Consider the following 118,259-nt stretch of genomic DNA (forward strand, 5'->3'; position numbering starts at 1 on the left):
TCATCCAGTCTAACCCCCATGCCAGAGCAGGATCACCTAGAGTAAGTCACACAAGAACACATCCAGGTGAGTCTGGAATACTTCCAGAGAAGGAGACTCCACAACCTCTCTGAGCAGCCTGTTCCAGGGCTCTGGCAACCACACAGTGAAAAAGTTTTTCCCTGTGTTCACAAGGAACCTCCTCTGCTTCAGCTTGCACCCATTGTGCCTTGTCCTATCATTGGACATCCCTGAGCAGAGCCTGGCTCTGTCCTCATGACACTGCCCTGCACATCTTTATAAACATGACAGAGTTCACCTCCCAGGCTCCTTTTCTCCAGGCTAAGTCCCATCTCCCTCAGCCTTTCCTCAACTTGGAGATGTTCCACTGCCCTCACCATCTTTGTAGCTCTGCTCTGGACAATTTTAAACGGTTTCCTGAGGTCTGTCTTGCATGGGGGCTGGGGGGGCGAGCATAACACAATATTCCAGATGTGGCCTCACCAGGGCCAGATCTTTTTCCCCAGAGCTGCTCTTCAACATGTCAGTCCCAACCTACGCTGGTCCATAGGGTTGTTCTTTCCCAGGAGCAAGACTCTATATTTGTCCTTGCTGGATTTCATTCAGTTTCTCCCTAATAACTCTCCAGCCTGTCTAGGTCCCACTGAATGGCAGCACAGCATTCAGATGTGTCAGCTACTCCTCCCAACTTTGTGTCATCAGCAAACTTGCTGACAGTGCACTCTATTCCCTCATGCAGATTGTTGATGAATTTATCAAATAGTACTGGTCCCAGTACTTACCCCTGAGAGACACCACTAGATACAGGCCTCAAACTAGACTGTGTCCCATTGACCACAACTCTCTAATTTCTTTCCTTTAAGCAGTTCCCAATCCATCCTACCACCCAATCACCCAGACCATGCTGGCTCAGTTTAGCTGTGAGGATGCTGTGGTAGACAGTGTCTGATGCTTTACTGAGATCGAGATAAACCACATCCACTGCACTACCATCATCTACCCACCTAGTTATGTCCTCATAAAAGACTATCAGGTTAATCCATTCTCAGAATGAAATATGGCTTTATAATTGATATGCCATTTTCTCCCTTTTTTTTTTCTTTCTCCAAGTTAAACTCTTTACCTTGTACTTCCCATCACATTTAATACCTTCCTTCATCTAGATATTTTTGAATAGTTTGGCTTCCTTCAGATATTTAATTCCTTTTGTTATAGATTACTTGTGCCTCCCTAAGGACACTGGATATCAAGTACCTATCTTTAGTTGTAGATGGATCCTATATCATTTAACCATGAAGACCAGAAGGCTGCTCTAGAATAATGTTTACTAGTTGATATGACAAAGGTAGTGGTATATTTCTTGCTTCCTGCTTTAATTTAACAGTAGACAGTGGAGGACAAAGGGCAAATTGGCAGCTTCAGTTAAGAGATGAGTCAGTGAGTGCTCTGGGAGGAATAAATTTCTCAGCTAAAACAAGCTGTACTGCAAATTTTCCCAGTTCTGTAAATTAGATGACCAAGTGACCAAGAATAGCTTTTCAATTTCTTCCCATCTGAAGAAGAGCAATTGCCTGATAACTTTCCATGAGGACAAGACTGATACTCAGAGCAATCCTCTCTCTCATTCAGGTGGTCAAGCTCAGGTAAGCTGTGTCAAGCTTTTCTTCCCTTAAAATACCTTCTGATCATTGTATCAGTTTTATTAGGGACTTTTAATGACTATATTAAGCAAAGTTTTGTCTTGTGGAAATCTCACAAGAACACATGGATTAGTGCTACTCACATTGTAGGCTAGACACTGTTGCAGAGGGGGATTTCTATACCTACGCCTATTTGGCAGAGGTGAGAAATATATTTTATATAATTTATATTTTATATAATTTATTAAAATTAATATTTATTAACTCTTGCCACCCCCAACCACTGTATATTAATATTTAGTCAGGTGCAAGATTATGAAAACAATTCAGGATAGAATATATACAGGGATTTGGTTATTTAACTAGCAAAACATTCAAACTATAAACAGAGAGAGGGGCTTCCCTTTTGGCTTAATACCACTTGGGAACTTATGCCATTAGCCCAGCAGAGGGGCCTGAAACTCTTTCTGCTCTAAGGCAGAGGTAACTTATATTACAGAGGTTTTAAAGCTTTGCTTATAAGTGTTGCTATTAATTATTAATCACTCTCCAGGGGCTGTGTCACAGCCTGTGCCCAATGTCCAGACTTCAGGGGCTTTGTCTGCGGACTCTGTGAGGCTGTAATCTTCCCGGCTTGAGGGGAAATAGGTGAATCTTCCCAGTCTCTGGGGTCCTAGGGTTTTCTAACCTTTGTTCTCCTGGCAATGGGCAATCTCTGCCTTGATGATGCTGTCTTCTTCTGGATGTCGTGTCCAGGGATTATCAACTTGGCAGGATTACAGTAACAGGAGAAGAATATCCGTGCTGGCTCTGGCACGATTCTTTCATGGATTCAGGCCGTGTGTGTGTTCAGACAATCCAAAAGTCTGCTTTCTAGTTCTCTCAGCTGCAATGGCTTTTACCAGGCAATAAGCAGCGAGCATGCGAAGTGTACTAGGCTGCTGGGAGTCTGAGCTCCGTAGGTAAAGCAAGACAGCTTGCAGATGTGCACAGCTGGATTAGGAGGCTATCAGCTCCTTATACATGTATGTGCAGGCTTAAATGAGCTCTGCATCTAAGGTACGCAGGCAGGTAAGCTGCGATTGAATCAAAGCATGAGGTCTGAGCCTCTGAGAGCATCAGAGGTATGCAATGGCATCCGAGCATGTAGGTATGAGCGGCTGAGCACTTCAGGTGAAGGTCAGAGCTGTGTCTGATCCTTGCATGTGGGCTAGAGAGCTGAGCTGCGCTGCAGGCAAGGTCAGAGAGCTGAGCACGTGGTTCTCCTATGCATCCCTCTTTATGGACTATGGGTCGAGATCAATGGACCCTTTGGCCACTAAAGTGACTACATCACTGATCACAGTCCTCTGAGCTCTGTTGTTTAGGCAGTTCTTAATCCATCTCACCATCCTCTCAACTAACCTGCATTTTCTGAGCTTACCTAAGAGTATGTTATGGGAGACAGTGCCGAATCACAGAATCAGAGGATGTCAGGGGTTGGAAGGGACCTCCAGAGATCATGAAGTCCAAATCCCCTGCCAGAGCAGGACCATAGAATCTAGTGCAGGTCACACAGGAACGCATCCAGATGGGTCTTGAAAGTCTCCAGAGCCTTTGTTAAAGTCAAGATAGACAACATCCACTACTCTTCCTTCATCTCCCCATTCAGTCACGCCATCGTAGAAGGCTATCAGACTAGTCAAATGTGATTTCCCCTTGGTGAATCCTCCAATAATGCCCTTTTCTTACATGTGCATAGAGGTCACCTTCAGAATGAGTTGCTCCATCACTTTTCCAGGGATGGAGGTGAGGCTGACCAGTCTGTAGATTCCTGGTTCCTCCTTCTTGCCCTTTTGAAGACTGGAGTGATTTTGGCTTTCTTCCAGTTGCCAGGCACCTCTCCCATTCTCTCCCATTCTTTCACAAATGATGGAGAGTGGCACAGCAACAACATTAGCCAGCTCCCTCAGCACTCAGAGGTGCATCTCATCAGGGCCTATGGACTTATGGGTGTTCAGTTTGCCCAAATCATCTCTAGCCCGGTCCTCACTGACCAAGGAAGACTCTTTCATTGTTCAGATTTTCTCTCTTCCCTCCAGTGACTGAGATTCCTGAGGGCTGGATTTAGCAGTAAAGACTAAAGCAGAGAAGGCCTTCAGTAACTCTGTCTTTGGTGCATCGTGTTAGCAGGCCTCCTGCCTCATTCAGCAGCAGGCCCATGTTTTCCCTGGTCTTTCTTTTAGCACTGATGACTTGAAGAAGCCCTTCTTGTTCTCTTTTGCTTCCTTTGCCAGATTTAATTTTAAGAGGTCCTTGTCCTTCCTTCTTGCATTTTTACTTACTGTATCAATGTTCCTATAACCCGCCCAAGTCACCTTTTTTTTTTTCACATATGATAAACTTACTTCTTCCATATGAGTTTTTTGAGCAGTTCCTTCTCATCTGTGCAGCTCTCCTGCCTCCTCTGCTTGATTTTTTACTTGAATGAATGCACTGACTTTGAGCTTGGAGAAAGCGGTGTGTGAATATTAATCAGCCCTCTTGGGCATCCCTATCTCCTAGAGTTCAGGGGATTTCTCCAAGCCAAGGCCTGTTTTTTAACAGTCATACACAAGGATAGGAAGGGAAGGGGGGAAAGAAGTAGGAGCTCTTGGTGACATTTCTTGTTTAATGTTTGTGTTAATTCTTTTTTCAGCAGCTCAATCATCTGTGCTTTCTCTGGGATATGGCTCCAGCTGCTGTGAAACCCAGTGGTGAAGGCAGAGCTGATTAACTGCAGGCTTCCCTGCTGCTGGGTTCAGCCAGGAAAGCATGTATGTGCTTTCTCCAGCAAAATTTGTTTATTGAAAATCATAGATAGATTTCCTCCTGTTTTCCCTTCCTCCCTGCCCTAAGAAAGGTTCACATAGCCAGGATGCAGCAGGGAGAGCAACAGGAGGAGTTGGCTTCTGCCTATGCCCTGCTATACATGCCGCAAGATGTAGGCTAAGTCAGGAAGAGTGTGTGGTGAATAGTCCTAAAGGACATAAAATGGGTTTAAGCATGTCCTGCCTTATTTACCTGCCTGTCTGCATTGCAGCCAGAGGTGGGAAAACAGGACAAAGAAACCCAGGCAGCTTAGTTTCTTTGCCTGAGAGGGGTTTCATGGGGACCGTGCTCCTGTTGCATGGTAGGCCTATGCGCCCCCATTCTATGGAAGACAACAGCCTGTGGGTTCTGCCATTTTTGTGTCTACTTGGATGATTGTGTGGCCAATGAGACCATTAGCCTCGGCCATTACCCTATAAATGGGGGTGAACAGGGGGATAAGGTGCTGGCGTGCTCGTTCATTCCTCGCAGATTGGCCACTCGCCCACCCTCAGCCGCCTCAGTCACCTCAGCCAGCAGCTGATTCCACTTTGCAGCCCACGTGGAATTTGCCACAGGACTTCTGTTGAATATTTTCCTGCCTATGCTTTTGGGCCACAGACATTAGGACCAGTGAGTATTCTCCATTCTTTGTTTAAGTTGCTAAAGGATTTTAATCCACCTCACAAGTGATGAATGAAGCTGCCAGACTCTCTATTAAAGACATTTTCTGAAACCTTTCAACATTCCATTGTACAGAGACATTCTGTAACATAGTTCTGCTAACCACATCCAAAAACTTGTGTGGAAAGTTGTAAATAAATTTGGGGGAATTATTTTGTGTATATTAATAAATATTTCATAACTTTTAAATCTGCCTCATTGCATTTTACCCCAAACTCAAATTTCAACTAGTCCCATTTACAACAGAGTAATATAGCACACACCTACAGTCTGTGAGAGGTATGATTGAAACCATCAGGAGAGGAGTCACAAAGGAGACATTTGAAAATCGAGACTGCCTAGAGAGTGATAAAGCACTTGGTCTTGAATGACTGAGCAGTAGCCCAATACAGAGGCCACAAGTAGCCAGTTCTAGAACATGAAGTTCAGTTGCTAAGTGTGGATGACTGACCAGATTGCTCAGGACTGAAGAAGATAATACCTTGCAGACTGCTGCTTGATGACTGTGCCATAGCCTCACTTTATCTTCACAGGAGGAAAATAACCCCTGTGTGATGCAGTAGTTTTCCTTTGGCTTCTACAGCGGGTGATACAGCAGGCTTCCTTGCCCGATACAGGCTGCATGCATGTAGGCAACAGTGACCTGTGCTGGACAAACTGGAGATCAGGGGTTGCTCTATTACTGGGCTATTCAAGAGGACCCATTTTATTGCTACAGATAGATCAGAGATTGTTTTGAAATCTGACTGATACATTGACACTGCTGCCCAGAAGAGGTCTTTGAAATACTCAGCCTATTCATTTTTGAGGATGGGCTTGCCTGCCCAGGAGAGATAAGGAACAGCCTCAGATCAGAAACAGGTTACCGTCACTTTGTGACACTCATTGTTTTCAGTTGCCTCATCTTAATCAGACCAAACATTGGGTCAAGAATGCCGCTAGACATGTGAGTGGACTCTTTTTTGACCAAAGACAATTCAAATGCAGAGCCAGGTGACAAAAACCAGCCCAAGTGCAGATAGCAGTGGAGTAGAGCTGGTTGCAATGTTTGGTCCTCAAGGTATTAAAGTCACCATTTTTTTAATTAAAAAAAAAAAGTATTTTGAAAATAGTTGTTCTCTTTAAAGCTTCTTTAGTTTTTCAGCTTAAAGCAATTTTGTTGCCTGCTTGATTTCCTCCTTATTTTTAAATTTTCTTCATAAGAGCTCTGGAATGAGCAACCCAGAGCTATTGTGGAGTCTCCTTCTCTGGACACATTCCAAAACTACCTGGATGCATTCCTGTGTGACCTACTTTAGGTGATCCTGCTCCAGCAGGAAGGTTGGACTGGATGATCTTTCAAAGTCCCTTCCAACTCCCAGTATCCTGTGGTTTAGTATGATAGCAGAGAATAATGGTACCAGTTGGTCTTCAGGCTGGAAATGCTGCAGTAGCCTGTACATAGAGCCACTCTTCTTGAAACAACCACTAAAATGAAGGAACTGGTATAGCATCAGATAATAGTATTCAAGCTACCATCACTCAGCTGGTGTACAGAAGCTTGTTGATCCAGAATAATCTGATTGTACATGTGAACCATTTCATTCAAAGCCAAAATGAGTTTCAGGCTCTAATTCAAGTGCTCTGCAATTATATATGCAAGTAGCCGAAGGTCTGATGCAACAGTAATGCTCATGGCAGTCATTATGTCCCTAGAGATAACAGTTTGTGAGGCCTATTCCAGGCAAAGAGAAAGGTGATGTCCTTGTATCCAAAAAAATTTATTTGATTTCAAGACAATAGAGACCCCTGAGAATAACCTGTAAGAAAAAACTCATGGCTGGAAAACGGGAGTTGGGATCTAATTATTTGTATTCACATTCTTGATGTGACTTTGTGATTCTCTTGGATATCTTAGCTTCTCTGACACACTTGTATGTTTTCCAAAAGGGAACAAAATTTCAAATCATAGTTAAATATTAGTGTTTGCAAAGCACTTTTAGCTAGAGACAAAATCTTGGCTGACTCTATGGAAGCACAATATGGCTGTGATAAAGCCTAGCTGACAACTCAAGGTTCTCCTTCCATGACAGTCTCTGGTGGATGACAGAATGCCACCTGGGAAGTTTCTGGAGAATTTCTGGAATATCTTGAATGCCAACTGTATTCAAGCAGTTGATGCAGAGGCCTCTGTAATACCTGAGACACAGAACAAGCCAACAACAGCTCCAGCAAGTAAAGCTGTGGCACAGCAAAATTTCAATCTCAGCCTGAGACTGAATGCACTCAGACAGGGCTGCAGTCAATAGGCAGTAATTTTGAAGTGATGTAGTCACAGAGAGCTCTGTATCTCAGGGACAGCACAGCCCAAGTTCATCTCTACTAGATCTCTGGTAGAGGTCCTTTGTTTTTTGTATTGAAGGATGGTAAATGTTTTGTTCACAAGACCTTTTAATGCTGCTGTGGCCACAGGAAATTGAGAAGTTTAAACAGAGGCCAACAGGAAAAGCAGTCTGACATGCTGTATTGCTTATTCAAAGCCAATGAAGATTGGGAACAACAGTTCTTATACAAAGGCCTGTTTATATCAACCAATGCATAATTTTAAATTTCCTGCATGACTCACTTTTTTGGTATCTTTTTGTCCTGTCTTTTTGTCACTCTCCACTGGACTGAAAAACATAAGTACAGTCACATTATTTTTTTTTCCTTTCTAAGGAAATCCTAATGAATCTAGATGCCTGCAGAGCACCACTGTGGTTCACCACTACAACACCAGCCACCAAATGCTGAACAGCCACACTAAGAAATGGGCTTTGTAAATTATCTGAGGCTGTGAAAAAAGAGTGACTTGCAAGCCTTGTAGAATAATTTAACTGAATACACTTGTCCTGTGCCACTTTTGGGAACATTTCATGGTTTTGCACCTAGTTCTAGCAGGAACAGAGAGAGTTCTATCCCTCTGAAAAGCAGGCGCTGCACTGCATCAGTTTCTGGACCCACATGACATGTGGCTTCTCCCTGAGTACTGACAGCAAACCTAGCAACACCCAGGGACTTCTATGGTATCATGTCTAGTAGGTAAAGGAACTCAAGGAATCCCAGTCACTAGAGGGAAGAGAGAAAATCTGAACAATGAAAGAGTCTTCCTTGGTCAGTGAGGACCGGGCTAGAGATGATTTGGGCAAACTGAACACCCATAAGTCCATAGGCCCTGATGAGATGCACCTTTGAGTGCTGAGGGAGCTGGCTAATGTTGTTGCTGTGCCACTCTCCATCATTTGTGAAAGAATGGGAGAGAATGGGAGAGGTGCCTGGCAACTGGAAGAAAGCCAAAATCACTCCAGTCTTCAAAAGGGCAAGAAGGAGGAACCAGGAATCTACAGACTGGTCAGCCTCACCTCCATCCCTGGAAAAGTGATGGAGCAACTCATTCTGAAGGTGACCTCTATGCACATGTAAGAAAAGGGCATTATTGGAGGATTCACCAAGGGGAAATCACATTTAACTAGTCTGATAGCCTTCTACGACGGTGTGACTGAATGGGGAGATGAAGGAAGAGTAGTGGATGTTGTCTATCTTGACTTCAACAAAGGCTCTGGAAAATTCACGTTTAGGCTAATGGCTTATTTAAAACAAACAAACAAACAAACAAACAAAACCAAACCCACCAGGCTTCTTGCTGGACAATACAATGAAAATGCATGTTTTCCTTTTAGCTTTTGTGAAGTTGTGTGAAAGGAGGCCATTATTTAGCCAGAGTTATTTAAGCAATATTGGAAATGTCTTTTTGTTAATTTGTTTGGCTGAGTGTACACATGGCATTTGTTTTACATCATGTGTGGATCTTGCGTCTTTAAAAAGTCTGCAGGTTTCAAATTCCTCCACTTTTGATAGATGTAATGTATGTACTGTTAGGTTTTAAAGAAAAAGTTACAGGTGGCTGCTTTTTCCCAAGTCAGTCCACAAAAGTCTCTTTATTAAGAGAGGTCCTTGATGAAAAGGGAAAGCAGAGCTACTGTATGTGAGGTTGCAAAGATCTCTGATGGAAACATTTAGTGTTTACATTTTGCCAAACTGTTTATACTGTGGACACATACTACACTAAAAGCTCTCTTTTCCCTGCATAATAGAAATCCTTGTGACTGAATTCTATATACTTAGTATGGTTTACATTTTTTATCCAGGCTTACCACATTTTATTCCATCCTGCTTCCTACACGACTCAGTGTGCTTGTTGACAGAACAGTATAACAGCAACACCTTCTGGAAGAAAGGAGACACTGGAGAATTCTTTCTGCCTCTTGCAGCATGTTGCACTCACCAGCCAGAGTACCTTACTAATAAGACAGAAGTTCAGAATAATAATCAGGGTATATGACTGACTCTGTGCATTTATTTTGTCATTTGGCAGTAACTGAAAAGTGTGGGGTTTCACTAATTCTTTCAGAGTCTTTTTGTTTGACATACTTTTAATAGTTAACATTCCATATTTTAATTACTCTAGATTCATGGGTTTAAGTCTCTGCTCTATTACACCCTTCGTCTGACGACATGAAAAAGCAGAGGAGTGCCCTGCTGCTCCATGGCAGCAGCCATTTCTTCTTCACTTAGAACAGCATGAGCCACCAGCATGAAGACCAACATTTCCAAACCCTGCTGCCTGCATCAGAGCTCCTGGAGCCACAGGCTGGCAATCAAAGTGCAATGGCTTACATTTAACATCACAACTTAGATAGGCACAACAACCTTCCTAGTCTCTTTATAAACAAATCTTGGCCACTGAAATGCCTTTAAGAGTGTTTGACATTGGGGCTTTTAAGTTTTTGTCAAAAAGGACATGTGACCCTTTCTGCATGTTGCTGCAAGACAGCTTTGCAAGTACAGGTAAGAAACAGAGGACTGGTGGCAGGGGGATCTGTTTAGCAGTTTTAAAATTCAATCTATGGCAATATTATCTTTTACAAAGTACTGCACAGAGGTGCTATTGTTGTAGCAGTAGCAGTAATGATAGTTAAATAATAATAATAATACCATCTCTAATTAGATCTTTGAACAGAGATGCACTTAATCATTCTCACACCACAGCTGTTAAAGTCAGAGCAACTAGAGGATCATGGAGAGAGAACTGAAGGCATTAGTGAATGACTACAGACAGGCAGGAGTCAAGGAGAGGAGGAGAGGAGCTCCCACATGTAAACCATTAGACTGCATACTTCAGGTGTTAAATTTGCTGTGTTTTGCTTTAATGGTGTCAAAATGCTGAACAACCATATTCTAAAACAGCAGGCCTTATTCAGGAGGATTATTATGTCCTGCAACATTCAGTTGGCTTGGAAGGTGCAGGACTGTCTGGCTAAACTTTATAAACCTGGAAGCCTTTCCCTGTACAAGGCAAGTCACAATCTGGTTCTTTCTGACAGGAAACATGATCTAGGGTCAGGTGTAAAAAATGTTGATAATTTTTCAAAGTTAATGACAGATTTCCATTTTTGCTTTCCATTTTCAAATAGTAACACTTTGCTCACTTAACTATGCAAAACAGCTCTGAGGAAAAGCCTTATGAGTAATGCAGAAAGAGATTTTTCCATGACGGAAAGAAAAGCCCTGTGAGTTATGTTTAGGTGTGGTTGTAAGGGAAAAGCTCTTTAAGAAAACAAGTTTGTGAATAGTCATCATGACACATTCCATTTTGGCAAAGCATTTGAGGGCTACCGCTACAGCTGCTTAGCAGCATGAAATGTATACTTCTCACAAATAACCATGGCAAATAGTCTCCTCTCCCCATTCCACACCTCTCTGAGCAACATCATGTTTGTACTGAAAAAGCAGGAATCTTGGGCATAATCCTGCTTGAAGGCAGACTGCTCAGCAGTAAGAAATCCATGAGGGGGCTGCAGGCAGCTGCTCAGTATGGCCAGATGAGGATAGCTAACTGAACAGTATAGAGAAGGACAAATGGCACTGGCTCAGGTTCTCAACAGGACAAACTCTCTTCCTCTGAATATAATCATGCACGAGAGAGAATTGCTATTGCAATAAGCTAAGCAGTCTTGTCCTTTTCCTCACCTACATATGCCACCTTTGGGATGCTAGTCTACCACAGTGACAAAAAAGCCAGTGCAACAAAAACTGCAAGCACTGAGCCTCACACTGTGGAGGTACTTTGCTGCTGCCAGAAAACAAGCACAGAATTTAGTTGGGAAGCCTGTTTCCCCTGCTGTCTGCTTCATCTGAGAAATGACTGTGCCTCTTTCCCACACCTGTATGAACCAAGAGCCATGAGGTGATGAGCCTGCAGGACTGTTGTTGAAGCCCTCCAGTCCTGCCATCAGAGCCTCACTCCGAATGACGCAACTCAAATGTATCCCCTGCACTGGGGTTAATCTCAGAACAAAGAGAGTTTGTGACAAACCACCGACTAGAATGAGAGTCTCTGGTGGGAATGTAACAACTTCTGCCTGGTGTCCTCGGAGGCTGGTAATGATAGGCACTACCTGACTCAGCCAGCACGAGGATCGAGATAGCTGTTCTCAAGATTTTGCAAATCTTTCTCCAGTTCCTGGCTTCTTCCCTTTGACTGTCTTGGCAGCCTGTTCTGGCAGCCAATCTATCTCACCTAAGACTTCTCCAGCTGGTGAAGCATCTTGGCGCTCCTTCCTCTCTATACCCACACACTTTCATCAACTTCAGAAGTAACCCTTTTAAGTGTTATCTCGCAGGCCTAATTACTTCAGACATATTTTCTGCCTGCCTCGGTTGGACAAGTGGAAATTGAGCGCCATCTATTGGTAGCTAATAAAACACTGGTAAGAACGCAAGGAAGGCCCTTTCCCGACGGGAGCCTTTGCTCTAGGATTTCTGCAATCCAGCAGAAGCATCCCCATGGCTACCAGAAACTCTTCTGCTCCGAACTGATGATTAAAGCCCTGATGTATCCTAGAAAATACATACATTATTCTGCGGGGTGACCCTAACCAATTTCTTCCACCTGGAAATGCTGTGAGAACCAACTTTCTTGTAAGATTCGCAGAATTTCTCAACTAAAGTTTGTTCTGAAATACTGTGGGATTAATATCTCTCATTCCCTGTCACCCTACAGACATTTCTGTAAAAATCCCCTAAATCACAGAAAAGCTCTAAAGCTGGTCTTTTTATCCATAATCCTGAGTTCTCAGCAGCACTGGCTGTATCCTCATTCCAACTGCAAGCAAATGAAGTGAAAGCAGCAAGGAATCTCAAAGGCAAGAGGCATCCTTCTGAATTCAGCTGTAGCAGAGAGGAACACCTGCAGAACCTGAGAAGGTGATTAAGTGGTCAGCTTTGCTGGCTGGTGGGGACCGGACTGTTTCTGAAGAGACATTAACATGCCTGAAGGTTATATTTCTGTCAAAGAGCTTGGGACTTTTACCTGCATGGGATTCAATAACTTCCAAAGCATATCTCAAATAAGAGAAGAATGCCTCCAAAAAACTCTATCAAGAGAGGAATGCTAGAGAGTAGGGTGTGTTAATTTCCATGACAGGAGCAAAAGCTGGGTCTGCTTTGCAGCTGCACATAACAGTCAGACATATCTGAAATGGTGTATGACAGTTGCATGATGCGGTAATGCTGTTAATCTCCACTTCTGACTGTAAGCAACTACTGATATTGCAAGCTTTGTCACCTGTGCTAGTTTGAAGCTAGCTAGAATGTTTTGGTGAGAAGAACTAGATCATAGGCTGTGAAAGGAAAACAATGGTGATGTCCACTTCCCGCAGAGTCTCGCAAAGGGAAGAAGAAATGAAAACATTAGATTACACTCTTGCCATTTTGTCTCACTCTCTGCCCTGGGCTGCTGACTGAGCTGCATCTCCCTAACCCACCTTTGCTTCATAACCTCTTGGCTGAACCTCTATTCTTCCTTGGGACTGGGGTAAAGTTGAGAGGGGCAGGGGGATGGTGCAGGGGTGGTTGAGAGCCCCTCCTGAGGACTCAGGTTTCTGGGAGGGGAGTTGTGCTTCTGTATTACCTTTTACCTTGTATATTTCTGTATATAATTGTATATACTGTGAATATCTGCTTGTATGTTGTGCTAGCTGTAAATAAATAGCTTCATTTATATTCCCAGAGCTGGTTGAGTCTAATCTGGGTATTTCTAAAGTGTGAGGGGGTGGGGTACATCCAAACCATCACATCACCAAAAAGGCAACAATTGTTTGTGGTGATGAAAATTAAAATTATGAGGATAGTTAGGTAGATGTCTGAAATAGCTTATTAAACAAATCTGCAAAGACCATAAGCAGGTGAACTAGCTGCCATGTCTCCAACATATATGGCTGCAAAGGTTACAGATAAAAGCGGAGGTAAAAGATGACAAAAGAGATGAGCAACACTACTGCAAAATGCCTGCAGACATGAAGTTGATACATCTTAGAAATGTTAGAACAAATACCTGACATAGTGAAAACAGCTGCTTGTGTTTTATTGCAAGCTCCATAATAACTAGTACCTGTAACCAGAAAAATCCTATTTTAAACCACTATTTTTTAGCACTATGTGATCTAGATCTTCTCACCAAAACATTCTAGCTAGCTTCAAACTAGCAAAATCCACTCCTGTCTACTTCACTCAGAGTATTGCTGAGAACTATCTGGTTTAATCTAAAACAATATTTACACTAATGAATATTACAAGTTCAGTTCACACTTCATTCCGGCTATCTCAGATATAAGTGATTCAAAAGCTCAGAACAGTTTGTATCCTCACAGATGAGACGGGAACAGGGACTCCCAGGTGACATTGGGTTCGTGCTCACGTACTGTAGGGTCTCTTGTTGTTGGATGCCGATGGTACCATCGATAGCACATACTGCTTGCCAGAAGGAGATTGAGGTAAAGTGATGTAGTCAATCTGCCAGGCTTCACCATACTTGTACTTTGACCACCTCTCACCACACCATAAGGGCTTGATTCGCTTAGCCTGCTTAATAGCAGCACAAATGTCACAGACATGGATGACTTGGGTGACAGCGTCCATGGGCAAGTCAATTGACCTATCACGTGCCCATCAGTATGTTGCATCTCTGCCTTGATGTCCAGATGAGCCATGGGCCCACCGAGCTAAGAACAGCTCACCTCGGTGTTTCCAGTCAAGGTCAAGATCAGAGTTTGCATCAACTTGAGAAATCTTAGCAGCTTGGTCTACCTGCTGGTTGTGTTGATGTTCCTCAGTAGCTCTGCTCTTAGGCATGTGTGCGTCTACGTGCCGCACCTTCACTGGAATTCTCTCCAGCCATGCATCAATGTCCTGCCATAGATCAGCACACCAAATAGGCTTTCCTTTCCTCTGCCAACCATTCTTCTTCCAGTCCTTCAGCCAACCCCATAGAGTATTGGCTACCATCCATGAGTCGTGCAGAGGTAAAGGATAGGCCAATTTTCACGTTCAGCCACATCAAGAGCAAGTTGAACAGCTTTTACCTCAGCAAACTGACTGGATTCTCCTTCACCATCTCTTGCTTCAGTAACTCTCCTGCTAGGACTCCAGACTGCTGACTTCCATATTCGCTTGTTCCCAACAAGACAACAGGAACCATCTGTGAACAAAGCATAGTTCTTTTCCTGATCAGAGAGATCACCATAGGGAGGAGCTTCTTCAGCACGAGTTATTTTCTCCTCTGGAGGTTTGGAACAGTCTATGCCTTCTGGCCAGTTGGTGATCACCTCCACCAGACCAGGTCAATCAAGATTACCCAGTCGTGCTCATTAGGTTATCAAAGCCATCCATTTAGACCAGGTTGCATCTGTGGCATGATGCAGTGATGAACCTTTGCCTTTGAACATCCAGTTTAGAACTGGCAATCTAGGAGCTAACAGCAACTGTGACTCAGTTCCAATCACTTCAGAAGCTGCTTTCACTCCTTCATAGGCTGCTAGTATCTCTTTCTCTGTTGCAGTGTAATTTGCCTCTGAACCTCTGTAGCCATGACCCCAGAAACCAAGTGTATGACCACATGTTTCATTTGGAGCTCTCTGCCAAAGACTCCAAGTTGGACCATTGTCACTGGCAGCTGTGTACAGAATGTTCTTATTCTCCGGACCAGATCTCACAGGTCCCAAGCCCACTGCATGGACTACTTCTCATTTGATCTGATCAAAGGCTGCTTGTTATTCAAGTCCCCACACGAAATTGTTTCTCTTATGAGTCACATCATGCAGAGGTTTGACAATCTGACTGAAACCAGGAATGTGTAGTCTCCAAAATCCCACTGCACCCAAGAAAGATAGAGTGTCCTTCTTACTGGTGGGAACTGTCATGGTGGAGACTTTGTTGATCACATCATGAGGAATGTAACGGCGACCATCCTGCCCCCGCACTCCCAGAAACTGAATTTCTCTGGCAGGTCCTTTGACCTTGTCTCTCTTAATGGTAAAACCTGCTTGCAGCAGAATGTCAATGATTTTGTTACCTTTCTCGAAGACTTCCTCAGCAGTTTGGCCCCACACAATGATGTCGTCGATATACTGGATGTGCTCTGGAGCTTTACCTTTCTCCAGTGCATTGTAGATGACTGAGTGACAGATTGTTGAGCTGTGTTTCCACTCCTGAGGCAAACAGTTGAACTGGTACTGGATTCCTCTCCAGGTGAATGCAAACTGAGGCCTGCACTCCTTTGCTATGGGAATGGGGAGGAAAGCATTAGCAATGTCTATGGTATCATACCATTTAGCCTCCTTCGATTCCAGCTTGTACTGGAGTTCCAGCATGTCTGGCACATCTGCACTCATGGGTGGAGTCACCTCATCGAGGGCACAAAAATCCACTCTCAGCCTCCAGTCTCTGTTGGACTTCCGCACAGGCCAGATGGGACTGTTGAAAGGTGAATGAGCTTTCTCGATGACAGCCTGACTCTCCAGTTGATGAATCAGCTGATGAATGGGCAACAAAGAGTCACGGTAGTTCTGTACTGCCTGTGGTGCACAGTTTGAGTAGCAATTGGCACTTCCAGAGCCTCTATCTCATGATGTCCCACAACTGCAGATTCATCTGAAAGTTCAGGTCTAATGGACAATTTCAATTTATCATCCTCAATCTCTACAGATGCTATTCCAAAAGCCCATTTGTGACCCTTAGGATCTTTGAAACAACCTTGTCTCAAAAAGTCAATTCCCAGAATGCAAAGCGCATCAGGACCAGTTACAATAGTATGTGTCTTCCACTCTTTACCAGTTAAGCTTATCTCAGCCTGCAACTTAGTTAACTCTTGAGATCCACCAGTGATTCCAGAAATAGTTATGAACTCTGTCCCTTTGCAATTAGATGGCAACAAAGTACACTGAGCACCTGTGTCAACTAAAGCCCTGTATTTCTGAACTTTTGAACTGCCAGGCCACCTAATGAATACATTCCAATAGATAGGTTCTCTCCACTATCCCTTTCCTCCTCCTGGCTGGAGGCAGGGCACCCCTAATGCTGAACCTGGCATGTGGGGTGTACACAGTGATTGGTGTTGTTGTGAGAGAAATTGCAATTGTTGGAACAATTGCAGTTGCACTGGGGAGCTGAAGAAGTGACAGCTACTTTTCTGGCATTGCTGCCTCTGTTTCTGCCACTCTGCAGTTCCCTGATTCTCTTTGAAAGAGCTGAAGTAGGTTTACCATCCCACTTGTTCATGTTCTCACTGTATGTGTCACACAGAAGTATCCACAGTGACGCACGTGATTGCTGATGTCTGGGTGGAATTTGTCTCCTCCTGGGCTGGAATTGCCTTGCAGGAGGTGGGCGCCTGTTCCTGACTGCAGAAACATTCACCCATTCAGATGATGCAGGAATGGTATCTCTTACCAGATTGGAAATTGAGGTTTTAAGATCCTCCTTCAGTTCTTTCATGCTGTCTTTGATGCCATCCTTAATGCTATCTTTAATGCCATCTTTTATCCCTGTACCTAGAGTTTTTATGGCACAGATTATAGCAGAATGTGACAAGCTGTCCTCTATCTGCCTGAGCTTGAGTAAATTCACCAACAGTGAAAGACCTTCCATTATCACTCCTTGATAGAAACTTGTTAGCCAAGATGTTAGCACAGGATGAAGGAGCAAGCTTAATAAGCTTCTTCATGAGACCTGTCCCAAGAGGAGTTTCATTAGGCTCATGTGTGCCATGATCTCCATAGAGCACTTCCTTCACAGCAAACTCCTTCAGAAGCTTAATTCCCTGCTCAATGGTGTTCCACTTCTTGGCAGCCCATGGCAAATCATCTCGGGAAGGATATCTCATAGCCACAGCCAACAGAAGGCGTGTCCACAAGCTAACCTTACCAAGAGGACTTGCTAGGTATTTGTCCACTCCACTCACCTTGGTGATTGTTCCCAGCTGCTTGACAGACTTGTCTCCTACCTGCAGGGCATTAGCACCAATGCTACAGCATCTCACTTGCCAGCTTAGGATTGGTTCACCTGATTCCCTTGCGTATTCCTTTCTAACTTCCCTGAACTCTCTGAGGGGATTGTTGGAATCCTGGATGTCATCCTTCTCCTCTTCCTCTTGTTGATCTGGATGTCCCTGGCCTAGAAACAGAACCTTCCTCATAGCACTCTTAAACTCATTGGAACCATCCTCTTTCTTGGCAGCCAACCTCACAGCGCTCCTCTCATCAGAGTACTGGGATCTGAGCATGTTTGCCAGGTCCCCAAGACTATATGTCTCCTCTTCCTCCTCTTGCTCACCAGAGGTCCCCTCTCTTACATCCTCTTTTGAATCACACTTTGTCAAAGTTGTCATCTTAGCTTTTGCTTTAGCAGGTGTCAAAAAGGCGTTCTGTGCAGCGACAGACTTTGATGTGTCTACTGGAGGGTTTGAATCATTGCGGGTCTGGCCTGAGGCCTTGAGTTCAGATCTGCCCTAGAGCTAACAGGGTTCTGGTCTGCTGGCTGGGGATTTGAACTGGCTGAGTTAGTGTTACTAGTGTTATTAGTAAAGGGAACATTCTGGCTTTGATTATTTCCCTGTACTCCTGGGACACCTGGCAATCCTGCTTTGTTATCATTCCCGCTAGGAGTATTGGCAGCTTTCCCAGATTCTGGAGAGGGAGGTGTAGTGCCTGTCCCTGAATCTTGCTGGGAAGAAGGTGATGTTCCTTGCTGTCCCCCTGAGTTATCTTTGTTTTGGACACTGTCCCTTTCATTTTGGACACAGAGACCTTCCTAGTTCTTACAGGCATTGCACTCAAATTTTTCACACAGAATGTTAAAAGTATTATAAAATCAAAAATTATAAGAGCTAGGATCACACATGTCGCGGTCCGGAGGCTGGCGAGAGGCGACATCGGGGCACTGAAGACTCGACTCAACAGCTTGCTATGCATCAGTACAATTTTATTAGGGTAGTGCAGTGTCTTATATAGTGCTCAGAGGAGGTGTACCCAGCCAGCCTGGGGCTGGCACAAGTGGACAGTACAGATTGGCCCCAAGCCACGTGCAGGGTGCAGATAGGTTCCCCTTATCAAAACAGCCCATGGTTCCACCCCAGGGGGCTGGCAGGGTCCATCCCTCTGCAGGTGTGCGTGGGTTGCTCACAGTCCACAGCCTAGCTTCCTTGAGCCTGCAAGCTCAAGGACATCTCCCATCACAAGGTCTCATGTTTACAACTCATGCCTCGCTGCGGGAGGAATTCTCCCCCACACACACACAAAAAATGCCACAGTTTGACATTTACAAAATCCTGAACAAGGGTATGGCATCTCAGTTTTGGGCTGAATCACTCTCATCAATGCTGTAGATTAGGCAGTATTTTGATTGCTTGTAAAATTCTTGATAAATACCCCTGTAAAGTTACTAGTAAAATTTTCAGCGACATTAAAATCAGCATACCCAAGAATGAGATCACCCCAGGCCCAGAAAATGCTTGTAAGTTTAGCTTTGACCTTCTTAAAAACTACATTAAGCCTGGACAGATGTGCAGAGCCCAAGGGGATGGCGTTCAATAGCTCCAAGTGCAGGGTGCTGCACTTTGGCCACAACAACCCCATGCAGAGATACAGGCTGGGGTCGGAGTGGCTGGAGAGCAGCCAAACAGAAAGGGATCTGAAGGTACTGATTGATACCTGCCTGAACATGAGCCAACCATTTGCCCAGGTGGCCAAGAGAGCCAATGGCATACTGGCCTGCATCAGGAATGGTGTGGCCAGCAGAAGCAGGAAGGTCATTCTGCCCCTGTACTCTGCACTGGTTAGACCACACCTTGAGTACTGTGTTCAGTTCTGGGCCCCCAGTTTAGGAGGGACATTGAGATGCTTGAGCGTGTCCAGAGAAGGACGACGAGGCTGGGGAGAGGCCTTGAGCACAGCCCTACGAGGAGAGGCTGAGGGAGCTGGGACTGTTTAGCCTGGAGAAGAGGAGGCTCAGGGGTGACCTTATTGCTGTCTACAACTACCTGAAGGGTGGTTGTGGCCAGGAGGAGGTTGCTCTCTTTTCTCAGGTGGCCAGCACCAGAACGAGAGGACACAGCCTCAGGCTGTGCCAGGGGAAATTTAGGCTCGAGGTGAGGAGAAAGTTCTTCACTGAGAGAGTCATTGGACACTGGAATGGGCTGCCTGGGGAGGTGGTGGAGTTGCTGTCCTTGGAGCTGTTCAAAGCAGGATTGGACATGGCACTTGGTGCCATGGTCTAGCCTTGAGGTCTGTGGTAAAGATTTGGACTTGATGATCTAGGAGGTCTCTTCCAACCTTGGTGATACTGTGATACTGTGATAACCAGTCTGGGCTTTGATCCAATTGTACACAAAAAACAGAAAACAGGTCACACAATAGCCCCCACAAGTAAAACAGCTGCTTCATTAGCTTCATTCTGATTCTCAGAGTTAATTAACAATCACTCCAAATGAATTTGTTCCATGTTGGGCGCCAAATAAAAATATGTGATGGTTTGGATGTTCCCCACCCCCTCACACTTTAGAAATACCCAGACTAGACTCAACCAGCTCTGGGAATATGAATGAAGCTATTTATTTACAGCTAGCACAACATACAAGCAGATATTCACAGTATATACAATTATATACAGAAATATACAAGGTAAAAGGTAATACAGAAACACAACTCCCCTCCCAGAAACCTGAGTCCCCAGGAGGGGATCTCAACCACCCCTGCACCTACCCACTGCCCCTCTCAACTTTACCCCAGTCCCAAGAGGGAGCTCAGCCAAGAGGTTATGAAGCAAAGGTGGGTTAGGCCAAATGGAAGGTGAGGTTAGGGAGATGCAGCTCAGTCAGCAGCCCAGGGCAGAGAGTGAGACAAAATGGCAAGAGTGTAATCTAATAATGTTTTCATTTCTTCTTCCCTTTGCGAGACTCTGCGGGAAGTGGACATCACCATTGTTTTCCTTTCACAGCCTATGATCTAGTTCTTCTCACCAAAACATTCTAGCTAGCTTCAAACTTTTTATAAGGCCTGACTCATAATTTTGGGTTAGGCTGTAGTAGTGATCCTAAAAAGTCATGAACTGTGCAGTCAACATGATTTCAACTGTGCAGTTAACATGCAGTTAATGATTTCTTGCTTTTTGAAAATGAGTAAGAACTCATTTTCCTCATAAAGAAACAGAAAGATGAACAAGAAATCAAAAATTATATTTAAAGAACTCAGATTCAGGTGTGTTCTCCTTGAGAATTCCATTTCCTCCATTTAATATACAGCAGCCCAAGTGATTTATCACTGCTGCCCGGAAGTCAGGAGATAACTTTCATTCCCCACTATGTGTTAAGAGAACAGAGCCTGCTTCACATGTCCCTGCTCCTGAACCAATCCTTATAGCTTTGACTCCCTATTTTATCCCGTCTCCTTTATTCCCCAGAGCAGTTGCAGAAATTAGGTTGTCCTGCCAGCTTTGCCAGGAGGAGAGCAAGGGAGAGTAAAACTTCATTATGGACCAGACCTGGCCCATCAATAGGCCAACTCTAATTTAGAGCAACATAAAGAGCAAGGCAAGGCAGACAGTAGGGGAAAATCTGCCCATATCTATTAGCGCTTGCTACTTCTACACAGCGCATCAGTCCTGGTGCTTAGACAGAATCACCCTAGCGGTCTGAAGAGACATTGAAGAGCAGGACTGCGTACCTGACGGTACATCTACGCACTCATTCAGCTCTGGAACACAGTAAATACAGCCAGGACACAAAGCTGCTTGGTCAAGCCATCTCCTCTCTGAGAGACAAGCTGTGGCAGGTACAAACCGCGTTGTCCCCCCCCCCCCCTCCCCCCCCCGCCAAATACACAACAGGTCGGGGCTTGTTACAAGCTGTTAAAGATCACCGCGGTGCCCCCAGACATTAGCTGATGGCTCCGGGCCCAGAAGGTCCCTTTGGTGCGGCTCTCCGACTAAGTAAAGAAACTGACTAGCAGTAAACAATTCGGGCAGGGTACAAACGGAATCCTGCTAGGGAGAGGGGCTCTCACCACGCAACAAGCAGCCTGGTAGTCGGATCTTCTGCAATCCTGTCTTTGAAGAGTGTATGTATATGTTTTTGAGTATCCTTGGGGAGATTTTCCTTTGCTCAGTGAGTGCGCATTTTTGTTCTTCTCCCTCTAGACAGTTTAACTGATTGTGCAGCCGTATGCTCTCGACTGACATTCGAACCTTCAATTAGATTGTGTAGCAAAGAGAGCAGAGTAATTGCAGTAAATCCACAGGTGTCAAGTGGCTGTTGCTGTCTGTTCTGTGGGTGCCACTGTGACTCAAGCGCAGAGGGCTCCAGAGCTACCTTGTGTCTGCTGAGAGCATCCTCCTACCAGGAGAATGTAATCCAAGAGACTAGCATAGAGAACAAAAGGTGACTGGCAGGCTGAAATTCAAACAGCAAAGAACTGAAAAATACTTTACTATGACTCAAATGCTACTTGTAGTGATACGAGCTGTATTAACAGACAAGTAGAGTATGTGATATAAGAAACTTGTGAGGTAGCACTGATGGGATGATGACTGCAGTCTTTTCTTAGGTAGGCTGTCCCAAATGATGCTCCCCTTATTTCAGCATAAGAGGGATTTTATATCAGTTCTTGTTTGATCTGGAAGAAATATAATACTAAAGCTTTTAAGCAGGCAAATAATTAATTAATACTGGGTTCTTGTGGGAGAATTCTCCCACAGCGGGACATGAGCTGTAAACGTGAGAACTTGTGATGGGAGAATGTCCTTGAGCTAGGCTGTGGACAAGTGAGCAACCCATGCACACCTGCAGGGGGCTGGACCTGCTGGCCCCTGGGGTGGACACAGCTACACGGGGCTGAGCCTGTCAGCCCCCTGGAGTGGGAACCACAGGTTGTTTTGGCACAAGGCAACCTATCTGCACCTTGCACATGGCTCTGGGCCAATCTGTACTGACCACTTGTGCCAGCCCCAGGCTGATTGCATACACCTCCTCTGGGCACTATATAAGAGGCTTCACTACCCTAATAAAGCTGTACTGATGCATAGAAGCTGCTGAGTCGAGTCGTCAGTATCCCGATCTCGCCTCTCACCAGCCTCCGGACTCTGACAGGCTCTTGTGGCTTTTGTAGTTTTGAGTTGGTTTTGGGGTTTTGTTTGTTTGTTTGTTTTTTCCATGGCAGGACTGATAGAGAAGGTTTCATAGTAAAATACACTCACCGCATCTCTTCCCTGTTGGGTTGGTTTGTTGGTTTTATTTCCTCCCAGAGGAGGGGAGTGGAGTGTGCTGGATGGCAGAGGAAAGGCAGGATGCTTTTTGGTCTGGAGGGCTGACCTATCTTTGCTATATCAAACTGGCAAGGTAACTAGAATAAGAACAAATTTCTATATCTATCAACCAATTTCTCATATCAGGTAAATATATGTTATGGTTTAAAGAATTAATTAAATGGCTGCAAATGGTTACAAATTATCTTCTGGAGAAGGCAGTACTCAAATCTGCTCCTCTAAGTAATGTGGTAGAAGTAGTTACAGGTGAAGGAAGGATGTTCAAGTTTAAAACAAAATACAGTATTGTGCTAAAGCCTGTTCTAACTCACAAAAGCTCCCAGGGCTGTCAAGAAAGCACCAAAGACCTGAGTTGCCTGGGATCAATAAGTTTAAAGGCAATCTGTTCTTCTTGAGCTATGAGAGTCCTGTGAGACTACAACTCCATTCCAAACTTCTGCTATCAGCAATGCCAACTAGAAGCATAGTGAATTGTGATTTCCCCAGCATAGCTGTGCCAACCAGAGCCCCAGCTGACTGCTCTAGTGAAAACATGCTTTTCCTGGTATAACTTTTCAAGTATGGGACTGTGGCCAGGTATAGTCTTGCTGTATAAACAAAACCAATGCAGTTTCACTGGCAGAGCTGCAGTTGTATTGCCTGCACTGACAAAATGCACCTAAGCATAGAAAGAAGAGCACGGTATACCACACTTAGGTTGTAAGCAGGGTTGGAAGTTGATTAGATATAGGGGGTCTAAAAAGCCATTGTTACCTCACATAGGCTTTATTGTTTGGTTTTTTTTTTTGCAGTGTTGTGTTCACTCACAGTACTGTGAACTGGAGATATGCAAGGCTTTTTATTTTTTTCCTTGTTTTTTTTTGGGCACAACCAACAACACTTCTTACATTCCCCACAGGGGAATGTGCACTTCTCCCTATTCAGGGCATTCCCCACAGGGGAATGTGCACTTCTCCCCATTCAGGGAATGGGAGAAGTGCACATATCCCTCAGTGGATACCTTTCTTGAGGTAGGAAGAAAGATCCAATCAAACATCTCAAGTCACATGAATAATTTGCTTGAAGAGTCAAAATCATGACAAACAGCCTAGAGTCACAACCTGATTGCTGGAGACAAGACAGGTTTTAGGCACAAGCCAAATGAAGAGAGAAGTTGGAGGCTCTGTCTTTTATCAGGCAATGAATGTTCCTGCAGTTCAGGCATTCAAAAAATTGCATTAATGTGAAGAAGCCAAAGCAGGGACAAGATACAGACATGAACATAATAGATACAGACTGCAGGGGCTCCAGGACAGATGTCAGCTCTTACTTCTGCATTGGAGGTCATGAAAGAATCTTTTTGTTACATTTATTTTCCTTTTAAACCAGCACTAGAGAATGTGTTTAAGTGGCAAAAAAAGTTCACTTCTGGGCAGGAAGGAAGAAGCCAAACATGAGGCTTACTTTCTGTCTCTCAGTCACCTTACCTCATCTTGTTATAAACGTGGTGGTAAAAAAAAAGGAGCCATAAGGCTTCCTTTGTGGAGGGGACTATCCTACAGATACAGTGAGCAAAGACATCCTGAACACATCCTGCCTTGGCCTGGTCAGGCAAGAGTCCACAACACTTAATTCTTCACTAACACACACCATTTCTTGCAGCTATGGCAGTTTTGGAGCAGAAGGACTTTGGTTAAGTCACTGAGCTGCAACTTAAGTCAATCTTTCATTTTCTAAGCAATAATCAATGTGTTGTTTTTTTTCACAGGTGTCTGTGGAGTTTCCTGGTTTGGGTCAATGTCACAAACATAAATACAGTAACAATTTCAAGTCTCACTTGTGTGCGTTCTTTCACTCTGTACTGGTTAGTACCATAAAAGAACTTTGTATTTGCAAAACAGCTGGTCCTCAATTAAGGAAATTACATACATGAAACAAATATGGCCACTAAACATGTGCACCCGGAAACTTGAATACCAAAATCATACTTCTTGAAAGTTGTCTCCCTCCTCTGAAGTCCATGTTGTGTTTGGTCCTCATGCACAAAGGAGACAGGCTTAAAATTCAGATGGCCAGGCACCCTACTAGAAAAAACAGAGCAGTGTGCCTAGATGACTAGTTTAGATATAATTAATTTGCCTTTGAACACTTACAATCCCAGGAAATATCACCTGAGATTCAGAATAGAACAGTTAGGCAACACAAAGTCTTCCAAGGTCAGGTGTTTGTTTAAACCAGAATCAATACCATAGACTGACAAGCCCTGGAATTACAGGAGGTTTGGCCATGCGTTTATTTTCTTGCACTTAAATGTCACTATCAGCTGTAGACACTGTTCCAGCTTGCCAAGTTTCACTGGAACTGGAAGCAACACTGAGCTTAGCAGAAATGGGATTATAAGGTTTAATTGAATGAATAAGCACACTATTACAAATTAATGTGAAGTAGGCAGCCATAGTGGAATCTGTCTTCAGGCCCATATGGCCTTCCATTGCTCACTGATCATACTACCTGTCATGCATTTATCCTCACAGGAGTCCCTCAGTTTGCTGAGAGCTATTACCCCCATTTTACAGCTAGAAAATGGAAGCTACCAGAGCTATACCTGCCTTGCTCAAAGGCACAGAAAGGAGTTGATCAAGGGCAACTGCTAATCTTTTCTTTCTTTCCAGATTTTCCTTAGGGAAAAAATTATGAGCAATCACTTCTTATCTGATAAATTTGTACTTTGCACTGTGGAGGAAATTAAGAGACCAATCTCTTAAAAATAAATAATTAAAAGCCAACATGGTTTTAACAATTGATTAACAGTTTGATTTTCAGTTTTCCTGTGAACGATCTCAGACTTATTATCTTGTGACTCAGCAAAACAGTAATTGTTAAAATATACTTTGTTGCTTACTGATGATCTGTGGGTCATAATTTTCTTTTTTCTCCTGAAAAATTACCTTTCATTTTTTAAAATGAAAAGCACACATTTTTTCCAGCTACCAGCTCTACACAAACACAGCACTAGTGGTGGTACTGCAAGTATTTATGAACAGAACTATTGTCAGATACTGAGATATTTCAGAAGGGAGGAAAAGAATCTCTTTAACTTTTGCTAAAAGGCACAGGTCTGTCTGTCTTTGAAGCCTGCTCAGCCTCTTGTAAGATCAGTCCTAAAATAATTACAACTTAGGATAAATTATTTTTGAAAGTTATCTTACTGGTGCTCAACACAGAGTTACAGCAAAGATAGATTCCCTTAGGATTAAAGTGGAGAGGTGAAAGTACAGGAAGAAACTCTAACATGTTAGGCTTGTTCTCTTTATCAGTAATTGACTTGTTCTCCTTATCAGTAATTAACAACTTCTCTTACTTATCTGTCCACAGCTTCTTTAAAGCATCCTGTCTCCACACCAGCTTTTTCTGAAGTCACCAAGAACCAAATCAGATGGAAAGTTTACTGTAATGTGTAATTTACCACAACACAGATCAGTATTACCTTTAATCACAGCGTTCCATGGTGAAGAAAAGCTCACCATGAGCTGGCAATGGTCACTTGCAGCACAGAAGGCAACAGGATGAGGGAGGATGATTTGGCCCCTCTGCTCTGCTGAGACCCTACTTGGAGTACCGTGTCCAGCTCTGCTGCCTCCAGCATAAGAGGAACATAAATCTGTTGGAGCAGCTCCAGAGAGTGGCCATGAAGATGATCACAGGGCTGAAAAACCTCCTGTGTGGGGACAGGCTGCAAGAGTTGAGGTTGCTCCACTTGGACAAAAGGTGGCTCAGGGCAGTAGCCTTTCAGCACCTGAAATGGCCTACAAGAAAGTCAGGAGGGGACTTTTTACAAGGCCTTGTAGTGACAGGATGAGAGGGAATGGTCTGAAGCTTGAGGCAGGCAGATTTAGACTGCAGACTAGGCAGAAATTCTTTAGTGAGGGTGGTGAGACACTAGAATAGGTTGCCCAGGGAGGTCATGGAAGTCCCCTCTCTGGAGGTGTTTGCGGTCAGGTTGGATGAGGCCTTGCATGACCTAGCCCAGTGGAAAGTGTCCCCACCTGTGGCAGGGGGATTTGATCTAGATGATCTTTAAGATCCTTTCCAATCTAAACCATTCTACAAATCTATGAAAAGGGAGAACTACATCAAGAATTTCAGTAAATACAACTACTACACATGGCAAACATCAAGATTTTAATGTGTTGTGGAGGGCCTGTAGGCCCAAAAGCAGGCTTACTTATGCCTGCTCTGCCTGGACATGTCTCTCTGCCTGCACCAGGGGGAAACGAGAACAAAGGGACACCTGATTGTGTAAGTCCCCACACGCCTAGCTCGGGCCTGCCTGCTGCTGGCCCCACGTGACTCCCATACCTGGAGTCCAGGCCTGTGGGTTTTACCTAGTGTGGTAGGGTTCAGCTGACTGCCAACCTGATTGGTCGTTCGAGTGGCCAATGAGACCATCAACTCTCGGCCCCACATACAGGCTCATGTGCAGCCTGCCCCACATTACTTGCAGCTCTGCCACGTGCTTGCCTGCCTGTGTACTTCCTTGCAGCTGTATGCCTGCCTTTGTATGATTGCCTGGGGTGCACACTGCTGTGGGTTGCCAGGAGCAGACCCACTCCACTTATCTGCATTTGATCGGCCTGCAGAGCAAGCGTTGGACCCGTGCTCAGACTGCATGGAATCCTGCCTCTGCACCTGGAGATCATCCTGCCTGCGTACCCCTGGAGAGAGCAGCCAGCAGGATCCAGCAGCAGTAAGGCCAGAGCCTGCCATTTCCCCTGATGCCGGAGGATTCCAGCCTTGAAGTCCACATCAGAGATCCTGAAGAATTGGACACTTGCAACAGGCTGACGCAGCCCCGGAGGGTGATTAATAATTGATAAGAATTGTGAGTAGATGCCTCTCTAATTTGTATTACCTCTGCATAAAGCAGAGAGTTTTCAGCTCAGCTTTGCTGGGCAAACAGTACAAGACCTCAGGTGGCATTGAGCCACAGGGAAACTCTCTCTGTTAATAGTTTGAATGTTTGCTAGTTATTAATAAGTTTCTGTAGATATATATCCTAGAATGTCTTCATAACAGTGTAAAGAATCTTTTAATATTAAAGTTCAGTGGTTGGGGGTGGAGAGAGTTGAAATATTGGAAGTTAATAAATACATATTTTTATAAATATCCTCTCACATTAATTAATTTCTCCCCTCTGCCAAATCGGCATAGGTACTGGGAATCCCCATCCACAACATAATGATACTCACTTCCAGTGATTTCGATCTTCAAAGGGCTTTCCATTAGCCAACACGGTAATGGCTTGTAATTCAAAGTGCCCTGTGGTCTGTGTCTAAACCTGTGTTCTGGCTTTTTTCCCCTCCCTTGAGTTCATCGTCCCCAACCTCCTAGAATAGGGGTTGCAATTCAACCACTGCAACATAGTCCTGGCATGCTGAAAGCTGGTTTGAGATATATAGGTAGCAAGTAAGTAGTTTTGGTGCTGTAGTTTATCCAGCAATTTCCTTTCAAGTGAAACAACGGGCTCAGCCTCCAGGCTTGGCAGGGTAAATGCGTGTCTGACATTGTTAAGGCCTCATTTTTCCCTCTGAGTGTTATCATCTTTAGAGGAAGCCAGAATACCAGCTTTATATTTTGTCTATAAAGTTAGCTTACTGCTCACTGATAAGCTTTGTTGTTCTTACATACCACACTTCATTTGATAATTAGTTTTTTTCTTTTAAATCAGCCTTCAAGAATGTACTTCATCGCAGTTCACATCTAGGAGATAATTATGTTTAGTTACACGCATTCAACAGTGATGATTTCATAACATGCCACAAAGAGGTGCCCATTAAATTCCTTTATTGGAGACAGAAACATTGCATTATTACAGATTTGATGAGGAAAACTGCACATAGTGTAGACTGTTTCTACTGCCAGCACAACACAGTTATTACAGGATTTACAGACATACAAATATAAAGTGTTTCTTCATGCCAGATGGTCTGTACGTAACAATGCCATTAGGAGTGCTTAATTGTGCTTCTACAAAACCTTCAGTGAAGAATGAGGTAGAGTTTCCTTCAGTTTATCCAGTATTTTTTCCACACTTGACTGCTTTTATATGCTCACATCCTTGTAAAATACCCAGTTAATTCTAACTTTTGAGGAAAGAGAGCTGTTTACTTCTCCTTAAGTTGCTCATTTCCCACTCCTTATATGCTACAGTTCCAGTAACTACTACTGCACCCTTCAAAATGCCTTGAAGGTCAGGCAGATTGGGACATCTGTCTTTCCAAATTTACTACTTCAAAGAAAACAGCAAATAGCTTCAGATAAAATCCCTGCTTGTCTCCATCATGCAAAGAATCTTTTGCATTCCATCACTCTCTACTATAGTGGCCAAGTTAGAGTCCAAGCCATCTCCCTGGGAGTAATTTTACTCTGTCAATGTCCTCAACTATGAAAGAGAATTAAGGATATATTTGCCTCCTACTTGCAATTCTAGTCAGCTACTGGGCCATTAGAAAATGGCTTGTAGAAAACAGCTTCTCACTGTTAGATGATCTGCAACATTACATGTTTGTTTTGATCTAAGAGTTTCCTGTTTCATGGCATATACGAGTGTGTTGCAGGTTTCAGTAAAGATACTAGGGCAAAAGTTAGGAAACTGTAGGCACAAATGCAGGAATTTAAGCAACTGCCTATGAGCATTCTTCAATAGCAATAACAACCTACCATCTTGCCAGACATTTGGGGTAGCTGCGTAGTCTCTGTTTGGGAGTGAATGAAAATAGTGATGACATTCTTCTGACCCTCTCTTGACTGACTTGATGGACACTTTTACTCTCACTTCTTAGCATGCCTGTTCTGGAAACAGACTTCTCACTTTTGCATTTGTTGCAAGTACTTAATACTTACTAAAAACTCAAGACTATATTAGTGAGCACGATAGAGATAAAACCTCTTGTTTCACCTGAAGGGGGTCACAATTCTAGCAATGACTAAAGCAGAATGAAGAATGAATTTGGCATATAGGAAGGAAGTAATTACTTGAAGAATAAGAATGTTTCTTTCTTCTCGTAACCTACTGAAACACAATTGTTTAAGACAATAGTTTAGTGACACTGTAACAGAATTCTAACGTGAAAACCAAAACTTTCACCAAAAGGTGAAAATTTAAAAAGATTCTATATTCCGGTCTTGATCGCTTTAATCATAAAATGAGACAAAATTGGTTCTTGCAAGACAGTGCTGCCCAAGATAACTTTTGAGCTTCTCCATCTCACACTTAGATGACTTATCTAAGCTTCGCAGAATTGAGCCCTACAAAAAGTTAGTATTATTAAGAGAACCAGCTCTTAGGAAAAAAAGAACAACACTTATTTTATCTACTATTCTCTGCATATACCTCTTTGGTAAACCCCCAAAACTATCAGTGTTGAAAAACCATTTGGAACACTGTAGTTAATTACTTTCATAAGGTTGTCTTTTCATTTTCTACCTTAACTTTACCCAGCAGATATATTAAAGACTTCAACATTTTATAGCAAGGTTTTAAAGCCTCCTTATGATCTTCCTATAAGCATGAAATTCAAGATTCTTCTTTTTAAAGCATGGCATTAAGAATTCAGGATGTGGTAAAAATCAGACACAATACAGTTTTACAATAAGCAAATGGTATTAATTTGTGTTCAGAGAGAGGGATGAGGATCTAGACACACTATTATTACAATTGAATTTAAACACCATCATTTTTATTAAGTTTGAATGTAGTTAAGGAGATTTATTTCTGAGTTACTAATTCCACCTGCTAAGTCCTAATACATTTAATTGTTCTAGCTCAAGGTAATTGCTACATTTTGGGTTTGGAGCTGGCAACAGATGGCATTCAGATTTTACATAGTCAGGGGAAATACCTTGGAATTCCCACTAATAACCATCATGCTTAAAGCATGGCATGAACAGAAGGATTGCTGCAACAGTTATTTTTCACTAGTGTGATACTGGGACTTTCTTTTGCTATTTTGACTGAAAATATAAATACTTATTAAGAAGTTATTTAGTTTAAATGATTTAGGACTTAGGAATTAGTTTTCCAAATCTTGACAAAGTACAATAAAATACAACCCTCAGCTACTTAATATTGAAGTTCAGAAAATCTGTAGTGATAAAGAGCTACACAACAGAGTACCTCCAGAACAGCTGTAGTCTAATGACTACCTTGAGGAGTGCGATGCTTCCTCCAAGCATTCCTTTCAGCCAACACTGTTTGAGAGATAGAGGTGAATTATCTTTTTGAGATCTTCTTCTATGCTACTTTACATTTTTAATGACATACTTGTTTATGGGTTTATACAGCAAACTTTAAATACATTTCTAATTCAAATGACATGTTTTCTCTTGCACAATGAAGGTACTTATACTCTAAAGCAATCCTTGCAATACTGGTCTTTACATGAACATCTTTCTCTACTGCTTAAAAGATATTCTGGAAAGCTTATTTGACCTGTAGTGAAATATCTTTTTATGCAAAACTTTGGATTACAGTTAGAAGTGGTGTAAATGGTAGCACTCTGCACTTAGAAGTGAGATAACTTGTCCAGAGTCAGAAAGTTTTTTCAGGCATTACGTAAGCAGGTGGTAAAGTGCAATTCTGGCACCTGAACACCTACAAATCTTTTTTTTTAAAACTGTAAGTACTGCTAAAAGCAAAAAGAATGCAACATTTGCTTAGTTACTTTGAGATTTGAGAGTAAGTAGCATCATGATAGGAGTCTGTGGAAAAGGGGCTACAAGTCTGTGTGAAAAGGAGAGAAAGCAGGGAACAGTCTACCTCAGGGCACACTAAACCATGGTTTACACCTGCTGCTAGAACAGTAGAACTTAGCATCTGTGCAGAGAGTCGATGTACCATAGGCTGGCAGGCTGTGCTACCATCTCTATATTCTATTTCATAGCAAGGCACTATCAACAGACAGTTCAAACAAAACAATCTGTTGAGATTACACATACAATTTTGGAGAGGCCATTGATTTCAAGAGGGTTCCTGCTCTAATTAGGCAGCTGTGAAATCAGTCCCAGTTGTTTTTCTCTCTATGTCCTTAGAAAATCACATACTTAACAGATACTTTAAATAACTTTAACTCCAAATGCCTCTTTCAAATATCACAATTTCCCACATTACCTAATTTAGCAGAGTTATATTCTTGATCCTCTCTTGTATATGTATTTCATACTTACTTTTCCTCAGACATGAAGAATGGTAAATCCTAAACAAGAGTTTATCTAGAAAGAGGAGTAGAGGACAACTGCTTTTTGGCTTGAGATAGTTGAACAGGTGTAAACAATGTCTGGGCAGAGAGATCTCTCACTGTCTTGCTTTTGTCTTATCAGATTTCCCTTTTGTATCCCAGAAAAATTAAGTTTGCTTTGCACTGACACAGCTTCCACAGCTTATCTACCCTAAGCAGGAACCTTTATTAGCATTCTTACCAGAGTCTGTCACAGTAAATTCTCACTAAATCTGCCCTCATTGCAATTAAGAATCTAGTTAAGTAATGCCAGTTGCTGAAGCTATAACTCTTGGCATCAGAACAGCTTGATGAAATGCTAGTTTCGTGAACAGTTGTCTCATTTGAAACACTTCCCTCCTATGCATGAATTCTGTTCACCAAATTGAAAATTAAGGATATGCTCAATAGTGAAAATAATCATCACAACAATGAAGGGGAGAAGAAAGAACATACAAAAATTAGAGTATATTATTATAATTTTAAAGTAACACTGTTGGTAAAACATAAGCATGTGAAAGGCTGAATCTCATTTGATCAACCCAATTAAACATGAAGTAATTGCAGTCAGTTATGCAAATATGACAAAACAATATTATTTTGATTTTTTATGAAGTCTCAAATTCTCCTAATAGCAGACTATCTTATGTCTTTAAATCATCAATTAGCAGAAACATAACTAAGTGATGAAGAATGGATAATTGCCTACTTATGATGAACCATACTCTATGTAAATATGTTTCAATTAAATGAACAGGGCACATGGAGGAAATACGTGCAGACATTCTTTTACAATCTATTATTAGCTCAAGGAGCACCACAGTTCCTTCCTAAATTTTACAGGAAGAATGCAATACCAAATACTATTATTTACAAATACTATTTCTTTCCTTTGGTTAACAGGATGAAAAAAAAGAAGTGGCAGAATGCAGGGTAGGACAGCATGGAATAGAAGAATTTTGTGTATTATGCTGACTTGTCATCTGCCTTATTTCAAAGTTTCAAAGTTTAAAATCTAGAACCTGTTCACCTGGATCCCATCTGGAAACAAGCACAACTTTGAGTTGATGCAGCCAGGGTAAAGCAATTAACCAATATGTTGAAGACAACAGCTAACACACACTATGTCTTTCCATTCCTCCCTGTTAGAAAAGACTAAACATTTCTGTGGGTCATTCCAGTTTCAACTCCCATCATTTTGGAGGTGCAATGAAAGTAAAGTTGTGTCTCTGGCCTCTGCAGTGGACAGTGCAAACTACAATAAATGAAACCACCTGGTTTCTTCACATGAAATTACTTCCACCCGTTTTAAAAAAAGTTTTACACAGCTTTTAGGTTTACACCACAGTACCATGGTGTCATGATCCATGCATCTGGCATTACTTAGTTCCACTTTTCCTTTTGCTGCTAAATCTAAGATGAACATAAAGGGACAGATTAGATAGTTCAGTGATGGGAAGCCACATGTGGTTGCTCATGATACAATCTTTAGAGAGCTCCTCATCACACTCTAGTTAAAGGCACTCTTTAGTTATGATACTTGTCTCATTGGATTATACCCTCTAACCCACACTGCATTTTGATGTAACTCCCCATGTGAATTTTTCCAGCCATCTAATTAAATAAAAAGATTAACAGCATCTTGCGATACATAGTGAGATACTGAAAAAGACTAGCGTGCAATACAGATCCAAATGGTCACAGAAGGGACACACGCTACTATTGCTACTGTAAGTGAAATGACATTTTGTGCTTGCAGTTGTATCCTAAAGAGAAAACTATCTGACAAAATTTAACACTGTCAGAGAGAACCTTCAACTGTTCTTCATTAAAAGGTCAGACTGGACTGCAGTGAAAGGTAGTAAAAGTCATAATTTGAGGAAGCAAAAGAAACTGATGGCTAAGTAGGGGCTGTCTTTAAAATCTAACCGAAAAATGAACAGGAAAGCCATAAGGCTACTTTTTAACAGTTAAGGCATGGGTGGTCTACCAGAAACTGTATTTTGCCTTTTTAAACTATGTTAATAAATGCCACTAACTACACAGGACTTATAAAGCATGTGAGAGATACTGTTTGGTCTACAAAGAGCTAAATATTTTCCTTAATACTGGAGCATCTCTACTGCTAACTATGGTAATAAATGTTTCACTTTTACGCCTTTACTGACTCTGCCAGTGTCAACAAAGCTCCACCAGTTTCATAATGAAGCAGCACTTTGGAACATTGATACAGAAGATGGTGATCCTTTTTGGCAAGAGAGATCTTAAAGCTGTTTGACAAAGCTGTGTGCAAAAAGAGAAAGCTAATAAATACTACAGTATGACGTTAGTGGACATTAGCAGAAGTTTTTTCCCTATGGGCTACATGCTCTCTGCTGCTTTCAGTGAGAGAGCAGTAGTACATGAAGAAATAGATGTTTAACTGGAGTGAAATCAGGGTTTGAATGAAATCTCTTTCCTTCTTGTACTAGGTATTTTCTGTCAACAACATAGTTTATTCCTTAATAGGAAGGCCCTATTACATGTGTCATTGGAGGCTGGACACATTTCACCGTGAGTGGGAAAAGGGACAAGAATAACTTTTGCTAATCTAAATTTTGTGATGGGATGAGGAAAAAAAAATCCTCAGCCCATGGGTTTAACTGCTGTGAAGAGTGGTTCAATTTTTACAGCCACAATTGTCCAATCTTTTCTTGGCATTCACCTGGAAGGCCAATGCTGTTTCTGCAGTGCCCTGCCCAGACTAGACAAAGAGTAATTCTTGTCTCAGCATGCCCTGACCTAGCAATGTAAATCATGAATAGAAGGATGTATTCAACTGTTCAAGAGACATACACTGCCCAAGAAGCCACTGCATATCCCCATGGAGGGAAAGGCAGTAAGCCAACAGGGAGCATACTGCAGGCCAGACTGACTCAGAGAATTTTAGGCTAAAGCACAGAACTGTTACTTGACAGGGTATACATGAGGGATCTAGAGGGCTATGCAAACTCAGGAGTCCCCTGTACAAGCAGAAGATGAAAGAAAAGAGCACGTGGCTAAAACAAATTGTTTCCTAAACAGAGAATATCAATAAAACCCTGTGGCCAACTAACTGGCAACAGCTTTGTGTTTTATGACAACATGCTGGTGATGGCAGTTAAACCAAACCAAATTGAAGAGCAGTTGAAGAGCATTTTACAAGTTTTCAGACTGTACGTAAGACACAAGGAGGCACTAAGAAGACCATCAAGAAAGTTCTATTGCTAATATTTAGCACCTCTATCAAGAATATAGGCTTCTACTAATAGGATTACAGTAGAAATCAAAACGATTGTGTTCAGATTCACCGGATTGTGGAAAAAATCATCTTGGAGAGAAAACTGACACAGAAAGATATGCTACCCACAGGCAGCTACAGAAGTCGTCGTTGTTCATGTGTGTTCTGTCTGGAGGGGCTGAACTCCTCCTCCACCTTCATGACACCAGCACGGCCCAATCACTGTCTTCTCTTCCATACTGAAATGAAGCAAAAATGGAGTTTAAGAATGAAAGGAATGACGTACAATTACAATAACTCCTTAACTCTGTTTTTGTCATATCTACCAACCTGACAGTAGCTTACATTATTTCTTATGCCTCTACTCCTCTCTGATTTGAGCAAAGCCTGAAAGCATCTTGAAGCTTTATCCATCTTCTCATAAGTAAGCTAGAAAGCAGTGATACCAATATTCACTAGAGAAGATAGAGAGTAGTCCTGCTTCATTAGAGCTTTCCATCAATTTAATACAGTTATTCCCTTAGGTCAGTTCACTAATTTATTCATAAGTACACCTCTGCTCTTTCTCCAATAGACAAACACATTTAGTTTTATTTCTTTATATGTTTAAGTTGGATTTTTATTACAGGACTCCAATTGAATGTGAAATAAAACACATCACAAATACCATAGAGTACAATTAGAGACAACTGTAACCCAAATAAAACAAATAATCTTTCCATTGATGAAGCAACAGGATCTTCAGGGAGAAAGGAAGTCAACCTACCACATGGAGCTGTATCCTTTCCAGGGAATGCACAGATACAAAGCAGCACTTTCGGTTGTTAAACTGGCTGCATATTCTAAAGTTTTGTTACTAGTCCTGTAAACATTGCTCCAGTGAGCCCCAAAAATGCACACAAGGCTAACGTATGCAGGTAAAGCAAAGGTGGGCAGACCAGTGGGACATGCAAGTAGGGTGTCCTTTCCATTATACTACCATGTTAAGGGAGATTGAAAACACTCTTCAACCAGGAGTAAATACTAGTTTTAGACAGTAGGCTAAAATAATTGCTTGAACAATTCTACAGAGAGGATAAAAGGAAGTTATTCCAGCCGAGGTTCTACATCAGCAGGAAGGAGGTAAAGGTATATTAAAGCAGCGGAAAGACAATGGTTCCAATTCAAGAGGTGCCAGAAAAGCACAATATTATATCCACAAAGGGATAATTCTCAATGTGTTTGTTTTACTCTTTACTCCAGAAAGTAAAGCCTCTAAATGAACTCCACATCTATCACATTTACTTTTTCTTTTCATCACTAATTCTGATGCTCCTGTTTTGCAATCTGCGGTGTGGCTGAAGAAACACTGGTGTGCTGCTGCATGGGACCCTGGACAAATTACTTGTTTAAAAGACTTTTAGCTTATATTCTCAGTGTGTTTGCCTTGGGACCTCTAGCCAAGGAGAAGCAAGTATATTGTTAGTTTAACCACAAAGCACTGAATTGCCATCACGAGGCAATTTTGCTAAGGATGGAAACAAAAGGGAGCAGGGGAGGAGGGGGGTAATGTACATCTTTGACTTTCATATCACTGCTTCTCAGATAAAAGGTGGCACCCCCACCTCTCCCAAATCAGAAACGAGGCGAGGGCCAGAAGATTATTTGTAAATTTTGCTGGCAATAGGTAGCAGCAGTGGCTAATGCTCTGATCTTCATTTTGGAAACTGCAAGGCCTGGTCGGAGTTGCCATTTGACAAGGGCAGCTAAATGCTAGGTCTCGCATTATGGGTCACAACAACAGAAGATGCTGCAAGCCTGGGAAGAGTGGCTTGAAAGCTGTCTAGTGGAAAAGGAACTGGAGATGTTGGTTGACAGGTGTCTGAATGAGCTATCAGTGTGTCCAGGCCAAGAAGCTTCCTAGTTATATGAGATATACCAAGGTCAGCAGGACTAGGGAAGTGATTGTCTCCCTGTACTCAGCAATGGTGAGGCTACAGCTCAAACACTGTGGTCCAGACTTCTCTCTCTCACTACAAGACAGACATTGAGGTGCTGGAGTGAAGGATGTAGAGAGTAAGTGTCATGTAGTATAAACAATACCTTACCTTCTTTCTATCCCTTCCAAGTTGCATCCTAAGCTTCACTCTAAAGGCTATAGTAAAAGCTTGCTTACTTTCAAAGCATAAAATGCAAAACTATAAAAACATCTGTATTCAAAATTGATAATCATTATGAATGATTAATATTCATTTCTACATGAATATTATTTTAAAAGTAATATTCAAAATTCAGGAAAATTCCTTGAGATTCTTTGGATTTTCAGTCGACAGGAAGCAATTGCACAGAATCAGTTTAAACAATCAGAACTTGGAAAATAGTAACGAGAAAACAGGGAAAATTCTAACTATGCTTATGGAGTCTCGGCATTCATTCCAGCAGATGTACTCATGACTGTTTTGGTCCCTGAGTAAGTCTCCTGTATCAAAGACATTTTGAAACTTGTGATAATGGTCCCAGGGTAAAATACAAAATATTCCAGGCAGAGGGAAAGGAGTTGCTGCTAAGCCGCTAACATTAGCTGCAACGTGACTGCTTTTAACGAGCCACAAACAACGAGAGGCAGGAAGGCTCCATGCTGAATGCAGAAGGGCACAGTTCTCTAAATCATCCCCCTTTAAATACTTCATTTTGAAAATCAAACTGGCCAATAGGCACTAGCACCATTGTTCTGGCCAATGAGTTCAAAGCTTCGTGCCTCCTTTGACCATGCAGGCACGTTGAGGGCAGCACAAGACACCTAGCCCTCAAGGCTTTGCTGGGGCCAAACCCTTATTGTTTGCTCATCTAACTCAACTTCCAGACCCCATAACAGGAGGAGGAGGGCAAGGGTTAAACTGACCTGGCAGGATTTATGCCCTACCGGGACAACATCTGAGTGGTCTTCCCAGAAAAAAGAATCTCATCTCTGAGCCTTCTAACTCAACTGGTTACAGAAGAAGGTGCACTATGAATATATAACTCATAAGCATACTATGACTGTATACAGTATAAATCAATTAATGAAAAAGAATTTTCTTTAGTAATCATGACTTCCACTCAGTGATTGGAAGGGAAGTGCGTACTGCAGTGATACTACTGCCTCTCTCAATTGGCATGAGAAATGGAGTTAGTTCCCCTGTGCTAGTTTGAAGCAAGCTAGAATGTTTTGTTAAGAAAAAACTAGATGATAGGCTATGAAAGGAAAACAATGGTGATGTCTCCTTCCCTCAGAGTCTCGCTGAGGAAGAAGGTAAACATTAGATAACACTCTCGCCATTTTTGACTTCACTTTCGGGCTGGCCTTTGACTGAGCTGCATCTCCCTAACCTCACCTTTGCTTCTTAACCTCTTGACTGAACCTCTATTCTTTTTTAGGACTGGGGTAAGGTTGAGAGGGGCAGGGGGAAGGTGCAGGGGTGGTTGAGAGCTCCTCCTGGGGACTCAGGTTTCTGGGAGGGGAGTTGTGTTTCTGTATTACCTTTTCATTTGTATATTTCTGTATGTAACTGTATATATTGTAAATATCTGCTTGTATATTGTGCTAGCTGTAAATAAATAGCTCATTTATATTCCCAGAGCCATCTGAGTCTAGTGGGGTACCTCTAAAAAAAGTGGGGGGGGCGGGTAACACCCAAACCACCACATTCCCCCCATGAGTTTTTAATTTGTCACTCTAGCACTAGTTGTCACTGAACAGCTGTTCAAATCCAAATAAATCCTGGTGAACACAAAAGACTTACAGAAGAACAACAAATAGCATGAAAATAGACTTGGAAACACAATAAGGAAGAAAATCTGAAAAAGTTTCTAAAGCACATATTGTACACAAGGGAATTGATAGCATGGTATTGGATAACGAGCTCTGCACCTCTTGGTCTCAGGTTCAGATGTGGGTACTGAGGATTTTTACTTTTTATACAAATGTACATTGTCCAATATGAGATGGATGCATTGCCCTAGCTTAGGCAACTGCACAGCATGGAGACACAAGTTGCATCTAGCTGCAATTTCCATTGCATTTAGATCTTGAATATTTGGAATAACAGCCTCAGACTGTCCCAATGGTATGACAAAGGGTCTGGAGCCCTAGGAAGAGTGCCTGAGGGAGCTGGGGTTCTTTAGCTTGGAGAAGAGGAGGCTCAGGGAGACCTTACTGCTCTCTACAACTACCTGAAAGGAAGTTGTAGCCCCGTGGGGACTGGTCTCTTCTCCCAGGCACCCAGTGACAGAACATGAGGACATAGCCTCACACTATGCTGAAGCAGATTTAGGCTGGAAGTTAGGAAGAAGTTCTTCACAGAAAGAGTGATTGGCATTGGGATGGGCTTCCCAGGAAGGTGGTGGAGTTGCTGTCCCTGGAGGTGTTTAAAAGGAGACTGGATGAGGCACTTAGTGCCACGGTTTACTTAATCAGAAGGTGTTAGGTGATAGGTTGGACTTGATGATCTCAAAGGTCTTTTCCAACCTGATTAATTCTGTGATTCTGTGACAAGGGTCCAGTGACACTGCAAAGAGATCTTTCTTTCCTCCTGCTGGCGCACTATTGTCATGGTAGGCCTGAATAGCCAGAATAGGCTTATACATGTACTGGCTTGCCCATGCATGTTTTCTGCTCTCCCTCCTTCTGTTCTGGGGTGAAGCAACCATGGGAAAGAGGACAAAGAACCTGGAGCCACTGAGTGTAAGGACTCTGGCCTGCCCAGACTTGTTTACATCCTGTGTAAACAAGACACATGCTTAGCTTATGCTTGCCTTGTGCAAGGCCTATGGCTTCACCTAATATGGTCTAAAGGCCATCAGATTGGCTGTTCTATGTCCAAAGACCCATCAGTCTTGGGCCGTATTGATAAAAAGAGTTGAGCAGGTAGCGCAACGTGCTCAGCTGTCGTATTCCTGTCTGCTTTTGCCTGTTGCTATTGCTCTCTGTTCCTGGCAGTATACTACTTTACTGCATCTTGCCATGCTATGCTAAGCTATAAGTTAGTTCTCATACAAAGTAACAAACTCAGATGCTCTGAGTTTGTTTGCCTGGAAACTACTCTGCCTCAAGTTTACCAGGAACAGGCTCTAAATGCCTCCACGTGATCGGCCTGCATAGCCAGCACGACATCATGCTAAGACTGCACATTGCAAGACATCCTGCCTACACCTGGAAGTCTCCTGCCAAGACAAGAAATCCTGGAGATGCACAGATCATTCACAGGAGCCAAGAGATAGGTCAGAGATTGTCTGCCTCCCTTCCCAGCACACTGTGAAGCCTGGGAAGAATCAGAAGCCTTAGCAGCTGACAAGTAACAGAATTCCCTGAAAGTGTTTGGGTACTATCTGAAGCTGTAGCTAGCCCTGTGAGTCAGCAGATAATATTTTAAGAGTAAATATTTAAAGCCTCTTCTAATTCACCATTGCCTTCTGCCATAAGCAGAAAAGTGCTTCTTGAGTCCATCTAGTGGGCAAGTGGTATATACTGACCTTGGGAACCTTCTCTTCCAGTTCAATTAATGTTTATATATTTTTTGCAAGTTATTTCTGGATCTAGTTATTCCTTCTGAATATTAAATTTAATTAACAATATTAATTTTGGAAAAATAGCATCTTGCATCAATTAATTACCCCTCCATAATAAACATACAGAAGACCTTCATGAAAGATTCTGCAAATTCCCCATAAGTTTTAAGAATATTACAGATTCCATGGAAATATCACAACAAAAAAAGTAAACAAAACAAAAAAGTAAAGTGATGGACACAAAAGGTTACTTTACATAAGTGGATCAGGCACTTGGGATGAGAAAGATTGAAGAAAATGGTGGTAACCAGTGAGATCCTAGAGAAAGACTGCTATGTATTCTCATATAGTAAAGTGAGAAAAATGCTACATGTAACTGAGCTGGGAACATGGAATACTAAACCTCTTCTTTCCATCAATAAGTAATAAAATCTCAAAACAAAGGTGCCTGTGCTTCTTCCTAACAATTAGTCCTAGTATTGGAGAGAAAGACACAAATTTCAAGCCATTACGACAACACAGTTGTCTCTCTATAAGTGTCTCTTGTTGCCTTCATGAAAGTTGGCTTAGCCACTAATACAATAGTACCATAATATCAGGAATTATTTCCTCCCAGAGTTGCAGCCAGAGACGTCCGATAGCATGAGATGCTGATCTCATGTTACTCTCCTAGTGTCATTTTCCTGTCATTGGACATCACCGAGCAGAACCTGGCTCAGTCCTCCTGATGCTCACCATCTATATATTTATAAACATGAATGAGGTCACTCCTCAGGATCCTTTTCTCCAAGCTGAAGAGCCCCAGCTCCTTCAGCCTTTCCTCAGAAGGGATATGTTCCACTCTCTTCAGCATCTTTGTGCCTCTGTGCTGAACTCTTTGTAGCAGTTCCCTGAAATCCTTCTTGAACTGAGGGGCCCAAAACTGGACACAGTACTCCAGATGTGGCCTCACCTTTTACCACTTTATCTGGTTAATAAAGAGGAAGGACCTTACCTGGATATCACTGAGCTTATTCAGGAAACGGGTGGTTATCTGAGGTCCATTCTCCATAGTTGGAATGTGCAAATGCTGATGTCAAATAAAGGAAGGGGGAAGGGAGGGAGCAGGGGGAAAGAGAGAGAGAATAACATGTAATAATAGCTTTACATACATGTCAATACCTTAAAGTCACCAAGGATTTTAATAATTATTTACCAAGCTTCCTAGCCCTTCTTACAAGAAGGCAAGGACACATGCCATGTTTTTTTACAGGGAGACATGCTGAGACAGTGAAATTAGATTAACTGAACTGTTACACTCTTTTGAAACAAAAGCTCATCTAAACCTTCCAAAAGATCTGTTCAATCTGAAAGTTCTGTTCTACAGGCAAAAGTAGAAACAGTATAAACAGTGTTTAATATGGTGTAGAAACAACAGGTGCACTTAGTGTTCATCATCACTCAGCACCTCACTATCTCTCATACTACCTTAGCATCTGATTACAGCCACACATTCCATCTTACCTATTCAAGCACTATCACTTCATAGACAGTTACTGCATTTGCTATATTTAGTGGAACAAAGCACATCCATACATGCGACTGCAATAACTCAGCCTTCTGAAACAGCTTTGTGCTGGCTAAATAGCATCAAGTTGTCTTAACAGTCTGAATGCTTCTGGAATTCCACATGAGCAGGAAAAATCTCCCACATGGTTTATAGTAGGTAGAAGCAGCTGCACACCCTCCTGAAACAACTCTTCCATCTGTAGTAAGTTCATTACAATGATGGGAAAAGATGAGAAAAACTTAAGAAGGAAAAAATGCAGTGGCTCAGTAACTGTGTTCCTTGAGAAAGATTTCCTTTCCTCAAATTTCCCAGGTGACCTAACTTTGGAAAAAAAATTCAATAGAAGAATTGTTGGAGGATGTATTTTTCTGTATTTTCAAACAAGCTCGGAGCTATTTCCACCACCACCCCCTTTTTTTAACTCCAGAAAGTTAGATTTTATGCACTGAATAGAGGGAAAGTTCTGACAACATACTGATGCTGTTCATCTTTCCAGACTTCTGGCAGCAATCCCTTTCTATTTCACAATTTTTTTGCTTCAGCTGCCATTACTGACAATAAACTTCTGAAGAAAGAAGTTAGGGGAAAAAAAAACAACCAACCAAAAAAAAACCCCAAAACAACCCAACAACCTATTTTCTTACCTTGCCCTTATATAAAATTTTCGAGATAGGACATACAATACAAGCTGTTCCAGCACCAAACATTTCCTTCACTCTGTTCTGTTCCAAGGCAGTTGTCAGGTCACTCATGGTTATGTATCGCTCAGATACTTTAAATTCTCCCTGTACAAAAAAAGAAAAGAATCAACGGTAAAATTTGCAAGACGTTTCAAAATGGTTTGGTTGTTCTGTTTCTAGTGATAGTCAAGATTTGGCTGTGATCTTGTGATCTTTTCTTCACACAAGACAAGACTCAAACCAAAATAATGACCTTCAAGAAAGGCTATGATTTGCCAGATACAATCCTGATGATGAAGTGCCACTGCAACTACCTGAAAGAAGGTTGTAGCCAGGTGGGGTTGGTCTCCTCTGCAAGGCAACCAGTGACAGCATGAGGGGACACAGTCTCAAGCTGCACCAGGGCAGGTGGATGTTAGGAAGAAGTTCTGTAGCTGAAGAACTTCTGTAGAAGTTCTTCAAATAAAGAGTGATTGGCATTCAAATGGGCTGCCCAGGGAGGTGGGAGTGTCACTGTCCCTGGAAGTGTTGAGAAAAACTGGATGTGGCACTTGGTGCCATGGTTTAGTTGATTAGATGGTGCTGGGTGATAAGTTTGCCTTGATGATATTGAAGGTCTTTTCCAACCTGCTTGTGATTCTGTGATTCTACAGGGTATTTCTACAGGAGGTGGCTGCGGTCCCATCCCTGGAGATATTCAAAGTGAGGCTCAACAGGGCTCTGGGCAACCTGCTCTAGTTGAGCATACCCCTGCTGACTGCAGGGTGGGGCTGGACTAGATGACCTTCAGAAGTCCCTTCCAACCCAAGCCATTCTATGATTGATACTGCATGAGAGAAGATTACAGGGGAATTTGTCACTGGTCATACAACAACAGGATCTGAGTACTGATGGTTTCTAGTATGATAGAGTTTGTACAAAAGTTACTCAAGCCAAGAGAGCTTTGCACCTCACTCTCACACCAATTCCTAAGCAAAATACACTCTGTTAATTTCACCTGCAATGCCAACTCTGTGGCATGTTCTTTAATCCCTGGTGGAATTCCACACTGTAGCCTGTACACAGGTGCCAAAACCAAAAGTTCACTGTACTGCAGAAGAAATTCACTTTGGACAGTCTGAACAGGGGAATTGTTTTCCCTTCTACAAGTGCTAAAAAATGCAGAGCAACTTATTGAGGGGATGTATTTAAAGAACAGAAGTAAACATCAAACTTTGACATTTTAATTTAATGGATTTATGTGGGCTTTGCTGTCCCAGCAGACTAAACTAAAGTTTAGCCTTGTTTTTTATGCAAGATTTTTAACATGAAATAGAGGTGCTTATGACAGCAGAAAGCAGTATTAGCTCTGCACAGGGCAGTAATGGGAGAGCAAGGCAGGGAAAGGAAGTCTGGCAGAACAATCCTTGCGAGAATAGAAGACACCTAAGAAAATCAAAGAATCACAGAATTATTTTTGGTTGGAAGAGATCTGTAAGATCACTGAGTCCAAACGTTAACCCAACACTGCCAGGTCACCACTAAACCATGTCCCTCATCACCATATCCCTATGGCTTTGAAGCCCCTCCAAGGATGGGGACTCCACCACTGCCCTCGGCAGCCTGGACTAGGCCTTGACAAACCTCAAGGAGAAGAAACTGTTCCTCATGACCAACCTAAACCTCCCATGGGGCAACTTGAGGCCATTTCCTCTTGCACTGTCACCCCAGTTCCCTCAGCTGTCCCTTACCAGACCTTTTCTCCAGACCCTTCACCAGCTTCATTGCCCATCTGGGACCCACTCCAGCTCCTCAAAGTCCTTGGATTGAGCACCTCCAAAACTATTCACCAGAGTGAATAGTCTGATGCATTTCAAAACATGAGATAGTCCCAAGCGTACCAGTGCAGCTGCACTGCAGAGCTGGAATCTGTAAGCTATCTGTAAGATAACTTCAAGACTGTGGCTAGACTTTAGGCTGCATGCTAGTTAACAGAAATAAGAGTGGAACCATGAGAACTAAGTGAAGAAATAGTGTGTTGATGACTGAAATATAGCTCTGGTCATGCACAGTAATTGTTTGTTTCCTTGCTTTAAGTAGCTGGTACCAGCAAATGTAATGAGAATTTTCATAATAAATACTACACAGAGCTAATTTTATAAGCTTGATAATGCTGTGTGATGGGTGTGGGTATTCTGATCATGCTGCTGAAAATCTATGAATTAGCATGCCCTTAGTTCCCATTTTGGATAAGGAATTTGACCAGATGAATTGAACTTCAAGCTACTGAGCACTAGGAATGCTTATTTTAATTGACAGTATAACATGACAGTGGAAACCGTAACAGCCAAGGTCAAAACACTCACCCAGTTGCGTGCCAGATCCAAAATGCTTTGTCTTGTCACTCCTGGAAGGATGATGCCATCTAGAGGTGGGGTTGCCAGCTCATATTCTGTCAAACATGAAAAAAATAGAAATAGTATTTGAAAATAACCCAAAGAAACAAATATAACATTTCTCACTATTATACAGGAAAATGGAGTTGAAGAAGGTCAGGAACTTTCCTTACCTAGCAAGATACAACATCTATCAGATTTCTGTAAAAAACATGAGTTACATCATATCAGTTTACTGGAATCGGAGTGTTTGGAACCTTTTCAGTACTCTTCAGTGAGTAGGGGAAAAACATGTTTAATACAGTAACAAATGCATGGCTAAAGTCTGGTAATAGTTTATATTCCTTAGTGCCTTATGGATTCACTGTATCACTATTGGGAACCACTGAATGGCTCAGTGTTCAAATTCCTAATGGGGAGGCACAAGAATCATGCCTAATAATCTCAGAACAGATCATTATTTTCCCTCAACTGCTTTACTTAATTTGGGAATGTGGAATTAAGGATATCCACTTTGTAGAATAGAAGAGAATCAACCGGGTTGGAAGAGACCTCCAAGATCATCCAGTCCAACCTAGCACCCAGCCCTAGCCAATCAACCAGACCATGGCACTAAGTGCCTCATCCAGACTTTTCTTGAACATCTCCAGGGACAGCAACTCCACCACCTCCCTGGGCAGCCCATTCCAATGCCAATCACTTCCTCTGCCAACAACTTCCTCCTGACATCCAGCCTAGACTTCCCCTAGCACAACTTGAGACTGTGTCCCCTTGTTCTGTTGCTGGTTGTTTGGGAGAAGAGACCAACCCCCACCTGGCTACAACCTCCCTTCAGGTAGATGTAGACAGCAATGAGGTCACCCCTGAGCCTCCTCTTCTCCAGGCTAAACAACTACAGCTCCCTCAGCCTCTCCTCACAGGGCTGTGTTCCAGGCCCCTCTTCAGCTTCCTCTCCTTTCTCTGGACATGTTCCAGTATCTCAACATCTCTCTTGAATTGAAGAGCCCAGAACTGGACACAGCACTCAAGGTGTGGCCTGACCAGTGCTGAGTACAGAGGAAGAATAACCTCTCTTGTCCTGCTGGCCACACTGTTCCTGATAAAGGCCAGGATACCATTGGCTCTCTTGGCCACCTGGGCACACTGCTGGCTCATCTTCAGCCTACTATCTACCAGTACCCCCAGGTCCCTTTCTGCCTGGCTGCTCTCCAGACACTCTGTCCCCAGTCTGCAATGCTGCTTCAGGTTGTTGTGGCCAAAGTGTAGAACCCTGCACTTGGCTTTGTTAAATCACATCCCATTGGCCTCTGCTCACCCATCCAATCTGTCCAGGTCCCTCTGCAGGGCTCTCCTACCTTCCAACAGATCAACACCTGCTCCTAGCTTGGTGTCATCTGCAAACTTATTGATGGTGGACTCAATCCCCTTGTAATCCCCTCATCAGTAAAGACATTAGACAGGACTGGGCCCAGAACTGATCCTTGGGGAACATCACTAGTGACTGCCAACTGGATGTGGCACCATTCACCACCACACTCTGGGTCTGGCCCTCCAGCCAGTTCTTGACACATGTCAGAGTGAATCTGTCCAAACCATGAGCTACCAGCTTTGCCAGGAGCTTCTTGTGGCAGACAGTGTCAAAGGCTTTGCTGAAGTCCAGGTAGACTACACCCACAGCCTTCCCCATGCTCACCAGGTGGGTAATTTGATCATAAAAGGAGATCAGGTTGGTCAGGCAGGACCTGCCCTGCCTAAACCCATGCTGGCTGGGCCTGATCCCTTAGCCATCCTGTAGGTGCTTTTTGATGGCTCTCAAGACAGCCTGTTCCATGACTTTGCCTGGCACGGAGGTCAGGCTCACAGGTCTGTAATTTTCTGGTTCCTCTTTCTAGTTCTTCTTGTGGATGGGTATCACACTGGCCAGCTTCCAGTCTTTGGGGACCTCTCCAGTGAGCCAGGACTGTTGATAAATGATAGAGATCAGCTTGGCCAGCTCAGCTGCCAGCTCTCTCAGCACCCTAGGGTGGATTTAATCTGGTCCCGTGGACTTGTGAGGATCTAGGTGGCTCAGCAGAGTCCCTTAGTGCTTCCTTCTGGATTACAGGGGGACTGTACTGGTCCCTGGCTCCATCTGCCAGCTCAGGAGGCCAGCTGTCCTGGAGACAACCTGTCCTACTATTGAAGATTAAGGCAAAGAAGGTGTTAAGTACCTCTGCCTCTTCCTCATCTTTTATTACTACATTCCTCTCCATCTAATAAGGAGTGGAGGTTATCCTTGCCCCTTCTTTTGCCATTAATATATTTACAGAAATATTTTTATTCTCCTTTAGAGCAGTGGCCAGTCTAAGTTATAAATGAGCTTTTACCACTCTAATTTTTTCCCTACAAGACCTAGCAACATCCTTGAACTCTTTCTGGGATTTGATGCAAAGCATCAGGGTTTCTCTTCAGTTGGCCACTGTTAGAGTAGTAGCACTACTAAACCAGTGCTTCATTACAGCAGGAATGGTCTAGACATGCAGTAACAATGGAAATGTTAAAAGTGTTAAAGAGTGTTAAAAAGGACCTTTAAAATGAGGTCTAGCATATTACACAGCTTCAACTTTCACACATCTATATTTATGAAGGTACAGCAGATAAGAGTCCAAATGTGGGATGTCTCCAGGACTAGCCACACTGTAACAATCATGAGAAATTCCCCAAAACACACTTTACCAGAGGAATAAGATACCAAGTGGTATCAGGGTCAAGAACCCAGAAATCTGATTTCATTATTAATAACAGCTGACTTCCTCACCCAATCTGTTGTGGACCTTTCTATTGCTTTCTCCTTACTTCAGGCTTTTCTTCTATGCTTTCCTCATGCAATCACCAATTTAGTGTCTGTGTCAATTACTTTCCCCTCCTTCTCTTTGGCAGACATCTCATTCATCTGCTGCTCTCCTCTCCCTGCCATGGCTTTCTATAAGAGCAGAATGTACAGTCCTTGTTTTGATAGTATTCTCCTAGTACAGGATACTTCTGCAGCACAAAAATCTTCCATCTACAGAGCACTAAGCAAACTTGCCTTGTATTTTATCTGACTAGTTCAGATAATTTTTTAACAGAATTATCTTTTTATTTATGTATTATGTATTACAGAATCCCTGAGGCTGGAAAAGATCTCTGAGAGAATAAAGTTCAGCCTATAACCAAACACCACCACAAATCATTAATCTCCATTTTATTAACAGCAGAAAAATGTTAACACCTGAATGCTGGCCACAATGCCTTAACAGTAAAGCCAGAAACAGAGCAAAGATGGACTCAAATCTTTCTGAAGAAACCAAATTTTGGAGAAGTACCCACAAAGTTCATAGTCAGCAATCCTCAGGTGGGACATACTTTTAAATGTTAAGATTTTCCATAATGTCAACTCTATTGGCATTATGGAAAATCTTAGCATTTAAAATAGCAGACGCTAAAGGAAGTAAGTTTTCGGGATTGTTATGTGCTCTGAAGAGGCAAATGGAAAGGACTATAAGGTGACCAAATGTTCACTTTGTGAACTTAATATGTAAATAGTATTTGAGGAAAGAAATATCACAATCCTGTGATGACGTAAGTGCAGGAATCCAGATACAGTCTTCTTACAAGCCTCAGCCAGAGCAGCAGTGAAAGTACAAGAGCAGCATACATTATATCATCTTATTTTACCAGAAACTGAATGGTTTGCTCCTCTGCTCCCTCCTCAGTGTTGTAAACTAAACATTTCTCCAGCCACCACATCTTGTTCCATTTAGACACAATGCTGTAACTGAAGCTACATAAACAAAGGCTTGCAAGAAAAGCCTGCTCTTATTGGAAGCACAGATAGCGTTAGTCTAGGCTTTACTGGGCTAGGTCTTTATTTTGTTATAAACTAAGGAGAGCAGTTCAGACTATCCCACAGTGACCTCTGAAAACATGAGGACATTTTCCTTTTGATGATGATGATCTGCAATTTCTGCCTATTTTTATGTTAGACCCCTCTCTCAGCTGCAGGATTTGCCTAACAAAACAAACCCACAGCCTGAGCAGGTACCCTTTGTAAAGTGACAGAACATAATGGCATACACTTGAAATCACAATGTGAAGCTATAGGCAGGTATATGATGACACAGGTTGGTAGCAAGAGTGATTCTCAGCCAAAGATATGATAACTAAAGCATTCACCAATACATCAGGAGACAGCAAAGTGCTACAGTGATGCTAATGACCACGCCATGTGAAACAGCAGGTTTGCCAGTATACAGTTATCTTGGGTGCCACGAATTACAAGTTGTTTGCTTCGGCCACCTCGCAATTGTAATATTCAGTAGTGCACTGCTAACAGTGATTGACAGATCTTTGGAAGGGTATGGTGCTGCAGCTGGATAATTCCAGCATATTCCTGGTTTAAGTACAATGAGAACATTGAATTCTAACTATGCGTTCCCTTCAGTGTCTTTGCCCTGGGCAGAATGAGCCAAAACCTATTTTCATGTCTCTTCAGTGAAATTATACAAGGCATGAGTTTGGCCATCTAGCTACACTGACAAACCTAGTGCTGCTATTAAAACAAGATTTCCCATATTTACAGCTACATTCACAAGACTTTGCAGACTCATTCAACACTGAACAAGTATCCTCCTCCTTCTTGCAAAAGTGGTACAGATTTTGCAGAAGAACAGTAAGGAAATTTGAGATGGGAGTCAGGTAGCTGGATTCCCATTACCCTACACCGTCCAAAACACACTGATGTTCCCACAGAATGCTGCCTCTGTATTGCAGCTGAGCACTGTTAGATAAAAGTCAATATTCAAGGGTAGCAATGGCACTATGATGCAACCAGAGTCTGAAACCTGTGTCTGCAGCCACGCAAAATTCAGTAACATTTAATTTTCATGGAGGGCCAACACTCAAAGTCAGGAGGTGTCCTTTGATTCATTTGCCTATGCACTGGCTCAGTCCTTTGAGGATTCAGTCATGTGGTCTCAGGTGCAGCCATCACCTCTCAAGCACTGAATACTGGCATGCCCAATGGGTGTTTTTGAGATGCCTAAATATTTGGATGCTCACTAACTAGACACTTTTCTAATAGCATGTGCATTACCCAGAAATAGCTGTGGAGAGAAAAAGATAAAAATGGCTTCAAGAATGATGGTATATCTTGAAAGCATCATTTGAGCATTAGTGATGTAGAATGCTGGCTGACATGCTTCTTTCTCTGCCTCCACTGGACAGAACTTCAAGTCCTTCAAAGAAAGAGCCAAGTCCTTCAGTCAGATATTTAAGTACTTTTGGTTATGTTTCTGAAACATATGACTTGCCAGAAAGTGATGATAGGAACCACTCATGACAAAATTAAGAATTTGAAGAGTTACTAAAGACAGCTTATAGGTGTGTATGTCTGCATTTATGATCCAAAACCTCATTCAACACCAAGCATGCTGCTACAGTAGACATTAAATCTACAGTGTGACCTTGAGTACAGCTAGACTCTGCCCTTCTGAGCACAGGGACAGTTTAGTATGTTATCAGAAGGCATAACTCATGGCTGCTCCAGAATCTCCTCTTTCACAGTGGTATAATTAAGCTGGTCAACAAACAGTTTTTAAGCAGAGAAGGTTTTCATAGTTTGTTTTCCAGTACCTCCATCTTCATTTATCCAGTAGAGAAATAGATTCATTGTTCCAACTTCAGTTATTTGGTGATCTTCTCCATAGAGCCACAAAACCTGCTGGCAGCCAAACTCCATGGCTTCTTGTTGGGCATAAATAGAAGAACCATAATTCCTATGAGAAACAAAAAGGAAGAGCAAACAGTTATGAGTATCTGTTTGGTTATTTTCTTATTTCTATGCAAGATTTTGTGCACATCTACCTGGTGAGAAAGTATTCTGCAGTCACTGCTTGTCCCTGGGTTATTTTCACTGGAAGTACTCAACTGCTGGGTTGCTCAAAGGCCACGTGGGAGATCAGAAAGACACGAGCTTATACCAATATGATACACAGAAGGTCAATCTGCTTATGGAAGCTAAGCATGATACTTATATAGTGGATTGGGTACATACATACATAATTATGATAAGCTTCGCTAGCCACAACAATTTCACTTGTTCCCAGGGCTGATCATCCTGCCCCCCCTTCAAGGCCCCCTCACACAGCTCAGCTACAACTTGTACCCAACGCTACTTCCCTGCAGCTGTGCGTCTTATCTGAGGACCCTAGTCTTACCTTGCCTGTTCTTTTCACTTCTCAGACTATTCAGTTCTGCTCAAACCCCAGCACTCAACCAGTGTATTTTACTGGATCATTTGTATCTACCACCCAAAAACTTTAGAGGGCCAAACACCAATAGTTCAAAACTACCCATCCAAATTGTCTGCAAAGCACCTCTTGTTCCATTTTCTGTGATTAGGAAAGTGCTGATCTTTATTCAGCAATTGGCATCCTGGCAAGAGAACAATTCCTATCCAGCTCATGGCTTTTAAAAAAGGCAAAACGAAAATCAATATATCCATATACATTAGATTAACAGGTTATACAAACCAGATGAAGCTCTTGGAACACAAAAAATCATGAGAGGAGACTTATTTCTTTTCTAGTAAAAGACATTCACAGAACTAATAGTTTCAGAAGCTACAAATGGGATTTGATGAATTCCATATCCCTGAGGACCAACTGTTTTCCTAAAATGCTGCCTACAGAGTGAATTTGGCTGAATAATCTGTCATTCATATAATGACATTCTCTAGCTTCTTGGAGTGGTGGAGAACCTCTTATTGATTCTAATGGTCAACAACCATAAAGGTTTAAAGACAGCAGCTCCAAAGTGCTGACCACACTGCAGTTAACATCTCACTTTGGGGCACAAATCAAGTCAGCAGTGATTCCAGACTATTCCTTTTATCACAGTTGATCTATGACGGATCCATAAGATACAACTGATATTTCTAAAACTAAGCAAAAGCTCACAAAGAGCAAAAGTTCTCAAAATTAAATGAAGGAAAGCAGCATTTCTGCCCTTTGATTATTCTATCAGCCCCACTGAGCATCACTTGACAACTGTGTAGAGAAGAAACTCCTAGGTAGAGACCATAAACTTCATTTTAATCAAAGACCAGGAATGAATAAACATATATTTAGCAACATTCAAATTGCTTGTTCCTGTCAAGTCCTAAGCAGCTTTAGGTCCACAAGCCAAGCGCTTGAACAATTATGTTTCCACCTAACTAGTGCTTTGGCCTAGTTCAGCAGAAAATTGCCAGACTGTAGTCAAGTCAATGCCCACTCTCACCTGGATGACTACAGATAGCATGTCAGGACAGTCTGCCAAGGAAGGAGATCAGCAGTTAGTGCTCCTCACTGCCTATTTGGCAGCAGGCTGCTATACCAAACACTGCATCACAAAAGTGCTGTATTTAATGTCAGCTTCTGTAAGGGGAACAGCTCAAGCATTGCATCAACACCATCTAGGTCCAGTTCCTCATTTCCTTATGCAAAGCTGCCCCTGCAAATAATCCACTTGGCTTTAATATCCAATATTATCCCAAAAAAAATTAAATCATATAAATAATATTTGCATCACACAAGTCTGAAATATTTATTGTAGTACATTGTTTAACTGCTGCATTTAATACTTCTACTTCAAATGAATTAGATAGTATACTAAAACCCAAATGTCCCTTGTAAGCTAGGTATAAGATGCAGAATTACGTTTTCTTACCCTCCCAGTTTGCAATCCCCTGTTCCTCCTTTCCAGGCTCTCACATATTTTGGATCTGCCCACAGGGATATAGGGCTGAAGCATCCACCTGCAAAGTAAGGGCCTACAGGGCTCATTATGACATACAGCAGGGCTTTACTCGGCTTCTTCACTCCAAGGGAGGGCTGAAAGCAAGGAATGCAAACAAATCAAAAGTTATTTGTACACTTCACTCCAGACATCATACACTGCACAACTGGCTTTTGAAATGCTGCTTTCAGTGGAACTGCAACATTAACTGCTTTTGCCAGGACAATGCAAGTGCTGCAATGAAAAGATGATATTTGCCTGACTTCCCCCAAGTTTGAGTAACCTAACAACCCTAATCTTATATACTGTCCCCATTCACTTACAGTTGTTTCATTTATGTAGATATTATTCTAATCTTCTCAAATGGTTTCAAGCTTTTGAGAATTCAGAAATTAGCTGAACAAGATACTACATAATTATATGAATTAATCACAGCAGAAGGCTGAAAAGCCTTTTAGGGAGAAGAGTAGCAAAGACTAGTGCTGGCAATAACAGCAATGGAGAAATCACTGTATTGCTGAAGAATTAACCAACGCCACTTAGAATTGGCATTGGTAGAGAGGAGTATTGGCTCTGCGAAGACTGTGACTGGTTAAATGCCTTGTGTCCTGGAAATGGTTCACACAACAGCACAGGAAATAACTTGGAATGTTCCAGTTTTGGGGGAGTTTGTTGTTGTTTCATTTTGTTTCTTTCTCTCCCCTCTGAGATATGGTTTCTCACACTTTGTGCTAGTTTGAGCCTAGCTAGAATGTTTTGGTGAGAAGAACTGGATTACAGGCTGTGAGAAGAAAACAATGGTGATGACTACTTCACTTATAGGCTTGCTGAGATGTATAAGAACAAGAATGTAAATATAGATAACGCAGTCGCTGTCTGGGCTTTGGTCTGAACTTCTCTCTCACTCTAACCTAATCTGCCATCTGTGTGATTAATCCACCTGCTTCCTGGGCATAAGGCAACATCTAGGGTAAGGTTGAGGGGTGGGAGGAAAGGTGGAAGGGTGTTTGAGAGCCCCTCTTGGGGACTCAGGTTTCTGGGAGGGCTGCTGTGTTTCTGTATTACTTTTTAACTTGTATACTTCTATATATAAATGTACATATTGTAAATATCTGCTTGTATATTGTGCTAAGCTGTAAATATAAAGCTTCATTCAATTTCCAGAGACGCTTAGTCTAGTCTGGGTGATCTTTTCAAAGTGGGGGCGGGGAGGATGGGTAACACCCAAACCCTCACACACTTGAGTCACAACTATCAAAACTTGAAGGTGAAAGTCAAAATTCTGGCACTTGTCAAAGTCTGAATCCTGTGGTAGGAGACTCTGCTTACCTATATGATTCTTTGCAAAGCTTAGGACCATTGAATCACAGAGTGACTGATGTTGGAACAGTCTTCCAGAGATCACCTTGCTCTACTCCCCTGCTCAAGCAGGGCACCATACAGTTTGTTGCCCCCAGTTCTTGTTATCTTCTATGCAACTGAATGGGTTGTTTTTTTCTACCTTTTTTATCTGGAGTGAGTGGCAGCAAAGATGGTGAAGGAGCTGAGGCTGTTTAGTTTGAAGAAGAGGAGGCTAAGGGGACACCTCATCACTCTCTACAATTAGCTGAAAGGATGTTGTGGAGAGATTGGTGCTGGTCTCCTCTCACAGGTAATTGTGGATAAAACAAGAGGGAATGGCCTCAAGCTGTGACTGGATAGGTTGAGACTGGACATTAGGAAAAGATTTTCACAGAAAGAGTGGTCAGGCAGTGCAATGGGCTGCCCAGGGAGGCGGTTGAATCACCATCCCTGGACATGTTTAAAGGTCATTTAAATGTAGTGCTTGGGGATATGGTTTAGGGGTGAACTTTTAAAGTAGGGTCAGTGGTTGGATTTGACAATGTCAAGAGTATTTTCTGACCTGAATTATTCTATGATCCAACTTAGAAAAAACAGTCTTTTTAAAAATTAGTCTTTGAAAAAGAACAAGCTCACTCTTTGTCTCTAAGATTAGATCTTCACTGTAATAAAGAATGTGCACAAACTATGTGAAGCTAAACTGGTGTCCTGGTAGGGCATAAATCCTTTCAGTCAGGTTTAACCCTGGCTCTCCTCCTCCTGTTGTGGGTCCTGGAGTAAGATAAGCAAACAATAAGGGTTTCATGCCAGCAAAGCCTTGTGGGCTAGGGGGCTTAGCACCACGTGTCAAGTGTCTTGTGCTGCCCTCAACATGCCTGCATGGTCAAAGTAGGCACTAAGCTTTGAATTAATTGGCCAGAACAATGGTGCTAGTGCCTATTGGACAGTTTGATTTCAAAATCAAGTATACAAAGGGGGATGGATTTAGAAACCACATTTGCCTTTCTGCACCGTGCCTTTCTACATCACCCTTTGTCTGCACCAGCCTTCCTATCTCTCCTTGTTTGCCGCTGCTTAAAGGCAACCATGTGTTGCAGCCACACTAGTAGCTTAGAACCATCTCTTCCCTCTGCCTGAAATATTTGTATTTTACCCCAGGATCACATCACGAGTTTGAAAGTGTCTTTCATACAGGAGACTTACTCAGGGAGCAAAAGAGTCATGAGTACATCTGCTGGAATGAATGCCAAGACTCCATAGGCATAGTTAGAATTTTTCCTGTTTTCTCATTATTATTTTCCAAGTTCTGATTGTTTAAACTGTTTAATGCTGTGCAATTGCTTCCTGTCGACTGAAAAGCCAAAGAATCTCAGGGAATTTCCCCAATTTTTGAATATTAATAATAAAAAATAATATTAATACAGACATTATTAGTCATAATTCATTTTAAAAAATATTAATTTCTGTTACAACTGGGAGGTGGAAGGGAAAATTACAGTGTAACCATGGAACTGCTGGGAAATTCAAATAAGCCTTCCTCAGGTACTGAAAGGTTTCTTCTGATTTCTGTCCACCTTACTCCTTCAGCAAAACTGCTAACAAGATGAACTAACTGATATCTGGATATTTTTCTTGAGTCTTACAAAATCACTCAAAAGATCATGCTGACAGGGTTTCTTAATTTTGCTGCCTCTTGCGAGACATGCAATCCAGAAACAACATAGGACATTGTGGAAAGATCAGATATGTGGCTAACCTGAAACAAAGCTCAACAATACAAGAATTTATAAAAGAAAAGATGGAGTGGGGAGGTGTGTGTAATCAGTTTTTAGTATTAGTACTTTACAGTCACTGAGTAGAGACACTTCCACCTGAAAATCTCCAACTGGTTTACAAGCATTAAATTAATAGAGTCCTAGAACAAATGTGAAATATATAATGTTCATTTACAGATGGAGATACTGTGAAGAGTGACTTGCTTAGTTCGGAACTATACATTCCTTGTCCTATGCTCTACCAATACAGGCTTTATTCTTTCCACTGCTAAAAAAAGATCCTTAAAGTTTTACTTAAAATAAACTTTCTAATTCCCTTTATTAATGTTTTAGATTTGACTCACATCCACATGAAACTCACACAGTACAAGCTAATACCTAGTTGCTGAGGCACATCTTACAAGGTCAGGTTTATCTAGGTTCAAGAATAATTATTAGTTCTGTTAAAAGTCTATCTCAAAAGAGCCATCATCATTTCCTGGGTAGAATCTTCCAAAGTTTCCTCATTGAGGTCAGGATGGAGGCATAAGATGAAATCACAAAATCCGCACAGTAACTTCTGTTGCCTCACATTTTCTCTTACTCAAGCGTAGGCTAAAGGCATATACTACCATGCCACAACTAACTATTCTTTCAGTGCAAAGCCAAAGTTAATCTAAACGTCGTCCTTGCCACTGAGAACCCTTTTACTTTCTGTGAGCTGAATCGATGTGCCCACTAGGTGGTGGCGTGGGCAACAGAAATTTGCGAAAGCAAGCTGCAACTGACTAACTTAAAAAGCCAGCTGTCTCCCAACTCTAATACTGTTCTCTTGTAACTGTTGTGTCTTTCCTATCACGCATAGAGGTTTTTTGCCTCATGCTTAAATACACCAGAGGGGGGAAAAAATGTCATACCTCAGTTCCAATTAAGGTAGGACGGATATACAGGCTGGCAGCCGTTGAGTAAGGGACCCATTCCTTTTCCACCTCCACAAGCTTTCGAATGCACTCTAACAGCTCGTTCTGGTCAAAACACTGAGGAAGAAAAGCAAAATGAAGAGAGCAAATGGTGAATTACAGCCCCAACACTCTGTGGTCTTCACAGATCCAAAGGGAACACTTCATCAGGATATGTAGCAGTGACAGCCCATAGAGGTACACAGGACCATATCATCTTCCTTGAGTCTCAGGTTCCCATGGTCTTTGACACTGTGTTTTTTTATACATTATTCAGAATACCCTCTTTCTTCTATGAAGTATTCTCCTGAGATACTAAAAAGGAGCCATTGAGCCTTCTTGCCTCCAAAGCACAGACAGAACTCCCCATGCAACCAACATCTCTTTGGCATGTGGCAAGCCACAGCATCACCTCTTCCACAGATGACTGCTTTGGCTTATAACTTCAGGGAGCCCAGCAAATCTATCAGCTTTACAATGTTGCAAAGTTCTCACAGTAATAAAGCTAAGAAGTGTGGGAGGAAACTCACTGGCTGACATACAACTGCTAAAAGCAGTATTAAGTTGTTAGCATGGCCAAAAATGAAAGCACACAAAGACTGGAGGACTTAACTGAAGAGGAAAGAAGAAAAGGAAGAGCATCAGTGCCAAAACAGTTTCAATGGCTGTCTGCATGCAAATACCTGCAGAACAGTGTTCATCCATCAGAAACAGACTGTGTAACACCTGAGATGGGAGGGAGAGAAAGCTAGCAAAACACTTTTGTAATTTAAAAGGAAAAAAAAAAGTGTTTCAAACTGTTCCCTTTACTGAACTAGAACTCAAACTTGAACTCAATAATTTAGGAGTTAGAATGTTTAACAAATGTTACAATAGTTGTAACATTTCAGAGATCTGCTCTCTGAAAAGGAAAATACTCTCTGACTTAAGGAGAGTAAGATGCTGTGGCTACATACTGGCAGAGTTGCTCGTTTTGCTGAACGCACCATCCTGTCCATGTTGAGGGTGGGCCGGAACAGGCGGATTTTGCCATCCACTCCTCGGTAAGCCTTCATTCCTTCAAACAACTACCAAGGAAAAGAAAATCGAATTATATCTGCCACGTTACCTCGTGATGATCTGCACAAAATCAGAACACACTGCTTAGAAAAAAGAACTTCACTTTCCTGCTCACAGTACTCAAAGCATAAGCATTAACTAGTTCACCTCTGCGACACAATCCGGTGAGATAGTGATTATGAAATTTATAATCCAAAGACAACTCAACTGTGCTTCAGATGTATCTCTCTCTGTCAGGGGACTTAATAATAAACATTTCTTTCATTGTTTGGTTACAGCAATTAAAATTTGTAGCACGTGTTTGACTGAACTCCTCTCTCACATCCTGACAATACCTAAGGCTGAGCCAGAACAGTATTCTCCCTCACAGAAAAGATCTATAGAATTTAATTATATACGTTAATAAATTTTAGGGGTCTGTCCAAAACACATTTCAGTAAGAAGCAGAAAATAAGGTAATGACAAGGGATCTCTGCTTCAGGTTTTGCTGTATGTAGCAAACTCTTGGTCACTTATTTCCCCATATACCTGTAATGTTGTGTAAGACAGACAGATGCATTGACCTTACATTAGAGGAAGAATGCATAAAAATGTTATATCTTTGCCTTAGAGGAAACTTAAATTAGTCATAATTATGCCATTCCAGTGCCACAACTGGATGACTGGTGTTGACAATCAATTTACCAGAAACCCTTATGATACCAGTGCCCTCACAAAAGGATCCTATACAGCATCTCCTATCCACAGCAAAACTATATCCCCACAAAACATTCATAGTTCTTTGCAGTTACAGGTTGATAATTTTCAGTTATAGACAGAATATGCATGTATTATATAATCTTACATTAATATATACATATAAACAACTATTATTTAGATCAAGTATTAAAGGATCACATGATTACAGGCATAAATTCAGATTTTTACAAGCTATTTTCTAAAGCATGTTTTAGTGAATTACATTTAAGTTCTATGAATTTAACTGAAACACTGCTGCCAGCCTCCCAAAGCTTTGCTGCCTGACTGTTCCACCAGGAAAAAAAAAAGCTGGAAATTCCACCTGGTTGAAAGTCTACATACACATATTTTATTTGGAAAAAAAAAAACCTGCATTTGTGTATAAGTAATTTTAGTAGAGTATTCAAGTCTTCATCATTATTACTAAATTCTACAGCATTTTACCCTAAGAATCAGTGAAAAACAACGTTTAGAATTTTTTCTGCAGTCCCATGACAGAGCTAGGTCCTTCTACATGACAAATTTTAATCAGGTCGTAACTGGGTTGCAAGGATCCTGGTAATTTTCCTTAGGCTACATGCCAGCAATGTAAATAGAACCAGAATTAGAACACAAAACATTTTGCCTTCAAAATTTGTCTTAATCCAATGGCAATGACAACCTTATTAAAATCTTTGCATGTAGTTTTGAAAAACAAACTGTTCCTAGTATAGGTATTGTAGCTACAAGGGAAAAAAAATCTGTCTTTATTAAAGGATGGCATAGCTGGGGATATGGTTGATATTTTGATATGATTTTTACTGGGCCAGTTTGTAACTACTACCACATTGCTATAGTGCCACTTTTTTATCGCAGAACAGTTGTTCCCCGCCCCCATCTCCCGAAACACATCCACAGAACTTTTAATGAGAGGGAAGAGGAAGGAATGTTACTACTAAGAACACAAAGTCTTCTCAAGCTTTTAAATCTTTTTCTCTGAAAAGAAATACTTTCAACTTTTCAGGGCTCAGTAAAACCTTTCACTCATTAAAAAGGGAGACAGTGATGTGTTCCAGAAATGCTTAACTCGAATAAAAGCAACAGCTCTGGTTGCTTGGATGACTGGCTGTTACAGTGGTGTGCAAACAACATTATCAGACATGTGTACATCACAGGAGCTGGATCTGGAGTTTGCAGATCCAGACTATCATACTGCATCATGGAGGGCAAGAAGGAAGGGGAGGGAATGCCAAATTCATCATTTTTATTATACCCACTGTGTATTCATTGAGCCACAGCATTGGCACCAGATTCTCCTCTGTCTGTCCTCTTGGCTAGAGGAAACGTGATGCAATAAGGGTAAAAGAATAAAAAAAATAAAAGGAAAAATAAAAAAAAAGAGCATATTCATATTAGCAATGATTTCAGACTGGGCCAGAGGCCAAGCATTAAAGCAATATGCTACTAAGAGAGAAATATAGATCTGGGACTCCAGCGTGGTTTCTTACTTCTTACGCAGCAGATCAAGAGCTGCAGCCTTTGTCACAGGGGCCTGTTGTAATTTACACAGCACGTCTGAAGGTCTCGTGACTTGAAGGGGAAAAAAGAGCAACAACTAACAACAAAGAATGGTGAAGGCAGGAGCTCAGGGACAACAAGCAGGGGAAAACTTGATTTTCCTTACATCAGTGGCAAAGCAAACACAAAAAACAAAATGACAAAAAAGGAAAAAATAAAGAAATAAGCACAAGCAACTCCACTAACCTCAGTGGAGACATTCCCACCTTCAGCATATGTACCCTACTGAGGCTTTCACACAGACATAAGTACTGCCAAAGCTGCTCTGGGGACACAGAAGGCAGCTTTAGGCAGTACACAGCTAAGCACGGAAACTTAACCACGCTGGTTTCCGACTTAACATTTCACTTTCCAAAGTTCCTTACTGAATATTCTCTGCTTAAACACACTTGGATATGCTGAATACCTCAGATCTAGTTCAGAGTTCTCCAAACTTTGAACAGAGCTGCAAATGAGCATCTGTCTAATTTGTTCTGCAAGCTATGAAATTTTAAAACAGTTTTAAAAAGCTTTCACAAGGTGCATGTTCATTGTCCAAATTAGAACTGCTCTGAGAATCTTATCTAGTGCTTCATTAGGCTACACTGGGGACAGGAATTGGACAGATCACCATCACTGAACTAGAACGTTTTTTCAAACTAATTTGTTGCCAAACAAGTAGGGATCACTTTTGCTAGGCCAGAAAGTTAAGTGAGCTGAATCTATAGGCCAGAGCTGCTTCTGAGTTACACTTAGGTAACCACAACATAACCTTGTTTTAAGTAATGGAATTATTCTGGAAGATCATCAATTAAAAATAACAACAACAACAAATATTAAATACTAATAAATTTAAGACAGTAATAGTATTTGTATTGCAAAGCTATGGCTTCAAGACATAATGAAACAAAATAGAAATTTCCAAATTGACTCAGTACTCACTTCTATAGCATAATGCAGAGATGAGGAGGCTGGATGCAATGAAAGGTTCTCAAGTGGTTTAATGTAAGGTTTCTCCCAACCTGAAGCCAGGGACCATTCAATTGTCAGCATATTATCAGTGAACACAGTTCCAAAAACCAAACCACTCGGGTCTGGTTTTTCCTTGAAAGTTGTAGCTGGGGTGATAATCAAGTCTGAAGCCTGAAGGAACATGAAGAGCATAAAAACAACTGTCAGACATGTAAGAATTACTCTATATCACTAAACATGGAACAAATCAATAGCTAAAAGCTTGGTTCAAGCTATCTGCAGTTATAGGGCTTAAATAGGTCTAGATAGTACAAGTGCATTAGCCTGGTTGGACTAATACTTAATCTGATGAAACAACAATTATTCTCCTTAACTCTCTATAGTTACCCTGTTTTATCCTTTATCCCCCTGACAGCACTACTTAATGATGTCCTCAAAATAAAAATTAATTTTACCTGATGTCGTGGAACGCAGTTTCACGAGAAATTGATGGGGAAAACAAGGCCAATCTTTGCCTTTTATCTTCCCTAGGGAGGAAACTTCTCATGGGACTAGAAGATTGTTTTGGTTTTACGATGCTTCTGGCTTAAAATGTGAGACACTGTAACTTACATGACATGGGGACCTTTCAGGGGCTTTGCCACCCTCCATGACACCTGACCACGTCTTAACATTCACTTTGCAAAAGGTTATATCCCAGAAGAGTGTGGAGCATCATAAAAAAGCCACAAAAGAGTTCAAGAGTCTGCTCAGGAAAATGCTTACGCAGGGCCAGGATGTCAGTGGGGCTTAAGCAAGAATGCAGAACAGAGTTACATCCTTGGCTTTATGTCTGGACAGAATTACAGCTTCTCAAGCACTCCTGCTGCCAGTGGTACTAACAGTTCTCCCTAAAGTCATGGCTCCTGTCTTGTCTCAGGTCATTATCATTAAGATAATTATTTTTACTATAAACTGGCGTAAGGACCAGAACTGTCACATGGAGTCTCATCTCCTAGAACTCCCATTAGTATGCTGATTTCTGCTTTCATGCCTTAGTTTGCCACTTCCTCAGATGTGGTAGCACAACTAATTGAAAGGCAGCAGCACTACAGAACAGCTTGCTAAGATCACAGTGATTAACAAATAGCTTTTACTTTAAGGGTGGGGAAGGATTTTAACCTGGCTCTTATAGCTGGCCTACAAGTACATGCAGAGAGTGCAGTGAGCTGCAGCCACAAATGGAGAAACATATTTGCTTGGGAGCATTTGAGCTTTCTTGGACCCAGTTTTTTACCAAAGATATTCCTCCAGATTTGGAGATTGAGGGTGCAAGAGAGCCTTGGACAGCCCTTATAATGGAAATTGTAATTTAATGAAACTGTGGTGATCAAATGCAAGCACACTGTTATGCTCTAATGGCTACCACATAAAAGGTCTCAGATCCAGAGTCATTCATTAGAGGCAAGAGGTGGGCCAAGTGCTTATTCCTGCAAGTCAATAAAATGGGTAGTCCCATGTGACGGGTAGGGGGGTCACACAGCAGTGAACATGCCTCAGAGCAGCAGTCCACAAATCTTAGCTCTCAGTGCCAAGAACTGGGAACTTTCTGTAGTCACAAACGCTGGACTGGCTTTCAGGTTGAGGCACCTGAAGGTAGAAGGTCTAGAGGTAGGTAGCTATGATGCTTGTCCAGAAGTCTGGTGTCTTTATCACAGAGCTTCCTGCATTTGCATTCTCTGATGAAAGACCTCACATGCTGTTTCACAGCTCCTTCAGCATTTAATGAAGCCAGCTTTCATTCAGGCATTTTGCAAACACCTGACTCCACAATATCCAGTATGGCATTTGACTCATAAAACTTCCTTCAAACAACAGTAGAACACCCAGCAAGAGACTTCAAAAATAGATTAAACTGCAAAGACCAGTAGGACAACACTTGTTTAAACAGGCAAAAAGGCAATTTTCCTGATACTTATAACCCTGGTAAGCTCCCAGGAGACACATTTCGTATTTTCTTTGACCATTGCTTTCTTAAGATCTTTTCTTAAGGCTCTTTCCCCTTATTCATTCTATTGTATTTTCTCCTCCTTTTTACCAAGCAGCAAGTAGAGCAACTTAACAGTGCAAAGCCTGAATCTTTCAGAACCCAAATGCTTTCTATGTCAAGATACCATCAGGAAGTGCAATACATCCCGTCTTTTTTTAATCCATGCATCACAGAGCCCATCCTTGGAGTACACTTTCCCACAGTGTGATGTGCAGCATGAAGTATTGTCTCTTCTAGGTCCCTGAGCAGTTAAGATCCCCTACATAAGATCTCACCTGACCTATTGACCCTTTTGGCTTAACTTGCTCCAAATTCCTGTCCCAGCAACTTGTGCTGTTCAGACAGCACCAGCAAGAGGGAAACCAAATGCTCATAAGAACTCATACAAAGCGAGCAAAGCAGGGCCAGTTGACTAATACCAGAAGGCCTTTTATATCACTCAAAGAATTACCACAACGCTATCACAGTAGCACCTATGAACTTTACGAATGGCAATTTATTTCTTTCCTTTGTTAAGATTCTCCTAGCCCTGGAAGCAGCATATTAAAGAGGCGGTAGAGATTGGCACTAACACTCATCCAGATCCCTGCCATTTGAATTTTCAATACAAAAGAGAATTTTCAACTAGATTTGCGTTTTGTTTCCTTTGATTATTAACAAGCTCTCGAGCACCTTCTGACTGCTGCCTAATAAAACCATTCAACTGGAAGGAAAACCAGTAAATACAGGAACAAAAAGGGTAAGGGAGACAAAAAAAAACCCCAATCAACCTACCATAAACACAATCTACTGAGTACAGCTATTTCACCCCTGTTGCCTAAAGTAAAATGGCAAAGAGATAGTTCCAGCCCTGCAAGCTCAGCATGTCACTGCAGTACAGCATGTACAAGATGTCTGTGACTAGGACCCCCCCGAGGGCACTCCAGTAAGAAATATGAAGAACCAGATTGATCTGCCCATGGTAGGGAAAAGGGAGCCAGCTGAATATTACTGGATTTCAGGGCTTATATAGCAACAATACACCTACAAATAGCCACTGTCTCGACCACAGGCACTCCCCTGGTGTGAGAAGTGCCTTCTGATTCCAATGTAACTCCTTCAGAGTCAAGCTTTACCCAGTCCAAATAAAGATGTATTGTGATCTCCTGAAACTAAAATTCATCATTTGATCAAAACAATCTTGTCAATTATGAGCTAGGTCAAACTCCAAGTGACAAGCCAGTCAATGTCAATTTTAACCAAAGATGTAGCAAGATGTTCTGGTGCCTCTAGCCGAGATGTCAGTTTAATGCTTATTTTAACCAGCCTTTGCAATAGCCTTAAATGAATTTGGAGCTGACAGCTACCTCAGGCCAGAGCTGTTACTGTCATTACTGCATTTCTACCTTTCTTAGCTTTGAGAGTTGTCTTGGGTAGGTGCAGATGGCAAGCACATGTTTTGTCCTACTCTTTCCATCACATTTTGCTAAGGCCTTCCCCAAATGATCTCTGGCTGAGGTTATCTTCATTGCACTGAAACAACTACACCATAACCAATAGATTGAGCAGCTGTAAAAAGTGTAGATTTGACATTCACAAACTTTTCTAAATGCCATGCTGGGCAAAGCTTCTACCACTTTGATGAATAAAACTGGAAGTGGTAGCCTCAGCTGTAAAATAGCTTACAAGTTACCTAACTACAACAGCAAGTTTCAGCAGCCAATCCTTGAAACATTAACACCTCTCCAGTGAGAGTGACTAATCTATTCTGATGAAACAAGTAACCTCCCTGACTTCTAGTCAAGCTGATTCAATCGAGATCACAAAGCAACTGCAATTATTACTTCTTGTCATTTATACTGAGTTTGTAAGCATATCCTGAGAAACACCAGGGCCTGCTGATGGAGTAAGAGACTCAAAAGCGAAAGCAAAATGTAACATGTTTTGCCCTTGCACTTGCGAACAGCAAAATGTGGTTACAGTGGCAGAACAAATACTGAGGAGACAGGTTACAAAAAGCCTGAGGAATTACTATGAAGGTGAAAGGTAACAAGGCATAGCCAGGTGTCGGAGAGAATGAGATGGACTAGACAGCAATTTTGAGGAGCAGTCCAAGAACAAGGACATTACTGCCATTTGGTCTTCATTACTGGTTATTTGCCTTCCCCAGCACACATCTGCATGGCAGGAAGTCATTCCTTTTGCCGGAGGAGCTACTTTCACCCCAAAACACCTGCGCCTGGCCTCCTGAACCTGAAGCTCTTACTACATGACAGCCTGAGGGGAAGAAGTTTGCACTGCCAAAGAGAAGCAGTGGTGGGAAACTAGGTTGAGGATGTAAACTAGGCTGATGAAAATATCTTGTTAATTCACCTCTAGAAGTTGAAATCCTCTCTTCACTTAAAATTTTCTGGCCTTGCAGCTAATGAGAAAGATCTCACCTTTCTCCAGTAACTCATTTAGGTCCATTGCTTTCCAGATATTGAGCTATATAGATGGCAGAGGATTGCCCCTGTTGTTTTGCTGATTTGTACAGTGATCTTAGCTGGCTGGAGAAACTCATCTGCTAGATATTCCAGCCCAGTAGCCCTGTAAGTTAAGGCTACTGTATGTTGCAAATAATTGCTCTTGTGGAGCAACTACTGCCAGCATCACACAAGGAACTGCAACCTGATCTAGGAAGATCCTTCACCATAGGAGCCTGCTTCTGGAAGTAGACACCAAGAATCATGCTTAACAGCTACTGCTGCACATACACACACACACAAAGGTTTGTGTCAAACTACTGGCAAACTCTGAGAGGAATTAGAGATTACATAGCAAATCCTCCAGCAGTAGCATCAGAACAGACAGAAGCAGTGCTATGCTACATAACCAGGAAGTAAGAGAAGATTATAGAGGGAGTGTGTGTATGGCGGCATATTTTTCTCATCCACTGGGACAAAACAAGCAATCACCTATTCTGCATGTTAAAAACCCTGTCTTAGAAATAGTAATGCTGAATACTGCTCCAGAGGAAACCAACTGCAAGCTCTTCTAGCAGGTGCTGTTGTTATCTGGCTGTTATCTCCCAGCTCTACTCACTAGCTGACACCACAGCAGCATCTACTTGAATGAAAAAGAGGTATTTTATGTCCTACAAGCCTTGGGTATACCAGGGTGCATGGGTTTGTTTCTTTTCCCATTCCCATCATCACTGGAGAAGACTGCTAGTTTAATAGAGCAGAGACCACCATTTTCTGTATAGGGCTAAGCTCTGTATGGCTCTGATCACAGCAGCGAAGTCTATAACAGAAACAATAGGAACAAAGAAGCAGTTTATCCAGTCAAAACAGAGCAAGAGAGTTAAATTCTTAGAAATCTACTACAAGCTTGTAAGTATAAAAGTAATGTTAATATAAGCTATCCTATAATCCCTTTAACATCATTACTAGTTTAAATTTACAGCAGAGCCTGAAGCTCAAGAATGGAAAGTATGCCAAGATAGAAGAAGATCTAAGCAGGAAGAAAGTCCTGATTTTCCTACTATTGAAAAAAAAATCTCTTCTGTAACCCCAGGGAGAATACCCAGAAATCTTTTAACATAAAGCTTCCCTGAGATTTCATCTGAGAATGCATTTGCACATATAATTGGACTGGGGCCTGGAATCATTGGAACAGATTAACTGTACACTGGGTAATAAACCACAGAACAAATGACAAAGCAAAAGGGAGTCAAGGCTCTGAATCAGTTGTGAGTCAATCATGGTAACAACAGAAAATATGGTGGGAAGGACTTTATCCAGTCCATCCTTTGCGAGGCATCTAAACTAAACTATCTCTAGGAGATATTCATAGAATATTTGTCACATCTACACTCTGTCAGCAAAGGGAGAAAAAGGAGAAGGACACGACATACTGCTGGCCCTTGCAACCTTTCCCCTGACCTGACTCTAATGCAGGAATATTTAATTTAGAGCAGTAGACAGGGAAGTAAACCTGCTCTAATAAGACAAAAGGTAAGTAGTTGGAATTGACATAAACTTCTTGCTTGGAGGATGAAAAGGACACCTTCGGCTGCTGAAAATTAACTCTGAAGCTCCCCAAATGTACCAGAAAAGAAATAAAGATGTTGGAAACCTGCAGCCCAGATAGATTGCACAGAAAGCATTGAGAAAATCAATCTTGCCCTAGAAAACAGGCAAATACACAAACAATGCATAATATCATTAATTTCAATGGCACTGACTAAATTTTAAGATTTTTCCCACACGTTCCTAAAATGCTGCCCTGCAGCACCTCCCACTGCTTTGACCCAAACCCCACTTAAGTTAACAGAGATCTTTCCTCCAGCTTGGTAGGAATTCAGATTACAAGGGAAGCAAAATTACCTGAATTGTTACATGTACATCCATTTCTACTGCTTCAGTTATAGTTGGAAAGTTAGGCTTCTTTGTCCCTCACTCATAGAATCATAGAATCATAGACTCAACCAGATTGGAAGAGACCTCCAAGATCATCCAGTCCAACCTATCCCCCAGCCCTAGCCAGTCAACCAGACCATGGCACTAAGTGCCTCATCCAGTCTTTTCTTGAACACCTCCAGGGACGGTGCCTCCACCACCTCCCTGGGCAGCCCATTCCAATGCCAATCACTCTCTCTGTCAAGAACTTCCCCCTAACGTCCAGCCTAGACGTACCCTAGCACAACTTGAGACTGTGTCCCCTTGTTCTATTGCTGGTTGCCTGGGAGAAGAGGCCAACCCCCACCTGGCTACAACCTCCCTTCAGGTAGTTGTAGACAGTAATAAGACCACCCCGAGCCTCCTCTTCTGCAGGCTGCACACCCCCAGCTCCCTCAGCCTCTCCTCATAGGGTTTATGTTCCAGGCCCCTCACCAGCTTTGTTGCCCTTCTCTGGACATGCTCCAACACCTCAACATCTCTCTTGAATTGAGGGGCCCAGAACTGGACACAGTACTCAAGGTAAGGCCTGACCAGTGCTGAGCACAGGGGATGAATAACCTCCCTTGTCCTACTGGCCACACTGTTCCTGACAAAGGCCAGGATGCCATTGGCTCTCTTGGCCACCTGGGCACACTGCTGGCTCATCTTCAGCCTACTATCTACCAGTACCCCCAGGTCCCTTTCTGCCTGGCTACTCTCCAGCCACTCAGTTCCCAGCCTATAGTGCTGCTTGGGGTTGTTGGGGCCAAAGTGCAGAACCCTGCACTTGGCCTTGTTAAATCTCATCCCATTGGCCTCTGCCCACCCATCCAGTCTGTCCAGGTCCCTCTGCAGGGCTCTCCTACCTTCCAACAGATCAACATCTGCTCCTAGCTTGGTGTCATCTGCAAACTTACTGATGCTGGACTCAATCCCCTCGTCCAGATCATCAATAAAGATATTGAACAGGACTGGGCCCAGCACTGATCCTTGGGGAACACCACTAGTGACTGGCTGCCAACTGGATGTGGCACCATTCACTACCACTCTCTGGGCTCTGCCATCCAGCCAGTTCTTGATCCAGCACAGAGTGAATCTGTCCAAACCATGAGCTGCCAGCTTTGCCAGGAGCTTCTCGTGGCAGACAGTGTTGAAGGATTTGCTGAAGTCCAAGTAGACTCCATCCACAGCCTGCCCCACATTCACCAGGCAGGAACCTGATCATAAAAGGAGATCAGGTTGGTCAGGCAGGACCTGCCCTGCCTAAACCCATGCTGGCTGGGCCTGATCCCTTAGCCATCCTGTAGGTGCTTTGTGATGCCACTCAAGATGACCTGTTCCATCACCTTGCCTGGCACTGAGGTCAGGCTGACAGGTCTGTAGTTTTCTGGCTCCTCCTTACGACCCTTCCTGTGGATGGGTATCACATTGGCCAGCTTCCAGTCTTCAGGGACCTCTGCAGTGAGCCAGGACTGCTGATAAATGATGGAAAGTGGCCTGGCCAGCTCAGCTGCCAGCTCTCTCAGCACCCTAGGGTGGATCCCATCCGGTCCCGTGGACTTGTGAGGATCCAAGTGTCTCAGCAGGTCCCTTACTGCTTCCTCATGGATTAGAGGGGGACTGTACTGGTCCCTGCCTCCATCCACCACTTCAGGAGTCCAGCTGTCCTGGAGACAACCTGTCCCACTAGTGAAGATTGAGGCAAAGAAGGTGTTAAGCACCTCTGCCTTTTCCTCATCCTTTGTCACTATGTTCCCCTCTCTATCTAACAAGGACTGGAGGTTGTCCTTGGCCCTTCTCTGCCATTCATATATTTAAAGAAACATTTTTTATTTTCCTTGGCAGCCGTGGCCAGCCTGAGCTCCAAGTGGGCTTTTGCCTCTCTCATTTTTCCTCTACAAGACCTAGCAACTTCCTTGAACTTCTCCTGGGACACCTCCCCTCTTTTCCAAAGGTGATACACTCTCTTTTTTATCTTCAATTCCTTCAGCAGCTCCCTGCCCATCCAGTCTGGCAGCCTCCCTCGTTGGCTCATCTTCCGGCTCAATGGCACAGCTGCTCCTGTGCCTGCAGGAGTTCTCTCTTGAAGCAGCTCCAACCTTCCTGGACCCCTTTGTTTCTAAGGGCTTTTTTCCAAGGAACTTTCTGAGTTAGTTCCTTAAATAGGCTGAAGTCTGCCCTTGGGCAGTCCTGTGTGGAGGTTCTGTTGATCCCCTCCTGGTTTCTCCATGTATTGCACACTCTATAATTTCATGGTCACTGGACCTCAGGCAGCCTCCAACCACCACATCCCCTACCAGCCCCTCTCTATTTGTGAGCAGCAGGTCAAGCAGGGCTGCCCCCCTGGTAGGCTCACGTAACAGCTGGGATAAGAAGTTGTCTTCCACACATTCCAGGAACCTTCTAGACTGCTTCTTCTCTGCAGTGGTTAAGTCCCAGCAGATGTCTGGTAGGTTAAAGTCGTCCACCAGAACAAGGGCAGGTGATCTTGAGGCAGCCTCCAGTTGTTTAAAGAGTAATAAATCAACCTCTTCCTCCTGGTTGGGTGGTCTATAACAGACTCCTACCAGGATGTCAGTCTTGTTGGCCTTCCCCTTAATTCTCACCCATAATGACTCAACTTGATCATCCTTGATTTCTACCTCCATGACATCCAGAGCATCCCTAATATACAGAGCCACTCCCCCACCTCTTCTCCCTTGCCTGTCTCTCCTGAAGAGTCTGTAGCCATTGATTACAGCACTCCAATCATGTGAGCCATCCCACCACATTTCAGTGATGGTGACAATATCATAGCTTTCCTCCAGCACCAGAGCTTCCAGCTCCTCTTGTTTGTGACCCATACTGCGTGCATTAGTGTACTGCACTTCAGCTGGGCTGCTGCTTTTACCCCTAGCTCTAGCCTACCGTCCTCAATTCCCTTTGATTTATCTCTGGTGCTGTCATGTTTAACCCCCTCCCCCTTCCATTCTAGTTTAAAGCCCTCTCAACAAGCCCAGCCAGCTCATGTGCCAGGGTGCTTCTCCCCTTCTGTGTCAGTTGTATCCCATCTGTTGCTTGCAGACCTGTGGCAAGATGAAGCTCCCCAAGATCAAAGAATCCAAAGTTATGTTGGAGGCAGCAGCCTCTGAGCCACTTGTTCATCAAATACACTTTTCTATTCCTCTCTCATTAGTCTCTTCCTCACTGGCACAAGTTGCAGCAGATACATAGTTTTTGAAATTAAGAAAGATGAATAAATAGGGTTCCTACAGATGCTAAGGAGACCTTCTATCTGGTATTAAGGAAATTCTAAGGAAAATACTTACTTGATTTTAGTGAATTTTAACTCTTCTAATCCACATATTGAACAGAAATCCTGCTATTGTCCAGAAATTGGACATGTGGTTGCATTTTGGTCCTATAAACTATTTCTACTTGCTAACACCTATTCCAGTTAATTAAGTGGAGTGATCAGTAAATGTGAACAGAGAGAAAGTGAGCAGGCTTCATTGCAATCATTGCACTGAACTGGGAAACACTGCTGTAGCTCACTGTGACTGCTGATTAAGTTAGCTGTGTAAAAATCCTTTTGAGCCATGTTACTGCACTTCATGTCTGTTAGGTTTTGATGGGAAAAAAGCAATTCCATATAGGGAAATATAGATTACAATTCTCTAATAGACCTGTTCCTGGTAGAGAAAGTCTTTTCAGACTCATATTCCAACATTTAAAAAAATACAATCCCAGGACCATTCTTCACTAATGGAACAATCCTAATTAATTGCCCTACCCATAGAACTTACTATTAGTATATACTGCTTCATCTCAAAAAATGTGATAGCTTGGCTAATGCAATTCCTCATGCTGTGGTGCTCCTTATCCCACAACCACTGTATTTCTGTGTTGCAGCATAAACACAATGTTCCATTTTTAGAAAGAGTTTGCCTGGGAGAAGATTTGAGCCTAATACAAGCTGAGGGCTCACACTGGCCTGTGACACAAACTGGAACAGAGATATGTGACATTTCACCAACATCATGTTTTTGTACAGTGGTGCAATGGTTTAGATGTTCAAATAATGCTGTACACAATTAGTCTATGAAAATTTAAGATGCTACTATCTCTTAAGAAATAACATTTCCATTTCACATGAAGAAAGAAAAACAAAATTTAAGGTATTTAAACCTAAATCTCTCCCTAAAAAGTAGCAGTGTTGAAGGAAGCAACGAATTACAAATCTAAATTTCAGACAAACAAGTATCCTAGCCAGTCACAACCATGTTACGTGGAACAGCCAAGAATAGAATCATAATCTCACATGTCCAAGTCCTGAGCAGTTGCAATTAAATCTTCTTACCTTGGTTTTAATAAGCATCTGGAGAAGCAGAGAAGTGTATTCATGGAGTCAAGACATTCCATTTGAAATGATAAATTCTGAATTGCAAAACCTTTTGGGAATATAAAATACTTTCATGGTAGAAAATCTTATGTAGAGGTTTGAGGAATAATATCAACTGTTCAGATAATCACACCTGACTTTTTCTCTTATATTCCTTTCACACCAGTATACAGAAGGTAAACTTACAAATTACCATGAATTTCAGACCTGTCACTGAAACTGCCACATTTTGCCATTCATTCAATTCAGTACTTTCTTAGAAAGAGGGACTAAATATGGGATTAAGATAAAACTATTCCACTTTTCCAGGCTCTTAGTTCATGAGAGTTAGGCTACAGAGATTTCAAAAGCAAACAGAAAGGCCAACAGAAACCTATGGAGAAAAAAAAAAAAACAAACAAAAAAAACCAAACCAACCAACCAAACCACAACAACAACAACCACTCACTACTAAATTATCTTCCCAAAATGTAGTTCGTATTCAGGTGTATATAAAAAATACCAATTTTGGGGACTTCATATGGAATTAAGTATGGACACTGAAGCTTTTGTAAGTTTTGGAGTCAGACAGTTTCCTTTGGGAATCATTGACTGGTGCTGAATCCCTGCATTTTACAAAGCAATTCTTCACGTTAGGAGGGGGAAAAAAGAAAAAGAAACAAAACAAAATCAAACCAAACACCCAAACCAGAAAACTATGCAAGCCAAAAGGAACTTTCAAAATTCTAGCACAACTTCTGTGCTTTTACAGACATTAACTATATCTGAAGATCCTAATTAACAAGATAAAGCATCTCTTTCTTTGTGCTATAAAACTATTCAGTCAGCTGCCTCTTGTCTGTTTACCTAGCATCTTCTTTTTATCTTGTATAAAAGCTTCTGTTATTTACTGAAGTCAATTAGCTTTATTTGCAAAGCCTACAGCTTCAGATAATGCAACAGTAATTTTCCCTACTCAGAAAATCTACTTGCTAAAAGCCTGCAACGATCTGAAGGACATTACCCACCTGAAGAAAAACACAGAACTAATTTCTGCCAAGCTAAATGTGAACAGATCTGTCACAGATCTCAAACACCACATTATGGATGGATTTCTGATACCATGAGAAATCCACTCACAGACTGTTGGGAAATCATCCTTTAGTGCATCCTGGAAGAATTGTGGTGAATTGTTTTCACAGTACTAAGAGCTTCTCAACACAACTTCCCCAACACAAGAAGGATGCAGATCTGATGGAATGGGTCCAAAGGAGGGCCACAAAAATGATCAGGGGACTGTAACACCTCTTCTGTAAGGATAGACTGAGGAAGACAGTAGGCTGAACATGAGTCAGCAGTGTGCCCAGGTGGCCAGGAAACCCAATGGCATCCTGGCCTGTATCAGTAGGACAAGGGAGGTTATTCTGCCCCTGTACTCAACACTGGTCAGGCCACACCTTGAGTACTGTGTCCAGTTCTGGGCTCTTCAATTCAAGAGAGATGTTGAGGTACTGGAACGTGTCCAGAGAAGGGCAACAAAGCTGGTGAGGGGCCTGGAACACAAACCCTATGAGGAGAGGCTGAGGGAGCTGGGGTTGTTTAGCCTGGAGAAGAGGAGGCTCTGGGGTGACCTCATTGCTGTCTACAACTACCTGAAGGGAGGCTGTAGCCAGGTGGGAGTCAGTCTCTTCTCCCAGGTGCTGTGGAGGGGGATTTCTCTATGCCTCCCTTATTAGTGGGAGGTGAGAAATTAATTTGAGGCGGTATTATTTTTTTATAAAAAGTATTTATTAAAATTAATATTTACACATTTGTGCCACCCCCAACCACTGAATAATAAGTTCTAGTGCAAGGTTATGAAAACAATTAGGATATGATATATTTACAGAGATTTGATTATTAACTGGAAATTATCATCAACTATAGACAGAGAGAGATTTCCCTCAGGCTTAATGCCTGCTTAACAACAATGCTGTCTGCCCAGCAGGGGCTGAAACTGTCTGCTCTAAGGCAGAGATAACTTATACTACAGAGGAGTTAAAGCTTATTTAGATGTGTTGCCATTAATTATTAATCCCCCTCTCCGGATTGTGTCACAGCATGTGCTCAGTGTGTCCAGGTCTTTGTGAGGCTGGAATCTTCCCAGCTTGCGAGGGGAATGATAAGTGTTCCCAGTCTCTGGGGTAAGCAGGTTTTCTCTAACCTTTTCTCCTGGTGTGGGATGGTCTCTGCCTCGACACTGCTGGTTTTCTGGATGCTGCGTGTCCAGGGATGGTCAGCTGGCAGGATTCCAGGAACAGGAGAAGGATTTGTCCATGCAGCTTCTGGCATGGTTCTTTCACAGCTAGCAGGCTGTGTTTGTGGGTGGCAGACAATTCCAAGGTCTGCTGTCCTGGTTCTCCAGGCTATAGCAGTGGGCATGCAGTGTGTGCCAGGCTGCTGGGAGACTGAGCTCCGTAGATAGATCGAGATAGCAGGCTGGTATGCATGGCTAGCTCTAGGCTTAGGGGGCTATCGGCTCCCCACATATGTATCAGGTGCAGGCACGAATGTGCTCTGCTTCTAAAGGTATGCAGACAGGTTAACTGCACCCTGAGATCAATGCACGAGGGCTGAGCCTCAGTGAGTATGTAAGTGAGGGCCAGATCCTATGTCCAGGCCTTGCAAGCAGGTCAGAGCTGCAATGTGGATCAGAGAGCTGAGTCTGAACAGCTAAGTCTGAACCTCTTAACACGTGGTGCTCCTTTGCACCCCTCTTTATGGACTCTGGGCTGAGATTTGTGGCCCTTTTGGCCATCCAAAGTGACCAATTAGGCTGGCAGTAAGCCAAACCTTACCTTAATAGGCAGACTCTGTTTGCCTGGACCCTCCCAAATATGGGGATCACCTGGGTGGACCCCAGGGATACACGGACTGGGGGTGTGTGTGTTACACAACCTGTTTACTACCATGGGTCCTGGCAGAAAAACATGTCCAGGCATGTAGAGGCATAGGGAGGCCTCAGTTTTGGGGCTGCAGCCCCTCCACCACACCAGGCCACCAGCAACAGAACAAGGGGACACAGACTCAAGCTGTGCCAGGGCAGGTTCAGGCTGGATGTCAGGAGGAATTTTTTCACACAGAGTGATTGGCATTGGAATGGGCTGCCCAGAGAGGTGGTGGAGTTGCTGTCCCTGAAGGTGTTCAAGAAAAGGCTGGATGAGGCACTTAGTGCCATGGTCTAGTTGATTGGATAGGGCTGGGTGCTAGGTTGGACTGGATGATCTTGGAGGTCTCTTCCAACCTGGTTAATTCTATGATGGGGTTGTTCAGCCCAGAGAAGACCCTGAGAAGACCTAATAAAGGCACTGAGGTATCCAAAGGGGACCAAAGATAAGGCTGCAGAGGTACTGTTTACAAATGTCTAAGAAGAAATGTCTTCAGCAGGCTAACTTGGCATTCAAATGCTAGGCATCATCCACTTTAGACAATGCTTTATGTAAGCACAAAACAAAACCATATCCTGTTTTCTGTGTTCCCACAATCTTGAATTACTTAGGTTTCTGGCACAAAATTGTGGCTTTCTTCAGCACAGACAGCCCCTTGGGCCAACTTGATTCCTTTGAAATATTATTAATTATAGTTTATGAAATTGTAAACATAATTTTATTTCACATAAATGTTTGTGATGTTCCCTAGAATGAATTCAGGTTATTTTATTTGTCATTGACTGGTCCTGTTTTTTCCTACATTTATAAAGTTCACAGAGACTGCAAATAATTTTTACAATGCATCTCGGAAATCAGTACCTGTATTCCTACCAGAATTCCCATATACACCCCCCCAGTATAACAGTTTCTAAACAATGTATCCCTTTCTAGTGACTGCAGCTAATCCTCAGAAACAGAGCCAGAGGGAGCAATGGACTCACAAATTAGACTTCAGCATAAGCCAGCTGTTGTTTTTTTCCAGCATTATTCACTTTATCACCATCTGTCCCACCTGCTAACATATTTTTTCCCTCACACAGACCCTCCATTATAACAAGCCACCATTCTGGCTGACATAAAAGTATTGATGGAAAGGAAACTGGATTAAATCCAGCTTTCTGCCACCCAATATTTGGACTCATGATAAGGCATAAGGCACCTGCTTAACTGCCAGTATAACTAGACCTACCTTAAGTCTACCTTAGCTTATGTTCAGTTCATGTATTACCCAAACACTATCAGAATTCACTGCCACTGTGGCTTCCTTCTGGACTACCTAAGTGGGGTCCTCAAACTACGGTCCGCGGGCCCCCCAGGGTCCTCAATCCAGCCTGCCGGTATTTACAGAAGCCCCCCGCCCCGCCCGGGGACTGGGGGCGAAACCAGCAGCCGCTTCCTGCCACTCAATCCGCTCGCCGGCCTCCGCAGCCCGCAAGCACCCGCCGGGACTAGGCTGGAACCAGCGCCTCGTCCTCGACCTGCCCCCCCACCATGGGGCGCCTCTCGGCTACAAACCGCGCCAGCGCCGCCCGGTCCTCCTCCTCCTTTTTCTCATCGGCACTCGAAGAAAGCAATAATGTTCATGATTCTGAAGAACTTCTAATTTTCATTGGTGGGACAAATGATTCTTTCGAAGTCACAGAGGAACTTGCTACACTGAAAAGCATCAAAGGAACAACTACAGGAGAGGATATCTATGAGAAAGTTTGCCAAACTATGAACCATTTGTAGCTGGACTGGGGTAAACTATGCAGTGCGACAACTGATGGTGCTCCTAGCATGGTGGGGTCCGTGAAAGGAGTGGTTGCAGCATTAACAAAGATGGACAAACACAACCATTCACATCCAATAGCCATACACTGCATCATCCCCCAACAAGCACTGTGTTGTAAATCACCGAAGCTGGACTCTGTCGTGAAAATTGTGGTTTCTTGTGTTTTAACTTCATTAGAGCTCATGCACTAAACCACAGCCAGTTTCAGGAATTTCTGTCTCAGCTAAATGTTGCCTACTAAGATATTCTGTACCACACAGAAGTCCACTGGCTGAGTTGAGGGAGAGTTTTGAAATGATTTTATGACTTACTTCTACAGGTGTCTAAAAACAAAGAAGTACCAGAGCTCAAGGATGCAGAATGGAAATGGCACCTTGCGTTTCTGACAGATGTAACAGAGCTAATCAACAATTTCAATGTCCAACTTGAAGGAAAGGGGCAGCTCATCTGTGATATATATTCACATGTGAAAGCATTTCAAGTCAAATTAGACCTGCTCATTAACCAAGTAAAGGAGGAAAAATTCTGCCATCTCCCCACAACTCAAAACCTGTCTGCAATAAAAACAGCAGTTGCATTCCCAAACAAAACATGTATGGATGTACTAAAAATGTTGTGAAAGGAGTTTCAAATTAGATTTAAAGAGATTCATCTCCATGAACAGGACATACAGCTTTTCCAGAACCCGTTTTCTGTTGACTTTAAAACTGTTGATCTGATTTACTAAATGGAATTGGCTGAACTACAGACTTGTGACTCGCTGAAAGATGTATTCAAATCAAGCAGCCTTACTAATTTCTATGCATGTCTCCCCTCCGAGACATATCATAACCTCAGGAACTATGCACTCAAAATCACAGCCATCTTTGGCAGCATCTATGCCTGTGAGCAGACTTTTTCTCAAATGAAACATCTGAAATCTCCAATCAGATCCAGACTGACTGATGAACACTTGCATCACTTGCTACGACTAGCAGTGACAAATATGGAACCTAACATTGACCATCTCATTAGCCAAAAGCAGGACCATAGTTCACATTGGAATATTATTGGTTTTTTGTTGATTACAATTGTTCTTAATTTTAAATACTGCATTATTTTTCCTGTTCTTTGTGCACTACTATAAATAAAATATGTGTAGTGTGCATAGGAATTCATTCATTTTTTTTCAAACTATAGTCCAGCCCCTGACAGTGTCTGAGGGACGGTGAACCAGCCCCCTGTTTAAAAAGTTTGAGGACCCCTGACCTAAGTCAGTGAGTGGAAGGACATAGTACGGTGTGCTTACATGAGTCTCCTCTCTGTAACACAATTTTTGTTTTCCAAGGCACTAACACCGTACTGAATGAATATACTGAGATCTGCCTTGTCTGCTTATTAAAGGTGAATTCACAAAAGAACTCTGCACTCCATACTTGTGAATTCTTGGAGTTTCAAAACTGGCTGCATTCCTGGTTTTGTCAACATTTCCAAATCAGACCTTCTGGCTGAAAAGTCATCCTAAATCCTCCCTCTTGGGCAGAATTGCCAGAGAGACACAACACAAAGAAATGAGGAAGAGAAGAACTGGGAAGGGCTAAAGAAAAAAAGACATGTTGCTACATGGTGAAATTCTGCAGTCATATACTCTCCAGAATTCTTTGCTATTTTCAATGAGACCAGCATTAGAGTAAATTTGATCAAGGAGTCTAACACATTTTATGCATCATTTATTTTTCATATCTTCTTGAAATCTGACAACTAAGAGGGAAATAACTCCTTAAGCATAATTCAGAGGACCACATAGCAGTGACATTGCCCAAAAAAAATCAGGAAGAACACAACAGTGACAAAGTGTATCATAATTTAATCTCATTTACTGCTGGCAATAGTCAGCAATAACAAGAAAGGAACTGCTGAAAAAGCACAAATGAAGTAACTTTTTTCCAGGTACTATTTTTAAAGATCTGCAGATTGTAAAACAATGAAGAAGAGGGTGAGAAACAATTACAGATGTGTGTCATAAGGAATAAAGGCAAAAAATGTGCACATGAGACAGAAAAAAAAAAAAGGGAATGAAGACAGAATGAAGGTAGAATTCCAAGAAGCAAATGCTGATAGACTTTACATTTCCAACAGAGAATTAAAAGTTGACATCTGTGTCCATACAGTGTTCAAAATGAGCACTTCGTTACCAGTACTGCATTCAGGCAGGAGGTGGGAGAAGTGATACTTTAACTGAGCTCAGTTCTAAGTAGATTAAAATTAAAAAAGAAGGATTCAACTTCATGTCAGTTCCTGGCAGCTGCTCAGCATTCCTTATAATCATTGCCCTGTTTGTTTGTTGAGTGCTGATAATATGCCAAAACTGTGGTGTGCTTTGGAGTCCTGAGCTCTACCACTTTGAGATCAGATGGAAAAATCTACTTTTGAACACTAATCATATTGCTGAAGTTTAACAAATAGTAGTGTTACATAGACTCAAGAAAAACAAAGCTAGTATCTGAAACTGTAATAAAAGACACCTCTTGTAACATATTTAATTTCCAGATTGAAAAATCTCTGCATTTTCAGCAAATGCAATGTATAGAATTATGACACTCAAGTGTGTCAGTAGTTATGAACACTCACACAGCAAGCACCATCACATTATGGAGGCTGTCTGGCATCCTCTACTGAAATGCCTCAAACTCTTGTCTTTTAGCAAACAACATACCTTGAAAGATTCTGTTGTATGCTTTGCTGTTTCTCCCAAACATCCTCCAGTTGTGCACTCATTCTGACAGCCCTAGAAAAACAAAAAACCCAGAGGAAGTAAAATTTAATGCATGCTGCAGAAAAGTTGATGCATATTCAGTTAATTCTCTTTTAGGACAGGTTGTATTGAACAATCACTCAGACTTCATCATCAGTAAATACATTAGCAAGAATTTGTTGATAGCTTCTTAGCACATGCATTATTAGCAGTTGCATTACTGTGCGCAATGGTACTTCAGGGTTTTATAGGACAAGGAGCATCCTAGATTAGATTATAGCTCTGAAGCACAGAAGGGTATGGACTGCACCACAAGTCTTCCTTTCAAAGCTGAATACATAGATTGTATTTTCACACATCCAATCCCAGCTTCTCTACTAAAGTATCCACCTTACAGCTTTGCTTTTGCCTTTTTTTCAGAGAAGCCTGACTAGGCAGAATGGAAGAAAAAGATAATTGTTTTCTTAAATAATTATATTAAGACAATAATGATGAATGCCCATCTATGTAAATACACAATTAGACTGTTTTGAACCATTTACTCTGTTGAACTTCAGGGTTCTGACACTGACCATGCTAGAAAGGAACTGAAAGAAATCCATTTAGCAATAGAAGGTTAACAGACTGGTGCAAGCCATCTACTTAAAAGTAGCAAGATCCCCAGCTTCAACAGCATCAAGTTATCATCTCTGTGGACCCTCCTGCAATATAGGTATTTCCTTGCTAGTAGGCAGTAAACACACTCAACAAACACAGAGCAAAGAAGACAAACACAACCCTTACAAAATCTCTAATTTCAAAGCAGACCTCAAGAAAAAGATGGAAAAGTGAAATAGGGGCAAAGGTTTGGGAAGGGGCAGGAGGTGCTACGAGCAAAAGTGTCTTGGGACAGGCGATTAAGAGGATGGCTAGGGGGACACACTACAGGAAGCATAACCGGCAAGACAGGAGGGATAGCAAAAGGGATGACTAGCTGTTGAGATGAGGCCAGGGATGGTAGGCATGGGGAAGTAGTAAGGGTGGCCACAGGGGCACTCTGAAGCCGTGATGGAAAGACAAAGGCACTATGGGATGTTTTGCAAGGAATGATAGGCAAGGAGCTTTCAACCCTACAAGCGGAAAACCCTATCAGGAGCATAAACCAACTGCTCACTACCTGGTGACTGCCTCTCACCCTGCTACTCCTCAGCCTTGCTGCATTTTGGGTGGGAAGTCCCAGCACATGTGAGAGAGCCCCAGGTCAAAGGAAAGAGGTGCACAGGGAACACTTCATGGCCAGCCTCTGAGATCTCTGCCCCAAGCTGTTAATCAGGACGCCACCCTCATCTGACAAGAAAGACACTGTGTACAGTGGGTGGCAGTGCCAGGGAGTCACCACCCACCACAGGACTGCAGCAGCCACCACACAGTCCAGTACTGGGATAGCACAGCTCACAGGCTGTGATGCATTACATGCACAAGGCAAACTGCATTATTTTTTTCTTCCCTCTTTGCAAATCTTGGGATACAGTAGATGTAAATAGAGACAGTACGTGAGAAAAAAAAAGAAAGAAAAAAAAAGTGGTACAGTCAGTGGGCCTTTATTGGATAACAGGCTTATTACCAACAGAAGAAAAAGCAAATTTCCACTCACAGCAGATCACACATCCTTTCCCTTCCCCACAGGCCCCAGAGAGGCTATAACATACCTCCTGCTTTTTCTTATCAGCAGTTTTAACCCTTCTGCTCCTTTTTTTCCCCTAAGCCTCTACAATGACCTATACAATTTCAGCTATAGATTCCTTCCTAGCAGCTACAGGAGAATGTGCAGAGAGAAATCCTAAACCTCTTTACAATGTGTCAATATGCTTTATCCTAAAACCTTACTAAAAATATAGTTTATGTACCTTAATGCTTAAAGTTTAACTCCAGAAAGACAAGTATTTTTGAGAATAGTGTTCAAAAGCATTCCTTGTCAGACTCTAGCAGAACCAGAGTGTTACCCGAACCAAAGGAACAGTCTGAACTACGTATTGGACAACAGGTCCTTGCTTTCCCTGCAATGCTTCAAATATTTTCAAATGCAGTGGTAAAATACCAGAACACCTCATCATGCCATCAATTTGTAATAGTTGAGTATTCCTCAAATTAATTAAGCCAACTGATTTTTCTATGCACTGAGGTGAATAAGGACAGAGAATGTGCTGGTTAGCAGCTAACAGGATGGTAACTGGCAGTTGTGCAGCAAGAATTTCTTAAGGAACTGCAGCTCCACTGACGGTTTTTGTCTAATATCTATTATACAAAAAATGGATTTTCACAGATTCATAGACTGGTTTGGGTTGTAAGGAACCTTGAAGTGTATCTAGTTACAACCACCCACCATGGGCAGGACACCTTCCACTAGACCACATTGCTCAAAGCCTTATCCAACCTGGCCTTGAATAGCTCCTGGGGGGGAGCATCCACAACCTCCCTGAGCAACCTGTTTCAGTGTTTCACCACTCTCTCTGCAAAGAATTTCTTCCTATTTTCCAGTCTAAATCTGCCCTAAAAAGTACCTTCACAGCTTTCTTGTAGGCCTCCTTCAGGTACTGGAAGGCTGCTACTGGAAGGTCTCCCTGAAGCGTTCTCTTCTCCATGCCAAACGACCCCAGATCCCTCAGCTTGTCCCCATAGGTGAGGTTCTCCAGGCCTCTGATCATCTTTGTGACCCTCCTCCAACATTCAATGTCCCTCTTGTGCTGGAGACACCAGAACTGGATGCAGTACTCCAGGTGGAGTGTCATGAGAGCAGAGCAGAGGAGCAGAATCACCTCCCTCATCCTGCTGGTCACACTTCTTTTGATGCAGCCCAGAACATGGCTGTTTTCTGGGCTGCCAGTGACTGTTACTGGCTCACGTTGAGTTTTTTTGTCAAATGATATTTTCTAATAATAATTACCACTGACAGCAAATACTAACAAATACTCAACCATTATGTTCCAGTTTCTTCCCATCTCTGCTTTACTGTCCTAAAGCAGGCCTTGGCCTCAACACAGCAGGGAGGGAAGCTGGATAAAGTTTAATACTCTCTTTCATGATCTTCAAAAAGATACAAAACTTGTATGTGAATTCCAAACATGGACCACCTACAAGAACAGCCCCTAGGGGGTCGACCATGTTGCCCTTCAGTTCAAGGTTCCCATTGAAGTCAGTGAAATCAGCAAACCATTTTTGGGGCTTGAGCCCCACGTTTTACGGACTTAACTCATATTTAAAGCTGGCAGCTATCTGCCTTTGTTAAGCACACCAAGATTATACTGAGTTAATCCCTTGGCACTAGACAGACATACCACAATTACTTTCTAATTGATGGACTCCTATTTTAATGGCTCCATGGCTTTTAAATCTGAGACATTGTTCAATGCAATAGGAAAAATTACTCCATGGTTTAGTGCCAACATTGCCAAGGGAGATATGCAAAGCATAAATTTACCCTTTGTATTTAATAACATGGTCATTTAAAACTGCATCCATTAAAACACTGATATTATCCAAAATATACCTTCGAGCCATGGGGTTGATACCTCCTCCAAAGTCTCTCAAGTCTGTATCAAGTTGCTATGCAATTACAAGCAGAGCAGTATTTCCTATGTGGTGGTATAAAGATAATAACATTTTCTTTGTGGTATATGCGACTGCTTCTTCTGGTTTGGAAATAGGGCATCATTTCACATTCTTCTTTCCACAATATTGAGAAGATACACAGATTTTATCATTATTGTAAAGTCTAAATGAGAAAAAAAGAAATTTAAAACTTACACTAGATGTTGGTAAACCGATGAGGTTTGTATGTCATTCATAGAATCATAGAATCAACCAGGTTGGAAGCGACCTCCAAGATCATCCAGTCCAATCTACCACCCAGCCCCATCCAATCAACTAGACCATGGCACTAAGTGCCTCATCCAGCCTTTTTCTGAACACTTCCAGGGACAGTGACTCCATCACCTCTCTTGGCAGCCCATTCCAATGCCAATCACTCTCTCTGTGAAAAACTTCCTCCTGACATCCAGCCTATACCTCCCCTGGCACAACTTGAGTCTGTGTCCCTCTGTTCTGTTGCTGGTGGTTTGGGAGAAGAGAATGACCCCCACCTGGCTACAGCGTCCCTTCAGGTAGTTGTAGGCAGCAATGAAGCCACCCCTGAGCCTCCTCTTCTCCAGGCTAAACAACCTCAGCTCCCTCAGCTTCTCCTCACAGGGCTGTGTTCCAGGCCCCTCACCAGCTTTGCTGCCCTTTCTCTGGACACATTCCAGTATCTCAACATCTCTCTTGAATTGAAGAGCCCAAAACTGGACACAGTACTCAAGGTGTGGCCTGACCAGTGTTGAGTACAGGGGGAGAATAACCTCCCTGGTCCTGCTGGCCACACTGTTCCTAATAGCACCACTGAGAAAAACTACTGAAATAAAGAACTGGTTATGAGTACTTCTGTCTTCACTTCTGTAGAAGATCTCAATGCTATAATCATCACTGCGAATTCTTTATCATCTACAAAAAGTAATCACAATACACTCAATTGGATACTAGTGCTACCTCACATTAGTACTTTCAGTCTAATTCTTATATAAAGCAAGCCTCAGACAGGGTAACCTCTTCCCAACAGGCAAGGGACCACTGTATGTAATATCAACTCTGGACATTTTCTGCTTAATGGCTGTCATCTGCACTTCTGCAAGAGCATTCCCAAACTTGAACATTCAGCTCCTGCATTTTGTCCTCAGACTGCATTACTAATGCATTTCAACATCTTTTAGCATCACAATGTTCCAATCAAAATCTCTTTGGCTTTTCCTGATGTCTTTGGCACACCTCTCTGACTGCTCCTCTGTCAAGGGTACTGAACTGCAAGAGAATCATAAATCAGTCAGAGTTGGAAGGGACCACAAAGATCATCTAGTTCCAACCCCCCTGCCATGCCCAGAGACACCCTACCCTAAATCAGGCTGGCCAGAGCCCCATCCAGCCCGGTCTTAAACACCTCCAGGGATGAGACCTCAACCACCAGCCTCTCACCACTCTTCATGCTGAAGAACTTCCTCCTCACGGCCAGCCTGAACCTACCCATCTCCAGCTTCGCTCCATTCCCCCTAGTCCTGTCACTCCCTGACACCCTGAAAAGTCCTTCCCCAGCTCTTTTGTAGGCCCCCTTCAGATATTGGAAGTCCACATTAAGGTCACCTTGGAGCCTCCTCTTCTCCAGACTGAACAGCCCCAACTCTTTCAGTCTGTCCTCATTAGGACAGCTGCTCCAGCCCTCTGATCAACCCAATGGCCCTTCTCTGGACATGTGTCAGCACGTCCACATCCTTCTTGTAATGGGGGCTCCAGAACTGGATGCAGTACTCCAGGTGGGGTCTCACCAGGGCAGAATAGAGGGGGAGAATCACCTCCTTTGACCTGCTGGCCACACTTCTCCTGATGCAGCCCAGGCTCTGCTTGGCCCTCTGGGCTGCAAGTGCACACTGCTGGCTCGTGTTGAGCTTCTCGTCCACCAGCACCCTCAAGTCCCTCTCCTCAGGGCTGCTCTCCAGTCAGACACTGCCCAGCCTGGATTTGTGCTTGGGATTGCCTTGACCCAGATGCAGGACCTTGCACTTGGTCTTGTTGAACCTCATGAGGTTGGCTTGTGCCCACCTCTCCAGCCTGTCCAGGTCTCTCTGGATGGCATCTCTGCCCCCTACCGTATCTGCTGCACCACACAGCTTGGTGTGGTCAGCAAACCTGCTGAGGGTGCACTCAGTGCCACTGTCCATGTCACTGACAAAGATGTTAAACAAGACTGGTCCCAGGACTGATCCCTGAGGGACTCCACTTGTCACTGACTTCCACTTGGACATGGACCCATTGACAGCCACTCTTTGGGTGCGGCCATCAAGCCAGTTCTTTATCCATCTAGTGGTCCACCCATCAAACCCCATGTTTCACCAGCCTGGAGACCAGGATGTGCTCAGGTCCAGGTAAATGACATCAGTTGCTCACCCCTCATCTATTAATATTGTGACCTGTTCATAGGAGGCCACCAGCTTTGTCAGGCATGATTTCCCCTTGGCGAAGCCATGCTGGTTGTAGCCAACCACCTCTTCACTATTCTTCTGTCTCAGTAGTGCCTCCAGGAGGATCTGCTCCATGATCTTACTGGGCACAGAGGTGAGACTGACTAGCCTGGAGTTCCCTGGCTCCTCCTTCCTACCTTTTCTGAAAATGGGAGTTATGTTTCCCTTTTTCCAGTCAGTGGGGACTTCACCAGGCTGCCAGGACTTTTGGAATATAATAGGGAGGGATTTAGCAAGCTCATCTGCCAGTTCCCTCAGCATCTGTGGGTGTATCCCATCGGGTCCTATGGACTTGAACACTTTCCAGTTCTTAAGGCGATAATGAACCTGATTTTCACTTACAATGGGCAGCTCTTCCTTCCAGTCCCTGCCATTATCTTCCATGGCTCCAGGAGTGTGGCTAGTGGCTTTTGCAGTGAAGTCTGAGGTAAAGAAGTCGTTGAGAACCTCAGCCTCTTCCATGTCACTTGTGAGCATTTCACTTGTTCCCCTTCTGAGGGGGCTCACAACTGTGCTATTGCCATTTTGCCACGCCCATTACACTCAGCTTTTAAGCCATCATCCTGCAAGTATCAGCTTCTTCAAAACAGAGAATCTACCTCTCTGTGCGATCATATCACTCATCCTTCAGCTGAATGAACCATCTCCCCCCTAAACTCCTAGATTCCCTGGATTATCTGAGTCTCTTTGTTTTCCCCTGTGCCCCTCAGATTTGGTGACTTCAGAAAGACACTGGTAGCACCAATGTCTTTATTCTCATTCTCTGTTCTATAAACTGATCCATTGCCAAACTGCTGTCCTTAGATTTTAGCTACTCCATTATCCCACAGCCTCATCCTCATAAAATAGGAACTGAAGATTATCAGAAGATGTATCACTGTAAACTTTGAGTGCAAACTGCATTTCTATAACCTATGGTGCATGACGTAATTCAGTTTTTACAATGGCATTAATTTTCAAAACAATCCAGCAAACAAACACACAAAAAACACCAAACAATTGCAGTTACCCTCTGCACCACATAGTCTGCCATAGTTTTTCAAAAAAATGTAATTCTTCAATCAGCTCTGTGCTCACTTTAAATTTCCCTGATGCTTAATAGCTCTTCTCATCACTATGCCACATATGCCACAAAATGCCACATATTCTGTTTATTGCTACAGTCATCTAAAACATTTCCATAACTTCAAACTAGTTTTCACCTTCTCCTAGGAAATGTTAATACAATTTGGCAGCTACACCACACAAAAGATGAGTTTGCAGAAAAAGAAGCCCACAACAGAAAACCCAAAGATGTTCATAGCTTTAAAAAAAAAAAAAAAAAGCATCTATCAACTGTCACACAGAGAGAAATTATGAATACTGCTGTAGGGCTGGGTCATATAATACCTATTTTACTACCAACTGAAATATTTACTTAAGATTTATAAAAATACTTGCAGATCTCAGGAAGCTCATTTACAGAATCTAAGAGCCCAGCATGTTTACCTCAGCTGCATCTTATAAAAATATTTTAATGTTGTCTTTGTATAGTATGAATATGAACATGAACATACGCCTGTATGTGTTAGCACACAAGTGGCACCAAGTGCATTCACTGGCCTGGGGCATTTGCATGACAGCATGGCACACCTTACCCACACAACTTCTTTTAAATCTGCTTTTTTCAAAATGAACACGTAAGGAGCAAGACTAATTCTTAAATTGGATTTCCAACTGCTTCTCAAGCCAAAAAGAGATCTTTGAGGTGTCTTTGTTAAGTTGGAGGAGTTTTCATACATTGGCTTGCGATTCAATGATGAATACAAACAACATGCAGCATAAATAGCACAAACTTTAGAGCATCTGCAATGATAAACTTGAATAATACAGATCAGCATGGGGGGGGGGGGGGGGAAATAACAACAAAACAACCAACAAACCAAACAAAACCAGAACAACAGAACAAGCAAATAAAAATAAACAAACAACACATCAAAAATATCCCGGCATTTAAAAAAAAAAACAAAACAAAAAAACCACCAAACTGTATTTTAGAAAAGGAAAAACAACTCCCCCAAAAAGGGGCAATTGGCATATGGAGTCTCACTGCTTTGCTTTTTATTTAGCTAACCAAGGATTCTCTGCACTTCCAATATACTTCTTTGAGACTGCTCCTGCCTAACATATATGTGCCCTGATGCCTTATCTGCTGGGCATTATCACCTTACTATGGCTGCTTGTTCAACCTTCAGCAAGCACTAATGGTTATTAAAAAGAGCAAGGCAGCATAACTAACAGTATACAATGAAGAAAGGTGACTATCATGGCAGAAAAAGCAAGGTTCCATATTGTTCAATGATAATTTTTCATCAGAGGTAAAGCATCAGGGTTTAGACCATAGGAGAGTTTCTTCAGGGAAGCTGCATAGCATAAAGTTAGGATTATCATTAAATTAGCCCAACAGAGTGTGAAAGTACTTATCCTCTGGCTTAAAATGTTTATTTGGATTAATTTAAAGCAATTCGAGTTAGAATAAAACCAAAATATGCTCCTCTTAAAGCAAGTATCACTGATTTTATTATGTTTAAATAAAAGACAATTCTGACTACATGAGCGCAACTAAGTAGTTAAAAAAACCCTTGAAACAGAGAACAGAAAGAAATGGAAATACTCAGCTAGTCTATCCAAGATTAATATTTACTAACATTTATAGCTGTATCTCAATTCTAAAACCAGACAAAGTTGGTTTTTACAAAACTAAATAGATGCAGGACAACGTTGCCAGAGTAAAAGCACTGCAGTCAGCACTCAGGTGAAAAACCTCTCCATGGAAACCATGGCAATATTTTGACTTGGTGCTTAAATTAATATTTGAGCCAGTTTGGTAATGCCTAACCTGTTATACAAGAAAGTTTGCATCAGTTCATCTGAAAGGTAGCAAGGCCAGGCAAGGTGAAGGATAACTATTTCTGAAATACAAAAAAAAACAAAAACACAAAACCCCACATGTGCTTTACAAATTAGATTATCAGGAAGGGTCCACCAGAAACAGAAAACAGATTTGTTGTAACTAACTCTAAAGAGATCTGACCAAGGATCTATTCAGCTTCATGCTGCAATTATTTTGTAGAAAATATACAATGTGATCTTTGAATTACACTCTTGAAACATAGAATCACAGAACAGCTCAGGTTGAAAGAGACCTTGGAGATTATCTAATCCAACCTCCTTGCCATGGGCAATGATGCTTCTCAACTAGACCACATTGCTCAAGCCCCCATCCAACCTGGCCTTGTACATACTCAGGGAAGGGGCATCTACAACCTCTCTGGACAATCTAGTGTCATCCTTGTAGTGAAGAATTTTTTCCTGAGATGCAATTTAAACCTATTCTCCTTCAATTTAAATCTATTTCCCTTTGTCCTGTCAGTGGACACTCTTGTAAAAAGTACCTCTCCAGCCTTCCTGTAGGTTCCCTCCAGGTACTGAAAGGCAGTTATAAGGTCACCCCTCCAGGCTGAACAATTCCAGTTCCCTTAGCCTATCCTCATAGCAGAAGTGTTTCAGCCCCTGGATCATCTTTGTGGCCCTCCTCCAGACGCATTCCAACAGATCTAAGTCATTCTTACGGTGGGCATACCAGAACTGGACACAGCATTTCAGATAGGGTTTCACAGAAGCAAAGTAAAGGAGAATCACTTCTCTTGATCTGCTGGCCACATTCCTTCTGATGCATCTTGGGATACAGTTGGCCTTCTGGGCTGCATAAGCACACTGCCAGCTCATGCTGAGCTTGTCATCTATCAACAGCCCCAAGTCGTTCTCTTCAGGGCTCCTCTCTGCACCCAGTTCATATTTGTGCCTGGGATTGGATAACCCAGATGTAGGACTCTGCACTTTGACTTGTTGAACTTCACACAGTTTGCAGTGGCCCATTTTTCCAGCCTGTCAAGGTCCCTTTGGATGGCATCCCTTCCCTCAAGTAAGTCCATCACACCACACAGCTTGGTGTCATTGGCTGGAATCTAAGGTGTGATCCCTCCCAACTGAAAGACTGAAAATCTACCACCACCCCATCCAATACAGCTGTACTTCTCTGTGTGGCATCCTTTTATTAAATAATTTGTTCTTAGTGCATTTCTTGCACAAGTGCACAATCTTCCTGCTTTCTTTACAGAAATAGTCAAATGCTCTAAAGAAATCCTCTTCAGAAATGACCTCCAAATGCAATGGTGCTTTGACCTTGATTTCTAAGATCACTGCTAATGCTGTTGTTGTTTGTGTTAATTTTTATGACCCTTTTGTTGCTCTGTCAGTCCCCCGTGCCATTTCTGTCCTTCCCCTCTTGCACAGTTTACCGACTCTGCTTCTGATGGAGCAAAACAGCCTCCCACTATTAAGGAAATAGGCAGATGACCTAATGGAGATTTTCCATCTCTAACTCCTATGAGCAGTGCCTCTAAGTGCCTCTTTTGTTGGTTTGTTTGCCCGCCCCAGCATTAATTATGTTTTTAACAAGTGCATTGTTTGCTAGAAATGCATAAAGAAAAACATGTTAAAGCAACCAGCTGGATCTAGTTGACCTAAAAATTCATCTGCCTGTTTTCTAACTAGACAGTGTCTCATTGCTATGTAATAAGATTATTGCTATTTTTGAAAAAAAAGAATTGCAAGAGAATTACAATTCTGAAAGTCACTATGGTTTTATTGTGTTTGATGAGATCTTTTACATCGAACTGGCAACAAGAAAGAGTACAAATGCTATTACATACTTTCTCCTACCACTGAAAAAGGCTTTCTCTTAACCATAAGAAATCTTGTGCTCATTAAAGTTTTCTCCTCCCTGGGGGTGTCAAGTGCCAGGTTGGATGAGGCCTTGAGCTGCTGAATCTAACTGTGAGGCCTGCCCATGGCAGGGACATTGGAATAAATGATCTTGAAGGTCCCTTCCAGCTGAAGCCATGATTTCTCTTTCCTCATGTATTCTGTAATGACAGGTACTAAATTAGCATTTTAAGATTTTACAATAAAATTCATCAGAGCTACAGGATGTATTTTTAACTGCACTGCAATGAATGCCAGCAAAGATAAGCCTAAGCACAATTTAAAAATATCCTTATTATTATTTTCCTCAGGGATTCACTGACTGTATTTTTTTATCCTAACACAGATATAGAGGTAAAATACAGATCTAAAGATGCATCAGATTTAGCTTACAATTTATTTGTGAAATTCCCTGAAACTACACAGAGATCCTGTAGCTAATGACCAAGGCAAGTGGCTTGATGCAACTACAAAATGATAATGTGACTAACACGAACGCATACAGAGCAGAAACAAATAAAATCACTGTCGAGTGTTACTGAGGGTTTAGAACTGGAAGCAGACAATTTAGTGTGGGAAACCAAAGCTTCTGCAGTTTGCAAATAATTGCTGTAGACTTCTATGGAATAAATAAAACCAAATCATAGCAGATGCAATGATGGATTCCAAAATAAGAACTGACATGCTCAAATGAAAGAAGTAGCAGACATAAAACTTGTACTTAAGGACATGCTCTTGCCTGCAAGGTTTCTTGAATCAGAATAAACACAAAGTCAGGCTGAATCACTGGCCTGTGCAAAGGGTCATTTGTAGCTATTCTCAGAGTGCTTAGACTGTGTCCCATTTGAGTCCATTTTGCACTGCAACAGAGGTTTACATAAGATGCTGAGCAATGATGAATCACACACTGAAAACAAAAGCTCTTTAGGGAAGGAAAAATAAAACAAACGAAAAACAACATGAACCCAAAATTTTTGGAGAAGAGTTACTTTTTCACCACAAGTCCTGTATCTGGTCCCACCAGAGATTATAAAACAGTGACTTACACAGCTGGCTGTCCAATAACACTAAGTACTATAAAACATTATGCAACTGTGAGTGTTATTGCTGGTGTGTAAACGAGCAGACATCAGATCTAGCCCTGATAACTCTGCATGGCTTAATTCATCATCAAGTATCAGTACTTAATTCACCTCCAGTATTAATCAGTGATTAGTTCATCAGTGGTGCCAAAGTATAAGCAGCATGACTTTCTGTAGTGCATTAGGCTGTTAGTGCAATTGTTGCCTGTTTCCCTCTTCCCAAGAGGTTTCTTTAGCTGTTAAGTGTTCAACTGATGAAGCTGATAAAGCATGGCAGCAGCTATCTAACCTGGGGATCTGACTGCATGTACACTCTGCCTGACTAGTCAGAGGAGGAGTCCTTATAAATGTGCTTCTTTACTACGTTGGTCTTTTCTAAAGGCTGAACATATCCCTGGCTTTTGCTTGCAGGCAGAATTGTATATACCTAAAGATTCTATGATTCTATGTGTTCTGTCTGAACATTTGGCCATAGTGCTGCAGAAGAAACCAGAGCTTTCAAGACTTACAGTGGATTGAATGATCTAGCAGATGTGTTTAAGTGGGTGACGCAAGCCAGGCTAGGAAAAATTTCAAAGCAAAACACAAAAAAACCCAGAAAGACAGCAAGCAATGTTTAGAGGTGCTGCAAACACTGTGCTTTCTCTTCATTTCTGAAGGTGGGCCGGTCTGTGTGATGCTTGCAATTCTTTACTTGGAACAAACAGTAAATAACATTACTTATAAACTTTAAACAAATCTTCCTACTGTAAGCCTTAAAAATTAATACTGCCTCTACAGTTGCAACACCTAAGCAAAGGAAGGCAGAAATATCTATCTCTTCTACAGAGAAGAAGTTTAGGCATAGATTGTCCCGTTGGCATACCTCATACTTGTTGGCAATTACTTCAGAGAATTCACTGGGAAATGGACAGATTCCAGCATAAGGTGTACACAGCTCCCCTAAACTAAACGTACAGCTCCTATTCCTTGTAGAGACATACCCACCAGATCCATTACAATTCTTCTCAAGAACCAGAGGAGATGACTGATGTGGTTTTAGCAGTGTACTCTACTCAACAGCTATGTCCTGTGCAAGCTTCTTGCATAACAGCACACAGGATATGGCTGCAGAAGACCTGCCTATACTACGTTCAGTGAGTTTTAAGCCTAGCATAATTGGTTTGAGGTAATGGGTGATCTTTCCCTGGCTTTTACTGAAGTCTAAGTTATATCTTTGTGCTGTGTCTTTTGCTCTGTGTTCAAACACTGTCTTAAATTGATTTAACTGGACACTGTTCAATACCATAGATGAGAAGCCAAACCTTTTCTTGTGACATAAATGATCTTAGAAACAGAGATAACCCCTGGGAAAAATCCTTGGAACCTGTTTGAAGACAGCACCTGTTCATGTTCCTGTCCAAATTAAGAACAAATTAGTGAGAACCATATTTAAATGAAAGAGTTGAATTAAACCACAGAACATGTTAGGAGCTTTTCTTGCTTTATAGTTTTTCTGAGTTTCAGTGGATGGAACAAAAAAATAGTAAGCATAATCCACCACTTCAAGTAAATGTAAATTATCACATGGTAGTTTACTAAACAAGCCAAGAAAAACAGAGCACAACTAAAGTGTCACTGTGCAGTGTCACATATTAATCCCTTGAATGTGGAAAAACACCAAGATAACATCTACAAGAAGCTGCTTTTCTTTGTGATGTCTCCTCAAAAATATAGCATTTTAAAGTAGTGACTCCACCCACTTATCTTATATTCTACTGTGTAACAACTCTTAAGGGAAAAATCACATATTACAATATCAAAAAATTTGGAGTTACACTGAGGTTACCTCTGAACAACTCCTTCATCTGAAACCCCTTATCATTTGTTACAGTGCCCAGAACAAGCTGGATTCTGCCCAGGGAAAGAGAGAGCGAAATAACACTCGGCACATAAAAATGGTCTTGAAAAGCTGTAATTACAGATGAGGAATTTGCAAGAGGTGTCAGCATTAACCATGCAAAGCAAAGGTAAACAGGTACGTGACAGGTAATGTGTAGTTGTTCTCTTGCAGTTCAACATTTGTATCTATGACCAACTAGCCCTGCTCAGGTCAGTAAATCACTTATTCTTAACAGCTTCATGAACTAAGGGTTTTGTCCAGCTTCCACCTACATGAATGTCTTAAAACAGTTCAGAATTGGGTTTGATTCATCCTCTGTTGAAATTCAGTTCACCTAGAAATGGACTGACAGAACATTTAATTTTATATGTATATCAGAATAAATATTTTGCCCAATTGACATGATGATTACATTGTTAGACGCAATAAAACCAGATAAAAGAAGATCCAACAGAAAACTGTTGTAAATGCAGCATTTTCAGATCAATAGAGACACAGAAACAAATGTTGATATTGATGAGTTTCTTTCCAGGTGCCAAGAAGAGAATCAATCTATAAATGCCCAAAATAATATATGAAATTGTATTTTAAGGCAAATGATAATAAAAAGTGAAGCTATTCTGATGGGTCAGACACTTGGAAACATGAAAAAACCCACAGACTACAGAACTTGTCTTGGTATTCTGTAGAGCACTGTGAAATACTGAGAGTAAAGTCCCAGCCACAGACTGGGCCACAGCGCAGGATCGAGGAAAAAGCAGAGCTGTGTTAGAATGATACAGACAGAAGCAAAACCAAGCTGAACCAAATACAGTCAAACAACCCAACAGACTTCCTTTATGGTTACAGAAACAAAACACTTCCTGACAAGAGAAACTTTCATTTGTCTCCCAAACTGCACTTCAGTTTCTAAAGACAGTTCGTGCAGTGTAAGGCAGTCTGCAGTTAGTTCCCATGCACATATGAAGAGGTTACAGCGTATTTAACCATCATCCTTGCTTCAAAATCAAATTATGCACTTATGGTAAATAAATGTCTCAAATATACAAGCATATATATACTATATGATTTTTTTTCTGTGTGCATGCATATATGCAGCTGTACAGTTGTGACAAATATTGTGGCTGTGTAGCTGCACTCTATGCTATAAATATTAATTCATGTTGTGTTAGCAATATAATGTGCTCACATTACACTTTTCTACCAGTATAAAACTATTCATTTTTAATAGCTTTCACTCCCTATACCTCAGGCAATATTTCCTAGCATTTAGGAAGGGAATCTTTGATTTTTTAATTGGGCACTATCACAATGTAGGGCAGGATTCAGAAGGACTTAGGAGTTTTGACTCTCAATGCTAGCATCAATTGTGACCTTGATAATCTTAACACATCTTGATGTTCTGTTCTCAAAAATTCTTATGGTACTTCTGAATGTTGTAAAACTATAGATTCTATAGGTTTCTGTTCACCTGGGATCAAAATCTGAGCCTGTTTCCTCAAACTTTAAAATTAGGGAAATAAAACCTGCATCATGCATCTGGTAAGAAACTTCCTTAGGAAACTTCCTTAGCAACCCTGCTAAATATGTTGAGGGTACTGCAAGTATTGAAATTTGCTAGAAAGTTCTCTCCCCATATCTTTTTCGTTAATAATTTATTTTACTTAATACATCAACAGAAATTACACCATTACTGCTGACTTGAAGTGGACTTTGTGTGAGCTTTAATGAATTGCGTGATGATACACAGTTGTATGAAACCTGGTGAATCGATAATTTTGTGGTAACAATGGAACATGCAATTTTGTATGGTACGTTTGTATGTCAAAGATACAGTAATTTAAGGGTCACATTCCAGAAAGTGAAAAAAATAAGTCTTTGCTTTTTTCAGTCCTTTATACAGATTTCCAGTGTTTCATTTTTCACATACCAAATGAAAAACACAATCTAGAAAATGCAGCATCAAATATTATAAAAGTTAAAACTACTATACACAACCTTGCCAAAAGTTGTAAGAATCCTGGCAGTGTATTGAACTTCACTTGCAGCCAATTGCACAGAAAATAAGTTAAAAGAAGACCATGTGAATTCATCTCAAAACCAACAATAAGCTGTTGGGTTTTTTTTAAGCCGTCAGTATTATAAAACCCTCCACCTTAAGAATCCCTGTGGTATCACCTTAGCTTTACCTTGACATCAGTAATTGCTCCAGGAGTTTCAACATACCTCTACTCTTCCCATGGCCAGCTCCTACTGGTACAATGATTCTTGTTTAAACAATTATTCGTAACATATATACGGTAAGGGAAAAACAAACAAACAGAAACCAAGGTGTATTCTGGTTATGAGAAAAGGTGCTAGATTGGCTCTTGGATGAGGAAAAAAAATACAGCACCTAGAAGAAAGGTGTTGAGAGTGCAGGAAGGAGGTACAGTCTTCTTTCCTGATTCAGCAGCAGGCACATGATGGAATGCTGATGAACTCCAGAGGGTCCAAATAAAGTAGCAGTCTTGTGAAGAGAGTCACACCAACATTACTGTTCAACCTGTTTTGTTAAAGAGTTCATTGAGATAATAGAGAAGAACAAAATAATACTACTATACGGACATGTTTAAGAAATCCTCCTATACTGGATTTTTTTTCAAAACCACAGGAAAATCCAGGCTGGAAGGGACCTCAGGTCTCCAGTCCAACCTCCTGCTCAAAGCAGTGTCAGCTCTGAGCTCTCACTTGATTTCTCACTTATCCAGTTGAGTCTTGAGAGATCAAGATTACACAGCCTCTCTTAGCAACCTATTCCACTGTCTAGACTGTCCTTATGGGGAGACCATTTTCTTTAAATCTAGCCTAAGCCATTTTCATTTCAGTTTATGCCAGTCTCTTGTTTTCCTTCCATATGTTATTGCTGAGCCATGCTCTATCTCCTTGATGTTCCTCTAGGTTTCAGAAGGTTGCTGTTACATAACCTCAAAGTCTCCAGAGCGAACAAACCCAGTTCCCTCAGCCTTTCAGAGACAAAGTTCAAAAAAAATTATACTCAGTAACTAAGGCAATGCGAATTCAAACATGTATTATGGAAGTGATGATTCTTAAAACAACAGTTTAAGTAAAATAAAACAAGTGTCTAGTATGGCACTCATCTCTCTGAACTCTAGCAGAAATCAATACAATCAGAATTCCCTGTTGAGTTAATCCCTAGCCATATACCAGGAAAGCCAGGGTTTGGTTTGGGTTTTTTTGTGCTTAAGATTATTTTAATTAAATAGTGTGTGAAATGCTCTAATAATGCAAACTGAATTAGCAACAGCACTATACCTACTGAGAAGTCATATGCTGCACTTCATTAATACATCAGGTATACCTTGGAAGAAAACTTGGAACATACTGTAGACCTCAAGGGAAGAAAGTGAATGAGAAACTCTGTTGGAAAGGCATTATGGCATCAGTCTGAAACCCAGCAATGAACTGTGAGCCAAGATGTACAAAAGACATAATAAAAACTTGATCATTTTTAAAGACAGATTAAATTATTTTTAGTTCACCTTAGCTGTTTTGGATTATTTGATTATATGCACCAAAGAGCAACATTAGATTGCTCCATAAAAAAAAAGTTGGATTTTTGTCTGCAATAACATATGGTAACATGTGTGAAATCACCATTCTACAACAGGTGTTCTTTTTTTATGAGGTAATTTTACCTGTCTCTTTCACATATATAAAGTGATGAAATGGTTTCCAGGGTAAATGAGGTCACCCATTCACCTAATCCTATGTAAGAACAGAAGTTACCAGGCTACAAGCATGTAAGTGGCTATGAATAAAAATAGGGCCATGTATTGCTCTGATTTATGCTCCAAAATTACTAAAATGCAGAAATTCAACATGAAGGTTGTGCATTTAATCTCTATGTTACGGCCATCATTGCTGTTGGATAATCACCATTTATTATCAAAAGCCACAATCAGTATTGAACAGTTTGAGTTCACAGAAGTCTGATGAGCTTGTGGAGCACATGTCACTATGTGACATGAAAATGCCAGTCTTCACCTTCATGCTGCAAGGAGGCTAATTGTGCAGATTTTCCAAGCTGCCTTTATCCCTTAGCTCCTTTAATACTGCAGATCCTGCCATCAAACCAGCCCATAGTGTGTTCTGCTATACAGTTAGCTGTGATTAATCATTTAAGAAAATGGCACAGCATAATTAATGGATAGGTCTGTTCCAATTCTGTAGTGTGCCCACACCAAATAGATTGTTTCTAAACAGCTGAACAAATACAGAGTAGCTGAGTGCTTATGGAATTAATGAGCTGTTTTACCTCCTTTCCTAACATCACACTCCTAGGGATAAATCCATGACTAGCAAATTCTACTTGAATTATTAATCTATCAAATTAAACTAAGGATATGGCCCATGGGCTGGTCTGGCAAGACAGCAACTGTGGTAAAGCTACCTGATAGTTTTGCAATCTTATTTGCTTCTGCAGCAGATTTCAATACTCAATTTCCACAAGAAAATTCAGAACATCCAGTGGATCACACAATGCTAGTAGTGCTAGGCCTGTCAGAAACAATCAGTGCAATGGTAGATAAGGCAGGACTACAGAAACCAGAGTAATAATTAATTTCTTATACATGACGTTCCTTTAAACAGGCTAGAAATAGAGGGTTGAGGCTGGGCTGGAAATGGTTCAAGGAGAAATGGAGGGTTGTGACTAAAAGCAGGAAATGATGAGAAAGGAGATGAAGGGATAAGAAGCTGTAATAATGTTACTTACTGACACCTTTATCAAAATATTAGGTTTTGCATAAATACTGGAATAATCAAACGAAAATTTCCTGTACCCCTGATTTATGCTTTACAAATACTGAGCGACAGTCACAACCCCGAAGAGCTTACAGTCTGAACATATGAGGCAAATAAAGGGTAAAAGGACTCAGAACTGACTTGCCCAAGGCACTTGCAAGTGACGAGCCTGTACTTATCTGCCTAATTGATTCCTATCTTTTCCACAGTAAAAACACAAAGTAAGGTTCTAAAGTAAAAATTACAGTGCAACTTTAGGCTTTGTGCAAGTGAGAAGAACCTAGCAAGGTGTCAGCTGCTTTGAGCAAGCAGGCAGGCAGGTTTATGGCTGGCCTGCTGCGTGTTTTTCACACGGGTATGCCAAAGCACTAGTGCTACATGCTGGCTAACACCCTAAAGACCAGGTTCATGTCCTCTATCCTAGGCGCACAACAAGTACATCAAAAGTGATATAAAATGTGGCAGCCTGTTGCATTTGGTCCCTAAGCATTCTGGCTGAGGGCAGCTGTGCCACTATCCAGTCGCAGAAAGTGCAACCGGGTCTAATCAGAGCCTCCTGAAGCTCTCCCAGAGTACTCACTCATTCTAACTGCCACCAGCAGCAGCACCTGCACCATTGTTAAGATTCATTCAGGAGAAAGCAAAGTAGATGAGACTTTGGATGGGTCGGGATGAGGATGACACTTGCCATCGGTGCCCGAGAAGAGTTGGGGAGACACCCGACAGTCACCTGTTGTGCCTATTCCATCTGTTATAGTTACCAAGGAATAGCAAACAACTCACTCTTATCTCAGCTGTTAACCCTGGTATCAGGCTACAGCTGTCAAGTTCACACTTAGCCCAACACAGAGCTTCTTCAAGACTCAAGAATTAGTCTTAATACAGCTGCTCCAGAAGGCATAAAGTTGATGGGGTGTTCCCTCAGTCCAAGTGAAAAGCACACGTGCTATCTCCATGCCCTTTGCCTTGATAAGGAAGACTTCTTTTTAATCCCCAGATCAGCCTCACTGTGCAGAATATAACCAGGACGCTCATAAAACAATCATTTCCACAGATGCTCATCTCTCACGTTCACTACTGACAGCTCCTCTTCTGTTATTTAAAGTTATTTCTGAAACTACTCAAAACCTCTAAATACATGTTGCTGATTTTTGCCCATAGTCTGTTTTGGTACCACGATAGAAATAAGACCCATAATAAACTCATAGGCATAAAAAGACAGGATGCCTGCCAGCAGACCATACCGTCTTCATTTTTTTCCTCTTATTTTAATCACTGAGCGCCAGCCCCAGGTTACAAATAAACGAACGGAATCCTCCTCGAGGGCAAACGATATACCTTCCCTCCCCCCGCCTTCTCCCTCCCGGCTCGTCATTTCTTTTCCGCACATGTTGTATGCGATGAAAGAACATGGAAAGAGGTAGAACTACACACATCCTGCTTCTGAGTCTCAAACAAATAAACCTCTCGAGAATGTCCTTCGCAAAGCATAAATAACAAATGAGACCCTCAAAATCTCCAAATACGAATCGGTAAACTACCGCTGTCCTTGTTTGCCGAGGAGAAGCTCCTCCGCCGCTCTCCATCCCCTGAAGGATGGACGAAGGGATTTTGGCAGGAAACCCGCTCCTCTTACCTTCATCATGCTGGCAAACGGCGGTACCTCCCTGCCGCGGCGGAGCAGGCTCTCGTTTCGAGAAGCGCAGCTTTTGGAACCCCGCGGTCACTGAGCACACGGCTGCAGCTCAGGGTGGCGGCGGCGCACTGCGCGGGCTCAGGGCCGGACTATCAGTCTACTGCCGCCACCGTGGCCGCTGCCGCCACTTGCGGGTTCTGATTGCATCAGCGGGCGAGGGCGGTGCGCACGGCAGCAGCCGGCTGGGAAAGCGGCTAGGGGCTGCGGGCTGCCCTGCCCCGCCTCGCGGCTCCCGGCTAACGTGCACACCTCCTGCCTCGCCGACGGAGGCACCGGCAGCGCCGCGCCCGGGGGCGAGGCTGGGGGGCGCATACCCACCCCCTACCCGCAGGGCAAGGCCAGCGCTCAGGGGTGGCTGTGGCTCGTGGCTTAGCCTTAAAATGGCTCCGCGTCGCGCGCTGTGCCTACCAAGCGGAGTTTATGGCAAGCTCAGTTTATTCTGAGGGTCACACGCTCATCTCACCCCGCTCTTAGCGAGCATTCAGAAACTCATCATTTTCCATCCCTGAGTCATTTCCTTCTTCTACCGCCCACCTTGTCTGACATGACAAGCACCTCTCAAGGCTGGCAAGCCGCTCAGCTCTTCTGCAGCAAGGCGGCCTTTCCCCAGGCCCTCTGCTTTCCGGTGACACGTGTACAACTTGTGCTAAGTCCTCCAGCACTGGCAACGAATGCAGGAGGGGTCCCACACAATCCGTTTCATTTGGAGCTAGCTGGGGTTGCCAGACGTTTCACAGCCGGCATCTGCATCTTCTCCTTGCTATCCACTACCCAGTTCATGCTGAAGCCCGTGTAACAACACCTTCACAGATCTTCATAACTCAGCAGGCCTTCTAGGGTGTCCTGCTGGACTGCCCCTTTCTGTGTGTACGTGGCTAGCGCCTGAGGACAAAATAATGAACGTCAGAGGCTAGCTTACCCTCTCTGTTCTAGCAGTGCTGCTGCCAGCGAAACAAACTAAATGATGAAAAACCACAGTGTGATGTTCACCATGTACTTACTTTAATATTTACTAATGTTTAAGCCTTTTCTTATTACTGTTTTTGTAAATGTTTTCCCTTTCTGATCTGCTTGAAAGTAGTTGTATAAAGTTGTTTCATCTCAATACTACCACCAAAAGTGGCAGGTTCTGTTTTGCATGATGTACATGAATTATTCTCTCTTTTAGAGTGCCACAGGCTCGTTACATAAAAATAAATAGATCTTTGATCCTGCCACTCTTCAGCCAGGTAAAAATTTGTTATTTAATGAAATCACAAAAATTTGGGTTCTGAAGAAACACAGTGTAAAGGGTTAACCCTTCTGGGGGAGTGGTCTTGACCATGACCCCAGGTCCTCCTGACCCCACCCCGGGGGTGGGTGCAAACACTACCAGGTATGGTGGTTAACCCGCTCCTACTTCCTGTCTAAATCCCTATAAAAACAGAGAACCTTCCTGGTACTCTCTCTCCCTGCTTGCCAGTATCACCATCCTGTTTCCTAGTACTATTTCTTTTACCATGTGGCCATAACCTACGAGGCGGATGAAATTATTGCCAACAATTCTGGTTGTATTTGCATATTTTGTATCTTGTTTTTTCCCTTCCCTATACCTTTTGTAACTTCCCTACCTCAAATATGTTTTATTTATTGTTAAAATTGTCTTCTTTTAACTTCCAAATCAAAGTGAGGTTATTTATTTTGGTTGTACTTTATCTTTTCTCTCTCTACATATAATTCCTTTTCTTCGAGAAAGAAGGGGGACGAGGGAAAGGCATCCTTTAAAATTGTTATTGGTTCTATTAACTATATTTGAGTCTCTGGGAAATTTAAACTAGAACTTAAACACACAGGTAAAACAACTCCATACCAAAAATTAAAGTTCCTGTGAATAGTGACACTATTTAGGAGAGAAGAAAGATGAAACACAGATAACAATTAATCATCAGTGAACTCCTGGTCAGTGCTCAGGAGAGTAACTCAATCTACTCGCAGTGAATTCTCTTCAGATTGTAGCCACAACGTAAGAACAGCTATAGTGGGTCAGGCTAAAGGTCCATTGAATCCAATATCCTGACACTGACAGTCAACAAAGATGCCATCAACATGCAGGGGCAAAATCCTGATATGCTGCTAGCTTCAAGCAGTTTGTACCACAGCAGTTTCCTGAAAGAAGAATACTGATACTTTCACAAACAAGCCAATTCCAAGATTTCTCTCTGGAGAGAAATTCATCGCTGTTTACATAAATTTAGCAATTTCCCCCCACCCTGTGCATCACTTTAGACTTGCAGATATTACTATATGCTATTTCGACAAGTGTGTACTCCGTTTCATAAGGTCTTTCTCCAACTCTTCGGAGATAGCTCTAGTTTGTGTAGATACACCATGTCATAGAATCATAGAATGGTGGGGACACTTCTGGAGATTATCTAGTCCAACCTCCCTGCTAATGCAGGTACACCTAGACCAGGTCTCCCAGGAATGCATCCAGATGAGTTTTGAAAGTGTCCAGAGAAGGAGACTCCACAACTTCTCTCGGCAGCCTGTTTGTGGTGGTTTGGCTGTTATCCGCCCCTCCACACTTTAAGAAATGCCCCAGATAACTCAGACGGGCTCTGGGCATATAAATGAAGCTATTTATTTACAGCTAGCACAATATACAAGCAGATATGTACAATATATACAGTTATATACAGAAATATGCAAGTAAAAATAATACAGAAACACAACTCCCCTCCCAGAAACCTGAGTCCCCAGGAGGGGCTCTCAACCACCCCTGCACCTCCCCCTGCCCCTCTCAACCTTACCCCAATCTTCAGAAAGAAAAGAGGTGCAGCCAAGAGGTTAAGGAGCAAGGTTAGTGACAGTGAGGCTAAGGAGATGCAGTTCAGTCTGAAGCCAGAAAGCAGAGTGAGAACAAAATGGAGAATGTTATCTAATGTTTACCCTTCTTGCTCCCATAGTTCTCAGCAAGACTGTGAGAGAAGTTGACATCACAATTGTTTTCCTTTCACAGTTAAATTATCTACTTTCTCTCACCAAAACATTCTATCCTGCTTCAAACTAGCACACTGTTCCAGTGCTCACTCACCCTTGAAGTAAGGAAGTTTTTCTTTAAGTTCAAGTGAAACCTACTGTGTTCTAGTTTGTGTCCATTGCTCCTCGTCTTATCGCTGGCCACCATGGAGAACACCCCAGCCCCATCATCATGACCTCTACCCTTTAGATACTTACATGTGTTTATACGATCCCCTATCATTCTTCTCTTTTCCAGGCTAAAGAGCCCCAGGTCTCTCAGCCTTTACTCACAAGAGAGGCGCTTCAGTCCCCTAAACATCCTTGTGGCCTTCTGTCAGACTGTCTAGTAGTTCCCTGTCCCCCTTGAACTGGGGAGTGCAGAACTGGACACAATACTCCTGGTGCAGCCTTACTAGGGCAGAGTGGAGGGGTAAGAGAACCTCCCTCAACCTCCTAGGTGCATTCTTCTTAATGCATCCCATTCTTGGCCACAAGGGCACATTGCTGGCTCATGGTGAACTTCTCCACCAGCACTCCCCTCCCGGGTTCTTCTAGCAGGTCAAGCCCTAACTTGTGCTGGTACATGGGGTTATTACTCCTTGGGTTCAGGACTCTACACTTGCCTGTGCTGAACTTCATGATATACACCTCTGCCCAGCTCTCTATTCTGTCCAGATGTTGTTGAATGGCAGCACAGCCTTCTGGTTTGTCAGCCACCTCCCCCCCAGTTTTGTATCATCAATGAACTTGCTGACAGTGCACTCTGTTCCCTTATCCAGGTCGTTGATGAGTATATCAAAGGAGACTGGACTCATTACTGCCCCCTGGGGAACCCCACTAGCCATGGGCCTGCAACTGGATCATGTACCACTGATCACAACCCTCTGTGGTGTGTCATTCAGCCACTTCCCCATCCACCTCATTGTCCACTCATCTAACCCATACTTCCTTGGCTTACCGTGGAGGCAGGAATAGAGGTGAGGCTGACTGGCATGTAGTTTCCTTGGTCCTCTTTCTTGCTCTCAGATTGTAGTGATGTTGTCTTTCCTCCAGTTCTCAGATACCTCCTTTGTTCTCCATGATCTTTCAAAAATGACAGAGTATCTTAGCATTACAATGAAGGCTTTCATGTCATCAGCAAACTTTGTCTTTTCTCTCTTTTCCTCCATTTTCTCAGTTGCAGACTCTCTCCTCCTCCTATTTCTCAGCTTTTAAGTAATTACTGACCACAACCATTAAAGCACGTTTCTTATGTGAGCTTATTTTCTATAAACCTTTGGTAAAGGACCTTGTCAATTCCCTTGGAAATCCGAGCAGGCCATGTCAGTTAGAACTCTGTGTGTTCCTTGAATTCTTTAAATAGATTTCTAAACAGGCAGGTGAGGATTTTCTTTGAAGAAGTCATGCTGAGTCTGCCCCTCAAGATGATATCTATCCATATATCTTATTGTACTCCTTATTAAAGGTTCTACAGTTTCTCCAGACTTACTTCAGTATCCTCAACCCCTCTACAACAAAAGCTATTTGAGTGCAGTTTTACCATTTCCAGACATTGATTTGCCACTCTAAATATTATTCTGGTATGACTCCTTTTTTTCTTTCTAAGCTGTCTGCATCATGCTCCACCATACTGATGCATTTCAAGCTCTCTTCAAACTACTGCTAGCTGTTGAGGTGCAGAGCAGAATCCATGGGCTAGAAGCAGAATCAAACGAAAAGAAGTGTTATCTGAACTACAGAAGATTTTTGAAAAGCCAAACCACCAAGTTACATATTTAAAAGAGTTGAGTTAGGCATGAACTTGCAAATAAAACTCAGGAAAGAAGACCAACACTCAGAGAAGCTACAGAACTTACCTTGTGCATCTTGCAATATCCCAAATCCTGAAATTACCATTAGAAAAGGTGCTATGCAGACATATATTGGTATTGTTGGCTTGCATCACCTCAGTCTAGTTACACTTGCTTATGTGACCCTCCAGAGGTTAGAGCGCAAGGGACACTGACTTTATCTTTACTGATTCAATCAGTTGAATTGATCCATCAATAATATAAACTTTCTACATTTTTCATAAACCAGGACATTGGTCAAGTCTATCCCAGATTTTTCATTAATGCAAAGCATCCCATGAATGCTTCACAGCACTGTTCATAGAATCATAGAATCAACCAGGTTGGAAGAGACCTCCAAGATCATCCAGTCCAACCTATCACCCAGCCCTATCCAATCAACTAGACCAAGGCACTATGTGTCTCATCCAGCCTTTTCTTGAACACCTCCAGGGACAGCAACTCCACCACCTCCCTGGGCAGCCCATTCCAATGGCAAATCACTCTCTCTGGGAAGAACTTCCTCCTAATATCAAGCCTATACCTCCAACAAGGATAACTTGAGATTGTCTCCTTGTTTTGTTGCTAGTTGCCTGAGAGAAGGGACTGACCCGACCTGACTACATCCTCCCTTCAGGTAGACAGCAATGAGGTCACCCCTGAGCCTCCTCTTCTCCAGGCTAAACAACCCCAGCTCCCTCAGCCTCTGCTCATAGGGCTCCTCCAGGCCCCTCACCAGCTTTGTTGCCCTTCTCTGGACATGTTCCAGTATCTCAACATCTCTCTTGAATTGAGGATCCCTGTCTTGGGTTCTAATCCAAATTCCCAGAGACTCTAATAAATTTGATAGACCCAATAACAATTTGTAGAGTGCCCTCCCCTCTTCCCCCCTTCTTTCCCAAAGGTAGGGATTAGATATAGGGAGAGAGAGAGATAAGCACACCCGAATAAATCAATCTCATTCGATTTGGAAGTTAAAAGGAAAAGTTTAACAATAACTTAGAAAGGTATTGGAGGTAGGGAAGTTTACAAAGGATAGGGAAGGGAAAACAGCAAAATACAAAAAAGGATAAATACAACCCGAGTGTGTGCTGGTGGCTTTGTCTGCCTTGTGTCTGCCACGTGGTGTGCTGGTATGCAGGCAGAGGTGTGTAGAGTGAGCTGTGTGGAGAGAGAGAGAGGAACAGGAAGTCCCCCTCATTTATAGGACAGGCAGTGGGGGGAGTGGGCTAACCATCACCTGGTGGTGTGACGCACCCCTGGGGAGGGGTCAAGACCCCTAGGGTCAGGTTCAGGGTTACTCGCCCTGGAGTGTTAACCCTATACAATCCCAGTACTGGACACAGCACTCAAGGTGTGGCCTGACCAGTGCTGAGTACAGGGGAAGAATAACCTCTCTTGTCCTACTGGCCACAATGTTCCTGATCCTGGTCAGGATGCCATTGGCTCTCCTGACCACCTGAGCACACTGCTGGCTCATGTTAAACCTTAGAAGTTTTAACAAGTAAATTTTCATTAGGTATGAGAGAATTAGGCATTAGGTATGAGAGAATTAGTCCAAAGTGTTTCCACAAGTTTTAGAGATTCACAAGGTGAATAAGAAATGTGATACCTTCGGCCCTAAGGACAGATTATGTTTGTAGAGTGGCCACAAATTCCTGCAATTAGTACATTCAATTCCTTCTGCTGGTCTGCACAGAAGCCATGCAGAAGCACACAGCATCCCTTGTGTGAGTGGAATTTTTGCAGAAGACCTAAGCATTTTCAATCATACATGTTATCCAAGGTAGAATTGAATAAACTCAAATTTTAGCCACTGAAATATGAGGAACCACTTTTGGTAAAATCAAAAGGCTCTCTGATATAAAGCTAAGTAGGGAATTTTGGAAGAGGCCTCCTGTATAATTTCATAATTCTTGAAGGAATGGAGGACAGAATTCCATAGCTTGATACACCATCAAAGGTTTCCTCTAATAACCCAGATCTGTGTAAGGAGTATAGGATGAAGGTGGGTAGAAACCATATTCTCCAACTAAGGGCATGCCGGCATTTAGAGATTTTTTTTTCTTTGAAATGGGATGGAAACTTCTGGTAGTAAAACATGGGGAAAGCAATTTTGATTCAGTCAGAAGGTATGAATTTGGGAAAAAAATGTGTCTCAGTTTGATTTTTATTCAAAGCTTTTTGTAATGTAAGCCCTCTTGAAATGTGCTCAAAAGCTATTTTAATAATAATTACCTTTTTCAGAATACATCAGAAAGTTATGCTTCAGTCTTTCTGAAATGCTTTTGTACTAATGCTCAATCATGCTTAGTTTCTGCAACTGCATAAATGCACATTGGCACAAATATTTAAATTAAGGAAACATCAAGTTTTGTCTGAACTATTCTTAGGGGAAAACCAGTGACTGATTTCAGTCAGAGAACTCAAACTCTTCAGAACAATTAATAAGCTAATTGCAGGACATGATTTCCATATTGCTGCCTTGCAGAACTGGGAGTAGAGTTGTTTGAAGGTTTTCAAGCAAGGGGAAGAAAAACCTTCAGATGAGAATCAGGTTGGTATTGCAGATGTTTCCTAAAAAGGCAAGCAAACAAACGATTCTGTGTAAATATTATCCATATATATGTGTTCAACTATGTAAAAAACAGTAAGAGTATTAAAAAAATAATTCTATTTTGAAGAAGAACAAGTCATTCAAATTCGTGGCATTTGGGGCTACAACAGAAGGATGGGAGAAGCTGAAATAATAAGCCTTATGCACACAAAGCAGTGGCTTCAATTACTAGTCTTCATTTTGGAAAAGGAAAAGAAACAGGATTCTTTGTAAAAGCAGAAATATAAATGCACAGTGGCCTCTCTTGTCATCACAGGCACATGTCACCTCATGGAAGAGCTTGTGTGAGATGCAAGGTTTTAAGTGGATGAGGAGCAAGATATTTTTGTGGCAGCACCTCCTAGTGCTCATTTCCCATTTCCATCCTCATGACAGTTTTTCACCTCTTTAAGCATGCCAACTCTGCTGTGTGGGGTCTCTGTTGTAAAATAGACTAATATAGTAATCTGGATTTATAAAACCCAAATAGAAAGATGGGAGAGGGAAAGAATTGTGGCTGTTAAAGGGCAGGAAGTGTCTAAGCTGGCGTGATCACAAAGAAATACACTGCATGATTACAGTCTCAAAAAGAAATATTAAAACACAAGAATCCTGAGAAGGGAAAGTAGCCACAGAATACCTGACAACCAGGAAAACAGACACAAAAAAAAAATGGCTGGAGGGAAAAGGTCTGCATATATGAGAGTAATTGGAATGAAACAAACACAACACCCTCTGCTCTTTTGTTCCAAATCACTCAGGGAAACAGTATTTTATGTATTCTTCCCAAATAAGCACTTGTGTGAATGTGTCACTTATTTTGGCCCTGAGAGGCAAGAAAAACATTATGGTCTAAGAATTAACTGAGGACAGTTTGCTTCCAACATTTCTTCCATCTTTCTTATTTTCTAGCTACCCATCTGCTCTCCTTTTGCCTCCTGGTGGGGCAGGATGGGGGTTCCAGGCCACTGCATCTGCTTCACCTCAGTGCTGCCTGCCCCACAGAATGGGTCCAGCTTTCCTCACATCACAGAAAGCAAAATGTCAATCACTCTTCTGAAGTAAAGCCTCCAAAAGGCATTTCAACTCATCTTAGGTGCAGCAGAGATGTAAATGGACATAGGTGGATGCTGCAACAGGCAGCAGCACCTCAGGTGTTGAGTGAGCAGGAGACTTGCACCTCAGATGGCTCTAAGGCACTAGCATCCAAGCTGTGTGAATCCTGAATTCTCATCAAAATCAACTTGCTCCTTCACTGTTTAAGGGAAGGACCAAGATTCCTTACCAGCCCATTTTTCCCATCCAAGGTAATTCTCAGGGTTGTATAACTGCCAGTTGATTCTTTGTCCTCTGATAAGGCCTGCTGAAAAAAATGACAGAAAAATGAGAGAGGAGAAACACTAATTTGTGTGAAAGTTCAGGGTAATTTTCCACACAGGTTCACAGAATCATAGAACTGTTCCGGTTGGAAAAAAACTTTAAGGTCATCAAGTCCAACTGTTAAGATAGCACTGCCAAGTCCACCACTAAACCATGTCCCTTTACAGATCTCTTGAATGCCTCCAGGGATGCTGACTTTACTGGGTAATCTGCTCCAATGCTTGACAACCTTTTTGGTGAAGAAATTCTTCCTTACTTTCAACCTAAACCTCTCCTAGCACAACTTGAGGCCATTTCCAGTTGTCATACTGCTTGTTAATAGGGAGAAAAGACAGACACCCACCTCACTATAACTTCCTTTCAGGTAGTTGTAGATGGTAATAGGGTCTGACTTGACACCTTTTCTCCAGGATAAAGAACCCCAGTTCCCTCAGCTGTTCCTGATAAGACTTGTGTTGCTTTTCTTTGGAGGAGCAAATTGAGGTGGTTCATGATAAAAGTCACTCAACAATATCCAGTCAGCATGGGTTCATGAAGGGCAGGTGCTGCTTGATGAACCTGATCTCCTTCTGTGGTAAAGTGACCGGCTTAGTGGATAAGGGAAAGACTGTAGACTCTATTTATATGGACTTCAGTAAAGCTTTTGGCACCGTTTGTCACAGTATGCACCTGGAGACATGAGCTGCTGTGCTAGTTTGAAGCAAGATAGAATGTTTTGGTATAAGAACTAGATAACGGGCAGTGAAATGAAAACAATTGATGTCAACTTCTCTCACAGTCTCGCTGAGAGCTCTGGGAAGAAGAAGTAAACTTTCTCCATTTTGTCTCTCACTCTTGCTTTTGCCTTAGACCGAGACACATCTTTCTAACATCACTGCTTTCTAACCCTGCTCCCTAACCTCTTTGCCGCACCTCTCTTCTTCCTGAGAACTGGGGTAAGGTTGAGAGGGCCGGGGGAGGTGTTGGGGTGGTTTGAGAGCCCCTCCTGGGGACTCAGGTTTCTGGGAGGGGAGTTGTGCTTTTGTATTGTTTATCCTTTGTATATTTCTGTATATAATTGTATATAACTGTATATAGTGTAAATAGCTGCTTGTAAATTCTGCTAGCTGTAAATAAATTGCTTCATCTATATTCCCAGGGTCCGTCTGAGTTAGCTGGGGCAAATACAAAGTGTGGGGGAGCGGGTAAGAGCCCAAACCATCACATTTTTCATTGGCTTTCCCAACGTGGGGCTAGATATTTTTGAGAGATTGGAAATTAGCTCTGGGAATTAAGATGAAGCTAATCAAGCAGCTATTGTATTTGGTTGGGGCATTGCTCTGGTCTGGTTTTGTTTTCTTGGCATTTAGTTGGATAAAAGCTCAAATTGTTGCTTATTTTATTGATCTGGCTTATAATAAGGCTAGAGCTAAGGTTTCAGATATGTTCTGGAGCTGGGGTGATTTGATTCTTGGTTATGCTGGTTTTAATATCTCTGAGAATATTACCAAGGATATTACAGGAGCTCTGGTCAATAATGTGACAATCAATGGAAATTCTGCTTTAAATACGGCTCTAATGAGAGTTATTCAGCCTAAGACAGGAATTCCAACTGTTTGCTTAGGGACATGCTCGTGTAAAACTGTTTTGCTACTCACAGTTTTTAATATTTGCCTCATGATTTTAATATTCATATTAATTTTGGCATTATTGGTAAAAAATTCAAAACCAGCTTCTCTAAGAACTAGGAAAAATTCTGTGTCTCAGAAGCAGTCTCTTTCACAGCAAAACAAGGGAACACAGTTATCGGCTTCCCCCTTGCCAGTCTCTGCCCCTCCTTCTCCAAGTGCTGGGAACACGGCCAATGTTCCCGCCAATAATATAAACAATAACGATAACGGGCAGAGTTTGACAGGAGCCCCAGGAGCACAGACAGGTACCCAAAATCAGAATGTTCCTAGCAAAAATGACAACAATCCACAGAGTTTGGCAGGCATCCCAGGAGGACAGGCAAATAATCCCACTAATGCTAATACTACTAGTGCTGATAATGCTAGCCCAGTCAGTCCAAATCCTAATAACACCAGCTCAGCCAATTCGAACCCCCAGCCAGCAGACCAGAATAAAAATCCTCCTGTTAAAAGCAAGGCAGGTTTGAACTCACAAGCTCCAAGTCAGACCCCTAAGGATTCAAACCCTCCAGCAGACACATCCAAGTCTGTTGCTGTTCAGGCCTTTCTGGCACCTGCTAAGGCAAAAGCTAAGATAAAGAGTGGTTCGCAGGAGGATGTAAGAGAGGGGACCTCTGGTGATCAGCAAGAGGAGAAGAGGAGGCAGTTAGTCTGCGAGACCTTGTAGATGTGCTGAGACAACAATACTCAAGTGAGAGGAGCACTGTGAGGTTAGCTGCCAAGAGAGAGGATGGTTCCCATGAGTTTAGGAATGCTATGAGGAAGATTGTGTTAGGCCCAGTACCACCAGATCAACAGGATGAAGGGGAGGTGGAATATGACATCCAAGGCTCCAAGGATCCACTCAGAGAGGTCAGGGAAGTTAGGAAGGAATACACAAGGGAATCAGGTGAGCCAATCTTAAGCTGGCTAGTGAGATGCCGTGGCATTGGTGCTAATGCTCTGCAGGTAGGAGACAAGTCTGCCAAGCAGCTGGGACCGCTCACTAAGGAGAGTGGAGTGGACAAATACCTAGCAAGTCCTCTTGGTAGGGTTAGCTTGTGGACAGGCCTTCTGTTGGCTGTGGCTATGAGATATCCTTCCTGGGAAGATTTGCCATGGGCTGCCAAGAAGTGGAACACCGTTGAGCAGGGAATTAAGCTTCTGAAGGAGTTTGCTGTGAAGGAAGTGCTCTATGGAGATCATGGCACTCATGAGCCTGACGATATTCCTTTGGGAACAGGTCTCATGAAGAAGCTGATTAAGCTTGCTCCTTCATCCTATGCTAACATCTTGGCCAGTAAGTTTCTAGCAAGGAGTGATAATGGAAGGTCTTTCACTGTTGGTGAATTCACTGATCAGCTCAGGCAGATAGAGGACAGCTTGTCCCATTCTGGTATAATCTGTGCCATAAAGACTATGACTACAGAGCTTAAGGAAGGTATTGAGAATGGCATTAGAAATGGCATGAAAGAACTGAAGGAGGACCTTACAACCTCAATTTCCAATCTGGTGAAGGATACCATTCCTGCATCATCTGAATGGGTGCATGTTTCTGCAGTCAGGAACAGACGCCCACCTCCTACAAGGCAATTCCAGCCCAGGAGGAGACAAATTCCACCCAGACATCAGCAATCACCTGGGTCACTGTGGATACTTCTGCGTGACACATACGGTGAGAACATGAACAAGTGGGATGGTAAACCTACTTCAGCTCTTTCAAAGAGAGTCAGGGAACTGCAGAGTGGCAGAAACAGAGGCAATAATGCCAGAAAAGTAGCTGTCACTTCTTCAGCTCCCGAGAGCAACTGCAATTGTTCCAACAGTTGCAGTTCCTCTCACAACAACACCAATCATTGTGTACACCCCACGTGCCATGTTCAGCATTAGGGGTGCCCTGCCTCCAGCCAGGAGGAGGAAAGGGATAGTGGAGAGAACCGAATCTATTGGAATGTATTCATTAGGTGGCCTGGCAGTTCAAGAGTTCGGAAATACAGGGCTTTAGTTGACACAGGTGCTCAGTGTACTTTATTGCCATCTAATTGCAAAGGGACAGAGTCCATATCTATTTTTGGAATCACTGGTGGATCTCAAGAGTTAACTAAGATACAGGCTGAGATCAGTTTAACTGGTAAAGAGTGGAAGACACATACTGTTGTAACTGGTCCTGATGCGCCTTGCATTCTGGGAATTGACTTTTTGAGACAAGATTGTTTCTAAGATCCTAAGGGTCATAAATGGGCTTTTGGAATAGCATCTGTAGAGATTGAGGATGGTAAATTGAAATTGTCCATTAGACCTGAACTTTCTGATGAATCTGCAGTTGTGGGACATCATGAGATAGAGGATCTGGAAGTGCCAATTGCAACTCAAACTGTTCATCATAGGCAGTACAGAACTAACCGTGACTCTTTGTTGCCCATTCATCAGCTGATTCGTCAATTGGAGAGTCAGGCTGTCATCGAGAAAGCTCATTCACCTTTCAACAGTCCCATCTGGCCTGTGCGCAAACCTACGGGCGACTGGAGACTGACAGTTGACTTTCGTGCCCTCAACGAGGTGACGCCACCCATGAGCGCAGCTGTGCCGGACATGCTGGAACTCCAGTACGAGCTGGAATCGAAGGAGGCTAAATGGTATGGAACCATAGACATTGCTAATGCTTTCTTCTCTATTCCCATAGCAAAGGAGTGCAGGCCTCAGTTTGCATTCACCTGGAGAGGAATCCAGTACCAGTTCAATCGTTTGCCTCAGGTGTGGAAACACAGCTCAACCATCTGTCACTCAGTCATCCACAATGCATTGGAGAAAGGTAAAGCTCCAGAGCACATCCAGTACATCGACGACATCATTGTGTGGGGCCAAACTGCTGAGGAAGTCTTCGAGAAAGGTAACAAAATCATTGACATTCTGTTGCAAGCAGGTTTTGCCATTAAGAGAGACAAGGTCAAAGGACCTGCCAGAGAAATTCAGTTTCTGGGAGTGCGGTGGCAGGATGGTCGCCGTTACATTCCTCAGGATGTGATCAACAAAGTCTCTACCATGGCAGTTCCCACCAGTAAGAAGGACACACTTTCTTTTCTTGGTGTGGTGGGATTTTGGAGACTACACATTCCTGGTTTCAGTCAGATTGTCAAACCTCTGCATGATGTGACTCGTAAGAGAAACAATTTCGAGTGGGGACCTGAACAACAAGCAGCCTTTGATCAGATCAAATGAGAAGTAGTCCATGCAGTGGGCTTGGGACCTGTGAGATCGGGTCCGGACATTAAAAACATTCTGTACACGGCTGCCAGTGACAATGTCCAACTTGGAGTCTTTGGCAGAGAGCTCCATATGAGACACGTGGTCGTCCACTTGGTTTCTGGGGACGTTGTTACAGAGGTTCAGAGACAAATTACACCGCAACAGGGAAAGAGATTCTAGCAGCCTATGAGGGAGTGAAAGCAGCTTCTGAAGTGATTGGAACTGAGTCACAATTGCTTTTAGCTCCTAGACTGCCAGTTCTTAACTGGATGTTCAAGGGCAAAGGTTCATCACCACATCATGCCACAGATGCAACCTGGTCTAAATGGATGGCTTTGATAACCCAACGAGCACGAATGGGTAATCTTGACCGACCTGGTCTGGTGGAGGTGATCACCAACTGGCCGGAAGGCACAGACTGTTCCAAATCTCCAGAGGAGAAAATAACTCGTGCTGAGGAAGCTCCTCCCTATGGTGATCTCCCTGATCAGGAAAAGAACTATGCTTTGTTCACAGATGGTTCCTGTCGTCTTGTTGGGAACAAGCAAATATGGAAGTCAGCAGTCTGGAGTCCAACCAGGAGAGTTACCGAAACGAAGGATGGAGAAGGAGAATCCAGTCAGTTCGCTGAGGTAAAAGCTGTCCAACTTGCTCTTGATGTGGCTGAACGTGAAAATTGGCCTAGCCTTTACCTCTACACCAACTCATGGATGGTAGCCAATGCTCTATGGGGTTGGCTGAAGGACTGGAAGAAGAATGGTTGGCAGAGGAAAGGAAAGCCTATTTGGTGTGCTGATCTATGGCAGGACATTGATGCACGGCTGGAGAAGATTCCAGTGAAGGTGTGACACGTAGATGCACACATGCCTAAGAGCAGAGCTACTGAGGAACAGCAACATAACCAGAAGGCAGACCAAGCTGCTAAGATTGCTCAAGTTGATACCAACTCTGAACTTGACATTGACCTTGATTGGAAACACCGAGGTGAGCTGTTCTTAGCTCGGTGGGCCCATGACTCATCTGGACATCAAGGCAGAGATGGAACATACCGATGGGCTCGCGATAGGTCAATTGACTTGTCCATGGACGCTATCACCCAAGTCATCTATGACTGTGACATTTGTGCTGCTATTAAGCAGGCTAAGCGAATCAAGCCCTTATGGTATGGTGAGAGATGGTCAAAGTACAAGTATGGTGAAGCCTGGCAGATTGACTACATCACTTTACCTCGATCTCGTTCTGGCAAGCAGTATGTGCTAACGATGGTAGAAGCCAGCACTGGATGGTTGGAAACCTATCCAGTTCCACATGCTACTGCACGTAACACCATTGTTGGTTTGGAGAGACAGATCATGTGGAGACATGGAACTCCAGAGAGAATTGAGTCAGACAATGGCACTCATTTCAAGAACAATCTTGTGAAAAACTGGACCAAAGAGCACGGTATTGAATGGATCTATCACATACCCTACTATGCACCAGCTTCAGGGAAGATTGAACGCTACAATGGTTTGCTGAAAACCACCCTAAAAGCCATGGGGGGTGGAACTCTGAAAAACTGGGACAAACATTTAGCAGAAGCTACCTGGTTGGTAAATAGTGGAGGTTCAGTAAACAGAGCAGGACCTGCACAATCAGATTTGGTCCAAACAGTAGACGGTGATAAAGTTCCTGTTGTACGTGAGAAGAATCTGTTAGGGAAAACTGTTTGGGTATTTTCTCCTTCGGGTGAAGGGAAACCTGTCTGAGGGGTGGTATCTGCTGAAGGTCCTGGTCATACATACTGGGTAATGCAGGAGAATGGTGAAATTCAGTGTATTCCACAGAGAAATCTAACCTTAGCTGAGAGAGTTTAAATTCAAGCTGTTAGGAGTTTTCTGTTCTAGGTAACATCGGCACCCAACACTGAGAGAATCTATGATAGAATCTACAGTACGTGAGCACGAACCCAACGTCACCTGGGAGTCCCTGTTCTGAGCTTTTGAATCACCTATATCTGATTGAAGTGTGAACTGAACTTGTATATATATTGTTTTAGTGTAAATATTGGTTTAGATTAGATTGGATAATTCTCAGCGATACTCTGAGCGAAGTAGACAGGGGTGGATTGTGCTAGTTTGAAGCAAGCTAGAATGTTTTGGTAAAAGAACTAGATAACGGGCAGTGAAATGAAAACAATTGATGTCAACTTCTCTCACAGTCTCGCTGAGAGCTCTGGGAAGAAGAAGTAAACTTTCTCCATTCTGTCTTTCACTCTTGCTTTTGCCTTAGACTGAGACACATCTTTCTAACATCACTGCTTTCTAACCCTGCTCCCTAACCTCTTTGCCGCACCTCTCTTCTTCCTGAGAACTGGGGTAAGGTTGAGAGGGCCGGGGGAGGTGTTGGGGTGGTTTGAGAGCCCCTCCTGGGGACTCAGGTTTCTGGGAGGGGAGTTGTGCTTTTGTATTGTTTATCCTTTGTATATTTCTGTATATAATTGTATATAACTGTATATAGTGTAAATAGCTGCTTGTAAATTCTGCTAGCTGTAAATAAATTGCTTCATCTATATTCCCAGGGTCCGTCTGAGTTAGCTGGGGCAAATACAAAGTGTGGGGGAGCGGGTAAGAGCCCAAACCATCACAGCTGCTCAAGGCTTGGATGGGTGGATGCTTTGTTAGATTAACAACTGGATTGCTGGGCTTAAAAAGTGGTGAATGAATTTAAGTCCAGTTGGCGGCTGATCACAAGTGATATTCCCCAGGGCTCAGATCTGGGGCCAGTTCTCTTTAATATCTTTATCAATGATCTGGAGGAAGGAATTGAGTGCACCTTCGGTAAGTCTGCAGATGACACTGAATTGAGAGGGAGTGTTGATCTGCTTCAGGGTAGGAAGGCTTTGCAAAGGGGTCTGGACAGGCTGGGTCAATGGGATGAGGTCAATTGTACATGATTTAACAAAGCCAAGTTCCAGGTGCTGCACTTGGGGGTTACAACAACCCCATGCAATGTGATAGGTTTGGCGCAGAGCAGCTGGAAAGTTTCCTGGCAGAAAAGGACTTGGAAGTGCTGGTTGACATAAGCCAACTGGTTGAACATGAGCCAACATTGTGCACAGGTGGCCAAGAAGGTAAATAGCACCATGGCTTGTATCAGGAACAGAGTGACCAGCATGAGTAGGGGAATGATCATACCCCTGTAGTCAGCACTACTGAGGCCGCACCTCAAATACTGTGTTTGGTTTTGGTCCCCTCACTACAAAAGAGACATCTTGAGGGAATCAAGGGGAGCTCCACTAGAAAAGTGATTGCAATCAATGGTGCAGCTGAACTGCCTCTGCATGAGCGCATGCAGTATGAGCAACAAACAGGAGAAATTGGAAGCTGCTGTGCTGCTAGAAAACTGACCTGATTGCTGTCATTGAAACTTACTGGAATGAATCCCATGACTGGAGTGTGGCTATCAATGGATACAGGCTGTTCAGAAGGGGCAGGTAAGGAAAGACAGACAGAGGTGTTGCCCTCTATGTCAGGAAATGGATAAAATGTGAAGAGCCATTCCTAAGGAATAGCAATGAACAGGTTGAAAGCTTATGGATAAGAATTACAGACAGAGGCAACAAAGGGAACTTTGTGTTTGGTGTCTGATTGGTGTCTGCTACCGGCCATCTATTCAAGGGGAGCCCACTGATGAAGGCACACTCACAGGGTCTTGTCTTGCTGGGGCACTTCAATCACCCTGACATCTGCTGGAAAGTAACACATTAAGCAGTAGGCAGTCAAGGAGACTTCCGAAGTGCCTCAGTGATAACTCCTTAAGCCAGGTAATAGTTCTACCTGAGAGGATATGATAACTGGACCTTATGATTACAAACACAAGTGAGCTCATTCAGTGATGTCAAGATTGGCGGCAGCCTAGGCTGCAGTGATCATGCACTGGTTCATTTTCCAGTCCTAATGGATATGAGACAGGCAAAGAGTATAGTCAGGAATCTGAATTTTAGGAAAGCAAACTTCCAGGTCTTCATGGAATTCGTCAAGAGGACCCTCTGGGAAACAATCCTCAGGGACAGGGGGCAGAACAGAGGTGAAGGATCTTTAAGGAAACTTCCCATAGTGCAAGAGCTCTTGATCCCCAGGTGTAAGAAATCTGGCAAGGGAGGAGACTGGCATGTCTGAAAATGAAGAGCAAGAGGGAACTGCGTAGACAGGTAAGCTGGGAGGGGTATAGGAACACTGCCTGATTATATAGGACAGCAAGGCCAAGACATGGCTGGAACATCTAGCATACATAACAAAAAGGACTTCTACAGGTACAGTAACCAGCAAAGGAAG

General features: G+C 42.5%; 1 protein-coding gene across 3 annotated transcripts; it reads right to left on the reverse strand.

Moving 5' to 3' along the window:
• Positions 1-28,629: 28,629 nt before the first annotated feature.
• BCAT1 (branched chain amino acid transaminase 1) lies at positions 28,630-100,587 on the reverse strand. Of its 3 annotated transcripts, XM_064155985.1 has the most exons (12): positions 100,184-100,587; positions 79,853-79,924; positions 61,593-61,793; positions 60,371-60,427; positions 58,274-58,384; positions 57,276-57,395; positions 53,195-53,358; positions 51,119-51,261; positions 45,437-45,522; positions 43,056-43,196; positions 41,857-41,931; positions 28,630-35,575 (listed from the first exon to the last, which is right to left on the reverse strand). In XM_064155985.1, exons 1-12 carry the CDS (start codon positions 100,190-100,192, stop codon positions 35,534-35,536), a joined length of 1,221 nt encoding a protein of 406 aa, XP_064012055.1. In that variant the 5' UTR covers positions 100,193-100,587; the 3' UTR covers positions 28,630-35,533. The 3 variants fall into 3 exon arrangements, with proteins under 3 accessions (XP_064012055.1, XP_064012054.1, XP_064012053.1); XM_064155984.1 differs by lacking the exon at positions 60,371-60,427 and having other exon boundaries at positions 58,304-58,384; XM_064155983.1 differs by lacking the exon at positions 60,371-60,427.
• Positions 100,588-118,259: the final 17,672 nt, after the last annotated feature.

The sequence above is a fragment of the Pogoniulus pusillus genome, chromosome 15 (assembly GCF_015220805.1).
Source record: "Pogoniulus pusillus isolate bPogPus1 chromosome 15, bPogPus1.pri, whole genome shotgun sequence".
NCBI lineage: Eukaryota > Metazoa > Chordata > Aves > Piciformes > Lybiidae > Pogoniulus > Pogoniulus pusillus.

Excerpts from the sequence above, each read along its gene's own strand:
- BCAT1 (XM_064155985.1), bottom strand. Across the intron at positions 57,396-58,273 it reads CAAAACGAGCAACTCTGCCA|TGTTTTGACCAGAACGAGCT; the intron begins GTATGTAGCCAC and ends TTTCTTCCTCAG. Across the intron at positions 51,262-53,194 it reads GGGGATTGCAAACTGGGAGG|GAATTATGGTTCTTCTATTT; the intron begins GTAAGAAAACGT and ends TGTTTCTCATAG.